Raw genomic sequence first — 126,844 nt, 5'->3', positions numbered from 1 at the left:
AGAAGAGAGAGACAAAGAGGAAGGAGAGGGGGAGGGGTGGAGAAGCAGATGGGTGCTTCTCCTGTGTGCCCTGGCCGGGAATCGAACCCGGGACTTCCACATGCCAGGCCGACATGGCTGTACCACTGAGCCAACCGGCCAGGGCCTCCTCTCTTCTTCTTATAAGGACATTGGTCATTGAATGTAGTGCTAACCCTAATCTAATGTGACCTCATCTCAATCCAGCATGACCTCATAGTAGGTTATTTAACTTAACTAATTACATCTACAAAGAACTTCCAAATAAGGTCAAATTCTGAGGTTCTGGGTGAACATGAATTTTTGGAGGACACTGTTTAACCCACTGCAATATCCTTTGCCCATTTTTTTTATTATTGGTTAATTTTAGAGAGACAAAGAGAAGAAGGGAGAAAGAAAGAAAAAGAGAGAGGGAAACATTTATTTGTTGTTCCACTTAGTTGTGCTTTCATTGGTTGCTTCCCAGATGTGGCCTGACAGGATCGAACCCTCACCTTGGAGATTTGGGATGAAGCTCTGATTGAGCTAACCGGCCAGGGCTGTGCCCATTTTTAAACTGGGTTGTCTTTTTACTAGTGAGGGTTTTTTTTGTTTGTTTTTTTTTTGTATTTTTCCGAAGCTGGAAACGGGGAGAGACAGTCAGACAGACTCCTGCATGCGCCCGACCGGGATCCACCCGGCACGCCCACCAGGGGCGAGGCTCTGCCCACCAGGGGGGATGCTCTGCCCCTCCGGGGCGTCGCTCTGTTGCGACCAGAGCCACTCTAGCGCCTGGGGCAGAGGCCAAGGAGCCATCCCCAGCGCCCGGGCCATCTTTGCTCCAATGGAGCCTCGCTGCGGGAGGGGAAGAGAGAGACAGAGAGGAAGGAGAGGGGGAGAGGTGGAGAAGCAGATGGGCGCTTCTCCTGTGTGCCCTGGCCGGAAATCGAACCCAGGACTTCTGCACGCCAGGCCGACGCTCTACCACTGAGCCAACCGGCCAGGGCCTAGTGAGAGTTTTTTAATGTTTATTTTACTGGTTTTAGAGAGAGAGGAAAGAGGAGAGCAACACAGGAACATCAATTTGTTCCTGGAGGTGCCCTGAACAGGGATCAAACTGGCAAGCTCAGTGCTTCAGGATGATGCTCTAACCAACTGAGCTATCCAGCCAGGGCTTTACTAGTGCGTTTTAAGAGTTTTTAATATTTGTACATTTTCAAACTTTATTACTACTGGCTGTAGTGTTTGTCAACTTTGCCCCTAAATGTTAAATGTGTGAGATTCATCTAGGTCAATATGTGTAACTCTAGCCTGACCTGTGGTGGCACAGCGAATAAAGCATCAACCTAGAATGCTGAGGTTGCCGGTTCAAATCCTGGGCTTGCCTGGTCAAGGCACAGATGAGAAGCAACTATAAATTAACGCTTCCCACACCTGCCCCACGTTCTCTCTCTCTAAAATAAATAAATAAATAAATAAAAATCAATAAACAAATCTTTAAATGTGTTAGTTTGGTTTTGTTGCTTCATGTTTCTCTTTCATTCTCCAGCCCAGTGCATCTGGCTTCCCCATTCATTACTCACTGAAACTGTTCTTATTGAGGTCTGACTCATGTTACCAAATCCAAGGGACGCTTACCTTACTGATCCTCTCTGCAGCATTTGCCATTCTGACCACTCTTACTTCTTCAACACTCACTGCTGCTTTCAGGAACTACTCTCTCAGGATTTCCCTTTGTCCTCCTTATGTTTCCCTTTCTGGTTTTCTCCCTCAGTTGGGCCCTTGCACGTGCCATTCCTTGGGTCTGTCCTAAGCCCTCTTCTCTTCCCTCTATGCACCTGGACTTAGATTTCATCCATATATTTTTGTTGGGGACCTATTGCTGCATCACAAATTATTCCAAATTTTGTGGCTTAAAACAATAACCATTTTTAAACTTCTCATGATCCTCCAGGTTGATGGGGGGCTCAGCTGAACAGTTCTGCTGTCTCACTGGGGGTGTCTCGTGTGGCTACAGTCAGAAGGTGACGAGCCGGGATGTCTAGGATGGCTGGCTCACTCTTCTAGAATCCTGTCAGGAAGAGCGGCAATACACGGCCAGCTGGATCTCTCTCTCTATGTCAAGGCTTCTTCCTCCAGGTGGTCTGTACAGAAGAGTAGCTGATTTCTCACATGGGAGCTTAGGGGTCCCAAAAGCATGAGAGTGGAAGCTGCCAGGTCTTCTCAAGGCTTATTTCTGGACCTGGGACAACATCACTTCTACTGCGTTTCCGGGAGTCACTGGCCAGCCCAGATTCAAGAATACTAGGAGTCCTGGGTCTTTGGAGGCTTGGTTTGGAGACTAGCTACCACAGAGTCCCAAGTTGCTAGGATTACTCTTCTAAGTCCCAGAGCTGAACATCCAGTGGCCTACTGCAGTGGTCCCCAACCCCTGGGCCGCGGACTGGTACTGGTCTGTGGGCCATTTGGTACCAGTCCGCAGAGAAAGAATAAATAACTTACATTATTTCTGTTTTATTTATATTTAAGTCTGAACAATGTTTTATTTTTTAAAAATGACCAGATTCCCTCTGTTACATCGTCTAAGACTCACTCTTGACGCTTGTCTCGGTCACGTGATACATTTATCTGTTCCACCTTAAAGGCCGTCCATGAAAATATTTTCTGACATTAAACCGGTCTGTGGCCTAAAAAAGGTTGGGGACCACTGGCCTACCGGACCTCTCTTCCCACCCTCTTTCACCAGGCTCCTCAGGCTCTTGCGCCTCCTCCTGAGACCATCTCTTCTTTCCTTTTTTTTTTTTTTTGAGAGAGAGCGAGCTTGACAGGCAGACAGACAGGAAGGGAGAGAGATGAGAAGCATCAACTGGTAGTTGTGGCACTTCAGTTGTTCATTGATTGCTTCTCATACGTGTCTGGAAGGGAGACTCCAGACAAGGCAGTGAACCCTTGCTCAAGCCAGCAACCTTGGGGTTCAAGCCAGTGACCCTGGGATCATCTTATGATCCCATGCTCAAGCCAGCAACTCCGCACTCAAGCTGGTAAGTCTGGCTCAAGCCGAATAAGCCTGTGCTCAAGTCAGTGACCTTGGGGTTCCAAACCTGGGACCTTGGTGTCCCACCACTGGTCAGGCTCTTCTCTTCCTTCTTGACTCTTTCAAGCTAAGTGTTGGCCTCAGCTGCAGAGAAAAGTTCAAGTCAGAAACTCAGGAATAATCTTTGGCTCTACCCTCTCTTACCAAGTGTGTTTGCAGTTCAGGTGTATTCCATTTAGTCTGGTTTTCTGTGTTTTTTTTTAAGGTGAAAGGAGGGGAGACAGTGATGCAGACTCCTGCATGTGCTCCAACAGGGATTTACCCGGCAAACTCATCTGGGACCAATGCTCCAGTGCCGAGCTATTTTTAGCACCGAGGCCAATGAGCTCCAACCCAGCTATCTTCAGCGCCTGAGGCCGTGCTTGAACTAATCAAGCCATTGGCTGTAGAAGCGGAAGAGAGAGAGAAGGTGGAGAGGGAGGAGGGAAGAAGCAGATGGTCACTTCTCCTGTGTGCCCTGACTGGAAATTGAACTCAGGATGTCCATATGACAGGCCAACACTCTAGCCACTGAGCCAACAGCCAGGACCTTCATTTAGTCTTATATCCACTTTGCAGATGAGGAGCCTGAGTCTGGTAGAAGTTGAATAACCTGTTCAAAGTTTCACCCCATTCAGTAGTGGGGGGGACTAAGACTTGAGGCCTTGGGCTCTGCAGATAGGCAGCCCTGCCTCCAAAACCTTTGTATTTAGCCAGTGGCCAGCTGCCACAGTGCAGCCCACCATCGTTTCTCACTTAGATGTCCACAGCAGTCTCCCAACTGAGGTTCCCTGCTTCCAACCTAGCCCCATGTAATTTATCCTCCACACTTCAGTCAGAAGGATCTTTCTAGAAGGCAAAGTGGGTTATGCACTAGTCAGCTTAAATCTTTTAATAGTTTTCCTCTCACCCTCAAGATAAAATTAAAAATTTTACAGTAGATGAATGAAGTCCTTTGTAAATTGACTCCTATTAGACAATGTAGCATGAAGTGGGGTTTCTCCCTGAGGGCATCTTGGAAATTTGTAGAGATCTTTCGTTCATCACAATGATGAGGATGTGTTACAGGCATCTGGTGCGCAGAGGTCAGGAATGCTAGAGTACTCCAACATGAGGAATGGATCTGCTAAGAATTATCCTGGGTTCCACATGCTTTTCAATGACTTACTGGATATTACATGTGAAAAAAAGCCTATTTATTATCACCTGAACCTAGACTCTATCTCCATTAACTTTCCATCCAAGGGAGGAGGGAACTGGGTTAATTTTGGTTCACCCTCCCCATAAGAATGTAGTCCTTTGGGTCCCATCTTTTTATTTTTTTCTTTGAGTGGGGTGAGGGGGAAAATAGTCCCTTACTACCACAAAGTATGCTTCAGTGTTCCACTCACCTCTGTGGGTGTCCCCTGCCTTTACTTCCTTTGTTTTGTCCTGAAAAGTCTTTATTTTGTATCAAAGCATTTAATTATTATTTTTTTAACAGAGACAGAGAGTCAGAGAGAGGGACAGACCGGCAGGAACGGAGAGAGATGAGAAGCATCAATTCTTCGTTGTGGCTCCTTTAGTTGTTCATTGACTATTTTCTCATATATGCCTTGACCAAGGGGCTACAGCAGAGTAAGTGACCTCTTGCTCAAGTCAGTGACCTTGGGCTCAAGCCAGTGACCTTGGGCTTCAAGCTAGTGAGTGATCTTTGGACTCAAGCCAGCGAAAATGGGGTCATGTCTGTGATTTCACGCTCAAGCCAGTTACCCGCACTAAAGCTGGTGAGCCCTCCCTCAAGCTGAATGAGTCCATACTCAAGCCAGCTACCTTGTGGTTTTAAATCTCGGTCCTCCATGTCCCAGTCCGACGCTCTATCCACTGTGTCACGTCACCACCTGGTCAGGCCAAAGCATTTAAGATTTAAAAAATATCTTATTAGCCTTGGCCAATTGGCACAGTGGTAGAGCATTGACCTAGTGTGTGGATGTTCCAAGTTTGATTCCTAGTCAGGGTACACAGAGAAGTGCTCATCTGCTTCCCTACCCTCTGCCTCTCACTTCTCTCTCTCTCATCCCCTCCCACAGCCATGGCTCAATTGGAGTGAGTTGGCCTAGGGCGCTGAGGATGGCTCCCTGGCTTTTGCCTCAGGTGCTAAGAAGAGCTCGGTTGCTGAGTAATGCCCCAGATGGGCAGAGCATCACCCCCTAGTGGGCTTACCGCATGGATCCCAGTAGGGGTACATGTGGCAGCCCGTCTGCCTTCCCTCCTATCAAGAAGGAAAAAAATAAAAAGAAATATCTTTTTTTTTTTTTTTTTTTTTACAGGGACAGAGAGAGAATCAGAGAGAGGGATAGACAAGGACAGACAGGAACTGAGAGAGATGAGAAGCATCAATCATCAGTTTTTTGTTGCGAGACCTTAGTTGTTCATTGATTGCTTTCTCATATGTGCTTGACCATGGGCCTTTAGCAGACCAAGTAACCCCTTGCTCGAGCCAGCGACCTTGGGTCCAAGCTGGTGAGCTTTTGCTCAAACCAGATGAGCCTGAGCTCAAGCTGGCGACCTTGGGGTCTCGAACTTGGGTCCTCTGCATCCCAGTCTGCACTCTATCCACTGCACCACCGCCTGGTCAGGCAAAATAATATCTCATCCAGGATCTTTAGTGGTTTTTAGGGAGAAAGTTTCCACGGTACTTAGCCTGGCATATTATTAGGAAATGAAAGTACAAATATGAAATGTTTTTGCATATAGTCAATATGATCTGTCTTTTCTGGGAATATAAGTATTGTATTGTTTTGTGTTGTTCAGAACTTTAACAGGAGTTATCCACCATTTTGGAAAATCATATCACAAGTAACAATGCTGCCCAATAAACCACCATTAAGTCATTCTACACTTGTTCCTGTCACGTTTCTAGTGATAATAGGCATGAGTGCACTCAGCTGACTCCTTTGCTACATATCTTCTGGCATAGTGGTGACAGAGCACTTATATATTGACATACCTTCCTTTAATTCATCTTCTTTACAGTCAAGGCATTATATTGATTTGTTTTTTGAAGTCAGATGGGTTATATTAACTGTCAATTTCACTTTAGGAGAGTAAAGTTGAGTTACAATATAGTCATTTTAATAAAGGGACATCTGGTCTGGTAGGGTGCAGGGTCATTTCGTACGCACAGATTTTGGATACAGTTCTGCTACTTGTAAGTATGTGATTTTCAGGCAAGATTTTTAAAATTGCTGTGTCTCCGTTTCTTCATCTGTAAAATGGGAATAATTATACCTCCTTCAGAAAGTTATTGTGAGGATTAACTGAGTATGACATGTGAAGTTATGACAGTGCCTAGCACATAGTAAGTGCCAACAAATGTCAGGTGCTATGATTACTTCTTCGACCTAATTTCTTGCCTCTCCCATAGTTCTAGCTCTAAACACATCAAAATGCTTTAAGAGTATGCCATGATTCTTGTTTTGCATACACTCTCCCTCTGCCTTGAAATGCTTTCCCTGCCCTCTGCCCGGCCAATGTCTACTTACCCATCAGTCCTCACTTAGAAGTTACTTTCTTTTTTTTTTTTTCGGTATTTTTCTGAAGCTGGAAACGGGGAGAGACAGCCAGACAGACTCCCGCATGCGCCTGACCGGGATCCACCCGGCACACCCACCAGGGGCGATGCTCTGCCCACCAGGGGGCGATGCTCTGCCCCTCCGGGGCGTCGCTCTGCCGCGACCAGAGCCACTCTAGCACCTGGGGCAGAGGCCAAGGAGCCATCCCTAGCGCCTGGGCCATCTTTGCTCCAATGGAGCCTTGGATGCGGGAGGGGAAGAGAGAGACAGAGAGGAAGGAGGGGGGGGGGTGTGGAGAAGCAAATGGGCGCTTCTCCTATGTGCCCTGGCCGGGAATCGAACCCGGGTCCCCCGCACGCCAGGCCGACGCTCTACCACTGAGCCAACCGGCCAGGGCCAGTAGTTACTTTCTTTATGAAGCCCATGCTGATCTCCCTAAGTCTAGGTGAAATGTCCCTATACCTGACCCCAGTGGTTGCCATTATCATAAAATACTAAAGAGAATGGGGCCTTACACTAGCTGTGGTGGGCAGGAAAGTCCCTTTGAAGAGGGGGCAGTTGAGATAAGGCCTAAAAAATGAGGAAGAGGTAGAGTAAAGTCAATATAAAGGCTTTGAGGGACCATTTGGTGTGTTGCTGCAATGGGAAGCAGTTCTGCTGTGTACAGTGAGTGAGGATAGGACAGAATAAAAATGAGGCTGAAGAGCTGGGAGTTTAGACCCACCATCTCCTGGCGCAATCACCCTGCTTTCAGGCATGTAAGGCTACATACCTGAAAATCTTGACCTTTGCACCCTCTGATCCCTATGTCTGGAATGTGTTCCTTGCCTTCTGTGATTAATAATACAATTCTACTCATCCTTCAAAGCTGAATTTACAACTGTTTATGAAACCTTCTTCCATTCTTCAGCAGGAATTAATCACTCCCTTGCCTGATGTCCCAGAGCCCATATGTCCCCATAACACTAATCACATGCTGAGTTGTTTCTCAGCTAGCTGTTTACATGCCAATCTGCCCATCACACAGTGAATTCCCTGAGGGCAGAGGCTCTGTTTTAGTCACCTCTGCGGCCATCTCCTGGGGCCTGGCCCAGTGCCTGGCCCACAGAAGGTGCTCAATGAATGCTGTGACATTTACAGACTAGTGGGTGGTGCTCAGCACTACTTATGGCAGAACAGGAGGAAAACAAAAATAATAATAATTTCCAGCTTATCACATGTTCTCCCATTCATTACCTTATTTGAGCCTTTGAAACAGTCAAGACAGGCACTATTAGTTCCATTTTAAAGCTAGGGAAGCTGAGGCCCAAGGGCACACAGGTAAGAAAGTAGTGGGAACTAAGTCCCAATCCTGTCCCCTTACTCTGGATTCAGTGGAAAAAATAAAAAAAGGATGATGGAAGGGCACTTTGAAGATATAAGGCAGTGGTCCCCAAACCCCAAACCCGTACCGGTCCGTGGGCCATTTGGTACCGGTCCATAGAGAAAGAATAAATAACTTATATTATTTCCGTTTTATTTATATTTAAGTCTGAATGATGTTTTATTTTTAAAAAATGACCAGAGGCCCTGGCCGGTTGGCTCAGCGGTAGAGCGTCGGCCTGGCGTGCGGGGGACCCGGGTTCGATTCCCAGCCAGGGCACATAGGAGAAGCGCCCATTTGCTTCTCCACCCCCCCCTCCTCTCTGTCTCTCTCTTCCCCTCCCGCAGCCAAGGCTCCATTGGAGCAAAGATGGCCCGGGTGCTGGGGATGGCTCCTTGGCCTCTGCCCCAGGCGCTAGAGTGGCTCTGGTCGAGGCAGAGCGACGCCCCAGAGGGGCAGAGTATCGCCCCCTGGTGGGCAGAGCATCGCCCCTGGTGGGCCTGCCGGGTGGATCCCCGTGGGGCGCATGCGAAAGTCTGTCTTTCCCCGTTTCCAGCTTCAGAAAAATGCAAAAAAAAAAAAAAGACCAGATTCCCTCTGTTACATCCGTCTAAGACTCACTCTTGACGCTTGTCTTGTAAGTTCGACAATTATATTTAAAAATACCAGTTTTTACGCTGGTCGCATAATTTTATTTTGTGTATTTATTCGTCCTACCCTTAAGGCTGGTCCATGAAAATATTTTCTGACATTAAACCGGTCCGTGGCCCAAAAAAGGTTGGGGGCCACTGATATAAGGCAATGAGCGTGGCTGCAATAGAAAGTTACTTTTGTGGGTGGACTAGGGAGGGATCCTGTCAGCTGGGATGGAGTCAGCAGCCCCATTGGGGAGGGCACAGGATTCCTTTCCCTGTCCCAAGTAGCTGGAACAGACTGCAGCACCATCCTCCAGCCCTGGAAGCTGGGGAACCTCCCATCCTGGAAAAAGGAGCCAGGCCATGGGGCATAGTTCAGTTGGCTTGAGCAACCGTGGCATAGACTGGATACCATCCTGGTCAAGACACACACAAGAATCAACCAATGAATGCAGAAATAACAAATAGATGTTTCTCTCTCTCTCTTCCTTCCTCTCTTTTAAAATCAATCAATAATAATAAAAATAAAAAAAAAGAAGAGATGGGTGTTGGGTTCCGGTGGCTAAGATGACACTAATCACGACTTGTTGGGGAGAGCGCCTTTCAGTTGCTATGACAACCAAAGCTTGCAAGGTTGACTGAGGCGGGGGCTTTCTTAATTAGAAATTAGGGAAGCACATTTGTATGTAGCGTGTGTGTGACTGCGTACGCGCGTAGTGGAATAAAGACGAAAATGAGGTATATTCAAGACCCTGCTTAGCTCACCGATTATCCACCTCGGCAACATTTGAATCATCTGCACAGTGTTAAAAGGCTCGATGCCTATACCGTCCCCCAGACCAATTAATCGATCTCTGGGAGTGCAACTTGGGCATCAACACTTATTTAAGTGTTCCCAGGTGATTACAATCGAAACCCAAGTTCCAAACCTTGCTCTAAGTTAGTAGGTGAAATTCTTGCGACCTTCCCAAGATGGTGATTACCGGAGGCTTCCGCTTTCACAGGCGCCGGCAGGAGGCGGGCTTTTCAGAAGCGCATGCGTGTAGCGTCTCTTCGCTCCCGGCACCCTGCTCTTTTCCCCCCCGCCTCCATTTTGTTCGCGGACGCTGGGGACAGTGGGAGCAGATCCATTTCCGGGTTGGCAAAAGGGGCGGCGGTGGAGAGAAAGGGAGCCTGCCGGGCGGGGGTCGAGCAGGACCGGAGGAAGCCGAAGTGGAGGTGGTGGAGGATTTGCTCCCGGAGCCGCTGTGGCCAGGTCGGAAAGAGGCCGGGGAGCCCGGGTCTGTCTCTGAGAAGACCTGCGGACCTGAGTGGGAGGGAGAGCCGAGGGAGGGGAATTGGGGAGGGGCTTCAGGAGAGAGGGGCTTTGAAGGAGGGGCCAGAAGGAGAACGGGTCCTGGGGGCGGGGCCTGAGGGGAGGGAGTACTGGGCTGGGTCCCAAGAACCCGGAGGAGAGGGGGCGTGAGGGGGAGTGGTCGGGCTTTGGTGTGGGGAGAGTGCTATGAGAATAGGGAGAAAGGTTATTAAGAGGCAGGAAATAAGGGATCCTGAGGGTTGGGTAAGGTGAGTAAGACGGTAACTTAGGGTGAAGAAGGAGGTAACCGTGCGCAAAAACGGATATGGGGAGGGAGGACCTGTTGGGAACAGGTAATTAACAGGATGCTCCAGGTGAGGAGGCCAGTGGGACATTTGGGGGATTGAGTTAAGTAAAAACCAATGGTTGAAAAAAAAAACAAAAAACCAATGGTTGAGAGGTTGACTCACTAGAGAGAATCTTGAGAGCGTTTATTAGGAATCACAACTGGGTAAAGGTTGGATTGAGAAATGCTGGGATGCACATGGGCACGACTTAGAGTTGAGGGTTCAGCTTAAAGTGGTGTGAAGTGAGGGAAGGTAGAGATCTTAACGTGTTGAACGTGGGCAGTGTGTGTTGTTGAGTAGTTACTGATCAGGAAGGAAAGTTCTTTTTTCTTTTTGTGACAGAGAGGGACAGATAGGGACAGACAGGAAGGGAGAGAGATGAGAAGCATCAATTCTTCGTTGCAGCACAGGAAGGAAAATTCTTAAAAGATAACACTGGAGTGACAAACTGGAAGAACTGGGTGTGTACTGGAATTTGTAATTTTAAAGGGATTGGAATAATCTGTTCCTGCTTTGGGGTCCCCCAAAATTCATCTCCTTTTTCATGATGTATTTTTGCATTACAGTTTCTCTTAATGACTTACTGAAGGTTTTTAGTGACTTTTTTTCTCCATGGTCTGCTGGTTCAGGTTGTTCAGCAAAAGAACCTCAGGAGATAAGGACTGTTTTAGCCTACCTATGGATTTACTAAGTAACACTGAGACAAATTGTTTTAAACCGTCTCATTTTTTTTTCCCTTTGAGATATGGGTTTGGTCCCTCACCTGTAAAAGATTGTTAACCAAATGGGATCTTTAAAGCAGTTGTAAAGAAGTGAACTCTGAAAATAAGGTGGAAATATTGGAAGACATGTTTCTAAATTTCTTCCTCTCAGCCTTGTTGCATTTCTGTGCAAGGAAAGAGTTGGAGATTTGATACATGTTCATTTTTTAAACTTATCTCAACCTCAACTTTTAGTAGCCAAAAATTTCATATTATTGTGTACATTGTATTGGCTGCCTTCAAGATATAGGAAGTTAGAGTTGTTGAATGAGTTCTGTTAATGGAGAATATGAGAGAATGCAGTCTAGCCATCAGAATATTAAAGTATATTTTTTCATTTTTTAATTACTCTTGAAATTGACTTTTCTCATGATCTCTTTGAAAATTCAATGAAGTGCAGTATTTTAGACAGTAGAGCCTTTTGCTTTCTTTGGTCCAGTCACTTTGGCCCTGTTTCCAGGGCTCACATAGGCAATTTTAACTTTATTGTTAATGCTTTGAAGTCTTGACTGTTTTAGCTTTTCCTTTGAGCATAATACCCTAAATACTTTGCCCATAGGTGAACTGGTTTAGCTTAGAAGTGTTCCTGAAAGTCTTAGCATTTCTGAAGTCTGACGTGGGTTTGCTTAAGAGGGGGCAGTTTCTAATTCTACCTCACACTTGGTATCAGAGTAGTGTTTACCTTAGTTGGTACTGATAAGTTATGTGATGTCAGCACAAAGGTGAAATGCTGGGGAAGAGGGAAGGTGTTGAGACCAATGTGTTCTCAGGTTTACTTTTAAGAACGGAAGAGGCCCTGGCTGGTTGGCTCAGTGGTAGAGCGTTGGCCTGGCTTTTAGGAGTCCTGGGTTCGATTCCCGGCCAGGGCACACAGGAGGGGCACCCATCTGCTTCTCCACCGCTCCCCCTCTCCTTCCTCTCTGTCTCTCTCTTCCCCTCCCACAGCCAAGGCTCCATTGGAGCAAAGTTGGCCCAGGCGCTGAGGATGGCTCTATGGTCTCTGCCTCAGGCACTAGAATGGCTCTGGTTGCAACAGAGTGATGCCCCAGTTGGGCAGAGCATCGCCCCCTGGTGGGCGTGCCAGGTAGATCCCGGTCGGGTGCATGCGGGTGTCTGTCTGACTGCCTCCCCGTTTCCAACTTCAGAAAAACAAAACAAAACAAAAAAAAGAAGGGAAGAGAGGAATCTGGTTCCTACTGAAGAGAAAATTGTTATGTGTTCTTTTTTTTTACAGAGACAGAGTCAGAGAGAGGGATAGATAGGGACAGACAGAGAGATGAGAAGCCTCAATCATCAGTTTTTCGTTGCGACACCTTAATTGTCCATTGATTGCTTTCTCATATGTGCCTTGACTGTGGGCCTTCAGCAGACTGAGTAACCCCTTGCTCGAGCCAGCGACCTTGGGTCCAAGCTGGTGAGCTTTGCTCAAACCAGATGAGCCTGCACTCAAGCTGGTGACCTCGGGGTCTCGAACCTGGGTTCTCCGCATCCCAGTCCAACGCTCTATCCACTGTGGCACCACCTGGTCAGGTGTTAGATGGTCTTTCTTGATTTTTTTTGGCTCTTTGATTGGGAGAGCAACCAGTGGACTTGAGTCTGTTTTCCTATTGCTCTTGAAATAATTCTGAAAATCAAACCTCAGAAAAGCTGCAGGCTAACTTGGGAGTAAAAACATGCTTAATATTTTGCTGTCATTTCAACCTGCAATGTGTCCTTTTGGTTCGTTTATAAGAAGGTTTTGAAATAAGTTGTGGGGACTCAGAGCTTTGGGAAGGTTTTTGATATAGCTACTTGTGTAACATAACGATTTTCCATTTTTTCCTATGCTGTTATGTTTTTCCATTGCTCTGCTTCAGCCAGTCCTGAGTGGAAATGGCAAATTACATATTTTTTTCCTCCTTTTTAGTCTCTGGTGGGCATCTTGTCTGTGTCACAGTTTGATACCCCCTAATTGAAAGGACTCTTGACTGCTTCGGATGGGGTGAGTGACCGTGGCTGAGCTGTGTTTTCTGGGCCAGAGAATGGGCTCTGTCAAAGCAAAGAATAGTTGGAGAAACACAAACTGGGACCTTGAAGCTATGACTAACATTTTGGCAACATGTTTCCCTTTGCCAAATAACTTCTTTTCTTCTTGAGTGTGATTGTTGATCTCCTTCTCAAAGTAGGCTCTTGTTGCTACTGTTCTTCACACAACTCCGAGCAGGAGTTGGCAGGGTTCCTGTTGACTGTCTCTTGAGGGATATGCCCCGGATTAGAGTAGATGGGGTGTTCCATGTCCAAATGAGGTTCATTGGCAGGTTCTGAGGGCTGCTCTGCAAGGAAATAGAGGCAGTGCTCTTCACTGAACGTTTTTGTATCCCTTTATGTTCTTTTTTTCTAAATTCAAATCTGTTTCTTATTCATCTGGTGATTAAATGCAGAATCACTGCCTTTGTCTAGCTTCGAATGTCCAGGGCCATTGAGGAAGAGAGAGAGAGAGAGAGAGAGATTTCCGACTTTTTTCTTCTCTGTTTTACTCTCACTCTCAAGCCTTTGAGCTTGGGGAGCCACAGGCTAAACTCACAGGCACAGCTTGGTATCTTATAGAAGGGTATTTAAAATGCTCCATGAACTTCATGGAGAAAAACAATGTTAGTAGGGGAAAATGGTGATATGTTTGCTAATGCCTGTGTCAGTCTTAGATTTTGGCTTTAACCTGTGGAAAAAGCCTGTGGAGGCAAATAAGTTATCAACTAGGGGTGCCGGGAATTGGCTTCTAACTTGCCACTTAGGCTTGGCAATTACAACAGTTTAGAATGGCTGTACTAAATACTTTGTTCTATTTAGTAAATGCCCCTTTCAGTATGTTCTACTTAGTAAATACCCTTTTGTTTTTCAGGGCATAATTAGTTGAAGATAACAATGTCTCCAATAGGTCTTGGATGGATTATGAAGATCATTTCTTGCACTATATGACAGTGGTTTTTGTGACATTAGAAACCCCAAGACACTCTCCCTGGTTGCCCTGGATTGAGCTTTCTCCTGCCATCATTAGTCCAGCGTATTCTGTTCTGATATACAGGTTTGGGAAACTTAACAGGTTCAAATCCAAAGGTCTTAACCCTGGTCCCAAGGTTTTAACTCTGAGTTGTATTTAAATAAATCTCAGATCTTTCTCTTTTTTTAATTTTTATTCAGGAAGAGGAGGGGATGCAGAGACAGACTCACGCATGTGCCCTGACTGGGATCCACCCGGCAATCTCACTAGAGGGTGATGCTCTGCCCATCTAGGGCATTGCTTCATTGCTCAGCAACCGAGCTCTTCTTAGCGTCTGAGGTGGAGGTGGTGGAGTCATCCTCAGTTCCCTGGGCTGACTCACTCCAATTGAGCCATGGCTGCAGGAGGGAGGGAGGGAGAGAGGGAGAGAGAGAGAAAGAGAGAGAGAGAGAGAGAGAGAGAGAGAGAGAAAGAAGCGGGGTGGGGTGGGGTGGGGGGGTGGAGAAGCAGATGGGCACTTCTCCTGTGTGCCCTGACCAAGAATCGAACCTGGGATATCCACAGGCCGGGCCTACGCTCTGCCACTTAGCCAGCGGCCAGGGCCTGATCCTGAAGAGTATCTGGAAGTTTGGTAAATCTGTACTTTAAGGAGTGTATGTAGCTTTCCTCCTCATTCTTGTATTTTCAAAATTTCATTTTCTTAAACTATTTGGATGCAAATTAAGCTCCATTTAGATTTTGAGACTCTTCAGTGAAGATAATTTATTTTTAGTTAGTGTTTATGATATTTCTTCAGTATAAACTCATCAACCTTTTTTCTGTGCTTATAGAAACGCTGAATCCAATACCCCTCCCCCATTTTCCCCCCAGTAGTCTCTTTTTTTTTTTTTAACAATTCACTTCTTTTTTATTTATTTATTTATTTTATTCATTTTTTAGAGAGGAGAGGGAGAGACAGAGAGAGAGAGAGAGAGAGAGGAGAGACAGAGAGAGAGAAGGGGAGGAGGAGCTGGAAGCATCAACTCCTATATGTGCCTTGACCAGGCAAGCCCAGGGTTTTGAACCGGCGACCTCAGCATTTCCAGGTCGATGCTTTATCCACTGCGCCACCACAGGTCAGGCCCAGTAGTCTCTTCTGACTGTGAAAACATTCTGCACATATCCAGATTGGGACATTTGGTTGCAAAAAAATGGACTTTTCTTCTAAAGTGATGTAATCTAGCGTGAGACAAGCTGTCTGAGATTTGTGGATAAGTTTTCCTTCTTTTCACTTCTGCCCTCTCAGTGCTAGTAGGTAGGATGTTTATCAGCAAAGATCCAGGTATGAAATATTTAAACTCTTTCCATCACTGTCTTAGAAATAAGAACAACTATCTTTACCAAATTTTACTTTTTAAATAGACAGTACATTAACATGTTTCAAAATTCAAAAGATAAAAAAGGGTTTACCATGAATACTCTACCTTCTAACCTTTGTCTACTGTCTACTCATAATCCAGGTCATCTTCCCAGGGGCAACTAATATTACCAGTTTCTTAAGATCCTTTCCAGAGATACCATGTACATATAAAGCAAATTTGTATATTTCCTGCTTTAAAAAAAATGTAGCACATTACTAATAAGTTCTACATTTTTTTTAACTTATTTTGGCAATCATTCCATATAAGCAATAGAGATTTGGCACTGGCCCTATACTGGTAGACATTTTAAATGTTTTCAGTCTTTTGCTATTACAAACTATGCTCATATTCATATATAAAATATATATGAATAATCATATATATTTGATCCTTTGCATGTGTGATTGTATCTGTAGGGTAAATTACAGGGGTAGGCAAAAGTAGGTTTATAAATGTCCATATGGAAAATAATACACTAATTAATAAATAATAATACAAGAATAAACTGTGTTTTGTGTACTCACAACTATAAAGCTGATTTTTTTAGGGGGACCCTATTGATTATCTATTTGACAAGAGTTTTTGAGCTCCTGCTGTGTGCCAAGCACTGTGCTGGAGATATACAGTGTGTCCATAAAGTCATGGTGCACTTTTGACCGGTCACAGGAAAGCAACAAAAGACGATAGAAATGTGAAATCTGCACCAAATAAAAGGAAAACTCTCCCAGTTTCGTAGCTATTCAGTGTAGTTCGATGTGGGCTCACGGACAGATTTTTTAGGGCTCCTTAGGTAGCTATCCCGTATAGCCTCTACAGACTCGTCACTGACTGATGGCCTACCAGAACGGGGTTTCTCCACCAAACTGCCGGTTTCCTTCAACTGCTTATCCCACCAAGTAATGTTATTCCTATGTGTTCTCCACCAAACTGCCGGTTTCCTTCAACTGCTTATCCCACCAAGTAATGTTATTCCTATGTGGTGGTGCTTCGTTATAAACACGCCGATATTCATGTTGCACTTTGGTCACGGATGTGAATTTAGCGAGCCACAGAACACACTGAACTTTCCTCTGTACCGTCCACATCTCGACTGGCATGGCTGTGGGCTGCTGCGCTGTATACACGGTGTTACGTCGTCATCTACGCATGCGCACATGCTGCCATATCATCCTACAGAAACTGGGAGGATTTTCCTTTTATTTGGTGCAGATTTCACATTTCTGTCATCTTTTGTTGCTTTCCTCTGACCGGTCAAAAATGTACCATGACTTGACGGGCACACTGTAGTAGTGAACAAAACTGACTCAGTTCCTGCACTCAGCAGGTATAGTCTAGTGGAGAAGATCCATTAAACAAATAATTACTTTAGAACTATAAATGCTATGGAGACAGCTAATTAGAAGCCTAATCCAGGTTGATTGGGAAGGAGGGCAGTCAGGGAAGGTCAGCGAGAAATTGACTTCTCTCAGTTTTTATTGATTTTAGCAAGAGGAGGAGATTAGAGACAGGAACATGGAGCCGTTCCTGTATGTCCCCTGAGCTGAGATTGAACTGGCAACCTCTGCACTTCGAGACATGCTCTAAGCAACCGAGCTATCTGGCCAGGGCAAGAGAGGAATTGACTTTTTTTTTTAATTCAGTGGGAGGAGGGGAGGCAGAGACAGATTCCCGCATGCGCCCTGTCTGGGATCCACTCGGCAAGCCCACTTGGGGGTGATGCTCTGCCCATCTGGGGCATTACTCCATTGCTCAGCAACCAAGCTCTTCTTTTTTTTTTTTAAAGACTTTTTTTTTTTTACAGAGACAGAGAGTCAGAGAGAAGGATAGATAGAGACAGACAGGAACGGAGAGAGATGAGAAGCATCAATCAGCAGTTATTCGTTTTGACACCTTAGTTGTTTATTGATTGCTTTCTCATATGTGCCTTGACCGCGGGCCTTCAGCAGACGGAGTAACCCCTTGCTTGAGCCAGCGACTTTGGGTCCAAGCTGGTGAGCTTTTTTTTTTTTTTTTGCTCAAGCCAGATGAGCGCGCGCTCAAGCTGGTGACCTCGGGGTCTCAAACCTGGGCCTTCATCCCAGTCCGATGCTGTATCCACTGTGCCACCGCCTGGTCATGCAACCAAGCTCTTAGGCCTGAGGTGGAGGCCATGAAACCATCCTCAGCACTCAGGGCCAACTCACTCCAATCGAGCCATGGCTGCAGGAAGGGGGGATAGGGGGAGAAAGAGAGGAAAGGGAGAGGAGAAGCAGGTGGTCGCTTCTTCTGTGTGCCCTGGCCGGGAATTGAACCCAGGACATCCACACATCAGGCCGATGCTCTGCCACTGAGCCAACCGGCCAGGGTGACAGGAATTGACTTCTAAGGCTGAACTCTAAAGGATGAAGGGAGGACAAAAGACTGTTCTAGGTAGAGGACACGGCATACATGAAGGTCCTGAGGATATAAAGAACATGGCTATTTTGAAGAATTGAAGGCCGTACCAGTGTGTCTGGAGCTTTGGGAGTGAAAAGCAAAGAGACAGGAGGCAAGGCTTCAGATAGTGTGATCTCTGCAAAAATGAATAAATAGCACAGAGACTGTTGAGCTCCACCTTTATAGTAGAGATTGTTTTCTGTCAGTTCTTTCCATAGATATTAATTTATTGGTGTTAATGCTAAAACAATCAATGTCATAAAGAAATCTGATGCTTATACAGTGGAACATGTTTTCTATGTGAATTTCCCTGGATAAAGCCTATTTTAGTCTTGATTTCTTTTAGTGTTTTTTTTTTTTTTAATCTTATTCATTTTAGAGAGAGAGGAGAGAGAGAGAGAAGGGGAAGGAGCAGGAAGCATCAACTCCCATATGTGCCTTGACCAGGCAAGCCCAGGGTTTCGAACTGACGACTTTAGCGTTCCAGGTAGAGACTTTATCCGCTGTGCCACCACAGGTCAGGCCTAGTCTTGATTTATTTTAATTCCTGTAAATTAAACTTGTGGGATGGATGTCTTAAAATTTTAGCATCTTAGAAATTGGTATAGAGATTAGTGATTATTCGGGAGCAATTCTTAGATTATAGGGATGATGGAGTGTAAGTTTGCCAGATCTGCTACTTAGAAAACAGAAAACCTATTTACTTTTAGGGAATATCGACTATTTTTTGTAAGCCTATGGAACTAGAGAGAGAGCACAGATGTTCTTACTATGAACTGGTGAATATAACATTCTGTCATTCCCTTCATCTAGGCCATGTGTCTTAACATGATACATGACTCTTGTTGGACATACAAATGAATCCGTAGCCCAAGGGCCATTATCAAAAAGCATGAAAGCATTTTGATCTGCAGGTATATTGACTTTTGTTCAGAAATCACAGCACTCGTCCTCAAAGCCCAGGTGGGCCTGTTTGATTTAGTACCTTTCTTATGTGATTGGATCAGCTTGCCCTATTTTCATAACTTAAAGTAGACCCGTGGTTTAGCTGCCTGTCACTAGTGATCAAGGAATGAAAATGTGCAAGTTTTTCTAGCCGTTCAGTAGGAACATCTGTGTAGCTGATGGCTTACGGGTATTAGAGTGGGAAGGAAGAGACTCCTTGACAGTGAAAGTCACAGCTTTGTTATTAGATTATCTGTGGTGAGTTGGGACTTAATATATTATCTTTGAAATGAAGCCTGACACTTCTGTCCAAGCGAAGTCTGTCTGGATCAACATTTCATGGAGCATCTGTTTAAGTTTTCTGTCAGGCTTTTCATACTGGAGACTGTCATCACTGGATTTTCTTTACTTCTGACTTTTCCACTTGGGGTGTGCTAATGAAGGGAGGTGTATGGGAGTTTAGGGCTAGTAATAAGACACATGGCGAGCCTAGAGTGAGGAGAGTCATTTTTTTGTCATCAATGACTAAGTTTCAGCTGACCTTGTAGTCACCTTCTTAATCTAATTAATAGTTTCTTAGAACTTCTAATGGTGTTTTGTTAACAGATGCTGTCTTTTTGTTTCAGTTAGTGCATTGAATTGAAAACAAGTCCTAAAAAGGGTCTAAGATAACTCGTTTTAAGATTTATACTTCTAGGTTTGTGCTTACCTTTACAATTACTTTTTTTTTTTAAGCAAGAGAGAGACAGGAAGGGAGAGAAATGAGAAGTATCAACTTGTAGTTGCAGCACTTTATTTTTTTTGTGTGGCAGAGACGGAGAGAGAGAGGGGCAGATAGGGACAGACAGGAAGGGAGAGAGATGAGAAACATCAATTCTTCGTTGCAGATCCTTAGTTGTTCATTGACTGCTTTCTCATATGTGCCTTGACCAGGGGCTACAGCAGACCGAGTGATCCCTTGCTTGAGCCAGCAACCAGATGACCCTGCACTCAAGCTGGCAATCTCGGGGTCTTGAACCTGGGTCCTCCGCATCCCAGTCCGACGCTCTATCCACTGTGCCACCGCATGGTCAGGCTACAGCACTTTATTTTGTGACAGAGAGGGACAGATAGGGACAGACTGAGAGGAAGGGAGAGAGATGAGAAGCATTAGTTCTTTGTTGCAGCACCTAGTTGTTCATGACTGCTTTCTAATATGTGCCTTGACCCAGAAGGCAGAGCTGTAGCAGAGCGAGTGGCCCCTTGCTCAAGCCAGCAACCTTGGGCTTCAAGCCAGAGACCTTGGGGTCATATCTGTGATCCACACTCAAGCCAGTGACCCCACACTCAAGCTGGTGAGCCCGTGTTCAAGCTAGCAACCTCGGGGTTTCGAACCTGGGTCCTCCGTGTTCAGTCCAACGCTCTATTCACTGCTCCACTGCCTGGTTAGGTTTAGTTATTCATTGACTGTGAATTTGTGCCTTGAGGAGGGGGTGCTTAAGCCGAGCCAGTGACCCTTTGCTCAAGCCAGCGACTTTGGGGCTCAAGCCAGTGACTATGGGGTTGTGTCTATGGTCCCAGGCTCAAGCTGGCAACCCCATGTTCAAGCCATTGACCTCTGGGTTTCAAATCTGGGTCTACAGCATCCCAGGTGGGTGCTCTATCCACTGTGCTGCTGTCTGGTTAGGCTGGTTGTGATTTCTCATAGTGATCTGGATTCCTCACGTGTTTTAACTGTGGTAAGCTCTGGGTGGTGAGCATGTTTGGTTACACCCAGGCGGTGGCAGAGAGATTCAGGTCACATTAGGCAGCCTGCTTCCATTAGCATGGAATTCAAGACAGGTTTTAGAATCAAGCATAATAGGCTTTTAATTATTTGGGGTTTTTTTTTTGGGGGGGGGTGAGGGATGTGATTTTTTACTGTCCTTAACTATATTGGTAACATATCCAGTATTGTTTAACCTTATTTTTAAACATTTGGTCAGTCTGAAGCTTGGTTTTTCTTAATACAGTGTTAGAATTTTTGGGGTTTTAGATTAAATTTATATATATATATTTTAATTTTTTAATTTTTTTCCCCTTCAGTGAGAAGCGAGAACACAGAAAGACAGACTCCCACATGCACCCCAACCAGGATTCACTCAGCAACCTCCATCTGGGGCCATGCTCACAACCAAGCAATTTTTAGTGCCTGAGGTGGAGGCTCCATGGAGCCATCCTCAATGCTGGTGCCTATGCGCTGGAACCAGTTTAGCTATAGCTGTGGGAGGGGATGAGAGAGAGAGAGAGAGAGAGAGAGAGAGAGAGGAGGGGGAGGGGTGGAGAAGCAGATAGTCACTTCTCCTGTGTGCCCTGACTGGGAATCAAACCCGGGACATCCACATGACAGGCTGATGCTCTACTACTGAGCCAACTGGCCAGGGCCTCTTCCTCTTTTATATTATATTTTTAACTTCTAGTATCCTTTCTTTGATTTTTAGGAGCTATTTTTATTCTCAGAATTTTATATAAAAATATTTTTGCACGTTGTCAGGAATTGTGGTTTGTTTACTTTGATTTCCTATCAGAGGTTTTCTTGAAATGTCTGATAATTCTTGGCCATCTGTCCATTTTTAAGAATGAGGCACTAATGAGCTCTGAATGTAGAGCCCTGGCTCATCAAGTGGTGGGCACAATTCCAGGGTGAATTGGTAGCTGGTCAGTTTCCTCAGCGAGGACCCTGCAGTCTTGCCTAGAGAGTATAAGCCCAGCAGCAGGTGTTTTTTGAGCCAAATTGGAGGAGATGGAGAAAGGAGAGTAGAAGGTAGACTTTTACTTGATCCCCCTGTTTTCAGCTGCCCTTAGCTGTTACTGGTTCCTTGGTTCAGAAGCCCGCTGATTCTTTTTTTTTTTTTTAAAGATTTTATTTATTTATTTTAGAGAGGGAGAGAAAAAGAGAGAAGGGGGGTGGAGCAGGAAGTATCAACTCCTATATGTGCCTTGACCAGGCAAGCCCAGGGTTTTGAATTGGTGACCTCAGCCACCACATCGACATTTTATCCACTGTGCCACCACAGGCCAGGCCCAGAGGTCCCCTGAGTCAGCTTCTCCAGTCTTCTACAGTCTTGAGGCAGTGTATATGAGGAAGGGGAGGGGGAATGGAGGAATCTATTTCTTATACCAGTTCTCAACCAATTCTCAAGTTTTAGCCCCATCTAGTCTCCTTTATCCAAAGGTACTAGGTGCCTCCAATTTCTGAGCCTTTTCTGAGCTTTTTGTGGTAGGAATCTGCTTCTTTCTACTGTAAGAAGTTATTTATCACTAGTGCATCTGCATTCCAAGATTTTGTTGGCATCTCTTCTTTCTGCTTTTGTCTCCTTTCCTATTTTCTTTCTTTCTTTCTTTTTAAGTTTATATGTTTTTAAGAAAAAGATCCCTGCCCTGCCTGGATAGCTCAGTTGGTTAAAGCATTGTCCTGAAACGCCAAGGTTGGTTCAATCCCCAGTCAGGGCACATACAGGAGCGGATCGATGTTCCTGTCTCTCCTTCTCTCCCTCCCTTTCCTCTCTTGCTAAAATCAATCAATCAGTAAAAAATAAAATAAAAAGCTCCCTTTGTGTAATTTTAATGGTGCTTTTGATTAAATGCATTAAGCGTATTCATGTTTAACCAACATACTCAGCAGGTTTTTCTTACTGGTATCTGTTCAGCTAGTGTCTGTGTAGCTGATTACTAATATTCCTTCTTTAGTGTTTTCCAGACTTCCCTAACACCAAGAATTGTTGAATATACATACTCCCTGGTCTCTCTTTTGGAAAATTTATGATTTTAGAAGGTCAAAGATTAAGGCCCAGGAATCTCTCTCTCTCTTTTAAAGATTTTATAGAGAGGGTTGAGAGAGAGAAAGGCGGGGAGTGGGGGAGAACCAGACCATCTATCTGTAGTAGCTGCTCCTCGTATGTGCCTTAATCCGGCAAGCCTGGGCTTTTGAACTGTCAGACTCAGCATTCCAGGTCGACACTTTATCCACTGTGCCACCACAGGTCAGGGTTTTTGTTTTTTATTTTTTTTTAAACAAATGCCCTAAAATGTGTCTTGTCTTTAGGCAAGCTTGGAAACTGTGTTAGAAGGGTCTTCTAATAAACCACTTATTGCTATCTTAAATCTCCAAGGCCTAACTCAGGGGTCCCCAAACTTTTTACACAGGGGGCCAGTTCACTGTCCCTCAGACCGTTGGAGGGCCGAACTATAAAAACAACAACTATGAACAAATCCCTATGCACACTGCACATATCTTATTTTAAAGTAAAAAAACAAAACGGGAACAAATACAATATTTAAAATAAAGAACAAGTAAATTTAAATCAACAAACTGACCAGTATTTCAATGGGAACTATGCTCCTCTCACTGACCACCAATGAAAGAGGTGCCTCTTCTGGAAGTGCGGTGGGGGCCGGATAAATGGCCTCAGGGGGCCGCATGTGGCCTGCGGGCCGTAGTTTGGGGACCCCTGGCATAACTCCTTAGGCTATCCCTAATTTTGCTTTTTGAAAATTTTTTTATTTTTTAAAAATTTATTCATTTTTAGAGAAGAGAGAGAGGGGAGGGAGAGGAGTGGGAAGCATCAACTTGAAATAGTTGTTTCTCATGTGAGCTTTGACCAGGCAAGCCCAGGGTTTTGAACCAGGAACCTCAGTGTTCCAGGTTGACGCTCCATCCACTGTGCCACTACACACTACAGGTCAGGTTAATTTTTGCTTTTTTATTCAGACTGTGTTTTAGTCTGTCTAGCTTTGGTCTGGATTTCTAAATTAAAATATGTGTTCTTCATCTGATTAATTCTTCTCTTGTGAAATGCTGACTGATGGTAATAACTTGACTCCATTTTTAAGCCAACATTTCTAAGCCCACTGGTTCCTGGGATGTGTGGGTGGGGAGGAAATACTAATTATGAACATTGAGTTACATTCTGCATCATTCTACTGTCCAAATTCAGGAATCTTTTTTTTTTTTTTTTTTTTTAGTAAAATGGAAAATTAACTCAGTCTTTGAGAACAGATGTACTAATGATCTTCCCTGGATGTGTATGCAGCATCATTTTTGGAGATGTTAAAGCACTATGATTTGAATTTTGTTTTAACTTTGACAGTATAAAAGGGCATATTCTCTTCTTTTGTATATTTATAGATCCCTAGGTCTAAAAGGAAAAATGGCTGTATCTTTTCTTGCCAGTCTGTAAAATATCTAGAATTGAGATGTTCTCAGCTGCTGTGACTTGCTTGGAGGTCAGGAGCTAAATAGTACATATCTTTACTCACTCGTTCTCAGTTCTTGGAAGTCTTGTGCCTGTTATTAGCTACTTACTATTAACAGTTGATTGTTTCCTGCACACATTCCTCCACCTTCCCAATACTTGAATGCGTTCAGGATAACAGGATTTTCTCTTTGCTTTGGAGTGTGGTTGAGGCTGGGGACGTTTGGTGAGGTCATTCCATGTTAATCTGTTTAGGCTGTTTTTCATACATTTAATTTACAGCTGCTCTTACATTAGTTATCTTTTTATAAAGCCGTTCGTTGCAGCTGTGGTTATTTAATTGAATACAAGAGTAGACCTTGCATTGATTTGCCATCATGTTAGATGGGAGCACTTGCCCTGTATCTGAGAAGAACCCCTGCGGCACTTGAGATTTGCCACATCAAGTAGTATGTGAGCAAGTGGACTCCTGAGTTTGTGTTTTTAGGGCTTTTAAAAAATAATATGAGACAATAGGAAAGAGTCATTATGGGGAAAAGCTGTATTATTGGGATGTATACTTATGTTTTATTAGAGAAATTGTATTTGAAAGGATTTTATTATGTAGTTATATATTTTTCTTCTGCCTCCTTCCTTTTCTCTTCCAGGATTATGTGCTGCTTATAACTGTGAAAAATCATTGATCTAAAGAATAAAACATCCAGCCTGATCAGGCGGTGGTGCAATGGATAGGGCATCAGCCTGGGACACAGAGGACCCAGGTTCGAAACCCCAAGGTTGCCAGCTTGAGTGCGGGCTCATACGGCTTAAGCACAGGGTCACTGGCTTGAGTGTGGAATCATATAGCACAAAGGTTGCTGGCTTGGGCAAGGGGTCACTGGCTCTGCTGGAGCCCCCCAGTCAAGACACATATGAGAAAGCAATCAATGAACAACTAAGCTGCCACAACAAATAATTGATGCTGCTCATCTCTCTCCCTTCTTGTTTTTCTGTCTCTATCTGTCCCTCTCTCTCTCTCTGTCTCAGGGCTAAACATCCAGGTTTAGCCCTGACCAGTTAGTTTAGTCGGTTAGAGCATCACCTCGAAATACCAAGGTTGTGGGTTTGATCCCCAGTCAGGGCACCTATAGGAAGCGACTGGTGAACGCACAACTAAGTGGAACAACAAGTGAATGCTCCTCTCCCCCACCCTCTCCCTTCCTCTCTCTGTCTCTAAAATCAAGTAAAAAAAAAAAGAATAATACATCCAGGTTTAGTTGTAGAAGTCTTAGGACTTTCAGTTTAAACATTAAATGGGTATGTGTTATTATTTGTTGGCTCAGTCAGATTTGCTGCAGAATTGAATTGCCAATAATTAAAACATGCCTGCAGTTGGAAGAATGATTTTTTTCCCTTCGTGGAGTAACCTTGGAATTTTAATTAATTCTATCATGATCGAAGTCTGTTTCACCAGAGGTTTGACTGAATTGAATTTCAAGGGGAGGAAGCACCATGTCCATTGAGAGAAGAGTGTTGTGTATTATTCAAAACCGTACAAAGCCTTTGAGGGTGGTAAACTTTGTATTATGTGAAAGTTATTCTAGTCTGTTTCCTTCTATTTTTTTTATTAAAAAAAATTTTTTTTTTTTTACAGGGACAGAGAGAGAGTCAGATAGAGGGATAGATATAGACAGACAGACAGGAACGGAGAGAGATGAGAAGCATCAATCATCAGTTTTTCATTGCAACATCGTAGTTGTTCACTGATTGCTTTCTTATATGTGCCTTGACCGCAGCCTTCAGCAGACTGAGTAACCCCCTGCTCGAGCCAGTGACCTTGGGTTCATGCTAGTGAGCTTTTTGCTCAAGCCAGATGAGCCCGCGCTCAAGCTGGCAACCCTGGGGTCTCGAACCTGGGTCCTTCTGTGTCCCAGTCAGACGCTCTATCCACTGCGCCACCGCCTGGTCAGGCTGTTTCCTTCTATTTTAAACCAAAAATGCTTTAGCGGAGACCCTCTGTTGTATTCTGCCGTAGAACACATGAAGGTGTTCATAATTCTGTGTTGACATCAATTCCCATGTAATTGTAGGAACCTGTTGGGCTTCTCCTGTTTGTTAGTCTTCTGGTGTGGTTAGTCTAATACTCTTAGGTACCTTCCGGCCCTTCTCTCATGTTGGGTTCTTTTTTTGTTTGTTTTAAGCGAGAGGAGGAGAGATAGACTCCCACATGTGCCCTGACTGGGATCTACACAGGCACCGCCGTCTTGGGTTTTTGCTCGAGTACCAAGCTATTTTTAGCACCTTGGGGTGATGTGCTCAAACTGACCAAGCTGTCCTCCGCTCCTAGAGCCATGCTTGAACCAATTGAGCCACTGGCTGTGAGAGGGGGAGAGAGAGAAGGGAGAGAAGGAGGGGAAGAGAAGACAATGGTCGCTTTTTTTTTTTTTTTTAATTTTTTTTTTACTTTATTTATTCATTTTTAGAGAGGAGAGAGAGACAGAGAGAGAGAAGGGGGGAGGAGCTGGAAGCATCAACTCCCATATGTGCCTTGACCAGGCAAGCCCAGGGTTTTGAACTGGCGACCTCAGCATTTCCAGGTCGACGCTTTATCCACTGTGCCACCACAGGTCAGGCAAAGAGCAATATTGGGGGTTTTTTTTGTTTGTTTGTTTGTTGTTGTTTTTTTTAATTCATTTTAGAGAGGAGAGGGAGAGACAGAGAGGGAGGGAGGGAGAGAGAGAGAGAGAGAGAGAGAGGAGAGACAGAGAGAGAGAAGGGAGGGAGGAGCTGGAAACATCATATGTGCCTTGACCAGGCAAGCCCAGGGTTTCGAACCGGCGACCTCAGCATTTCCAGGTCGACGCTTTATCCACTGCGCCACCACAGGTCAGGCAATGGTCGCTTTTCATGTGTGCTCTGACCAGGGATCAAATTCAGGATGTCTATATTCTGGACCAGCGCTCTATCCACTGAGCCTGACAGCCAGGGCCCCATGTTGGAGTTCTTTGACTTTGGAGCTAGAGGCCATTACGCCACTGTGGTAATGAGCTCCTATGTCCCCATGCTGTACCGCTTTTCAGAAGCAAAGTTGAAGGGCAGGTGGACAGGGAGGCAGATTACCATCAGGTGACTTGTAACCTTGGAAAGCTTCCAGTTAGTACATAGGTCCCTAGCTGTGCTTGAGCCAAGAGATCAAGTGCAATCTGGGATTACTGAAATAACTGATAGAATTTGTGGTTTCCTTTAGGTGGGAAGCTGTTGGTTCATTTAGACTTTGGTAGTATAGGCATATTAAGTGGAGGATACTACTTTTGCATTTGGAGGATGACCTGTAAGGCCCAAGATTTCATCTGCAACTCTTCTCACTCTATTACAGCTACCCAAGTTTTCTTACTAGTTCTATAACTTTTTCTGGTTGAAAACCACTGCTGTAACACATCAAGCTCGTTTTTATCGTGGTGGTTTTTCGCTCGCTGCTTGTTCCTTCTTTTTGAAATGCTCTTCTCCCAAAGGGTGATAGGGCTTGCTTGCTCTGCTCGTGGAGACACGTTCGTTGAGTCAGCCCCTCATCCTTGGCCTCTCTCTCCCTGTGGTCCTATCTGAAAGAGCACTTAATCCTGTCCCTCCCTCCCTCCCTTAATGATTCTCTGTTTTGTTTTTATTTTTTATTTATTTTTATTTATTTTTATTTTTTGTATTTTTCTGAAGCTGGAAACGGGGAGAGACAGTCAGACAGACTCCTGCATGCGGCCGACCGGGATCCACCCGGCACGCCCACCAGGGGCGACGCTCTGCCCACCAGGGGGCGATGCTCTGCCCCTCCGGTGCGTCGCTCTGCCGCGACCAGAGCCACTCTAGCGCCTGGGGCAGAGGCCAAGGAGCCATCCCCAGCGCCCGGGCCATCTTTGCTCCAATGGAGCCTTGGCTGCAGGAGGGGAAGAGAGAGACAGAGAGGAAGGAGGGGGTGGTGGAGAAGCAAATGGGCGCTTCTCCTATGTGCCCTGGCCGGGAATCGAACCCGGGTCCCCCGCACACCAGGCCGACGCTCTACCGCTGAGCCAACCGGCCAGGGCTGTTTTTATTTTTTATCAGTAACTGAGATACTGAGATTATTTGTTTCTTCTTTCTCTCATCCACTAGAATGTATGCCCAAGATTGTAGAAACCTGTCTTGTTCAGCTTCTAGAACAGGATTTATTAAACTCAGCATTTTGGACATTTGAGATAGGATAATTCGTTGTTTTGGGTATGCTCTCCTATGTGTTGGAAAATGTTTAGCCAGGTCCTTGTTTTTTGTTTTTTTTTTACAGAGACAGAGAGTCAGAGAGAGGGATAGATAGGGACAGACAGATAGGAACGGAGAGAGATGAGAAGCATCAGTCAATTTTTTTTCAGTTATAGTTAACATGTAATATCAACTGCTCACAAAAATTAGGGGATATTTTATCACTTCATATTCATTTTGAAATATCCCCTAATTTTTGTGAGCAGTATATATTTTTTTAATTTTTAAATTTTATTTAGAAAATTAACTTGAACAGGGTGACATTGATCAGTCAGAGTACATAGATTTCAGGTGAACATTTCTATAGCATTTGAACTGTTCATTATGTTGTATACCCATCACCCAAAGTCAAATCGTTTTCTGTCACTTTTATTTGTCCCTCTTTACACCCTTTTCCCCACCCTCTCCCCCTCCCCATTCCCCCTTGTCTGCTTCCTCCCTCATGTTCCCTTCCCCCTAGTAACCACTTCACTTTTATCTGTGTCCATGAGTCTGTTTTATATCCCAGCGATGTGTGAAATAATACAGTTCTTAGCTTTTTCTGATTTACTTATTTCACTCAGTATAATGTTCTCAAGGTCCATGACATGCAATATAATATTAGTTTTAGGAGTACAACATTGTGATTGGACATTTATATACCTTACAGAGTGATCACCCTGATAAGTCTAGTTCCCATCTGGCATTAGTTCATTCATTTATTTACTAATTATTTTTTAAAGATAGATGATATTATTAAATAACAATCACTAACTTTTTTTTAAAAGATTTTATTTATTGATTTTAGAGAGGGGAGAGAGAGAAAGAGAGAGGAGCAAGAAGCATCAATTTGTTACTTGTCATATGTGCCTTGACTGGGCAAGCCTGGGGTTTTGAACTGGGAACCTCAGCGTTCTTGGTCAATGCTTCATCCACTGAGCCACAAACTGTGGTTTTTTATTTATTTATTATTGTGGTAGAGACAGAGAGAGTCAGAGAGGGACAGATAGGGACAGACAAGACAGGAAGGGAGAGAGATGAAAAACATCAATTCTTTGTTGCAGTTCCTTAGTTGTCTATTGATTGATTTCTCATATGTGCCTTGATGGGGGGGTGGCTTCAGCACACCGAGTGACCCCTTGCCCGAGCCAGCGACCTTGGACTCAAGCTGGTGAGCTTTGCTCAAACCCAGTGAGCCCACGCTCAAGCTGGTGACCTCGGGGTCTCGAATCCCGGTCCTACGCATCCCAGTCCGACACTCTATCCACTGCGCCACCGCCTGGTCAGGCAGAATTGAACCTACTTTAAAAAGCCATCTTTAACTGTGTAATACATTAGTGGTCTTTCACAGGGGTGACTTTAGAAAAAGACTTGCCTTGCCTAATAAGTGCTGCTCATTGTTAGGCATAAGGTTGTCCTTTAGGTCACTTATTACTTTGTAGCGTGTTCATTGGATGCCCTCCCCGTGGATTCTGGAAGAATTATGGATTTGTCTGAATCTCTTTTCCCGATCATTCTAGGAGACCATTTCAACTGTGGCAATGCCAAAGGTAGAACTGGAAACTCAGAAAAGTCAGGAACTGAGGTGACTTGAATTAGTTAAAAATGTTTTTTTTAAATAGACTATTGTTTTTCCTATTGTTTCTTGCTAGGTTTTAAAAAGAATGCTGTGGGGGCTTTGAAGTAGACTGGTTTTAGAGAATTGAAATAGAAAAATGGTTTTATTTCCTCTCCATATTTCATTTTTCTAAATTTATTGCATTTTATACTCATTTACAGTAGTATACAACCTTTTATTTTTAAGATTGCTTTAGTGTCTAGTCTTGATTTAAAAAATGTACTGTATTTATTTTAGAGCGAGAGGAAGGGGAGAGGGAGAGAGAGACAGGAACATTGATCTGGTCTTGTATGTGCCATGACCAGGGATCGAACCGGTATCCACTGCACCACCACAGGCCAGACCATTTTCCTTTTTCCTTTCCTTTTCTTTCCTTCTTCTCTTCTTTCATTCATTCATTCATTCATTATTTTTTTCTTCTTTCCCAAGTGAGAGGAGGGGAGATAGACAGATTCCTGCGTGCACCCCAACCAGGATCCACCAGGGAGCCCCACCTGGGGCCAGTGCTCTGCCCATCTGCATCTATGCTCTCAACCAAGCTATTTTTAGCACCTGAGGCAGAGGCTCCAAGGAGCCATCCTCAGTGCCTGGGGTCTATTTGCTGGAACCAATCTAGCCATGGCTGCAGGAGGGGAAGAGAGAGAGAGAAGTAGGAGGAGGAGGGTGGAGAAGCAGATGGTCGCTTCTCCTGTGTGCCCTGACCGGGAATCAAACCTGGGACATCCACATGGTAGGCCAACACTCTACCACGAACCAACTGGCCTGGGCTTATTACTTTTACTTTGAATTTGTGTCTTACTCCCCTTCCCCCTCCCCATGATAGATGTTCTGCTTATGAGGATTTATTATTCTGATGAATTATGCTTTTTCTATTCTCTGATTTTTTAAAAATTGAATTTATTGGGATGACATTGGTTCACAAGACCATACAGGTTTCAAGTGCACAACTCAACAAACCACCATCTGCCCGCTGTGTGGTGTGTCCTCGTCTCTAGCAATGTTTTTGTCCCCATTTTCCTCATCTCTGCCCACATCTACCTAGCCTCCACCACTCTTACCCCACCCCCTTTCCTCTGACCATCACCACACTGTTGACTGTCAGTTTGTTTATATATATATATGTTTTTTGGTTAATTCCTTCACCTTTTTTCATCCAGCCCCCTCCTTCCCTCACCTCTGTTTTCTGATCAAGTTTTAAAGCCTCGTGTGTTCAATCCCTGGCAAAAAAGACTGGATGGACTTAGCTCTGAAAGCAGTGCTGGGAAGGTATTTTCCTTGGAGGGGAGGCAGCTGCTCGGTTCTTGAAGTAAGTTCTGACACTATCCCCCACAGGAACCACCTAGCCTGAGTGTTCTGTGGGAGGAGCAGAAAGCCCTGTTGGCCAGCCAGCCTGTAGTGGCATTGCACTGGGAGGAGTTGGGATTTTGAAGACCTTCACAGTCATAATTCTGATCAAATTTTACTCGCCAATAAAGGTTCTTGGTTTTCTAGAACCTTTGAAATATTTGCCTTTTCCTTTCGTCATTCTCAAGGCATTGAGAGAAGCATTTAAGTGGTTATTCCTTTAATCACAAGAAGATTTTGATCAACCCTGTGAAGATGTCAGAATGAAACCTCCCCAGTGGATTGCCATGCTGGTTGGATCTTTCAGGCTTGGCTTGGTACACATACATGGTCACCCATCTGTGCTAGGGGCTACCTGTGAATTTTCCTATGTCCCAGTTTTGTTAATTACCCTGCTTGGGAACAGTTGTTCTGTGGATTAGTTGATGAAGTTGATTATCCTACCTTGAACCTTTCTTGTATTCTGTAAGTTGTAATCCCCAGTGGTTATATTATTTTGGCTTTGATTTTTGTGGGGGTCAAGAAGTGGGATTTCCTTGGGACAGCTTTTTGGGGGTAGTCATTGTTCTGAAATTTTTTTTTAAATTTAGTGAGAGGAAGGGAGGCAGAGATAGTCTCCTGCATGCACCCCAGCCAGTATCCACCTGGCAAGCCAGCAGGGGGCAATGCTCTGCCCATCTGGGGCCTTTGCTCTGTTGCTCCAACCGAGCTTTTCTTAGCACCTGAGGCGGAGGCCATGGAGCCATCCTCAGTGCCTGGGGCCAACTCTCTCCATTTGAGCCATGGCTGCAGGAGGGGTAGAGAGACAGAGAGGAAGGAGAGGGGGAGGGGTGGAGAAGCAGAAGGGGCGCTTTTCCTGTGTGCCCTGACTGGGAATTGAACCTGGAACTTCCACACATCAGGCCAATGCTCTGTCACTGAGCCAACCGGCCAAGGTGCTGAATTTTGGTTTTATCTTTGCTTCCTACTTTAATATCTTAGGGTAAGACAGTTCACTGGGTTTAGTCTCAATTGCTAAATGAGGATCACTTACTGTAGTAGAAGGATAACTGTATAGGTTTTTGTAACCTGATACATAGATTCTCACATGGTATTTATGCTCTGATCAGATTCCAGTGATGTGACTCTTTGAGGTGCCCATAATCTATGGTCCATGAGTCACATATGACCTATAGTCCACTTTTTGTATGCCTTCTGAACTAAGAATTTTACATTTTTTAAATGTTGTAGAAATCAAGAGAATGAGAAGACAGGTCACAGACTGAGAGAAAATATTTGCAAAATATACATCTGATAAAGAACTGTTACCCAAAATATACAGAGAACTCTTAAAACTCAAAAATAAGAAAACAAACAGCCTGATTAAAAACTGGGCAAAAGACCTGAACAGACACCTTACCAAATAAGATATACCAATGGCAAGTAAGCATATGAAAAGATGTTCAACTTAATATGTCATTAGGGAATTACAAATTAAAACAATGAGACACCACTACATTCCTGTTAAAAGGGCCAAAATCTAAAACACTGACAACACCAAATACTGAAGGAATGTGGAGCAGCAGGACTGCAGAATGGTATAGCCACTTTGGAAGACAGTTTGTCAGCTTGTTACCGTGTAATCCAGCAGTCAGTCACACTCCTTGGTATTTGCTCAAATGAGCTGAAAACTTATGTCCACGTGAAATCCTGCACAAGGATATTTATAGCAGCTTTATTCATAATGGCTAAAATTGGAAGCAACCAAAGATGTCCTTCAGTAGATGAATAGACAAACTGTGGTATGTCCAGACAGTGCAATGTTATTCAGCACATAAAAGAAATCAGCTATCAAGCCATGTAAATACGTGGAAGAAACTTAAATGCATATTACTAAGTGAAGGAAGCCAATCTGAAAAGACTGCCTATTATCCCAACTATATGACATATTGGAAAAGGCAAATCTGTGGAGAGAATAAAAAGATCAGTGTTTGTTAGGGGTTGAGAGGTAGGAGGAATGAACAGACAGCACAAATTATATTTAAGTCGGTGAAACTATTCTGTATGACACTGCAGTGGTGGGTAGTTGTCATTACACATTTGTCCAAATCCACAGTGTACGACAACCGTAATGTACACTGAACCCTAATGTAACTAGGTACTTTGGGTGATTATGTGAGGTGTTCGTGTAAATGCCATTGTAACACATGTACTACTGCAGAGTGTATGGGGGAGGCTGTGTATGTGTGGGTGGGGCACAGGTATATGAGTGCTGTCTGTACTTCCTGTTCAGTTTTGCTCTGAACCTAAAAAAAATAAAGTTTATTAATTTCAAAACGTCAAAACAAAAAGAATAATGCAACAGAGACTATATGTGGCCTGCAAAGCCTAAAATACTTATTATCTGGCCTTTTGTAGAAAAAATTTCCCAAGCCCTGGTCCATATCACAGTGGAACTAGGAAGTGAGGTGCTTAGTTTCTCTGGTGTCATGCCCAGTCCCCTAGTTTTTCTGGTATTTAGTGTCTTTAATGGCAAAGTTCTCAGGAATTTCTGTTTCATTTGCAGGTATATGAGTGACTTAAAGCTGCGAATTAAAACGGAGAGAGAGCAGTGCCAACTGCAAGCTGGGCAAGGATGCCAATTCCTCCTCCCCCTCCACCCCCGCCTGGCCCCCCTCCACCTCCCACTTTTAATCAGGTAGGTGATCCTTCCGCTCGGCTGTCTCAAAACCTTGATGGCTACCTAAGGCTTCCTGGTGTAAGATTCACGGTACTCAAAGACTTTCGGTGCAGGCAGATGGAGAATAAACAGATCAAGTCTGCCCTTAACTAGTTCTGATTTCTGGGAGGGCCTCTTAGGACCATAATGGCTTCCTGTTTTTTTGTTCTGGTTCAGTCTACAAGATTTGGACAGGTGGCATCAGAGTAGAAACTAGTGTTTCCCCTAAAACTGTTTTTTTCTCTATAAAGGCCAGTGCATCATTTCTCTGGCATCTTTGAGAAACAGGATGGCAATTTCTGGTGGTGGTTTCTTGCTACTGTTTCATCTCCTCTTCTCCAAACCAGTTCATTTTAAAACCAAGTCCATCAAGCCATCAAGAAAGAGGATTTTATGGAGTGTATTAGTGGGAAGACTTAAAGGTTTGATAATGGAATTTTAAAAACCAGTGTGGCTTCTGAACCGAGGGGGCAGTCACTTTTGCTGTATCTGGATGGCGTCACACATCACACCGGAAAGGAGCAACCTGGTGCTTCATCTCATTTTTGTAAAATTTAGAAGCAAAGTAAGTTTAGAGAATGAAATCCTAGAGATGCATGTGTATGCGTGTGTGAATTAGGTGTTTAACAGATGAGAAATTGTGCAATAAAGAGGAAAAATGACTTACCTGGCTTCTGGACTAGGACTAGAGTTTAGGTCTGCCAACTTGTTTTTTCCTATAACTTCTTGTTTTCAGACATTTTGTTTGAGGATATGTATGAACTCCCATTTTGGATGAAAATTTTAATTGATTTTAGAGAGAGAAGAGAGAGAGAGAGAGAGAAAGGCGGGGTTGGGGGGAGCAGGAAGCATCAATTCGTTGCTGCTTCTCATATGTGCTTTGACTGGTCAAGCCCAGGGTTTCAAACCAGTGACCTCAGCATTCCAGGTAGACGCTGTATCCACTGCGCCATCACAGGTCAGGCTGGATGAAATTTAATGTGGAAGCCCAGTAAGTAAAGATAAAATCAGAGCTGCTCTGGTTGTAGTGGGATTCAAGGACCCAAAGTATATCCTTGGGTCTCTGTGACCTCTTGGATTACTGCTCTGCAGCATGCTATTTTAGTCATTCACTCAGTAGCCTTTTGTTGGGGGCTTACTTACTATGTACTTGGCTAGGCATACAATTTAGAAAACCCAGACAATTTTTTTCTGTACTTCCATATTGCTTGACTCTTTTCCAATAAGAATTTATATATATATAATTAAAGAGAGGGAGAATATGCAGATGATCAAAAAGAATCAAATAAAAATCATCTGTAATGTCATCACCCGGAAATGTGATAGTTTCTGCCTTCAAGGTCTCCCAGCATAATGGGCGGGACTGACATGTTAACAGGCAAATTCCGTGCTAGGCACAGATAAATGGGGCCACCTAGTGGTGGGAAGGAGAGGAGGCAGAGGAGCTTCTGGGGAGAAGTGATATTTGAGCTGAGTCTTCAAGGATAAGTAGGATTTAGCCAGAAAGAGAAGAGGGAGGGAGGACACCTGAAGCCGACGAAGCAGAATGTGGAAGGGTGCAGATTTGTGGGAGAGCACAGAGGTTTAGATTATTGCTTGAGAAAGGTATGGTGGGAGGTGAAGCTGGAGGGTTAGGGTTTGGACTTTTCTCCTGGTAATGATGGGGAGATGTGGAAGTCTTTTCAGGAAGGGAGTAACCTGATTGGGTTTGTATTAGAAAAAGCACTCTTCATAGTATGGACAGTGGGCTGGGAGTAGAGAATGGGGACAAGGCGGTCAAGACTGGAGACAGAAGCCTATTGCAATCAAAAATTGAGGGCCTGGACTAAAGCAATAAGGATGGAGAGTGGAGATGAGAGACACTTAGTAAAATCTTAAGAAGTCTGATGAGTGAGTTGGAAGAGTGAGGAAGAGGAAGGAGATTTGAATGACTCTGGTTTGGGGGATTGACAACGCCGGTGCACCCGGGTATTCCTGAGTGCAGAATGATGGGGCTATTTGTGGAGGAGGATATAAGCTCAATTTTGATGAGTTTAGTACTTTTTTAATAATATTTTTCTCTTTACAAAAGTAATATGTTCAAGAAATGTATGAACTGGGATAAGCAGAAAGGAACAATTACCTATAATCCAACCATTCATAAGTTTTGTATATATTCTTTCTCTCCCTTCCTCCTTTTATATCTTTTTACTTATTTATTTATTTATGTTTTAAAAGTATATTTGTTTAAAAATTTTTTAAATTGACTTTAGAGAGAGGAAGAGAGAGAGAGAGAGAGAAGCATTTATTTGTTGTCCATTCAGTTGTGCTTTCATTGCTTGCTTCCCCTATGTGCCCTGACTGGGCCGGAACCTGCAACCTTGGCTCATCGGGATGATGCTCTACCCAACTCAGCTGTCAGTCAGGGCTCTCTTTCTACTTTTTAAAAAAATTTATTTAGAAAATTAAATTTAATGGGGTGACATTGATCAGTAAGAGCACATAGGCTTCAGGTAAACATTTCTGTAGCATTTGAACTGTTGATTATGTTGTGTGCCCATCACCCAAAGTCAGATCATCTTCCATCACCATATATTTGTCTCTTTTGACGCCCCCACTTCTGCTTCCTATTTTTTTTAAGAGAGGTTGTGCACTTGGCGGTATGAACACACAATGCAGTATATAGATGTGTATTACAGAACTATACATCTGAAACCTATATATTTTTATTAACCTATGTCACCGCAATAAATACAATAAAAAAAATTTTTATGTAAAAATTTTAAAAAGGTTGTACTTTATATATGTACTGATTTCTAATCTGCTTTTTTAAATACTTCGTGACTGGCTTTTCATGTCACTAAATGGTTTCTGGTACTATTAAAATTTTCTTTTACCGTACTAAAAGTGTGGAAAAATTAGAGAATACCAGTAAACATAGAAAATGTTAAAGTATCTATAATTAACTTGTGTTAACATTTTGTGTATTTTCTATATTTATTGTAGGAATACTAGAAAATACAGATAAATATTACCAGAAGTTAACTTTTGCTAGTATCAGTGTGAATCTTTCCAGAACTTTGCTATGTGTACATTTTTCTTCCAAATGTAATGTAGCTACTGTTTATTTAGCTTTTATTATACACCAGGCACTGTACTAAGCTCTTGAAAAGTACTATTTAATTCTCAAAACTGCCCTATGAGATAGGTTCTATTTTTATTCCTATAGAAGAGAAAACTGGAATCATGCTATATATATTGTTTTATCATTTGTTTTACTTGATTCTGGCAAACATTTACTGCCATGAAAAGATATTTACCTATACTTTTTTTTTCTTTCTTTCTTTTATAGAGACAGAGAGAGAGTCAGAGAGAGGGATAGACAGGGACAGACAGACAGGAACGGAGAGATGAGAAGCATCAATCATTAGTTTTTCGTTGCACATTGCAACACCTTAGTTGTTCATTGATTGCTTTCTCATATGTGCCTTGACCGCGGGCCCTCAGCAGACCAAGTATCCCCTTGCTCGAGCCAGCGACCTTGGGCTCAAGCTGGTGAGCTTTTGCTCAAACCAGATGAGCTAGCGCTCAAGCTGGCGACCTCGGGGTCTTGAACCTGGGTCTTCCACATCCCAGTTCGAAGCTTTACCCATTGCACCACCGCCTGGTCAGACATTTACCTATACTTCTTTAAGAGATTAACTGACATCCCATTGATGATTATCATTGTTGTTTTTGGTCAAACTTCCAGATTATTTTCAGTTTTATGCTATTACAAGCGTGTTTTTTTTTTGTTGTTGTTATATTATTAACATCTTTGTGCACTATTCAGTTATTTTGTTTTTAATTTTTATTTATTTATTTATTTATTTTTACCAAGAGAGATAAAGAACAGAGAGAGAAACAGAGAGGGACAGATAGGGACAGACAGGCAGGAAGGGAGAGAGATGAAAAGCATCAGTTCTTCGTTGTGGCACCTTAGTGTTCATTGATTGCTTTCTCATATGTGCCTTGACTGGGGGTGCTCCAGCAGAGCGAATGACTCCTTGCTCAAGCCAGTGACCTTGGGCTTCAAGCCAGCGATCCCGTGCTCAAGCTGGCACCTAAGGGCTTCAAACCTGGGTCCTCTGCGTCCCAGTCCAATGCTCTATCCACTGCGCCACCACCTGGTCAGGCTCAATTATTTTCTTAAAGTAATACCTAGAAGAATTCTTGAGTTAGATAGACTTTTATTTTTTTATTATTAGTATTTTTTTTTGTATTTTTCTGAAGCTAGAAACGGGGAGAGACAGTCAGACAGACTCCCGCATGCGCCCGACTGGGATCCACCCGGCATGCCCACCAGGGGGCGACGCTCTGCCCACCAGGGGCGATGTTTTGCTGTGCGACCAGAGCCACTCTAGCACCTGGGGCAGAGGCCAAGGAGCCATCCCCAGCGCCCGGGCCATCTTTGCTCCAATGGAGCCTCGCTGCGGGAGGGAAAGAGAGAGACAGAGAGGAAGGAGAGGGGGAGGGGTGGAGAAGCAGATGGGTGCCTCTCCTGTGTGCCCTGGCCGGGAATCGAACCCGGGACTCCTGCACGCCAGGCCAATGCTCTACCACTGAGCCAACCGGCCAGGGCCTTAGATAGACTTTTAAAAGGTTTCCAACACATTAATCACTTTTTAGAAAGAGCATACCAATTTATCCAACTACAGGTGGTACAAAAGAGTACCAGTTTCCCTGAATCCTTACGACCACCATAGGGTGGTTATTTATTCTACACATTTTTAAACATCTGCAGTGTGCCAAGCATGGTACATCATTGCTCACTGTGGTCTCTGCCTTCACAAAGCTAGTAGTCTCTTTAGTTATAATTTTAACCTTTATCCATATTGTAAGTAAATAATGATACTGTGTTTCACCCTGCATTTTTTTTTATTGGACTTGCTTTTTTTCATATCTACTAGCTCTTTGATTACTTTTACATAATGTTGTTCATATTCTTTGCTTATTATCTTGTTGATTTCTAAGTCATCTTTATATGTTAATGCTCTACAGATTTAGGACACTACCTTTGTGTCTGTCATATGTTACATTTGTCACAGATGATTTTTCATTCCAGTATATCATATACTTATTTGCTTATATTTCTAATAAATAATTTATACTAAGGAAATCTGTTGGTCTTATTCTATATTTTAGTTGTCATGCTTGGAATTTCTTTTCTTTAGCTATTTTTTTTCTTTTTTTCTTACTTTTTTTTTATTTTTTATTTTTTTTCATTTTTCCGAAGCTGGAAATGGGGAGGCAGTCAGACAGACTCCCGCATGCGCCCGACCAGGATCCACCCGGCATGCCCACCAGGGGGCGATGCTTTGCCCCTCTGGGGCGTCGCTCTGTTGCGTCCAGAGCCATTCTAGCGCCTGAAGCAGAGGCCACAGAGCCATCCCCAGCACCCGGGCCATCTTTGCTCCAATGGAGCCTCGCTGCGGGAGGGGAAGAGAGAGACAGAGAAGAAGGAGAGGGGGAGGGGTGGAGAAGCAAATGGGCGCCTCTCCTGTGTGCCCTGGCCGGGAATCGAACCTGGGACCTCTGCACGCCAGGCCGACGATCTACCACTGAGCCAACCGGCCAGGGCTTACTTTTTTTTTTAGAGAGAGGGATAGATAGGGACAGACAGACAGACAGGAATGGAGAGAGATGAGGAGCATCGATCATCACCTTTTCGTTGAGACACCTTCATTGTTCATTGATTGCTTTCTCATATGTGCCTTGACCGTGGGGCTATAGAAGACCCAGTAACCCCTTGCTTGAGCCAGCGACCTTGGGTTCAAGCTGGTGAGCTTTGCTCAAACTAGATGAGCCTGCACTCAAGCTGGTAACCTCAGGGTCTCGAACCTGGGTCCTCCACATCCCAGTCGACGCTCTATCCACTGCGCTACCGCCTGGTCAGGCCTTAGCTATTTTTTCATATAGTACTTATGTAGTTTTATTTTCTTACACTAACTCAGCTAGAATGTATTTGAGAGAATGTATTTGAGAGTAAGCTATGGAGTAGGTATTTAACTTTATTTCCTTTTCCCAAAAATTACCAGTTGTTTTAAGATTTAATAATCTGTCCTTTCTAATGATACACACTTAATATTTCTTATATAGACCTGGGCCTGCTTATGGACTTTCTGTTTTGTTCCATTTATTTAGCTGTCTGTCCCTGTGCTCCTGTTGTAATTAGTTATAGAACTATTTCAAGATTTAAATGAAATAATGAAAGTAACCTGCTAAGCACAATGCCTGAGGCATAGCAGGCGCTGAATAGATGCTTGCCTTGACGATGATACATCGAAAGCATCTAACACACAGCCTAGTGTGTAGGTGCTCAGTAAGTATTAGTGGAGGCCTCCTATCAGAAGCATCTGAACAGCAAGGAGACCTTTACCCTTCTCAGAAGGCACAGCAGGAGGAAAAGGACTGCAAAGAATGGTAATACACATTACATTTCTGTGCTGTGTGGCATATATATCTGATTAGGTTAGGCAGGCATCTCATGGAACCCAGTTTGGCTTAAGGCATTGATCCTGAACTTGTGATGAAGGGGACTATATAGGGTGAACTTACATATCCCTCTTACTCTAGGCAAACACAGAGCAGCCCAAGCTGAGTAGAGATGAGCAGCGGGGTCGAGGCGCCCTCTTACAGGACATCTGCAAAGGGGCCAAGTTGAAGAAGGTGACCAACATTAATGATCGGAGTGCTCCCATCCTCGAGAGTGAGTCTAAGCTTCATTTCCTAGTGAACTACCAGGATCCTAGTCTGGTCTGTCATTTATTATTATTTTTTAGAGAGAGAGACAGACAGACAAGACTGGAAGGGAGAGAGATGAGAAGCATCAACTTGTTGTGTTGCTTTAGTTGTTCATTGATTGCTTCTCATATGTACCTTGACTGGGGTGGCTCAAGCTGAGCCAGTGACCTTAGGCTCAAGCCAGTGACTTTGGGCTTCAAGCCAGCGATCTTTGGGCTCAAGCCAGTGACCTTGGGATCATGTGAATGATCCCAGGCTCAAGCCGATGACCTTGGGGTTTTGAACCTGGGACCTCAGCATCCCAGGTTGATGGTTCTATTCATTATACCACTTCTGGTCAGGTTGGGCTGTCATTTTTATTGTTGAATCTTGAATGGCAGAGTTCTGTCCTGAGATGCTTTCCCCATCTGCTCATTTGAATACTGTAGAAGCTTCTTTTGGGCCTCTGGGCAGCATTCTCAGGGCTAAGGCTCCATCTCGGACTGTCACTGGTGCTAGTCAGGCTCCTTAGGGCACATCGTTGGCTGTTCTCTGAGGATACTGCCACCTCTAGCTGAAACCAGCGATGATTTCATAATTGCTACAAGTGTCCATCCTGAGGACAGGCCTCTGGAGGGTTTGTTCCCACCTGCATCCCTGAGCCATGAGCCCCTTGCCCTCCCAGCCTATGACAGCAGAGCCCTGAGGACACTGTTGAATGTGTCTTTATCCTCATTTCCTTCCTTCCGGCCCAAGTAAGGGAAGGTTGGCTCCTGTTTCTTTTATCACAGTGAAGGGTTGCATCCTTACCTGAGACTGTGAGGCAGGGATGCTGGGCTTTTCTTTTTTGCTTTGTTTGCAAATTAAAACCCAAATGGAGGAGGAGTTTCTCCTCAGGATTTACTTGGTCAACAGCTGGGAGCATTTGAACTGAAAGGCCTACTGGTGTGCTTTCCAGAGCCCAAAGGAAGCAGCGGTTACAGCGGCTCCAGCGCAGGTGCCCTGCAGCCCAGGGGTGGGCTCTTCCAAGGAGGAGTGCCCAAGCTCCGACCTGTGGGAGGCTCAGGTATCTAACTACTTTCTTAGAATATTTTCCAAGTGCATTAATTTCTGACTGATCCCAGGTGGCCCAGCTGGGGTTGCAGAGTGTGGTAGAGGTGGAGGAAGGAGTGGGAGCAGGGGTGGAGTTACAGAGTAGAATAAAGCAGAGCCATTAAATAAAAATGTATTCAACTTACATCAGCAGTATTTGTTAATGGGCCGTGAGCCAGAGTACAACTGAGTCCTATACAAACCCTTTCCCTGCTGCTGTGCGGGGACGTGAGGCTGGGTGAATCAGAGCTACTGACCATCATACCTCGAGCTCTGTTGACCCAATGCTGCCTGGTCTGTTTGTAGAGAACCTAGCTGGTAAGCCAGCCCTGCAAGTCCCCAGTTCTCGAGCTGCTGCCCCAAGGCCTCCAGTGTCTACAGCCAGCGGGCGCCCTCAAGATGACACAGACAGCAGCCGAGCCTCACTCCCGGAGCTGCCACGGATGCAGAGACCTTCATTACCGGACCTCTCCCGGCCTCATGCCACCAGCAGCACGGGCATGAAGCACAGCTCCTCCGCCCCCCCGCCACCACCACCGGGCCGGCGTGCCAATGCACCCCCGACGCCTCTGCCTATGCACAGCAGCAAAGCCCCAGCCTACAACAGAGAGAAACCCTTGCCACCCACGCCTGGACAGAGGCTTCACCCTGGTCGGGAGGGACCTCCTGCTCCACCCCCTGTCAAACCACCTCCTTCCCCTGTGACTATAAGAACGGGACCAAGTGGCCAGTCTCTGGCTCCTCCTCCTCCGCCTTACCGCCAGCCTCCAGGGGTCCCCAATGGACCTTCCAGTCCCACTAATGAGTCAGCCCCTGAGCTGCCACAGAGACACAATTCTTTGCATAGGAAGACGCCAGGGCCTGTCAGAGGCCTAGCACCACCTCCACCCCCTTCAGCCTCCCCTTCTTTACAGAGTAATAGGCCGCCTCCCCCAGCCCGAGACCCTCCCAGCCGGGGAGCAGGTAAGTGCCTGCAAGCACCTGTTTTCCTTCTCTTGCTGAGAATAGAGCTTCTCTGCTCTTTTCTCCAAAGCTCTCCTTTAGTGATTGAAGATAAGAGTTCACTTACTCATTCAACAGGTTTATTGAATGCCATTTGATGTTGCAGCCTCTTGTTAGGGAAACGGCAAATATAGAAAATATAAGAAATTCCTGTTCTCATATATGGTCAAGCAAATAAGTTAGTAAAGAAACAAAAGAAGTATATATGTAATTGCATGGTATGTAGATGCTTTAGAGAAATAACAAAGCAGAGAAGAGAGATAGGATGTATTTGGATGGGGGGTGGGTAGATCAGGGACAATTTGACATAAACCTCAGGCAGCAAGGGAATAAGCTAAGCAGGCTTTGAGAACAGCAAATGCAAAGGCCCTGAGGCGGGACTAAATGAGTGAGGGGAAGAGTGGCAGAACATGGGGGTCAGAAAGCTCGGTTTCCACGGGAGACTTTGTACAGACTTTGGGTTTTACTTTGTCTGAGATTGGAAGCCACTGGAGGGGTTGGAACAGTGAAGTAGCATTGACTTACTACCTTTTAAAAAGGTCACCAGCTCCTGTGTTGAGAACGGACTGCAGGAGGACAAAGGTGGCAGAAGGAGACCCTTTTGAGGCTGTTATAAAAAACCAGGCTGATGGGAAGGACCCAGCAAGTTTGGGGGAAGATAGGTATTCGGTTTTGGACAATTCAGACTTGAGATGCCTGTTAGACTTTCAAGAGACAATAATTAATTGGTGATTGGCTATCAAACTCTGAAGTTCAGGGGATAGCTCTGGGCTAGAGAGAGAAATTTGAATGATATTGAAAGCCACATGCTGGGTGCAGTCATTGAAGGAAAAAGTATAGAGAAGAGGTCTAAGGCCTGGGCCCTCCTACGTTAGAGGTCAGAGAGGTGAAGAATACCAAGCAGAGGAGGCTGAGAAAGAGCCTCTAGTGAGGAAGGAAGGAGGACAACGAAGACAGTGATGGGGACTCTCCAACACTGAGTGAGCCAAAGTCCCTGCGGCTAAGAAGGCCCCAAACAGTTGTCAGTGGCTCCCTGTGCTTTTTTTTTTTTTTTTTTTACAGAGACAGAGAGTCAGAGAGGGATAGATAGGGTCAGACAGACAGGAACGGAGAGAGATGAGAAGCATCAATCATCAGTTTTTAGTTGCGACACCTTAGTTGTTCATTGATTGCTTTTGACCGTGGGCCTTCAGCAGACCAAGTAACTCCTTGCTCAAGCCAGCGACCTTGGGTCCAAGCTGGTGAGCTTTGCTCAAACCAGATGAGCCCACGCTCAAGCTGGCGACTTCGGGGTCTCGAACCTTGGTCCTCGGCATCCCAGTCCGACGCTCTATCCACTGCGCCACCGCCTGGTCAGGCTCCCTATGCTGTTTTGTAAAAGGAATATGCAGTCTCATCTATCTCTTCTAGTGATGTGTTCAGTGTTACAGCTGGGTCAGTTAAGTTGAAGCCTGAGAATGACATTTGTTTCAGCCACATGGGAGTTATTTGGGGGGACCCTGAACAACGTGGGACCTTTTTGGGTATTAGTGGAGTGGTGGAGGGAAGGTGGAAGAAAAAGTCTACCTGGGATGGGTTCACAGATGCAGGAGTAGGAGAGGAATTGGAGAGAACAATATAGGACTTCCTTAAGGAGTTTTCTGTGCAGATGAATGAAATGGTTGTAGGAGGAGGCTGTGGGATTGGGGATTAGGTTGTTCTTGTTTATTTCTTGCAAGATGGGAGATATTTCAGAATCTGTTTGAGTACTGATGGAATGGTCTAGTAGAGAGGGTAGGGAGGAAGCTTGCATAATGTCCTTGAGGAGGCAAGAAGGAATGGAATCCACAGGTATGGGGTTGGCCTTAGATAAGAACACAGATAGTTCGTGGCCCTGGCCGTTTTGCTCAATGGTGGTGTGTTGACCTGGCATGTAGAAGTCCCGAGTTCCATCAAGGTCAGGGCACACAGGAGAAATGACCATCTGTTTCTTTTCCCCTCCCCTCCCCTCCCTTTCCTTTCCTTTCCTTCTTTTCCCCTCCCCTCTCCTTGCCTCCCTTTTCCTTCCCTTCCTTTCCTCCCCCTCTTCTCCCTTCCCCTCTTCTCCCCTCTCCCTCCCTTCCCTTCTCCTCCCCTTCCCTCTTTCCCCTTCCCTCCCTTTCCCTCCCTTTCCCTCCCTTTCCCTCCCCTTCCCTCCCCTTCCCTCCCTTTCCCTCCCTTTCCCTCCCCTTCCCTCCCCATCCCTCCCCTTCTCTCCCTTTTCCTCCCCTTCCCTCCCTTTCCCTCCCTTTCCCTCCCTTTCCCTCCTTTTCCCTCCCTTTCCCTCCCCATCCCTCCCTTTCCCTCCCCTTCCCTCCCTTTCCCTCCCTTTCCCTCTTTTCCCCTCCCATATTCTCCCCCCTTCTCTTCCCCTCCCCCTTCCCCCCCTCTCTTTCCTTTCCCTCCTGCAGCCTGTGAATGAGGAGAGGGAATGAAAGGGATATTTGAGGAGAGAGAGAAAAGGGCATTAAATGGTCATCTGGGAGCATGGGAGAGAGAAGGGAATAGGGAAGGGTGCTTGGGATTACCAGGAACATGGAAGGCCCACTAAGACTGGGGGTCATCCATTAGAGTGAGGTTAATCAGCTCAGTGTGTGTGGAGCTGTGCGTTCACAGGTACTGAGTCAGAACAGAGTTGTATATGAGGTTAGCATTTTTTAGGCACATGTGAGTGAGTGAGGCACAGGAGTTAAGGGTGTGTGAGGGAGTGATTGTAACCGTGGGCCATGGCTCTAAGTTGGGTAAAGGGGATTGAAGAACCCTAGAAGAGGTAGGTGAGGTTGTGTATTCTTGTTACAAAACAGCACGAGGGAACGTAGAGTGAGGGAGACCACAGCAGCTGTCTGGGGCCTTCTTAGACCCAGATATTTTGACTCCCACATCCTGTTATATCACTGGACTTTGAACCACATCTTCCACAAATGACTTTTTAGTTTTTATTTTAAATGTCCCTGCAGGTATAGATCATTGATTAAGAAGTTATGTCATCCAGCCCTGGCTGGGTGGCTAAGTGGATGGAGCATCGTCCTAGCACCCTGAGTTGATGCTTTTCTCCCTCCCTCTCTCTCCCCTTCCCTCCTTCTCCCTCCATTTCCTCTCTCTCTCCTCCCTCCCTCCCTCCCTCCCTCCCTCCCTCCCTCCCTCCCTCCCTCCCTCCCTCCCTCCCTCCCTCCCTCCCTTCCTTCCTTCCTTCCTTCCTTCCTTCCTTCCTTCCTTCCTTCCTTCCTTCCCAACCATCGTCTCTCTTTCTCTTTCTCTGAAATCAATGGAAAAATTAAAAAGAAAAGAAGTTATGTCATTAACAAGAATGACTTAAAAGCCCACTGACCTGTGCTGATGCTGGTTAGGTGTGCGGATATTTGTACTCTGGGAGCTGGCAGTCCAAAGTATAAGGTTATCATACAGTAACGTTGTGCTTTCCTGACCCCAGATATTCCTCGCCTTACCCATAAAAATAGAGTCCTAGGGGGGCCTTTGATTGTACAAAGTTTAGGTTAAAAAAATTTTAATTTTTAAGATTTTTAGTTGTTTTTCAAGAGGAAGGGCAGGGGAGAGAGAAACATCGATTTGTTGTCCCACTTATTTATGCAGTTATTAGTTGATTCTTTTATGTGCCCTGACTGGATATTGAACCTACGACCTTGGTGCATTGGGATGACGCTCTAACCAACTGAGCTACTGGACATGGGCTAAAAAAGTTTTTTTCACTTAGGAATTTTTTTAAAAGACCCTTTATCTGAGCAGAGTTCATATCTTTCTAAGCCCATCCAGAAATAGAAATGGAGAAAAATATAATATCTGTGGATTGAACTGAGTAGTTGTAAATGTCTGCAGACTTCTTGCTTTCCACTTCTCAGTTTTTTCTTTGTGGTTTCTTTATGCGACATGATCAGTGGTGGTGTTCTATCTGTTAACCGTTAACCTTCACCAGCTCACAAGCCACAGCCCGCTTCCCATGGCAGTAACCAGAGCAGCAGGTCTTAAGACTGACACACTAAAATTGAGATTTTTTTTTTGGTATTTTTTCAAAGTGAGAAGCGTAGAAGGCAGACAGACTCCCGCATGTACCCTACCTGATCCCCCGGCATGCCCACCAGGGGGCAATCCTCGGCCCATCTGGGGTGTTGCTGTGCAACTATGGGAGCCATTCTAGCACCTGAGGTGGAGGCCATGGAGCCATCCTCAGCACCTGGGCCAACTTTGCTCCAATGGAGTCTTGGCTACGGGAGAGAAAGAGAGAGACAGAGAGGGAGGAGGGGAGAAGGGTAGAGAAGCAGATGGGCGCTTCTCCTGTGTGCCCTGACCGGGAATTGAACCTGGGACTTCCACACGCTGGGTTGATGCTCTACTGCTGAGCCAAGCGGCTAGGGCCTGAGATATTTTAGTCAGAGATCTTTTGAGTATTGAGTCTGTCTGTTGTGTGACATTGGACAGATCACTCTTCCTTATCTGTTAAATGGTGTTCACAGTACTTTCAGAGGTGTTATAAATAGTTACGTATGAAATACTTTATGAACAGTAGTATGCTGATGAACGTTAGAGGTTTTAAGCAAATGACTTCCAGGTAGTTCATGGACTTACCTCTATTATTAATTTATATTATGACAATATTAGATGACAATGTATTTTTGTTTCTATATGAATTATTTACATTTGAAGGAGTACAGAGTAGTTTCCCTTCCTGGGATGCTCAGGGACCAAAAAAGATTCACATTATTGGTCCATAGAGTTTGTGTTCTGAATTTTTTCCTTTGCAGAGCAAAACACTGTTTTTAAGGGATTTCTTTTTCTTTTTAAAGGAGTTGATCCCATTGTGCTTTCCTCAAAATTGGGTTTATCTTGAATTACAAAAGGCCATCTTCCACCTCAAACTTTCTCTTTTATAAACTACTTGTTTCTAGGCCCTGGCCGGTTGGCTCAGTGGGTAAAGCGTCGGCCTGGTGTGCAAGGAGTCCCGGGTTCGATTACTGGCCAGGGCACACAGGAGAAGCGCCCATCTGCTTCTCCACCTCTCCCCCTCTCCTTCCTGTCTGTCTCTCTCTTCCCCTCCCGCAGCGAGGCTCCATTGGAGCAAAGATGGCCCGGGCGCTGGGGATGGCTCCTTGGCCTCTGCCCCAGGCGCTAGAGTGGCTCTGGTCGCTACAGAGGGATGTCCTGGAGGGGCAGAGCATCGCCCCCTGGTGGGCAGAGCATCGCCCCCTGGTGGGCGTGCCGGGTGGATCCCGGTCGGGCGCATGCGGGAGTCTGTCTGGCTGTCTCTCCCCGTTTCAAGCTTCGGAAAAATACAAAAAAAAACAAAAACAAAAAACTACTTGTTTCTTAGGGTCCTTGGCTTCCAGCTCTGTCATTTCAAAAAGTCTTAAAAATTGGATGTGACCAAGAGCTCAGAAACTTATTGGCGTTGGCAGAACCTGGTTGGGATGACTGTCCCCGAGGGGGGGCTGAAGGGAGCCACGTGGGTTGCTCTCGGTCCTGCTCTGTTCTGCCAGCCCGGGGTGGCTCTAATCACTGCTCTCTGCTCAGTGTCTAGCTGCTGTCCTTTCGACCCTCGCTCATTTTCTACCTTACTTTCCCTGGTCCAGCCCTAGGAGTAGATAAAAATTCTCAGGGCCTTGAGAAATCTGGGTTTTAGGGAAGTATTTTGAGGATGACCTGAAAGAGCTTCAGTTTGGGCAGATTCAGAATGAAAACAAGAAATACATAAAATATTTGCAGTAGTTGTGAAAAGAAGGGTGGGGGTAGTGAGAAGAGCAGACATGTGCTGGGTCAATTAGATCTTGACCTTAGACAAATAATCTGTGTCCCAGTTTCCTTGTTTGTGAAATGGGAATGACACCATGTACTTTGCAGGAGTGGCTGCAGGAGTTCTTAAAAGATTTAATGGATATAATGCACCCAGACAGTGCCTGGGACATACTGGATCCAAATAAATAGTAGCTGTTACTGTTAATGCAAAGCATGGAAGTAATGTAACTTCAGACACATTAGGACCTATTTCAGTGGTGTTGCCATTTCTTCAAACATGCTTTTGTTGTTATTTTATACTTAGTGGCAAAGTTTTGTCCTTTAAGGATGAATTTGAGTTTTGAAAATGGTCAAAAAGCAGAGTCAGATGTAGGTATGAATCGTTTTGTCACTGTTGGTGCAACCTCAGAAATGAGATGTGACCATCATATACTAATATTTATGTATCTGTCTGATAAAGTGGTTTTGGAGGTAATTCCGATAGAGGTGTTCCAACCTCTTTTGGGCAATGAGACTATTGTTGGAGATATGTGACTTACACGGATGTACCTACTATACATATTTTTAAAATCATTCAGTTTAGTCTGTACTACTAAGTGCTAGAATAAGTGACATAACCTGTAGATGCTTTGGGAGACCACAGAAGGGGCGATGGGAATAGAGTGGATTGCTTTAGGAAAGCCTTGAGAAGATAGAACTCAGTTTTAACCTGAAAGGATAGAAGGATTTGGTAGTAAGGGAGGAGGGATAGCATTTCTGAGTATTGTCAGGGAGTACAAGAGCAAAGTATACGTACTTTGGTTTATTCGGCAAAGGTTGACTGAGTACCTACCGTGTGCTGTACATTTGGCTGAGCTTGGGAAATTAGATGAATGGACACTCTGACTTTAAGTAATATGCAGTATATTGGGAAGGAGGCACACCTGATGAATAATCAATACAATGCGGTAGTGTGGTAGAGAGATACAGAGGCGACAGTGGGAGTACAGATGACAGCGGGGTAGCTGACAGCCTAGGAATCCAGAAAGGAGGAGAAGGAGAGCAGGCGGACTGGCGTGGTGGCTACAGTGTTAAGAAAGAAGGATAATTTTGAGAAACCCCGTTGGGATGGAATCTTAAGAATTTGAAACTTTATGAAATAGGGAATGCAAAATCCTTGAAAAAGTTTGAGCAAGTTATTTTGGGGAGACTGGTGAGTTGGTGGTGTGTAGAATGGTTTGGCAAGAGACTAGAAGCAAGAAGAACATTTGAGAGGCTTTCTGCAGTAGAAGAAGCTAAATATGAGAAAGTCCGGAATTAGAATTGTGGAGGAAGGCATGGAAAAGCAGGGGGAAAATCATCAAGAAGAGGTAGAGTTCTTGACTGACTTGTGGGAAATGGAGAGGGTTACACATTTATTCTGAACTTTGGCATCCAGAAGAAGGGTGGTGCTGTTAAAGAAACAGGGGTGTTAAAGAGGAGGGTGAATATGGTGCTTAACATGGTGCTCAGAGGCTCACAGAACTTCTACAGCCAAACCTAACTGCTTTAAATTTTAATTGCAGCTCCTCCACCCCCACCACCCATGATCCGAAATGGTGCCAGGGACGGTGCCAGGGATGCGCCTCCTCCCCCTCCACCATACCGACATGGGTCAGAACCTCTGAGCCGAGGAAAGCCCCCACCTCCACCCTCAAGGACGCCAGCTGGGCCACCACCTCCCCCTCCACCACCTTTGAGGAATGGCCACAGAGATTCTATTACCACTGTCCGATCCTTCTTGGGTGAGTAGCTAGCTGTTTTTGTCTCACAGTTCCTGTGGTGACTTAATTCCAGTGGCCATTGTACAGTGGGAACGGTCACTTGACATCCATTGTTCACAGCAGTTTCTCCCCTGACTTGACCTTTGACTTCCAGGCCCTATCCATTGACACCCCTTTCCTTATGCAGATTTCAGGCATGGCTGCTTTGGGATAGACTGAAGTCCAGTCGGCAGTGTCAGGCTCACTTGAAAGCCCTTCTCTTGCTCCCCAAGGATTGTTATCTGTGTGGTCACCTTTTAAAACAGAGACGGTTATCCTTTTCAGGATTATTCAGACAGAAAATACCTATTTTCGTAGGAAGGAGAGCTCCTTTCTGGCCCTTTAAAAACAAAACAAACTTTCTTTCCAACTTGAGCCCAGCATGAATGGCTCCCGTAAAGAAGGGTGGCAAGAAGTAAAAGGGCCATTCTGCCATCAGTGAGGTAGTGAGCAGAGACTACACCCTCAGCAGTCATTCATTCACAAGCACATCCATACAGTGGGTTTCAAGAAGCATGCCTCTTGGGCACTTAGAGAGATCCAGAAATTTGCCATGAAGGAGATGGGGACTCCGGATGGACGCATGGACACTGGGCTTAAAGGAGCTGAGTCAAAGGAATAAGGAATGTCCCGTAATGAGAATGAAGATTCACCAAACAAGCTCTATATGTTACCGACATACCTGTCACCACTTTTAAAAAATTTACAAACAATTAATGTGGATCAGAACTAACTACTGATTGTTGAATAAAGTTATAAAACTGCCACACTCACAGACAACACACTGTATATACATTTATCTAGTAATCTAAACAGCAACTAGCTGGGTCACTTTAAGGAAGTCTCTTCAATTTTCTGAGCCTCACTTCCCTTATCTGGGAAATAGGAGGTTGACTAGATTAGGAGTGTGCCAGATTAACTTTAATTTGTATAAGGTTATCAATGAATCTTAGACCCCACCTAAGAATTTATTTTTTTTTACAACAAAAGTTTATTTAGAAAGTCGCAGAGATATAAAAGGTTAGCCAGGCCTGACTGGTGGTGGCGCAGTGGATAGAGTGCCTCGACCTAGAATGCCGAGGACCCAGCGACCCTGAGGTCGCTGGCTTGAGTGGACACAGCCTTATCCGGCTTGAGCACAGGCTCAGCAGCTTGAGTGTGGGATTATCAATATGATCCTGTGGTTGCTGGCTTGAGCGCAAGGTCTCCGGCTTGAGCAAGGGGTCACTGGCTCGGCTTGAGGCCCCCTCCGTGTCCCCCATCACGGCACATATGAGAAGCAATCAGTGAACAACTAAAGTGAAGCAACTATGAGTTGATGCTTCTCATCTCTCTCTTCCTGTCTATCTCTTTCTCTCTCTCTCTCTCTAAAAAAAAAGGAAAAAAAAAAGTGAGCCAGCTGGGCTGCCTGGGCTCAGAAACAAGTTACACGGGCAAAAGAAGGGCCCTTGGAACTTAGGAAAAATAAAGGTGGGGAGAACACGCCTGGGGGAGAGGTGGGGAAGCACTGGCATGCTCCAGGGAGAGGAGGGGTGTGCCCTCTGCTAACTCGTCTGGTCTGGGAGGGAGGCCCCAGCAAAGGTTATCCAGGTATCATAGACCCTCTGCTGAGGACTCCTGGAAAGATCTGCATCCCTTTCGGACCTAACACTCGGGATTCACTGATGGTCGGCTCTTCTCTGTCCTTGTTCTAGTGTGTTCTGATTAAGTGGACCAGGGTTTTTGCTTTGAAGCTAAGTCCTCTGGAATGTCATCAAGTCACACCCATAGAATATTTGAGCCTTCTTGTAGAGGGGCCATGAGATGGCTCTCCCAACTGTGTCTCAGCGCTGAATGCGGGTAACCTGGGCCAAAAGGAATTATCTGGTCAGGCCTCTCACTAGTTGGTGATAAATATTCCCATTTTAGGTTATTTTCCATCAGTTTGTGGATTCAGTTCAGTTAGTTTCCCATGGTGATAGTCTCTAAGATGACTGGGTGAAAAAACTATATTTTTTCTCTTCCTGTGCAGACAGCTGTGTTCCTTTCCTGTTACATGCCTGATTTTTGGTGGAAGTGTTTGAAAAAACAGTTCAAAGATGATTTTTTTTTTTTTGTATTTTTCCGAAGTTAAAAGTGGAGAGGTAGTCAAGACAGACTCCGGCATGCGCCCTCACCGGGATCCACCCGGCAAACCCACCAGGGGGGCGATGCTCTGCCCATCTAGGGCGTTGCTCTGTTGCAACCAGAGCCATTCTAGTGCCTGAGGCAGAGGCCATAGAGCCATCCTCAGCGCCCGGGCCAACTTTGCTCCAGTGGGGCCTTGGCTGCGGGAGGGGAAGAGAGAGACAGAGAGGAATGAGAGGGGGAAGAGTGGAGAAGCATATGGGTGCTTCTCCTGTGTGCCCTGGCCGGGAATCAAACCCGGGACTTCCACACACTGGGCTGATGTTCTACTGCTGAGCCAATTGGCCAGGGCTAAATTTCTTAATGTAGAGAGCCTCGAGCACATCGCTGTAGAGTGATGCTGTGGTCCTCAGGAACCTTGTAGGGGCAAGGCAGGCCCTCACGTACATCAGGATGATGGAGATTAGTGAGGGAAGGGTCAGAAGTGTACAGAGGTGTGTGGGAACACGAGGATGGGTTGCAAGGGTGATGTGAATTAATATTCTGTTCCTTTCATAGATGATTTTGAGTCAAAGTATTCTTTCCATCCAGTAGAAGACTTCCCTGCTCCAGAAGAATATAAACACTTCCAGAGAGTATATCCTAGCAAAACAAACCGAGGTGAGAGAAGTCATGAAAGTTTTTCCATAATTGCATAGAAGGAATCGGTGTGCTTTTCTTAGGTTAAAATTTGCTTTTTCTCATCTGCATTTTCTTTATAAAACAAAAAACAAAAAAGGTAGTCCCCAAATGTCAAAGATTAGCTTAAAGAGCGTTTCTCTCATTTTAGGAAGGTTTGGTTATTAGGGGTTTGATGGGTGACCTTGTGCATGTGGTGTTGATTGTTATTTTTTTCAGCTGCCCGTGGAGCCCCGCCTCTGCCACCCATTCTCAGGTGAAGCCGGGCCTGGTCCTGCTCCTCAGGAAAAGGATGGACCCTCTCTCCTTCTCAGACGGCCACTCCCGTTCCCCTGAAACCTGCATGAGAGCTCCTAACGTGTTTCTCCAGTGCAGCCACCTCTAGGCTCCCAGCGTCCTCCCGGCTCACCTCCATCTATGCATCTCATCTCTGGACTGGTGATTGGACTCTTCCTGTTGACGAGGGTCTCAAACCCTGCACTGTCCCTCCTCTAGCAGACCTTGCTAGCCAGATGAGGAAAGGCTTCCGTGTCGCCTGCTTTCCTCTTGGGGAAAGGTGCCTTGTTGTGATGAATTAACTCATTGTTGGGGCAGGGTGGAGAATGGTACTCCTACCTCCTCCTACCCACTTGGGGGTAAGCTTGGCGAGTGTACGTCATCATTTAGGAGGCTGGCGTGGCCAGGCCTGGGGAGGGCGTTTTTAGAGAAACAGGAGAGGAGTTTGCAGAGAAGTGATCTGTTTTAAAGGTCAAGTTTGGAGAAGGGAAGGGAATGGGTCTGTTTTATTTTTAGGGGTATTTTGGTTTTGCTCTTACATCACCCCATATCCTCACTCCAGGGATGAGTTGGATATAAACACTAAATACTAATCAGTTACACTAAATATCTAATAAAAAGAGAGGGTGTAATAAACTGGGGAGCCTTTTAGTGCTAGTCAGTTCCTCTGTGCACAGGGACCAGGAGCCATCGAGTCCTCGGGGACTCCCCGCCCCACTTCCTCGGGGTGCTGAGGCTCAGGGACGTTTTTCCTCCCCTCACCACCCAGGCCCTCAAGAGAAAGTCACTTCTGTTCATTCCGGATTCACAACCCCCGACACTTCCAGTGAGAGAGGAAGATAGGGCTGTGGTCTTGTTTTTACCTCGCCCTTGAGTCCACCTCAGTCTTGTCTGGCCCTCCGGGTCCTGTCCAGAAACCTCGGCCCCTGGGGGTACTCCACGGTGACAGAGGAGGGGAGGGTGCAGCTCTTCGTAGAGCTCATAGCTCATAGGCTCTTCGTAGTCTTTTCTCCACCACCCTTGCCTTTCCAGGACTGCAGGGGTTAACAGCTGAGTAGAGAAGGGTGAGGCAGCTGGTGGGTGCAGTCACAGATTCCTCTGTGCCAAGAAGCACAAAGCTTTGGTGAGGTGTGTCTCGGCCCGGTTGATCTTTGGCAGCCAGTGGTATGCTGTTTCCTCGTCCAGGTCCTAGTTAGAGAACACAGAGAAAATGGAGGTTCCCAATCTAGGTAGGAGCCGAGCCTGGATGATAGGCCAGGGACTTCCCCCTGTCTGACTGTGAAGAGGGCTCCTGGGCTCCACACACAGGTGTTTGGTTTGCTACAGCTCTTGCCAAGGGCAGAGGCTGCCCAAAGCTTGGAGGGAGAACAGGGAGGCCAAGGCAGTTCCTCAAAGTGGTTGTGGTCAGTCAGTTAAAATACTTCACCGGATACATCACAGGTTTGAACTACCTTTGGGACCTTTCCAGTTTGTTAGATCACAGACTAAAAGATCTGCGCACGATGTGCTGGTGAAACCCAGGTCTTCCCAATGCTAGAGGAGAGAGGGCTCACTTAGTTTACTTGTGTGGGGTTTGCTACCCTCTGTCATCCCCTGGACCACATTGTCCCTTGGGACAAACAGTGATTAGGTCTGTCACCAAGCTTTTGCTAATCATTATAATTCTCACATTCACATCTCTTACTAGTTATCTCCCAGCAATACTCTGGCATCCTGAAGTGCAGGGAGCTAAGAGGGGGCGCTCGTGGAGGGAGCCGCGAGAGGACAGGGGTGCTGCAGCAGAGTTCCGGGGCAGATGCTGACCGCGTACTGAACTTGGACTGTGAAGCCTTCCCATTTATTTTTAAAATGGGAGTTGATGCCTTTTGTACAATGTTATCAAAGTGTATTTTTTCCCCTTTCTGCAAACGTAGAGCATCAAAATAAGTATCACCAGTAAAAGCCAAGCCCCAGCTTTTCACTGGGGTTGATCTCTTGCTCCCCTGTGACCTGCTGCCCCTCGTGTTCCCCAGCATTTGGACTGTGTCACATGAGTATTGATGTGTTTTCATTTTCTTGGCCTCATGAAAAAGGCCTGGGCCTAGATCTAGTCAGATGCATTTTCTTCAGTGCATGGCAGTGACACAGTACTTATTTAAATGTTTTGCCTTATACATTATTTGGTCCTTCTGTTTATAACATTTACTATCATGTGTATTTACTATTGAAGAATGGGAGTGTGATCCTCATAGTTATTGATCTATTTTGTATGTTGTAAAAAGCTTGTAATATAGATTTAAGGTGGGCTGCAAGAGCACTAAAACTTCTCACCTTTTAAACCGCTCCTTTTATCTGCTTATGGGAGTGTCATCTCTTCAGTGGAAGATTGGGTGGTCTCATGTTGAGGCTGTTGCCCAGTCCCATTAACCCCCTTATCCCCTCCCAGAAGGAGGAGACATTGCCCAGCTAAGCATCAGGAAGCTGCATTAAAAGCCCTTGTATGGGTTTGGTTTTATGATGTTTTTCTCTAGTGGGGAAAACTTAATACAGTAGTTGTTTCTTACCGCCCGTTCTGGGAAGCAGGGCAGTGGCCTCCAGACTTTTAAATGAGCTAGATGCCCCTCTTCCCCCTCTTCTCTGGTCACCAAACCTGGATCAGAGTTCTTTGATATTCCAGGTGTGGTTTTCTCTATTGTGGGGATTTCCTCCAGCAACAGAACACCCATGTCCACAGGGAGAGCGTCCAGGGCTACCCCACCCAGTGGGTGTGAAGCTGCTGTCTCCAGAAGTTCATCCCAGTCCTCCCAGCTGGCAAAGGCAGGGAGATGGGCCACTGGCCATTGCACTGGGGGCACCCCCTCAGCCCATGGCTTCCCAGCTTGAATCCCAGATTTACCTCCAGGGAGAGGTGAGAAAAAATTGTAAATAGACTTGCTACAGAGCAACTCAGGTTGGGGTGTGTTTTAATTCTCCTGATCACTTGAAATAATCTGTAGTCTGAGTGCTTATGGGAGTGGGGGGAAGTGTGACTCCAGGGTCTTCTGTGAAGCTCTGGGGGTGGAGTATAGGGCGTGGGAGGCCCTTCAATGGCACCACACTGAGCTGCCTGTCCTTCTGGAAACCCAACCTACAATCAGCTGCAATCAGATTCTTCCCATTCCAGTCGTAGTTTCTTTCCCTGTTAAATATCAGTCCCTGGCTATGTAGTCAGGGTTGCTTTCTGTAAGCCACTCTAACTTAGGGAATAGAAGGTATTACAAATCTGCCTTCAGGACGCATCAGAATGAAACAAAACTACAAGCACCTTTAAAACATATTTAAAATAAAAAAAAGGATAACTTTAATCGAAGGAAGGGTTTGGTTCCATTCAACTCCACGTTCATTGTGCCTTTACTTGTGTTAGAGTTCTGTGCTTTCTCTCTCCCTCTTTGAAGCAATTAAAATCTTCCTTGATAACCACTGTTTCCTTCTTTCTACTCTTGCTTCTGACATCTTAGTGGGTTCCCTAATTGTCTTACATCTCATTCCACTGATGGCAGAGGGGCCAAGCCTACTTTTATCATGTCTTCATTTCCAAGACGACCAGCACGGAAGTCAGAGTCAACACTGAATAAAAGACTAGAATGACGTGTGAAGAGTGTGAATGTGTATGTGTGTGTCCATCTTTGTCTGCATGTGGATCAGTTTCTTTTAAAAAAATAATTTATTGTATGATTTATTTTGGAGTTATATTCTGATTACAGTGTTCCCTCTCCCAATTAGCATTGATTTTTCCCCCAACCCCCTCTAAAATGTATAATCTGGTCTCAGGTTGGATTCTTTGGTACATTTGCTTCCTCTGGATGCCATGCAGTTTAATTAAACCTTGCTTAAAAACAGAAACAGAAAACTGGAAACTGTGTCCTCTTGTCTGGAATATGGCCTCAGTGGTGGTGTAGAGAGGGGAGAAAATCTGTTGTCGTACATTCCAGGGGGTGTGGAGATTTGACTCCAGGCCCTCCGAGGGAATAGACACACTGGTGGGTGGAAGCATTGGCAGCTTTATAAGGGTTTTCTCTCCTCCCTTCACGCGGTATTTTGAAAATCACACTTCTAGGTAGCCGCGCGGACTGGGTGATTCTGATAGAGTTGGCCTTTGTTTATACTTGCCACCTAACTCCCCTTTGCTTATGATTTCAGGAAACCCAGGACACCTGGCCTTGCGTCCTTTCCTTATATCCCTTGGTTCTCTCTGCCTCGTTGCTGTGTTGCACGGCAGGGTCTCACTCTGAGGCATGGCTGATGAAAAGGTGGGGGCAGAGCATGCAAACTGTGTGTGTGTTTTTATGAGTGTTGGCGATTTTTCTTCACTGCTTTTTAAGTTGAATTCTTAGCTGGCTTTCGTGAACTTTGACAGGTGTTAAAAACTAAACCAGGTGTTCTCTGCTTACTATGGTCAGCTGACATAATCACCACTAAGACTTCAGGAGATTAATTTGCACTTTCATCGCTAGCAAAGATCTTGATACTGTTTCCATGCTGTTTCATAATGGATGTGTGTATGAATCACTCACATAATTTGGATACCAAAACCTTGAGTGTGAGGGGGGAGGGGGAAAAGGTCTCCTTCATTTCATCCATACTTGCCAAATTGGCCCAGTTCCTGACTATCTGATCATCATTGTTATTAATATGATTAATAAACTACCTATTTATTGACTTAATTGTTCCTCCTGTGACTTCAGTAGCCCACAAATGGTGCTTGCCTAAATGACCCTCAACTTCCTAATGCTACAAGAAAGCTTAAGCTTTATCCATTCTGTTGGGATGGTAGTTGTGTGTGTGTGTGTACTTGCACAAATGGATGCCGGACAGGTTGGTCCAGTGTGACTTGGTTCCTTCCCCCATGATACTGTGTATGAATTAGCAGTTGATAAGGACAGTAGTTTGCCTGCTCTAATTGCTGAAACACCCTGCTCACTGTGAATGTGCCTCCTAAGTATCTCTTGGCTCAACTCGGCCACAAACTGTGCAACTCACTACAAAGAAAGCTACCTGTCTCTGACTTCCTAGTACTCTTCAGAGGTAAGAGAACTAAAATGTCAACCTCCCAACCACTCCAGAGGATAACTATGGGGGAAAATGCTTCACCTCTACCATCACTAAAGCCCAGTCTGGATCGTTTTTACACATAATTGAATTGATTCTCCACTTCTGTGTTTAGGTGTGTCAGATTTAAAGGATTATATGGTATCTGTCCACAAAATGTGTTCATGAAAAAGGTGGATATGCATTTGGCAGGAATGGCCTTTCCATTCAGCAAGCATTTATTGCATGGTTTCCTCTGTGCCAGGCATCTACAATAAGAAGATGAATATGATATTGTCTTTGCCTCCAAGGGGCTCAGAGCCTAGAACGGGACTTCGGGACAGCTACCGGGAAAACCTATGCAGGGTATTAAAAGGCTTTATACAGTAGTAATTAGCCAGGGAAGGAGGATGTTGAGCAGTATTCTAGACAGAAGAAATAGGACAGAGACAGAAGCAAGCAACAGTCTGGTGGTATGTGTATCATATCACTGGAGTATCGGAAAGGGAAAGCTTCAAGTAGGTAGCCTTTTAGGGACCTTTCAGTCCTGCCTCCACAGTGGTCATTCACTCTTGGAGCTTTTTTGGGGCCAGTGCTGATTTCCTGGTGAGTGTTTTCATGGGCTTCGATATGCACATTAAGTACTCATAACTTCCTTTGCTCCCTCTCTCCCACTGGAACTGAGTGAGGTTGTTTGCCACCATCCCTTAAGGCTGGCTGCGCACATTTACCATTTCGGGTTACTAAGGACAATTTTTAGGTGCCTAAATTATAAAAAATATTTACCGTAAAGGTTGTTTCCAAGGTTCTACTGCCCTATTTTTTTTTTAAGATTTTTATTTATTATAGAGAGGAGAGATAGAGAGAGAAAGAGAGAGAGAGAAGGGGGGGAGGAGTAGGAAGCATCAACTCCCATATGTGCCTTGACCAGATAAGCCCAGGGTTTTGAACCGGCAACCTCAGCGTTTCCAGGTTGACGCTCTATCCACTGCGCCATCACAGGTCAGGCCTCTACTGCCCTATTAAGAGACCAAAAATACCATCAGGTCAAGAAGCCTCCATTCTAGGATAATTTTTTTTTTTTTCTGAACCTAGAAATGGGGAGAGACAGTCAGACAGACTCCCGCATGCGCCCGACCAGGATCCATCCGGCACGCCCACCAGGGGGCGATGCTCTGCCCCTCCGGGGCGCCCCGTCGCTCTGCGGAGACCAGAGCCACTCTAGTGCCTGGGGCAGAGGCCAAGGAGCCATCCCCAGTGCCTGGGCCATCTTTGCTCCAATGGAGCCTGGGCTGCGGGAGGGGAAGAGAGAGACAGAGAGGAAGGAGAGGGGGAGGGTTGGAGAAGCAGATGGGCGCCTCTCCTGTGTGCCCTGGCCGGGAATCGAACCCGAGACCTCCGCATGCCAGGCGGACGCTCTACCACTAAGCCAACCGGCCAGGGCCTGGATAACATTAATACTTTTTATATTCATGGCTGCCTAGTCTCTTCACTCATATCTTTTTTTCTTTTTAATTTTTCTATTTCCCTGACCAGATAGCTCAGTTGGTAGAGCATCATCCCAAAGCACAAAGGTTGCTGGTTTAATACCCTGTGAGAACAGATTGTTTCTTTTTTTTTTTTTTCTTTTCATTTTTCCGAAGCTGGAAACGGGGAGGCAGTCAGACAGACTCCCACATGCGCCCGACTGGGATCCACCCGGCATGCCCACCAGGGGGCGATGTTCTGCCCCTCTGGGGCGTCGCTCTGTTGCATCCAGAGCCATTCTAGCGCCTGAGGCAGAGGTCACAGAGCCATCCCCAGCACCTGGGCCATCTTTGCTCCAATAGAGCCTCGGCTGCGGGAGGGGAAGAGAGAGACAGAGAGGAAGGAGAGTGGGAGGGGTGGAGAAGCAGATGGGCGCTTCTCCTGTGTGCCCTGGCCGGGAATCAAACCCAGGACTCCTGCACGCCAGGCCGACGCTCTACCTCTGAGCCAACCGGCCAGGGCCCAGATTGTTTCTTTCTCTCTCCATTCTTTTATTGCTAAAATCAAATAAAAATTAAAAAAAAAATTTCTCCCCATTGATTTGAGAGGAAGGGAGAGAGGCATCAACTCATTTTCCACTTGTGCACTCATTACAGTAGTTGCTTTTCCTATGTGCCCTGACCAGGGATTGAACCCCCGACTTCAGTGCACTGGGAAGTACGCTATCCATTGAGCAGCCTGGCCAGGGCCAACTCACTTTTGAGCTCCTAAAGCTTTCCCAAAATGTGCTCCTTCACCATCTCTTCCTATTTAGAAGGCTATTTTAGAACCCACATCTAGACAGCCCCATGTTTAAGTGGTCAAGAGTTTGATCTCCTGTCAGACTTCCTGAGTTCAAGTTCCAGCTCTCCCACTTACTATTTGTATGTATGACCTTGGGAAAATTTACTGAACCCCTTCTATTTCCATTTCCTCATTTGTAAAATGGAAATAATGCCAGCTTCATGGGGGTGCTTGTGAGAGTAATAAGGTGATATCGGTAACATGCTTGAGCCCCGTCCCTGACATACACTTAAGCACTCTATATTGGTTTTTATCTCCTATATGAATTAACTGCAATTACTTGATTGTAATATTGTTTTCCTGTTTCTCAGCTTTATTGCTCTATTTTATTTGATATTGAGGGATGAAAGATAAATCCTGTACTATCACCTAGAATTGGGTTTTGGCCTTTAATGGAAGCAGAGGCTTAGCTAGGTTATTAGCTTTGAAGTTGGCCTGTAAATTACTGCCCTCATTTATATTTTTTCATTAAAAGCTCAGCTTGCCTCTTCTATAGCAGTCTTCTCTGGCCCGGAAACCCTAGTGTTTGGCCATTAAAAAAAGATTTTAAAATTAAGGGATTATAATTCTGTCCATTCCCCACAAAGTGTTGATTGATGGGATTAATGATAAGAAAGTACACAGAAGATCATATTCTTTCTTTCAACAAAATAAAAGCAAAGGCCTGGCTTTCTCACCTTTGAAACACAAATCGGGGATATGTAATGAGGTATAGTGTATTTCTTTAATACATGTGTAGAACTTGACCAAAAAAGCACTGGTTTGAGTGTCAGGAAATCTGGGTCCTAAGCCCTGCAGCAAGATGCTGTGACCTCTACTTAACCCTCAGTACATTTGCTTTGTGCCTTATAGGGTTGAGCGTTAGAGAGATAAGTAAAGTGCCTAGCATCATACCTAGTACCCAGAACCGCTCCCCAAATAGTGGGCATTATATAGTAGCTTTCTAAAAATGTATCCTGTTAGGATAAATGCAGCAGTGAGAAAAGCAACCACATCTTTACACTTTCCCATCGAGAGAAAAGCGTAGAAATAGAGTCGCGTAAGGCCAAGACTACATCTCCCGCCGGGCTTTGCGGCCAGTGCAGTTCGCCTTACCCAGAGTCGCTCCCTACGCTACACGCTACCGCACATCTTTCCGAGGAGGTCCCGGATGTAGATGGGCTCTCTGCGCTCAATGGGCGTGGCTTCATGGGAGCGCTGAGGCATGGGGTCCTCTTATTGGTTGTAGATTGAAAGTGAAGGGGTGGTGGGCGTTGGCCAAGACGAGCGGCGCTCAGGCGACAGCCAATCAGAAACCTGGTCGGGCTTTGGCGGGAGTCCTCAAAGCTACGACTGAGCAGATTTGGCGCGATCGCTTTTGGCCTTTGCTGCTGCTGGTTTGCTCAGGAGCTTGTGAACAATCCCTGAAACCTTGTGTGAGAAAGGTGAGAAGAATCCGACATTGAGGTGACGCAGCCCTGTGGGGTGGAGAGGAGAGGATTGCTCCGAGAGGCCTGGGGTCAGGGAAGTAGCAGAGTTGGGTGACAAGGCCCGCGAGTTTCGATAATCCCCGAGGTGAAGTGAGGGGAGGAGAGCTCGGATCGCGGGAGGTCAGGTCGGGTAAGGAAAGGGAGATGTGCGCCCTCGGAATAGTCTGGCACTTGTGCGAAAGGTAAAGGAGCTGAATGTAGCAGGAGGGAGTTGTTCCGGGGTGGGGTTGAGTGGTGTGTGGAGTGGGGACAGTACAGAGTGAGGCCGGGGTGGCGGGACGACTGTAAGTGTGGAAAGTTACTGGGCGAAGCTGGTGATCAAGACCCACGCCGAACTTGGAGTGAGGGAGTTAGAAGTGAAGTCAACCAAGGTAAACCCCTCATTGCGTCGCTCAAGTGGCTAAGAACTTGGAGCCGGAGTGCCTGTTTTGCTGTGACTTTGGGCCGCTGTGCGCCTCTCAGTTTTCTCATCTTCAAGATCATTTTAATAAGAGTACTTACCTCTAAGGTAGTGGTAAAACTTAGATGAGGCAGCACCTAAAATGTTTGTAACAGCTGGTAGGCAGGTTTTCGCTGTTATTGCATAGATGTGAATGGGGAGCAGAACTGACTGCTAAAATATTGTTATAACTTATGAAATAAGTGTGGATCATCGGTATAAATTCCGTGTTACTTATTTTCCCTTCAGTTTTGCATGTTGACTGGCTGTCCTGTTCTCTCTTTTGTGCCCAGCTGTGTTGCCATCATGCCTCAAACCCGATCCCAGTCACAGGCTCCAATCAGTTTTCCAAAAAAGAAGCCATCTCGGACATTGGACAAAGCTAAAAACTCCAGTGACACCAAGCTAGAGCTGACGAATGCCGAGGCCCTACCCCGTTCTCCTTGTGTAAAAAGTCTGCCTCTCAGCCCCAGAAAACGGCTGGGTAAGCTATCCCTTATTTAAGTAGTTTTTGACTGGTAGCTCTTGACCTTTCTTTATTCAACGATAAGTTGCCTATTCCTTTGAAGCACCTAAGTTCTGGTAAGATCGCTCTGTTCATTTTGGTTATTTTCAGGATGGTGGCTAAGTTATCAATGAACTTCAGAGTTAAGATCACTTTCTGAAGTATTCAATAGGTCTGATCTTCAATTCCTTAAACAAACTTAGTTCTGTTAGTATTTTAAATGACCCTGCAGTTAGCTGTACTGTGTAGTATATATTTTGAAACGTGCCTTGATAGTGATGAAATTAAGAGACACCGGTGACATTCTTGCATTAGCACAGTAGTTGGTAATTATTTCTTGTTTTAGATAAATTTTTTTTTTTTGTATTTTTCTGAAGCTGGAAACGGGGAGGCAGACAGACTCCCGCATGCGCCCGACCGGGATCCACCTGGCACGCCCACCAGGGGGCGATGCTCTGCCCATCTGGGGCGTCACTCTGTCGTGACCAGAGCCACTCTAGCGCCTGAGGCAGAGGCCAAGGAGCCATCTCCAGCGCCCGGGCCATCTTTTGCTCCAATGGAGCCTCGGCTGCGGGAGGGGAAGAGAGAGACAGAGAGGAAGGAGAGGGGGAGGGGTGGAGAAGCAGATGGGCGTCTGTCCTGTGTGCCCTGGCCGGGAATCGAACCCGGGACTTCCGCACGCCAGGCCGACGCTCTACCACTGAGCCAACCGGCCATATTTGTTTTTAATGAGGGGTGATTGGACAGAATCTAGAGACATTTTTGGTTGTTAACACTGATGAGGTGTTACTGTCATAGTGGATAAAGGACCAGGGGTATTGCTAAATATTCTACAGTGAACAAGGGGACCCACACACACCCCAAAGTGAAGAATTATTTTGTCCAAGATATCAATGATGCCAAGGTTGAGAAACCCCGTTTTTAGAACCCACTTAGAATTTTATCCCACTAAAACCCATTTGGTTTCTACCGAACAGTAGTAAGATTCAGTGCTGCCATCTGGTGGCCAGTGTTTGCTACTAAAATGAGAGGCATTTTATTTTGGTGGCGCTGACAGCGGCCACCTTTCTGAGGAAGGCAGAGATCTTTGCCAAAGCCTTTTACTAAAGACTGCTGTGAATGACCATGTTTTGATTTTTATATGTTTCAGGTGATGACAACCAATGCAACACTCCCCATTTACCACGCTGTTCGCCACCAAAGCTGGGCAAGAAAGAGAACGGCCCCCCTCGCTCACGTCGTGCACAGAAGGGACGCAGATTAGTATTTGACAATCAGTTGACAATTAAATCTCCTAGCAAAAAAGAAAAAGCCAGAGTTCACCAAAACAAAATACATTCTTCAGTTCGAAAAAGTCAAGAGACCACAACAAATTCTGAGCAGAAATGTCCGCCAGAGAAAGAATCTGCAAGTGTGAGACTGTTCAAGCAGGAAGGTTTGTCCTCACACAGCAGCTGTTAGTGCAGCCTTGTAAACAAGGGCAATGTTTCCAAGTGAAACCCATTGGGTCTTCTCAGTCACCTCTGTGGTATCTAATCGTCCTTTCATGTCTGGCACAGGCACTTGCTACCAGCAAGCAAAGCTGGTCCTGAACACAGCTGTCCCAGATCGGCTCCCTGCCAGGGAAAAGGAGATGGATGTCATCAGGAATTTCCTGAGGGAGCACATCTGTGGGAAAAAAGCTGGAAGCCTTTATCTTTCTGGTGCTCCTGGAACTGGAAAAACTGCCTGCTTAAGCCGAATTCTGCAAGACCTCAAGGTACTTGGAGAGTCTGCATTATGATGCTTTTGCTAAAATGACACTTAGTTATTAAGGGTTAAGAAAAAGTAGAAGAGCCCTGGCTGGTTGGCTCAGTGGTAGAGTGTCGGCTGGCGTGTGGAAGTCCCAGGTTTGATTCCCTGTCAGGACACACAGGAGAAGTGACCATCTGTTTCTCCACCCTACCCCCTTCTCTCTCTTTCTCCCGCTCTCTCTCTTCCCCTCCTGCAACCATGGCTCGAAAGGTTCTAGCAAGTTGGCCCCGGGGCACTGAGGATGGCTCCACGACCCTGCCTCAGGCGCTAAAATAGCTTGGTTGCCAAGCAATGGAGCAGTGGCCCCAGATGGGCAGAACATTGCCCTGTTGGGGGCTTGTCATGTGGATCCCAGTTGGGGTGCATGTGGGAGTCTGTCTATCTGCATCAATGCCTCTCACTTAATAATTTAAAAAGAAAAAAAGAAAGAAAAAATATAAGTTTTAGGTGAAGTCCCTCCCCCAAAAGATGTTTTTAGTTTCACTGTCTAAATCTTTCCAAATGAAACTAAAGCTTATTCTCTTGTATACTATTATCTCCTCAAAGACATTTCAGGTTTCATCAAATCCTTATCTGAGGCCAAAATAACTCCCATGTTTGCATTTTTCTAGAAAGAACTGAAAGGTTTTAAAACTATCATGCTGAATTGCATGTCCTTGAGGAGTGCCCAGGCTGTATTCCCAGCTATTGCTCAGGAGGTTTGTCAGGAAGGAGTGTCCCGGCCAGCTGGGAAGGACATGATGAGGAAACTGGAAAACCATCTGACTGCAGAGAAGGGCCCCATGATGTAAGTATTGCTCTGCCACATGTTGCTCTGTGAAAATCTGCATTGTTACCCACAAGCTCACATTCTAGTCTCTTTAATTTATCCGTTTGCTCATAGAAGGACATTTCCCTATATTTGCTCTATGAGAGGTAGTTGCATAAGCTGAAAAGGAAAGAAGAAAGGAAAATTGCACCTTCTAATTTTAAATTGGAAAAATGGTTTTAAACTAAGTGCTTGAAAAACCTAAATGTTACTTTTGTATGATGGTGGAGGGGGATCATTTGTGACAGTGACTGGAGATAAAACAAACTATGACCTTCAGCCTGACCTGTAGTGGCACAGTGGTTAAAATGTCCACCTGGAGTGCTGAGGTCGCTGGTTCAAAACTCCAGGCTTGCCCGGTCAAGGCACATATAAGAAGCAGCTCCTGCGAGTTGATGCTTCCCTCTCCTCTCTTTGTTCTCTCTCTCTAAAATCAATAAATAAAATCGTTTTTAAAAAGGAAAAAAAAAAAAGATCTTCAAACTGGTCCCAGCTGTAGGATGTGACCTAGAGTCAGCCCAGATCAAACAGCTTGGAGAGTTAAGGAGGTGACCGTGGATACTAATTGTTTCTCTTTCCATGCAGTGTGTTGGTGTTGGACGAGATGGATCAGCTGGACAGCAAAGGGCAGGATGTGTTGTACACGCTGTTTGAATGGCCATGGCTAAGCAATTCTCGACTGGTGCTGATTGGTTAGTGCTCAGTTGTTACTGTTACATGGTGATTCTAAGGATCTCTTTGGCTTATTTATCACCTGCTATTTTCTATTAAACCAACTTTCTGCTTTTTTATCAAAATAAGAAAATTACCATAAAACAATAGTAATTTTAATCTAAGAAAAATCAGTTTTGTTAAATCTGAATAGAAACAATACTGCATTTCAGAGACAATTGATTTTTGGAGCATCTGATTCTGCTTATCAGTGAACAGTTTAACTTGAAAAGAGCGTTCTGTGATGACTAGATACATCTTCCCTAATGAGTATGGGTTGGGGGTGGTGGGGTGGCAGTGGGAAGCAACACTTGGATTGCTGGATTAGAACTGGAAATGTAATTCAGCTTTCAGATGGTTTATTTTTCCTTTTATGATGACTTGACCAGTGATGGTTAGTGTCCCTTATCTTCCTCAGGTGTTGCTAATACCTTGGATCTCACAGACAGAATTCTGCCAAGGCTTCAAGCTAGAGAAAAATATAAGCCACGGCTGTTGAACTTCCCACCTTATACCAAAAATCAGATCGCCACTATCTTACAGGATCGACTTAGTCAGGTGAGTGGCAACTATTAAACCAAATTGTGTGTTCCATATAGTGCCTGTGTTGGGGAAACCAAACGATGGCTCTAAAATATTTATTGATTGATTTTAGTGAGAGAAGAAGGGGGAGAGAGAGGAACATCGATCTGTTCCTGCATGTACCTTGACCAGGGATTGAACCGGCAACTTCGGTGCTGGTGCTTCAGGACGGTGTTATTATACCCTACCAAGCTATCAGGCCAGGGCTAGATATTTTGTTTTGATGGTATTACTAAGCATGGAGTGCCTATGGGCCCTTGTGAGAACATTTTTATAAGAATTTTCTGGCTCTGGCCAGTTGGCAGAATGGATAGAGCGTTGGCCCGGTGTGCTGACGTCCCGGGTTCGATCCCCTGTCAGGCACACATGAGAAGCAACCATCTGCTTCTCTTCCCCTCCCTCTCTCTCTCTCTTCCCCTCCTGCAGCCAGTGGATCAGTTGATTCAAGTGTCAGCCTCAGGCACCAAGGATAGCTCAGTTGATTCGAGCATTGGTCCCAGACGAGGGGTGCTGGGGACATGCAAGAGTCTGTCTGTTGAAAAAAAAAGAATTTCCACCCACAGCTCCATTTATTGGGTGCCTCGGTATTGACATAAAAATAAAAGGGGACCTGGACCAGTAGCTGAGTTGGTTAGAGCATCGTCCTGATACGCCAGGGTTGCAGGTTTGATCCCTGGTCAGGGCACATAAAAGAATCAACCCATGAATGCATAAATAAGTGGAACAACAAGTTGATATTCTCTTTCTTTCTTTCTCTCTCTCTTTTTCTTAAATCAATAAATAAAAAATTTAAAAACAGAATTAGAAAACACAAAAGAGAATGAAGGACAAAAATAAGGAATTACTCAAATGCTTCTTTTTTTTTTTACAGAGACAGAGTGAGTCAGAGAGAGGGATAGACAGGGACAGAGAGAGATGAGAAGCATCAATCATTAGTTTTTCATTGTGCGTTGCAACACCGTAGTTGTTCATTGATTGCTTTCTCATATGTGCCTTGACCACGGGCCTTCAGCAGACCGAGTAGCTCCTTGCTGGCTTTTTTCCTCAAACCAGATGAGCCCGCACTCAAGCTGGCGACTTCGGGGTCTCGAACCCCGGTCCTCTGCATCCCAGTCTGACGCTCTATCCACTGTGCCACCGCCTGGTCAGGCAAATGCTTCTTAAATAAAGGCTTTCAAATAGGGTCTGAAAAAACTTTCTCTTTTGAAAATGACCAAATAGGTTTTTTTTTAGTTTAGTTTTACTAATTTAAGTTCTGATTGCCTTTTTTTCCCATTTATGAATCTCAACCACATTCCTACAGACTGCTGAAATGTGTAAATTTACTTATGAGCAGAAAAGGCATCCCTTAGGCCCTACATCAGGGGTCTCAAACTCAACTCAGCATGTGGGCTGCAGAGCAAGATCACAGCCGTTCGGCAGGCCGCACTAGGTCTACAAAAGGCAACTGTTACGCAACACTTTTCTCACTGCAGTTGAAAACAAAAAAAAATCAGTACAACAAGCACAATCGTACATGCAGTTTACTCAGTGTCACAAAACGACCAGAAACTGTAGTTCGCATCACAACTGCTGTTAACTAAGCTAATATCTAGCTAGGATGCTAGAGAAATGAAAAATACAAGTAGGCCCCTAGGCTTACTTAATTTTATCCAAAATATTTTGAACTTCGTGGATTAGTCTGCGGGCTGCACAAAATTGTTCGGCGGGCCGCATGCGGCCCGCAGGCCGCGAGTTTGAGACCCCTGCCCTACATGGTGGCCATCAAGTTTAGACTTAAGTGTGATCATATTTATGTCTGGGATCTCAATCACAGGGATGGGGACTCTTATAGTTCAAACTGTCACCTTCTGTGTCTTGTGCAAAGGTCTCCAGAGATCAGATTCTGGACAATGCTGCAATTCAGTTCTGTGCCCGAAAAGTCTCTGCTGTGTCTGGAGACGTTCGCAAAGCACTAGATGTTTGCAGGTGAGTTATGGCACTGTTGGCTGCTTTTATTAAAAAAAGAAATGCTGTTTAATTGTCTCATGTAACTCAACTGAATGTGGCTTAAGAGGCTCCGTTCTGCCACTTTTTATGCTCAGAAAGGAGGACTTGTTTCTCAGTGGGGAGTTCTGCATCTCCACCCTGTTAATGTCTGAAACATTATCAGTCCATTACCTATAGCGGGGAGGAACAAATGAGATGTTGCTGGCACTCCCTGTGGTGATTATAGATTGGTTAATTACATTTGTATTAAAAAAGACTCCAGTTTACTTTTCCATTAGCTGGTCTCAAGCAGGTTTATTTATGGACCTGAACCATCTTTGCCTTTAGACATTTTTTTCCTTTCTCTGCTTTTCGTGAGCACCCCTTCCTTCAGTTGGTGGTCCCCAGAGTTGTACTCCAGACCTCTCTCCCTTCCCATCCCCCTGTCCCTCCTGCTGGGGAAATCTCTGTGCTGACTGATGAAATTTCCTCCTTCCCAGTAGGGACACTGGGTCCATTAAAATGATACTTGCTGTGCTGGCCCGCTGGTCCTACCTCCCCCTGTTGACACACAGAAGATCCAGGTCTGGCTTATGGCTTCCTGTGGGCAAAGTAGTTTGGAGAGAGCAGTGGGAGAGTAAGCTCTTCATACTGCTAGATAGCATGAGCCTGGATCTGAAAGTTTCCCCTAGTCAGCAAACTACTTGGGTAGAGACTGCAGCTACGAGCGAAAGTAATGTAGGCTGGTGTGGCTTAGCCTACACATATACACATGAGGATCCGCCTTTAGAAGTCTGGTGTGGATGTGTAGTACTGGCCGTCTGGAGTCAGGTGCCCACCCCACGTATTCCCTCTCCTATCTGTGACGTTTCCTCCTCATCCAAAATGTTATTGGTTCGATGTATGATGACCTACTTGGCACCTATAAGAGGAAATCACGTAGTGTTGAAGTTCTCCAATTCCCTGGTCTGTGAATTATTTCAAGGCAAGTAAGTCTTCTTTAGCGGAGACATAGCCTAGTTTTCTTTGGGGGCTTTAAAATGATAGAACATGTTGTTTTTTGTTATTGTGTCTGTTTTCGAGCTTGGTGGTTTTGGTGTAGTGTTTGGTTTGGCTCGGCCTAAATTAATTTTAGAAATATTTTTTACAGGAGAGCTATTGAAATTGTAGAGTCAGATGTCAAAAGCCAGACTATCCTCAAACCACTGTCTGAATGTAAGTAGTTTATCTCCTTCCCATCTTAGTTTGTAATGGAAGCTTGACTTTCCTGAGGAAAGAGCTAGAACGATGTAATGACCATAGTTAAATCCACACTCGCCCATGTGTGTGTGTGTGTGTGTGTGTGTGTGTGTGTGTGTGTGTGTGTGTGTCTGTGTTTTTGGTGCATTTCATCAGCTTTATTTCCATCTTGCCTGCCAGTTCTATAGTCCATGCATGACTGAAAATGAGTTCCCCAGGGTGTTACATAAATGGCGGGGACAGAGTAAGTTTTCCTTCCAAGCTCTAGGAAGGAAAACTGTGGACAATAAGGTTGGCTCAGCTTCTCCTGGGCGCTTAGGTTGTGTGCAGTTTAGTTCTCAGTGTAGGTGAGAGCAAAGCCTGGTAAATAAGAGTCAGACGGCGAAAGAATTGAATTGAACTTGGGCTCTCTCAAGCCTTTAAGCAAGTCTGGGAGGGTGGAGGTACAAAGCTGAGATTGCTATAGGAAACAGCAAGCTATAGCAAACATGGGGAAATTCATTCTCCTGTCCCTCAGCCTGTTCTCTTAGCTGTGGCAGCTATAAAATGACCGTGAGCTACATGTCCCGTTGGTGTTTAACATCCAGCGTTCATCTTTAGAAACAGGACAGTCTGATTTGACTTGTTTCTTCCTTCACTCCTGTGCTGGTTGAAAATTATTAAAATTGTGTCTAGCACTGTAGTTCCACAGAGAAAACTTTCTAGTTTTCATCACCTTGTTGAAAGAAAATTGATAAAAATACTTCAGAAGTAGCTACACTTGGTGCATAGAGTGTTGGTAGGTAATATGTGGCCAATGCATGGACTAGAGACTGGTTTCTATTCAGCTGTCAGAGCATTCCCTTTTCTCCCCTCTAACAAATAATATAAGGTCTACCGGAAAGCTCTGTCCATTTTTGGAATAAAACAAAATACAAATTTTTCTTACCATCAGTAAACTTTATTAAATAATATAATTGCCATTATTATTAATGATTTCTTGCCAGAGTGAGGGCAATTTGTATATCCCATTTTTGAAAAATGTTTTATCTTTTGATGTGAAAAATTGAACCAGTGCTTGTTTGACATCTTCTTCATTTTTGATTTTTTTTTTTGTATTTTTCTGAAGCTGGAAACGGGGAGAGACAGTCAGACAGACTCCCGCATGCGCCCGACCGGGATCCACCTGGCACGCCCACCAGGGGTGAAGCTCTGCCCACCAGGGGGTGATGCTCTGCCCCTCCGGGGCGTCGCTCTGTTGTGACCAGAGCCACTCTAGTGCCTGGGGCAGAGGCCAAGGAGCCATCCCCAGCGCCCGGGCCATCTTTGCTCCAGTGGAGCCTCGCTGCGGGAGGGGAAGAGAGAGACAGAGAGGAAGGAGAGGGGAAGGGGTGGAGAAGCAGATGGGTGCCTCTCCTGTGTGCCCTGGCTGGGAATCGAACCCAGGACTTCTGCACGCCAGGCCGACGCTCTACCACTGAGCCAACCGGCCAGGGCCTCATTTTTGAATTTTTTGCCCTTCAAAAAATTTTGTAAGGACAAAAACAAGTGATAGTCGGAGGGTGCTTAGTCCGGGGAATATGGTGGATGCGACAGACATGCTTCTGTAGCATTTCTTCCTTGTTGAAATTCGTAAAAATTACAGTGGCGTCAATGAACTTTATCAGTAGCCATGGGTACGCTATGGCTTCACACATAAGACTAACGTGAATCAACTTTGTTTTAGTTAATTTGCTACGTCAGTATGTATACATTAAGTGATAAAAATAGAGAGGCACACATGTGCCAAATAAATATGTGCTTATGTGTCGAAACTTGTTGTGATAGAAATGGACAGAACTTTCCGGTAGACCTTATATTTAAGTGTGTCCGTGATCCCTGACACACACATAGCTAAGAGATTATAAATTCTTGGTTTAAATTATTAGAGTAATCTAATTCCTGTCTTTTGACCTCTGGTATATATAATTAGTTGTTTGTTTGTTTTTCCAGAGTCAGAGAGAGGTATAGACAGGGACAGACAGACAGGAACAGAGAGATGAGAAGCATCAATCATCAGTTTTTTGTTGCGACACCTTAGTTGTTCGTTGATTGCTTTCTCATATGTGCCTTGACCGCAGGCCTTCAGCAGACTGAGTAACCCCTTGCTCGAGCCAGCGACCTTGGGTCCAAGCTGATGAGCTTTTGCTCAACCAGCCAGCTGGCGACCTTGGGATCTCGAACCTGGGTCCTCGGCATCCCAGTTCGACTCTCTGTCCACTGCGCCACCGCCTGGTCAGGCTGTAATTAGCTTTTAATGGCTGTAGAAAGCTATAGAGAGACTGACTTTGATGATATACAACGTAGGGCAAAAGTAGGTTTATAGCTGTTTGTATGGAAAATAGTATAATAATTAGTAAATGATAATACAAGAGTAAACTCCCTTTCATGTACTCACCACAGTCAAGCTACTTCTGCCCCAGCCTGTATAAGAAGACACTTTCTAATACATGGCACTTCTTGGACACGTAGTGGGTTCGCCAGCATTGAAGATATTCAGACAAAAACTGGATAGATGGTCACTTGTTGGGATTGTTGTAGAGGGGACTCAGCCATGGGGCGGGAGCAAGACTAGGCTTCTAAATTCCTTTCAGCCTTAAGATTCTGCTCCTTGATCAGTGGTCTCCACTTTCTCCACTACTGTTAGTCCTCCGCGGTGTCCTATTCGTAGTAACAAAATAGAAGCAAATGTTTGTGGGCAACTGCACATGACCTCAGGAAGTACTTTAGGCAAAGGTTGTTACAGAGCAAATCCCTCCTGTCTTGCAGTTCATGCATCTCCAAACAATGAGACCATAGTCCATGCAGCTTGTTGGCTGTTTCCCAACCTCCGGCCTCTGAGAGCTGTTATCTGCTACGATATCCAATGACATTTTCTCAAGTGTTGCTCTGCTGTAGATCAGCTTGGGCAAGTGAACCAGACCTCAAAGGGCATTTACGGAGGCTGTCTCGAGGCTGTCTTGAGGACTACGTAGGATTAACCTTACTGTCCACTTAATAATTTTTCCAGCTTTCTTACCAGACACGGCCCTCTTTGTTTCAAGGTTCTGTTCTTCTTTACCATTGAGATATTAGGAAGTTCCAAGGCAGGATATTCCACGTAGTACTTCTCTGTCTGGTCCTTATTCTTTCGTACAAGGTAGAGTTTTATCTCTGAGATTTAATTGTGTTCTGCAGGGAATAATAGCTCACCATTCTGCCCAGAAAAAGGAGAACCCTGCTCTCCAAGTCATCCCACAATATTTTGGCCTCTTTTTGAGGATAGTATTGTCTCTCATTGTTCCGTTTCTAGTTACAGAATTGGAACCTCTGCTTGGCCACTCTGTGACTGCACTTGAATTTCCTTCAGCTGAAACTTAGTATCCTCTGTCTCAATACACACAGTTTAAAAAATCTAATAAGCTCAAAAAAAAAAAAAAGTCTAATAAGCTTGATTTATTTACTTTCTAGGTAAATCATCCTCTGAGTCACTGGTTCCAAAGCAGGTTGGTCTTAGTCACATATCCCAAGTCATTTCAGAAGTTGATGGAAACAGAATGGCTTCTGTCCAGGAAGGAGAACAAGATTCTTTCCCGCTTCAGCAGAAGATCTTGGTCTGCTCCTTGCTGCTCCTGACCAGGCAGTTGAAAACCAAAGAAGTCACTCTGGGGAAGGTCAGTTGGGAACGGCAGCAGATGGAGCTGGGGTAGAGATGAGAGTCTGCTCTACAGAGCAGAGACTTTCCAAAAGGCCTCTCATACTCCGGCTGATAGGAATTAAACAGTGGATTTTAACCATTAAGAATAATTACTGGGCCCCTGGCCGGTTGGCTCAGTGGTAGAGCGTCGGCCTGGTGTGTAGAAGTTCCGGGTTCGATTCCCGGCCAGGGCACACAGGAGAGGCGCCCGTCTGCTTCTCCACCTCTCCCCCTCTCCTTCCTCTCTGTCTCTCTTCCCCTCCCACAGCGAGGCTCCATTGGAGCAAAGATGGCCCGGGTGCTGGGGATGGCTCCTTGGCCTCTGCCCCAGGCACTAGAGTGGCTCTGGTCACAACAGAGCGACTCCCCGGAGGGGCAGAGCATCGCCCCCTGGTGGGCAGAGCTTCACCCCTGGTGGGCGTGCCGGGTGGATCCCGGTCGGGCGCATGCGGGAGTCTGTCTGACTGTCTCTCCCCGTTTCCAGCTTCAGAAAAATACAAAAAATAAAAAATAAAATAAAATAAAAAGAATAATTACTGGTACCTGACTTTATTTCTCTTGGGTTGTAGTTGAGCATTGACCATTAATCTTCTCCCCTTCCGTGTCTGCATCAATGAGATACGGAAGCCCCTTTCCTGCTTTACAGTGTTGGTCTCTGGCACTGTATACAGAATGCCTGTTCAAGGATTTTATTGAAAAGAGAGAGAATTAGGGTATTGAGATAACTTCTTTGGCAAACCCAGACTCACATTTCTGAAAAGATTATAAAGTTATAAAAGATGACTTATGAGCAACATTTGTTCTTCGTTTCCTCCCAGTTATATGAAGGCTACAGTAACGTCTGTCGCAAACAGCAGGTGGCGGCTGTGGAACAGTCAGAGTGTTTGTCCCTTTCGGAGCTTTTGGAGGCCAGGGGCATTTTAGAATTAAAGAAGAACAAGGAAACCCGCTTCACAAAGGTACAACCAACTGCTTCTTTGTGGCATTGCTTTTAATTGTCCTGTTTTGGAGAACTTATTTTTGCCAAAGTAAAGAATTTAAAATGACCACAATTAGATAAACAATTTGCTTTTTATTAGGTAGATTTTAAGATCTGTGAGGGTGGGACTGTGGCAAGAATGAGATTCTTTTTGTCGGCCATTGAAAACGCGGTTTCCTTGCTTGCCTCTTGTGAGAAAAGTTGAACGAGGTTTGTCAGTTCTCCACTGTGAAAAGCTTTTCTTCTCTTCTTTCCAGGTGTCTTTGAAGATTGAAGAGAAAGAAATAGAGCATGCTCTGAGAGACAAGACTTTAATTGGAAATATCTTAGCTACTGGATTGCCCTAAATTCCTTTATTTTATACTAATACCCCACCTGAAAGTATCCAGCTGGTATTTAGAGAGCTGTAGCATTCAGTCTGGTGCTTTATATATTCAGGTCTGATAACAGATATGAATATTTTTACTTAAAAGTGATCAGTGTTAATTTATACATTCAAGAATATTTACAGAGAATTCTTCTTATCATTTTTATGCATTAAAAATTACTAAGTAGACCCTTTTAAGTTATATTTACTACCTTCATATGTTTGCAAGGATACAGATTTCTATCGTGAGTGGAATGCGCATCTGTTTGCCTCTTTGTTTCATCAAACGTTGGTGTGTTTGAAAGAACTTTGGGACTAGAATCAGAAGAATGAAAAAGGGTGATCCAGGAAATAAGCCAATCTGCCTGGAGCTTTGGAGGACACTTTGTGACCAAAGGATTGCTTTCTTTTTGGAGTATCCTGTGTCCATGTTGCAGACACTTCCACATTGTGACATTTTAAAGACTCATTGAGTTTCTTAGGCACTCCCCAGGGTGTGGGGGTAGTAGGGAGAATGTAACTCTATGGATTGTGAATATATTTATTTTCAAGTTGTGCTCTGTCTTTTTTAAGTAATCACATTTCCAGAGAGCTCAGACCTCCAGAAGGCACTGTGAAAATTCCTTCCTAAACTCTCTCAGTCTTGTTGTCCTCAGATGAAGCCACTTGTCTCAAGCAAGATACATTCGTTTTGGGTTGGATTTTTATCTAAATCTCATCTATTTCTAGTTCAGTAAAATAATTCATATGGTCACTCAAGTCTCCCCTTTTCTGGGTTTGGTTTCAAGTGGCATAAAATGGCAGTTGGTGGTGGGGACACCAGAGGGCACCAGTACAACACTGACTGCCTTCCAAACGCAGGCGTGGGGCTGGGGTAGTTTCGAAGGAAGTTTGATTCATTTGGGAGATGGCTGTACTTTTATATAACTCAAGCAAATTCTTAGAATGCAAACCATATGTGATATGAACGGTCTGAGAACCAGTGACTAAGACTGTCCCCTGAGCTCTTCTGCCTCCTCCTACCTTTGTGACATGGACTTGACTTTGGGAACTTGATATGTGTACAAACGATCTGTCGGCCACTGTTTCATTCATGCTGCCCACTGTATCCTTGCAATGTGATCTGGGCTACAGCAGGTGGTATGGGATGGAAGAAGGACACTCGGTGAGAGCCTTCTGAAATGAACACTACCCACAGGTGTGTAGCAGAGCATCCTATAGACAGGACTCAGAATGTTCTCACACTTGTCAGAGAAGTCATCTCTCAGGGTAATTTGCGGGTGGAGGACACGGTTCTATACCTAGAAGCTTGGAAAGTGTCCGGGGCTCTAAGGGTTAACAGGCATAATTGCAAAGATTGTCCGAAGGCTGATGGAAAGCAGAGACTGAATGGGATTGAGAACAGATGCGAGGCTTGATTTAAATTACATTTTATTGGATGCTGCAGCCTTAAGAGACGTGACTGCTTTACAGTTTGTTTCCACACTGTGGGCAGCTGCTGTCTGTTCTGTGTCCACAGTAGGATCCTGCCCAAAAAGGAGTGGCCTCCCCACCTCGTTGTATTTGAGGCTTGGCGCCTTCCTCTTAACTGTGGGGCTTGAGTCAGGGACATGGCTTGACTCGCAGTGGGACTGCTATGTATCCTCCGTGGCTCTGAGCCAAGATTGCATTTGCAGATTCAAAGGGGCCAAATTTCTTTCCCCTCTACCTCCTTTTTCTCCCTTTCCCCTGGTATTTGGAAATAGGGTTTTCTGTGTACTGGTTTGTTAGTCTCTTTTCCTTCAGTACTTCCCCCACTGTCAATTTCTAGGTCATCGCTGCTCTTAAAACTTTAGCAATTGGGACAGGGTTGGTTCTGTCAATGATGCGTGAAGCAGACTTCGAGTCCCCGCTTGGCTTCCGCTGCCCTTGTGGGAGCAAGAGCTGATGTATGTTTGTCAGTGAAGTCTTGAGTGTAATTCAGACAGCCAGGGGGGGAGCAGATTGAAGGGGGGAAGACAGTCCTTGCTGGCTTTTCTCACTGAGCCTGAGAGCCATGGGAAGGAGTGGGGTTTGTAGCGGGTTGGGATGGGCTTGTGGTTACTAGTTTCTGCCAGGATCATAGATTTTCACATGGAGTAGTGGCAAAGATGCTGACCTACATTCTTCTTCTCGAAGGTGGTGGGGTGTGTGTCTGTATCCTGGTTTACTTATTTATTTTTCTTCAGAGAAGCAGATCAAGCTTCCATTATAGTGTTGCTGGGGATTGCCATGGAAAACAGACACAATAAAATTGGTGTGAGTTTCAACTCCAGAGCTGCCACTGATATTTCTGGCTCAGTGAAGACTTGCCTGTGGCTGGATAACTGGCAAGAATGTGTGAGGTCCATGCTACCCAGGGATCAAACAAGTTGGCAGACTTCTCTCCCCCACCGCCCACTGGGGCTCCCTGCCTTTATTAAGTGCCCCTTTAAGATACACCAATAAGCCTGACCAGTGGGTGGCACAGTGGGACACCCAGGTTCAAAACCCTAAGGTCACTGGCTTGAGCATGGGCTCATCTGGTTTGAGCAAAGCTCACCAGATTGAGCCTAAGGTCACTGGCTTGAGCAAGGGGTCACTCGGTCTGCTGTAGCCCCCTGGTCAAGGCACATATGAGAAATCAATCAATGAACTAAGGAGCTTCAATGAAGAATTGATGCTTATCTCTCTCCCTGTTTGTCCCTCTCTCTGCCTCTCTGTCTCTGTCACATACATACACACACACACACACACACAAGATGTACCAATAGAAACTGGGGAGTAGGAATGAGATAGACTTAGAGATTTTAAAAAAATATAAAGAGGGCCTGACCTGTGGTGGCGCAGTGGATAAAGCATCAACCTGGAAACGCTGAGGTTGCTGGTTCAAAACCCTGGCTTCCCGGGTCAAGGCACATATGGGAGTTGATGCTTCCTGCTCCTCCCCTTCTCTCTCTCTCTCTCTCTCTCTCTCTCTGTCTTCTCTCTCTATAATAAATAAATAAAATCTTAAAATATATATATATATATATATATATATAAAGAGGCCTTGGCCAGATGGCGCAGTAGGTTGGAGCATTTGTCCTGAAGTGTAAGGGTTGCTGGTTCGATCCCTGGTCGGGGCACATGCAGGAGTGGATTCATATTCCTGTCTTCCTCGCTCTCTAAAATCAATTAAAACTATTTTTTAAAAGTGTAAATCTATAGAGAGGTGTCACCTTGACTACTGGGGGATACCAAAAGAGCCAGCCTTGAGATTTTATTTACATTTGTATGTCCCCAGCACTTAGTGCGGGGTACCTGGTAGGTATTCCAAAGACAGTTTTTGAATGGACAGATAAGTAAGACACTGCCTTTCCCTCCATCTTGACAGTTCTAATCTGGAGGTAAACATGGCTGGCATTTTTGCACGGAGGTGGAGCGGGCCCCCCGTAAAAGAAGTGTGCTTCATCAAACCACGTCTTGGCACAGTTGTGAAGGTTTATTGGCCTCCCAGATGCGTTCCAATCACTCCCTCTGATGTAGTGGTATTTTGCTTGAGGCAGCTTCCATGTCGCTCCCAGGAAGCCTGTGCTATGGAAAGAGTCCTCCCTACAGGCTGGGAAGAGGGGTACCTGTGTGGTTGTTACCTAGTGTCCCTAGAGACTGGCCACAGCTGTGCCTCCAGCTGGCAAGGGATTAAGGAAGAACCCACCTTTGATGTCCCACTTTTTAACTGTTGGGAAAAGTTGTAACCTCGGGTTCTTCCTGAAAAGGTGTCTTCTAAGATAATTCTTTTTTAAGTTTCACATAGTGGCAGGTCTCCCTGTCCTCAATAAAGGTGCTATCTGTTGGGGGAGAAGGCGTGCCCTCTGGCCTCCCCTTGATTTTCAACCCCAGCCCCAAGGCACTGGCAGTAGAAGCTAATTGGGTGCAAGAGGCCCGAGTAAAGGCTGTCTGAAGACCTGCGAAAGGAGAGACCGAGCTCCTTCTTTAAGAAGCTCTAATTGAGTTCTGAATCAGCCTCGCTCCCTTTGATCCCACCTCTTTTTCCCACACTGCCTGAAAGCGCTGGATCAGCACTTTATAACAAGGGTGCGCCTGCTCCCCACACCCGCCCCCCTCTCCTGACGCTCTCTGCTGCCGCCATCCACTGCTTGTCTCCTTCAGTTAAGATAATGAAGATGCTGAGAGATAAAATGTGTATTTAATAAGGGTGGGGGTGGGGAGGCCGGGGCAGCCAGGGCCTTCCCTAGTTTGGGGCCTCTCCAAGACTCAAGCTGAAAGCAAAGCCTAGAGTAAGACTTGGCCCCAGGGTGTGGGGGTTTCTGGGCCTCAGTCCAGCTGACTTCACTGCCTGCAGTTTGCCCTAAATTCCCCCACCTCCACCCTCTCACCCCCACGCTCCTTTCCTCTCCTCTTGCTCCCAATGGGAAAAGGAAGTCTTGCTTCAACTTTATTTTCAGCTGGTAACTTGGCCTTTGGTGTAGTGTCCCCCCAGCCCAGAGTCAGCTGCAAGGTCGAGCTAGGGCAGCCCCCTCCAGCCTCAGCCTGCAGAAGCTGTGGGTTCACAGTGTGGAGTGAAAAAAGCTGGAGTTAATGAAGACCAGCTGCCAGTCTGGGTTTTGCCTACAGTTAGCTGGAGGCCAGCCTTTGGTGGTGGTTAGAGGTGCAGGGGTACATGACCTCCATCCCTGGGCACAAGGATATCCTGTGGCAGCTGAGCCTTGTGCTCGCTGAGCTTGGTTTTATCCTTAGTTTGTAAGAGAGTAGTCTGTTCACCTCTTCCCCTGCTCCTCCCCTCCCCAAATCACACTCAGCCCTTACTGAGCTTTGTAACTGTAGTGGTGGCCCAGCTGAGATCTGAGGATCTCCAAGCTCTTTTGTAAACACTCATTAACTCCCTGGGAAGAACCAAGAGCCCTGATTAACAGCTGGGAGAGAAGTGAGGCACATCAGGGTGAAAGGCTTGACCTGAGCTCACCCGATGGGCTCCACCACCCTGGGGCCCTCCGTTTTAACTCCTCTCCCCAGTTCTTCCTGCAAGACACAGAAAGAGGCAGAGGCAACGCTGCTGCCCTCTCCCCTTCTAGGAAGAGGCTATGCTTTTCCCCTTTCCTCATTTCTGTCTCTCACTTTCCCTGGCCCTTCACCCCATGACATTTCCCCAGCTCTGCTGCTGGTGTGTGCAACTGGCCTTGCAAAACGTTCTCAGTCCAGCCCTCTGAAGACTTTCCATCCACCTTCCCCTGGTCCACCTGGCCCACCAAACCTGAGTTCTCCCTTTTGAGCTACTGAGAAAGAAGATCAGCTATGCTAAGCTGGGTCTTTAACTTTGAAGTTGATGTAATTGTGTGAAGAGGCCCTTCTGTCCCCTATGTCTCAAGTGGTACCTGGGAAAACACTCTCTTTAACTTATTCATTCTGGAAAAGTTTCAGGATAATTTTTAAGGACTGAGGAGGAGCACTAGTTGACTGCTACTATCCACATCCTGTTCTTCCACTGACAGTTGCCACTCCTGGTCATGGATACAGCACAGGTCCTTCAGCTCTACCTGTATATGTATATCTGCACACTTCAACACGTACCCAGATACACCTCAGTCTAAGGATATAACTCTAACAGTTTTAACCCTGGCTGGTTAGCTCAGTTGGTTAGAACATGGACCAGATACACCAAGGTTTCAGGTGCTATCCCTGGTAGGGCACATACAGGAATCAACCAATGGCCTGACCAGGCGATGGCACAGTGGATAGAGCATCAGAGTGGAACGTGGAGGACCCAGGTTTGAAACCCCCGAGGTCGCCAGCTTGAGCGCGGGCTCATCTGGTTTGAGCAAGGCTCATCAGCTTGAGTCCAGGGTTGCTGGCTTGAGCAAGGGATCACTTGGTCTGCTGTAGCCCCCTATCCCCCTCAGTCAAGACACATATGAGAGAGCAATCAATAAGAAACTAAGGCGCCGCAACGAAGAACTAATGTTTCTCATCTCTCTCCATTCTGGTCTGTCTGTCCTTATCTGTCCATCTCTCTGTCTCTCTCTGTCTCTGTCACACACACACACACACACAGAAGAATCAGCCAATGAACACATAAGTAAGTGGAATAACAAACCTCCCGCTCTCTTTCTTCCTCTCTAAAAAAAACCTCTAGGCCCTGGCTGGGTGGCTTAGTGAATAGAGTGTCATCCTGGTGAGCAGAGGTCGAGGGTTCAATCCTCGGCCAGGGCAAATACAAGAAGCAACCAATAAGTGCACAACTAAGTGGGGCAATGAATTGAGTTAATGTTTCTCTCTCTCTCTCCTTCCTCCCCCTCAAATCAGTGGGGGAAAAAATCTACCAGTTTCCAACTATTATACCATCAAGTCACTCTGTGCTTTTTACTTGCTGGAAATCAGTTTCCCCTGGGGTGGCCTCTGAGGCATCTAGGAATAGCGGGAGGGATGGGGAGACGTCTGTACCCATGAGGGAGGGAGAGGATAAGGATAGATGTGAGGACCCATCCAGAATGAAGGTCCCCTTGGCCAAATTCTCAATAACTGAGCAGCTTAACAGGAGTGGTAAAGAACGCAATATTACCCCATCTTCAGCACCAAAGCCTAAATTCATTTTTCTCAGGGCAGGCAGGCAGAAATGTCTTATTTTCTCCTGTCTCATCCTCAGTTGAAGTCGTCCATGTCCTGTGTATTTGAGACGGGACTGTTTCTGTCCCCAGCCCATGACTCAGACTCCCCGTCTTTCTCCCAGGGAGCCCCCCTCCCCCCGCCCCCCGCACTCCGTCCTTAGCGCTGCACCCGTTGACCCAGTCAGGACTGGTGGAAGAGGGCGGGAGAGCCAATGGTTGCAGAGTGGCCTTTAGGACCCAACGGAAACCCGTGTCTCTTGCAGCAGTCTAACCCAGAAGCAGGGGGAATCCTGAATCGAGCTGAGAGGGCTTCCCCGGTTCTCCTGGGAACCCCATTGCCCCCCTGCCAGCATACACCTGAGCAGGTAGGACCCCACGCACCCCCCTTCCCTATTCCCCTTTGGTGGCCTTGCGCTGGGCCTCTTCTCTACTGGTCTGGCGGTTTCCCTCTCGCGGGTTCAGGCTTTCCCCATCCCGCCTCCCCCACTGCTCTCTGTAGTCCTGGGAGGTGGGAGCCTGGGAATAGCGGGGTGTCTGAATGCTCAGAGCCCCTGAACCCTCCAGCGCCCTTCCTACACTTCCCCTGAGGCAGTCGCGTTCTCTAGCTAAGAATGGAAAGTGGGGGGAAGGACTGCCCGGGCCCCACGCCCTTGCACCCTCCTTTGCAGTATTGCCTAACACCCCTTCCCCCACCTCACCTCGAACAGGAGAACTGGCGGTGCGGGGGTTATGGAAAGCGGAGGGAACGGGAGCCGGACGGGAGCCTCCCTGGGGGATTTCGGTCTTGCTTCCTCTCGGCCTCCCAGCCCCAAGCGCTCAGGACTTTGCCCCCCACTCCCTACTCACCTTGGAGGAGAAGTAATGTCCCCTTCCAGGCACATCTCACACTTGGGTGGTCAGAGGCTTTGCTGGAGGCTAGTGGAGCTTGTGTGGGGGTGCGGGTGGGGGGTGACCTTTCCTCTAGGGAAAGTTCTTTCAGCTTAGAGCCCCATCCCTGCCAACACCTATTGCAGATATCCCCCCAGCCGTGTGTGTGTGTGTGTGTGTGTGTGTGTGTGTGTGTGTGTGTGTGTCTAGACCATATGGTTTGGTTGTGAGATCTAGATAAGCTTTGGCTAGAGGTGGCTGAGTGCACTGAAGGGGAGAGATCCCAGAGTATGGCCAAGGCCAGAACAGGCTCAGCCCAGATGGCTGGGGAAGGGGGTGTGGACCAGATCAGGGAGGCGGCTCAGCTTTGCCAGCTCCAGGGCTCCTTGGCTTTCAGAGCCTTGGGCTCCTGGTGTTACCCCCAGCTTCTTCCCTCCAGCAGGCTGTCTGGGAGAGGGCTGCATGGCACCTACCAGTCATAGTGGCTTATTTTTCCCTCCAGTATGGGCTCAGCTCTCTAAAGATCTAGGGCATCTCATTCTGGTTTGGTGGGTTTGCGGGAGGGGTGTAGGACTTGTCTGAGTAACTGTGTGTGAGTATGTGCATTGCTTCTGGGCATAGTAGACTGGGGAGGGGAGTGACTGGTCACACTTTGGGGGAACCCCTCAGGGTGGTGGGTGCGTGGAATGCCCTCCAGGTGTCCCGGTGTGGGGGGGTGTTCTACATGGCTCTATAGCTCCCTGGATTCCCTAAGGGTTGGTTTTGGAGGAAAGGTTGGATGCAGACTTAGTTCTGCTCTTCAGTCAGAAAAAAACATAGAAATTCTGAGGGTGAGCCGTGAGCTGAGAATCAGAGCCTGAAGCTGAGATTCAGCCAGCTCACTGCACTGTGTGCATTTGTATAGTTTCTTCATTTGTAAAATTGGCTGTCAGTAACAAGCCCACTTCTCTGATAGTTCAGACCCCATAAGACAATTCACCATAAAGCTCAGCGCGCAAATGGTAGTTATGACTGGGGGAGGATTCTAGGATGGGATTCTCTTCCTAAATCTAGGTCAGTCTCCGCTTTCAGTGTCCTTCCCCATCCTAGCCTGTCTGGGGGATGGAAGGCCCAGGCAGGGCTGTTCCTCAGGGCCTGCCGAATCCCCCTAGTACAGGTGGCAGCAGTCACCAGACAGCCTGTGGTCAGAGATGACAGATTCTCCACCAGGGTTTTCTTCCTCCGGGCTCCACACCTCTTCCCCTGAGCCCGGTCTCCACTGTCCTTCTGCCATTCCTGCTCAGTGTCCTTGTCCCTGTCTCTCCCCTGCCCACTGGCCTCCTTGTCCGGCTCACTGGGCAGGAGACCTAATCGAATTCGACAGCTGAGATATGTGTGGTGGCTGAGAGCAGGCGGGAGGGAAGCCAGTGGGAGGGTGGTGTGAGGGCTGCCCCTGGTACTGCCCAGGCCTCCCAGGCACCGCCTTGTGCCTGCCCACTCCTGGCTGGGCTTGGCCATGGGGAAGGGGAGCCAGGGGAAGCTCAGGAACGAAGGGGCTGGGGGCTGGAGATTAGGGGAGGAGGAAAGACACCTCTTTGATATCTGGTGGCCTTAATGTCAGTCTCACTGACTCTGACCCGTGAGAGCCATGCTAGTCCCATCCCCTCCCTATCCCTGTGACCCCACTTTCTTCTCTCTTGTTCAGAAATGTGTTCACTTTCCCATCCAGCCCCTTTGGCCAGTTCCTCCTAATGGGCAACATCTGGGAGCTGCTGGGGGCACCATGTGTCTGCCTCACTCCGGGCTGCTTCCTGCTCTCCAAGGTATTTCTCTCACTCTCTGGGCTGGGCGCCAGGACTCCTGGGTTTCCCGCCCGCCTCATGGTGCAGGGCTACCCTGCAAGCCAGCAGAGAGTCGCCAAGCTGGTTTATTTCCTTGTGTATAGGGAAGGCCTTCTCTCGGGGCCGGGAGCTGTCAGGAGTCCCAGGTGGGAAAGGGGTGGGCGCACTGTCGTCCCTGGCCCCAAAGCAACCAGACTTCTCCCTCCTAGCCTCTGACTTAGCTTGGGGGCAGCTCTTGCCCAGCCTGTTTGGCATGGGCCTGGTCTGGCCTCCAGGCTTCCTTCTTGACGTGTGGCTAGCCAAGATATTCTGCTATCCTTTTCAGCTTTTTTCCCAGGGTATCTGGGGGTGGCTGTTGAAACCCCTATATCTGCACCCACTGTATTTTCGGGAGCAGGGGATTAACATAATTGAGGCTGGGTACTATTTTGTCTTCCTGCCAGCTGGGCCAGGATAAAGGAAATTGGTACAAACTTCCCCACACCAATTCCCTCTGCCCTCAAAAGACCAGTCAGTGGAGCCAGACCCTGCCCTCTTGGTGCCCACAATGTGGTTGGCACTGATTTGTCAGAAATTGGGAAGGTTTCCCTGTAGACCGCTTGCCTCCTCTCTTCCTCTCACAGGGTTGGGACAGCTCCGTGATTGTAGGCACTTATGGGCAGGCCTCCCCCTAGGGAAGGGGTGTGGGATGCCCCCGAGATGGCCAAGTTGGCACTAGTCCCAGGCTGGAGTGCTGGACATGGTTTTGGACTGGGAGTTTGTGGGGGAGAGCAAGACATGGGCCTCCCTGCCCCCCTCATTTCCTGCTCTTTGGGCAGCTGTGGGCAAGAAAGGCTGCGGGGACTATTTTTAGTTGGCCTGTCCCCTGGCAGGAGGGACGTGCAGAAAAGCACGGGGCAGGCAGAGGGGCTGGCCAAGGTGAGGGTAAGGAGGCAGGCTCAGCCTAAGGAAGGAACGGAGGGGCAGCAGATAGAGCAAGGACACAAGTTGGGTAGTGGTGGGACTTTGTGGAGAGGGTCCTGACCGAGGTCATTGGGCCGGGCCAGGCTGGCGAGAGGAATCTGGGGGATCCCGCTGGGCTGTCTCTGTCCAATAGAACTAGATTCAGAACTAGAAGGGGCTTTAGAGGCTCTCTAGACAATCTCACCCCTTAGAGGGGAAACTGACGCTTAGAGAGGGGACATGACATGCCCTGGGACACTCAACTAGTCCTCAACTACCCAGGCCCCTTGTACCATTTTTCTGTCGTCATGGTCCCTCCCCACACCTGTTTGTGCCTAATCTCTTACTGCAGCAAGGAGCACCCCAGGCCGGGTGCCCAGGCTCTCCCTCTGCGTGTTTGTGCAGGGTCTCTGGTAAACCCCAGCTTGGTTTGTTTATGTCTCCACCAAGTGGAGAGAGTCTGCATCCAGGTTGGAAGGAGGTCAGGGCTGGGGTTTGTTTAGGTGGCCTGTGGCCACTTGTGTGGATCGAGGTGCTGGGCAGTGTCCAGCAGGCTCACAGGCTGGTGAGCTGTGCGGCTGGAGACAATTTAGAGAAGGAGCATCCTGTCTAACTCCATTTTAGGCACCCAGAGAGGTCCAGGGATCTGCCACAGTGGTGGGATGGGCTGGGGACAGACCGAGGCAGAGGATCTCAGGTGTAGGTTTGCAGACTCTCCAGCCCCTGGAATGGCCCCTGTCCTGCCACAGCGGGATCATGGTGGTGGTTTGCCAGTCCCTCATCAAAGGGAGAGAGCCCGCTGAAGAGCAGGGAGATTATCACAGGCTTCGACTCCTCAGTCAGGAGCGAGTCCTCCTTGGAGGCCCCCAGCAGGGCAGCTGGTCAGGTGCTGGATGGAGAAAGTCCAGTGGAGAACTGTGGTCCCTCCGAATTCAGTCTCCTGCACCAGGAGCATTCCCAGGGTCGCCGTGTTGCACAGCTGCTGTGGGAGGTGCCATTCCATAGACTGTGATGTCAGTAGCGCCCCTTGGAGTTGTTTAGGGCCCTGCCCGTGTAGCCAAATGTGGTGCTTTATGGCCCCCCCCCCCCCCACCTTTCTTCAAATCAGCTTCAGCTCCAGCTGGAAGGAGGTGTTTCAGCGGAACTTAATCCAGCACAGCCACTCCCCCGCCCAGCCTCCTGCCACTCAATATCTCCCATTCCTCTGCAGCCCACCCCTGCCCCCCAAGACCATCTCAGTGGGCCACAAATTGTGGCGATGGAGCCCCTCCCCCCTCTCCACTCAGTTTCTGTCTCTGGGGGGCTGATTTATCATGCCCCCCATCAGGCCTGCTGCAGTGTGTGAGAAATCAATAGTGCAAATGGATTGAGGTTGTTCAGCCTGTCAACTCCCCTTGGGCCCCATCTACTCTCCTGGGACTTGGGGAGTTAGTTACTCCATCCCCTTTCGGCTCAACATACACAGAGACAGACACACTTCATGGTTGCAGACAGTGTTGAGCACAGGAATTGTTCTTTCTGTCCATCTCTGTCTCTGTCTCTCTCTCTCATATACTGGGCTGGTCTTAGCATGACAAATACTCTTGAACATTTCTAACTTGGGTGGACTGGGGGTGGAGGGGCTTAAAGGGCAGTAGGCTGCCAGCAGGGGTGGGAGGGAAGCAGGTGGGTGAGGGAGTCTGTGCCCAGGGAGGACTAGCTGGGGAAGGGATTGGGTGACAGCCCACCCCGTCAGCCTCTGGTAACTCAATCCCTGCACCCCACCCTCCCGATTCCCCCCCTGCTCAACAGCTTCAGCAGCTGCTGGCAGAAGCAGGGCTGGCAGAGGGTGTATGAGTGCATGTGTGAATGTGGGGGGTGGGGGGTTAGAGGGGTTGTGGGGGCAGGAGGTGCTGCCAGGACATGTTAAAGGAGACTCATAGCTGGGCACAACTTGGGTGGCAGGAGGCAGTAGGACTGGTGGGAAAGTGGGTGGTGAGTGATGGGCAGGGGGCAGGCTGTGGGTAGGGGGAGCAGGGCCACTCAGGGGTCTCACAAAACTTGTCTACACTGGAGCAGGGTCTGGCGTGGTGGAGGTGGGCATGGTGAGGGGGCTGGGACAGGTATCACCATGGCTCACCCCAGCATGCCTGTTCTTCACCAGGGGGCACATGTAACCATGAAGGACACAGCCTGTCTCTGTCCCCAATCCCCAGGCTGTGCCTGCTGGGCATCACAGTTTTGGTGACTAAGTCACTTCTGTCCTGGGGCTGGCAAGGTGCCAGTCTCAGCTCTTCTCGGTAGGTGAGTCACTGCCCTGGCATCTCCCCCGGATGCAGCTGAGTCACCCGGCTGTGCCTGCTGGGCAGGTGGGCACCATGCTTGGGGTGGGGCCGGGGGAATGGTGTACGTCGTAGTCCCAGGGTCTTCCCTGATTTCTTTCTGGCCTGTCCTGGCCCCACACATAGACCTCAGAGCCAGGCAGGAATGGTATTTCTCCCATGTGCTGTGCTGAGGCAGTAAAGGACCGGGTGGCGGGATACTGTCTGAAACTACGTTTGATTTGGAATAAAGGGGTGGCAAATTTATGAGGTGACGTGGGTTTGAATCTTAGCTCTGCCATTGACAGGCTGCATGACCTTAGGCAAGACAATTTCCTTTTTGAGCCCCAAGTTCCTCATCTGTGCAATGGAAACAGGAGTCCTGCCCCAGATTACCCTCCTGGAATGGGAGAACCAAATGGGGTGGAGTCATGAGAGTGCTTGTGGGAGGAGCTCCTTTGGGGATGAGCTGGAGGCTGGGGAGGGGAAGAGGAGTCAGCTGAAGCTGCTTCCAGTTCCAGCATACATCTCCCATCCCACCTGCATCCAGAGGGTCTTGGCCGGTAGTACTGCCCAGCCTCTGTTTAGATGATCAGTGATGTGATTCTCTAGGAGTTCCCCAGAGGCTATGAGGGGGGCCTTGTTTTGCTAGAGGTATTGGCCTTCCTGAGGTGTCTCAGAGCTATTTTGTATCTCCTTTGACCGCTGGGGGCCGTCACTGGGCTTGCACCTATTAGGGCTCTCGGTTTCCTCTAGTTTGGAGAAAGATCCCAAGCAGCCCAAGTTCCTCCCCCAGCCCTTCTGTGTGCTGGAGGGGGAGGGTAGGCCCCCACCAGGGTCTTTCCTAAAGAATGAGGAGCCCCTAGGCCTGTGGGTTTCCCCACTCTGCTGGTCTCCTGCTCTTCCTGCACTCTTCTCCTGTCCTGCATTAGAGTCTTTGGAGGATGGCAGTTAGGAGCCCTGTTGTGGCCCCAGCACAGCAGGAGTGCAGCTGCTGCTGCAGATTGGACTCCTGACCTCCCACCTGGGACCCCTGCTGTCTCCTGGAGTCCAGCCTGGAGAGGGTTAGATATGGGCTAGGCCTGGGCGCCTAGGCAGGGAGGAAGTGCACTGAAGGTGTGCAGGCTGTGCAGTCGTTCACACGGGTGCCCGTCTTATATGCATGTGTCTCCCACACCCTGTGGGGAGCAGGTTTGTGGATGCATGAATTTCTTCCCTGCCCGCACATGGGTCGACTGCTATATCTGTGCAGGAGCGTGCCCCACCCTCTGCTTCATGTCCTTGTGTGTGCACACATGCCTGTCTTGTAGGTGCTTGTTCTGTGTGCTCATGGATGTGCACACATGGGTGCCCTGGGTATGCACGAGGGGGTGAACACATGTGTGCTCCGAATGTGCACGTGGGTGTCCTGAGTTTGCATTTGCACACTTGACTCTCAGGTGCTGGCGGTGTATGTGAAGGGCACACTTGGTGGGAGGCGGTGTATCTTTGTTTATGCACACTTGCATTTTTGTGTTCATGATTCCTCCCTTCTGACCTCAGCTGGCAGACTGGTAGAATATAGGCCAGGGGGAGTCTGTGCCGGCTGGGGGTGGCTGACGTTGAGTCCCCTCCCAGGCTGGTCCCTCACCAGGGCGGCGCCCCCTGCTGCTGGCTGGGCTCAGGCTGAAGGCCTTTGGGGGAGTTGGGGGAGAAGGGGTTAAGCGTTGGCGTCCACATCTGGGAGCCATTGGCGCATTCCTGCCGGCTGAGCGCATGTTTGCGGATGGATCTGGACGGGACAGGGCGGGAGGAGCTGGGGGCGGTTCGCTCCAGCGGACGGCAGACTGAAATCCAGACGGGAGCGGGAGACAGCCGGCCCAGCGGGCGGGAAGGGGCCTGAGGAAGCGCTGCCAGGCGCTGTCGGGGTACCTTTCCCCTGTGCCGACTCAGGGCAGAGCATCCTACAGACCTGGCTTGTTTTACCTTACCACGGCTGGGGGCTAAAGCCGGAGAGAGACAATCAGAGACCTCAAGTCTAGACCTGGCTGTGCAACCAGTGGATAAACGTGTCCGCTCTGGCCTCCGGGTCTCTCGTCTATAAAGCAGGGGCAGTTGGACTGGTGGGTTTGGGAGGTCTGCCAGTCAGGTCAGGCCGCCTCCTCCCCGGGCTGGAAGCTTGAAAGTGGCACTTCCTCTTCCAGTGGGAAGTCCTGTAGGGGCACTGTGGCCACTTCTCTGACTGGGAACGGCTGTGTGTGTGTGTGTGTGTGTGTGTGTGTGTGTGGTCATCTCTACTGATTCCGCTTCTTCCACATACTCCCCTGCCCCACTGCTAGAACAGCAAGCTAGAGGGGGCATGTGGCTGTGTTGGGGATTGGGGTCCTGCAGATGGAGAGTGATTCAGATCCTGCCCTACTGGAACAAGAATGCGAGCTTCTTGAGCTCCTTCCTCCAGCCTGGGCCAGGAGAGAGAAGCTTGAGTCGGAGAGAGTTCTCTAGCATAGAGGGGTGGTCCTGAGCACCCCCTATATAGCTTTTGGAAGATCCAAGAGCTGCTGCCCTTTTGGAGTAAGGCTACTGGGGGCGGAGGACTGCTGAAGGGTTAGGGTGGGTCAGAGTTTTCAAACCTACGACCCACTCTAGCTGGAGAGGTTTTGGGGGGGAAGACTGAGAGAGTAGTGTACTTGAAGGAAGTCTACCTACTCTTGCAACTCCTTTTTTGCAGATGCGAACATTAATATTCAGAGAAAGGAAACGACTTGTTTAAGGTCACACATCTTTCAGCTGCAACTGTTCCCTGGAGGAGGATTATAATTATGGGAGTCAGGGGCTTGACAGCTAGGGACAGAGACACTGTATTTTTTTAATCTTATTTTTATTAATTTTAATGCAGTGACATTGATAAATCAGAGTACATATGTTCCAAGAACATCTCCAGATTATTTTGACATTTGATTATGCTGCATACCCCTCACCCAAAGTCAAATTGTCTTCCGTCACCTTCTATCTGAGACACTGTATTTACTTGCATATTATACTACATCTCTTCCCATGTGTAAGTGTGTGTGGTGTGTATGTGTGCGTGTGTTTTGGGGAAGGGAATGTGATATCACACACTACGGTCCTTTCTCCACCTAGTTCTTTTTCCATTCTTTCCGCAGAACTTCAGCTTCTCAGTCTGAAGCTCTCCTTTGGGGTAGAGGGAGGGATTCTCACAGATTCCCATGGTCCAGCCTTCAGCTAAGAGCGGCTCCTTTAAAACTCGCTCAGCTCCGGTTCTATTAAGAAGGGGGTGGGTGGGGCGTGATCCTGTGGGCCCACCTCTGGCTGGTGATTGGTCGGGGGCGGGCCTGAGAAAGAGGGCCTCCCCCAGCTCGGTACCCTCCGCCCCCTAACTCTGGGGCTCCGGGTAAAGTTTCAGCCTCCGCACGTGACTCGCCATGGCCGCTGTCTTTGGCCCGCGCCGCTGAGCCGCGGTTCCCCGGACGGCTCCTCTCCCGGGATCCCTCACCCCTGACGCCTAGTAATACCTAGGGACAGGGGCAGGGCAAACGCCGTGCCCGTGGGCTCCCGGACGGATTGCGTCCCTCCGCTGCGAGGTAACCTCTACCCCGGGGATCTTGGAGAGCCCCGGGCTCCCGCAGGCATCGGGGCCCTTTGCTCGGCTCCTGATCCGAGCTGCGGGTGGGGACCGGGTGCCAGGCCCGTTCCCACGGGAACCCGGGGTTTTCTAAGCTTCCCGTCCACCACCACCATGCCCAGGGCGGGGGAGCCCCGTCTGCATGTCTGTCCGTGCCGGTGTCTTCGCGCGCAGCGGTGAGACAACTGGTCAGCCGCGCTTGTACCCGGCGCCGGAGCTGTGGCAGAACTGCCGCTGGGAACTCCTCTCTCTCTGTTCTCTTCAGAAACAAGCAAGACAAAAAGACTTTCAAACCTGTTTGGGGAGAGATCGGATGCCCAACGGACTAGCCTCCTCCTTCTTTCCCTCCTGTTACCTGAGCCGCCCTGTGATTTGGGGAGAATCAGCCTGGGGGCCCACCCCCACCAGAGGCAGCGGGCTTGGGGGGCGGGGCCCACTCAGCTGGTGTCCCCCGTGGAGTAAGGGGAGCCTTCAGAATTGGGTGCAGAAACCAGGGCAGTCCTGGAGGGATGTCTCTGGGTCTGGTGCTACCATGGGCTTGTGGAAGCATTTTGAGTAAGAGGAGTGTGGAACAGACTGGTTGTCTTTGCTCTGCTGAGGGTGTCTGGGACCTGGTGCCACCCACGAGGCTGGGAAGCTGCTAGCCAGATGTGTATGTGGAAGGGGGCCACTGGAAAATCAGCTTGACTATGCCCCCTCTCCTCTCTGGGCACTGCCCTATTGTCAGGCTGTTCCGTGGGAAAGGGGACTGGCCGCCAGAGCACTAGGTTGCGGATGTGTACCAACTCATGGAAATCAGACCAACCCCCCACCCCAAGCCTTGGGAACTTGACCATCTACTTTATCATGGATAGGATGCCCACCTGGTGTGGGCTCCCTCTTCTGTAACTAAATTGCCTTCCACCTACGGGCTGTGTGCATATATGTGTGTATATATATATGTTCTCCAGGGGACTTGTGTTGGAGAGCCCGTCCCCACTCCTCCACCCTTGCTGCATACCCCCAACCCTCACCTCTACTGTTGACCGCCGTGCCCTACTCGTTTCCTGGTTAGAGATGTCTCTTGTCCCCTTTCCTGGCTGCAGTGTTCATAGGACAGGGTTGTTCTGAGGAAATGGTTCAGTAAGCACACCAGGTCTTACTAGGAAACTGGGGCCCAAGCCTTAAACTCCTCCAGGGCATTGCTTGATGGGGATGCTGGGCTGGGGAAGCCCCACATTGGAGTGGGGATGGCTTGGAGCCCTGGGGCTTCCCCTGTGGGGGGGGGGATGGAGATGAGTCTGGGGGAGGGAACAAGAGAAAGAGTTTTTGGAGCTGGAGGAAGAAGGCGGGGGTGGTTGTGGAGTCACGGAGTTTGTGGCTGTGAAAGATGTTGGTGTACTGGGAGGGGCTGGAACAGGAGTTCTGCCTGGGAATCTGGGCCATGTGGGTCCTGAGACAGAGTGGGCACTAAGGTCAGACTCGGTAGGCCCTTGGGAACTGAAGAGCTTGGATTTAGAGGGATTTGAGGGTGTGAATGAGTGTGCATGCAGTGGTCACTGCAGGAGTTTCCCCCGAGACTGAGGAGGGCAGTGCAGAGGTGTTAGCTGTTCTGCAGAGACCCTGAGCTTGGAATGGCTTAACCTTGGCCACCTCCTCCTTCAGGCCCTAAATCTCTGTCCTTCAGTTTTACTCTAAACATCTCTGCGACTACACTGGGTCACCTCTTTGGTCCCCCTCCTACTGCTAACCATGTGGCAGCCTGGCAGGAAGCTAGCTGTGGGCAGCGCCATCCTGATCACCCCCATGCATTCCCCGCTGGGCACAGTCACCCACATGTGCCATGACGTGGTTCCTGCCACCCTGTCTAGTGTGGGGGAAAGGACACTGTCTGAGTGGCCCTGTAGGTCTGTTTTGGGGGCATTGACCCCGCACTCCAGTTAATTAGTTTCTCTTCCCCTAAATCACAGCCCCACCCTCACCCCCGCCACCACCCCTTGCTCCTCATACTCTCAGGTCTTAGGCGGGATGCTCCTCAGAGCTGTTGACATTAGGGTGGAGCCTACCCCAAAACATAAACCTTGGTGCCCAGTTCCCTCCCTGTCCTCTGGGTGGCATGGGCAGGATAGGACCTAGGCTGGGCTGGAGGGGTGGGTATGTTTGGGGGTCTGTGGGGGTCTGTTCCTTGAGTACTGTCCAAAGTATGGGGTGAGGGGCATCTGAGGAAGGTAATCCTGTCCCTGTGATGAATAAATGGGGTTATCTCCACTTGCCCAGCACCCACATCTCTTTCTGGTGGTGGTGGTTTTGGGAGCTGGCAGGGCCCCTGACAAGATGACCAGGGTTGTCTTGACTTACTGGGTTTGGGAAAGGAGTGTGGCAGCGATTCCCCGGCTCCCTCCTGGGGCTTTGGCTGCACATCTTCCCTGCCGCCTGCTGTCTTTCCTCCCTCTTCCTCTCTCCAGCCTCTGGCTGCTGTCTGGAGCCAACACGGTTTGTGAGGGGATGCCGGGTGGGGGTGAGGGCCTGGATCTCCGTGTGTGTCCAGGGAGTGTTCTGGGGATTGGCAGGATTGGCTGAGGGTGTCTGGGTGTCCCTGCAGGGTGGGCGGTGTGCAGGGACCAGGCCCGGAGTGTGAGAATGTGTCAGGCTTGCTGTGTCTGTCCTCAGTCTGGCTCGGGTGTGGGTGTCTCCTTGTCTCCTGCTCCGTCTGGGTCTTGCCTCCCGCTCCGGTCCCCGCCCCCCCTTCCCCAGCTGGGACCGCCTGCTCTCTCTCTCCGCAACTGGAGCCTCCCTTGCTTGTTCCTGGAATTTGGAGAGGAGGAGGAGGAAGAGGCAGGCAGACAGACCTCCCACACTCTAGCCTGCCTGCCTGGCATCATGGGGAAATGAAATAGGCGCTGTGGAACTAAGGTTTCCTTGGCTTCCCCGGACCTTCCAACACGATCCACAGAGGGGGGGGAGGCAGGTCTTACAGAAGGGGCATGGCTTGCCCTCCACCCTCCTGGCAACTGATGCCTCTTTCTTCTACCCTGCATCCTACCCACCAGGGCCCCCGCTGGGACCTCCAGGCACCACTGTCAGCCTGGGAGGGTGGGTGGGGGGATTAGTCTGCTGCCAGCCTGGCCAGCACCTGTTGCCAACCCCCAGCCCTGTAACTGGAGCTGGCCTGGGAGGGGGCTGCAGATGACAGGTGGAATTTCTGCAACCAGGCACCCCCCCCACCCACTGGATATGCCTTTCCCTTTCTAGAACAAGGGAAGCTTGCCCCCTCCCAAGTGTCAGCCTGATCTCATGGATGATGCCCCTATCCTGTGGTGGGGGGGAAGGGCCTGGGAGGTGGGGAAGGCGCTGGGTTTATTGCTTTGCCCAGTGACCCCCCACTAGCTGCAGAGCTGGGCTGCCCTTATTCAGGTTTTCTGAGCTTTGCTGCTCTGGCAGGGCTGGGGGGGTGTGGGGGTGTGGAAGGGGGTGGTTCTCTGTTAATGTTTTAATTGCATAAAAACTGGGAGCTCAGCTCCAGGCCAGTGGGGAGTCTGGGTCTGGCTGGCCTCCCGGTTTGGGCTAAATATAGTCTGGGACATCTGCAGAGAAGAGGAGGGGGAAGAGGGAGGTTCCATTCCCCCTACCTCTGCCCAAGGTGCCCTCTCTGGGCGGGCACCTTGGAGCAGGGAGGGGGATTCCTCAGTACAAAAGGCAGGGAAGAGGGGGGTGGGGGCGGAGCACAGCTGAGACCTCACCGGCCTGGAGGCCAGCGGAAGCCTGGAATGAACCCGGAGTCTCAGGACAGCACAGGAGTGGGGCGCATGGGGCTGGATCCAATGGCTCTGCTCTCCTCCCCTCAGGGCTGCCTGAGGTCAGGCAGTCTCCTTGTGTCACTGCAGCCCGGCTGTGTGTCACCATGACCCACTTGCTATGTGCTGGTGTATACACACCTACCTTGGAGTGGCTCCCTCCTGGTTCCACCCCCAGAGCCTCTGTCCCCTGGGTCCTACTGCAGGTCCCCAGTCCTTCTTCCTTCTGTCCCTTGCCCCACAGTGAAACCTTCAGCCCAGGAATCGAGACTTGAGAAGGGGAAGCTGCGGTGGGGAGTTCTCTGATCTCCAGTCACGGCAGGAAGTGGAGAGGAGGGGGACCAATGGGGGGACCGTGAGTGGCAGGCATTGAGGGAGGGCCCGTCAGTCCTGCGACCAACCTGTACACTGTGGTGAGGGGTGCCCACCCTCTTCCCTCCAGCTCCAAGTGGGGGAAACTTAGGGGACAGCTGATTTCCCAGGGGCTGCTAACAATCAGCACCTTCCCCACACTGAAAAAAAAAGTCTTCCTGTCATGTGACTGTTACTTCCTGTCCCACTGTGGTTCCTGGGATGTTTGTTGTTGGTTGCCATGGAGATGGCCGCTGTAAGCATTACCCTGGTTCTTGTGGGGAGGAAGATGCTCCTCCCCCCAGACCCACAGTAGGGGGGAATATGGGGGGCCTGCCTAGGGGGCCGTTTCAGGCTGAGTGTGTGTGGTCTCTGATGCCCCAGATTTCCCAGGGCCCCCCAGACTTCTGTCTGTGGGAAGGAGTCACAGCAACCTACTCAGACAAGTGTTAGGGAGACCGTGACCACATCTGGCTGTGCTTGACTGTGGCCGACTCTGTGAGTCTGACTATGCAGACCCTGTCCCCTCCAGCCTGGGTTCCCCTGCCTTGTAAAGATGCCAGTTCATGTCTTCTTTTACGCTGGGAGCCTTCTCCTATCCTGTGTTCTCAGGGGAACTACCTTTCCCAGGGAGGCTCTGTGGCTTCTTGGGGTCTAGGCTGTAGTGAGGTGGGGTTCTGAGCACCATCCCTGGTTGAGTGTGATTTTGGGGGTGGGGAGGTGGTGTTCCCTACACGCAGCCTGCATCAGCTTCTCCCTGATCCCGAAGACCTTGGCCTTAAGGGCCAAGCCATAGGACTTTGTGACCCATCCTCCCTGTTTCCTCCCGGGCTTCTCTGTTCGCTGGGGATGGAGAGGGTAAGAGATTCCCCCAAGTTCTAGCCCTAGTTCAAACCGTAGGCAGGTTTGTAGTAGGAAGTTCCTAGGGGGTCGGAGGAAGGGGGGGGGGTTGTGGGGCGGGGCAGAGTCTGACTCAGGCCTGGTCTGGGGTCAGAGCCAAAAGGATATCCTGAGGCAGGAGGGGGGGCGTTCCCGGCTTCCCTGCAGCCTGGGTCCCCAGGGAGGGGTGCTGGCTGGGAGAGAGCTGGTAGCACTGAGTGCTGCTGACAGTCTGTCTGCCGCAGCATTCAGAATCTGGGCACTCCTGGTTGGGGCAGAGCTGAGGGTATGGGGGGATTGTTGTAGCCTTACATACTACACACACACACACACACACACACACACACACACACACACACACACACACACTGGGGCAGAGCTGAGGGTATGGGGGGATTGCTGTAGCCTTGCATACTACACAGACACACACACACACACACACACGCTTCCAACACCCCCATTGTGAGAAGGTTGTGCTTCCTACACTGTGGAGGTTGGGAGACAATGGTGAGGGGGCAGCTGCCAAGGTGAGGGTGGGGAAAGCCCCATGCCAGGATGGGTTTGAGGACGGTGGTTTCCAAGCTAGGGGGGTCCCCTTTTGTCTGTGCCCCTTTGGTCCCCCTACCCAGACAGAGCTGCCTTTGTTTGGTCCACACACTTCTGTGGTCTGGCTGTGGCCTGGGCTGGTTCCTCTCTTCCTCTTCCTGTTTCTTCCTTCCCCAGGGCTGCTCCCTCTTCTTGAGGCCTGGGCTGCCCCTTGCCCTTTCACCTACTCTCTGCTCTGAGAGAGGAGACTTCAGCTTGGGTTCTAGGGGGACTCTCAGTTACCCTGGGCTTTGGAGGTCCTGAGCCCAGCTCCCACAGGGCTCTTGATGTGGTCCCTGGGGGTGCGGGAGTTGGGGGCACTGCCCTGCCAGAGGCCCCTATTTTCTCTTCCCAAACTTGGCCTCTCCTAGGCTTCAGCTTGTCCAGTTGCCCTTTCTGCCTGTTATTCAGTCACTACTGAAGCCGTGGCATGTGGAGGTCAGGTGACCCTGGGTAGCTGGGGCAGAACCTTGGGCTGGGTGGGGCACAAACTGAGGAGACATCAGACCCACTCTTCTTGAACCAGGCACTGCGTCTTTAAGCAGTGGGACAGTGGCAACATCCAGAGGAAGACACTGGATTTGAACCCATCGTCAAGCTCCTCTGAGGATGTGCTCAGGGCCGGCACATGCTTGGGGCAGGTTTTCAAACAAGTCATAGCCTCAGCAAGACAGGCCGGGGGTTATGAGGAGCTGGTGGGGAAGAGGTGTCCTCCACCTGTCCCAGCCTAGCCCAGGGGTCCTCCTTACTACCTCCTGGGTGGTACCCTTCCTGCAGCCCAGACCTGGGGAACAGAAGGGGAACAGGACCAGAGTGACCAGGTTGTGGGCTTGCCGGGGAGGAGAGGGGTGAGCGACTTAGCCAGAGGTTGTGGCTGTGTGTGTGTGTGCGTGCATGCACGTATTTTCCTGGAAAGTTTATAAATACATAGATAAATAGTTCCAGCTCCCTGTTCTGGTTTGAAATCTGCACTGTCCCACCCTGCCCTGCTCCTGGCAGAGTAAGGGGTCTACAGGGGCCAGGTGTTTGTTTCTGCCAGCGCTAGAAACCCCACCCCTCACAAGCTGAGCTTGAGCTTTGGGTGTCATTTGCATATGATTCATTCACTGTCTAGAATTGTTAGGAAACCCCCTGACCCCCCTTCTTTTAAGCTCCCCAATCCTGGTTTCCTTCTCTCGGCCTCCGGGACTGCCCAGCTTCTCTTCACTGGGAGTCACTGTTTCAGGGGGTCCTGGGGGGCAGGGAGGAGAGTGAGTGATGGGGTAGGGTGGGGGGCCAGGTGGCTTTGGGGGCCCCTGGCTCCTCTCCCCTGACGGTAGAGGAGGAAATGGTCAATTGCTCTTCCCCTCCTCCCCTCCCAGATCCAGAGGTTTCCCTTTTTCGGTTTGTGAGATGAAAGAAGGGAAGGGAATTTGGGACAGGGTTGTGGTCAGCCCTCCACCCACATCCCTCTCCCCAGCCTGGGGAAGCAGACCCTGGGAAATGGGCAGTTCTCCTGCCAGGGCCTGTCAACAGATGCGACCCTGGTTGGGAAGGGAAGGGGAGAGCAGTCCCACTGCCCTGCCCGGGAGGCATGGTGGTGCTGAGAGGCGTGGGGAGGGCGGGGACCCGCTTGCCCCCAGCCTCCTGTGTGCCAGGCGATGTGCTAGGTGCTTTCCGGGACTTTTATCTCTCGAATCACACAACCAGTTGTCGAGGTAAGCAGTCCACAGGCAAGTAAACAGATGCTTAGAGAGGTTCAGGGACTTGCCTAAGGTCACCCAGAGTGGCAGAGCTGAGATTTGCCCCTTCAAATCTCTGGTTCTTTCTACCATCTTCAAGGCTCAGCCAGCTCCCGTCTTTTCCTCTCAGCCTGTGACTCTGGAGAACACAACGAATGGGTGCTGGGGGACTGCTGACCCTGGGAAGGGATCCTGGCAGCTCGCTGAGGGAGGCCCCAGGGGGCAGGCGTGTGGCTGGTGGCAGGCGCTCAGCCCCCAGCCCTTTCTGCTGTGCAGAGTCTAGGCTCAGGGGACCGGAGGTGGGGCCTGCGGTTTTCTCTCCCTCCAGGGAGGGTGCTGTGGGCTGTGGAGGTGGCAGGCCCAGGGTGGAGGTTGGATGTGGGTAGTTTGTTTTCCCTTTCTTTGGTGCTGGTTTCGGTTCTGTGATGGTGTCTTCTCCATTCCTGGGGATGGGAGGCCGGGGCCCAGCTCTCTCCTGAAGGGTCACGGCTCTGGAGGGACCTTCTGAGAGAGAACCTGTACTCTTTGGCTCTGCTCCAATTATCCATGCCCTGGCCCATCCCTGTTCCCTCACCAGCCTGGCCCTTGGCCCATTTCTGTGATCTTTACCCCCTCCTGCTGCTTAAGGCCCTCCCCAAGGGGCTGAGAAAATGCAGGCTTAGCAGGGGTAGGCAGAGTGAGGCTCAGGTGGGGCTGGGGAGGACTTCTAGCCTCTCCCCAGTGTGCGGAGTTTGGTCCAATTTCAAACTCTTCAGGGGCATTAAGGTGACTGTAGTTACCTCTCCTGTGGGGGCAGGGGTGGGCTCCAGAGGGTCCCGACTGGACTGACTGAATCTACCCTCCACCTCCCAAAGGCTGGGTCAGGATGTGCGGAGTAAATGGCGTTCTGGGCCCCAGCTCAGGGAGGCAGGCCCCAGTGTGGATGTGAACCCCCTAGAGTGTGTCTGAAGGGTGCACCTCTGTGTGATTCTGGACCCCGGTTAGGGGGATTGGACCCCAGGGAGGCAGGTTCAGAGGCCAGCCCGGCTGTGTGAGGGCCAGAGAAGAGACAGCTTGGGAAATGGGGGAGTTGGGGGGGCTGTCTCCTGGGGCTGGGCACGCACGCCCTGAACGTCTTCATTGTGTGGCGGAGTCCAGGTGCGGGGAGATGATATCTCCAGGTTCCCTCTTCTCCTGTGCGTGCCCACACATAGACAGGCTGGCTGGGTGTGCAAGCGTGCTCTTGCCCACCCGTACGCTTTCCGTATACCTGTGTGTATGAGTTTCTGCAAGTGTGTGTGTGTGTGTGTGTGTGTGTGTCTACAGTGCTCAACCAGCCCCTCCTTCCCTTGCTAGAGTTCCGTTGTGTGGGGCCCCACAGGAGTGTGGGGGGCCCAGGGTGGCAGCTGGCCCAATGGGTGGGGCCCCTGTTCCTCTGACGTCAGCCCTCTCTGCCTGGGAGGGATTCCACAGGGGCCTGGGAGGGGGGAAGAGGGCACTTCATTCAGGAGTAAGAACAGAGGTCTGATGGTCATCATAATTAGTAAGAGTAAAAATCATGGTCATTAACAAGGTCCAGATTTCACTCCCGGGAGAGCGGGCTCCCCCCTCCCTAGCAAGTACCTGTCCCCACTTCCCCTCTCCTCAGCCAGGCACAGGCTGGCTGCCTGGCCCAGCTGGGCCCAGAAGCCCTGGCCTCCTCCTCAGTGGCCTTGGCAGGAACTTCCCTGTCCCAGCCATGGTCCCCGGCCAAATGCTGGCCATGTGCTTGTCCGCTGGACTCCAGGTCTGAGCCTGGAGCTGGGAGCTTGAAGCTTGGGACCTGGTGTGGCCTGAGTTTAGGGGAATGGGTTGGAGAAGGAGGCAGTCCTTATTTTGGGTGTCTGTGGCCCTGTTTCTTTCCTTTTCCCTTCCTTCTCTTGTCTTTTTAACAGCTTTGAGATGTAATTAATATACCATACAATTCACCCATTAAAAGGTACAATTGAATGGTTTTAGTATATTTAGAGTTGTGCAACTACCACCACAAACAATTTTAGAAAATTTTCATTACTGCAAAAAGAGCCACCATACTCTCAGCAGTCACTTCCCATTTCCCTCGAACCCACACCCTAGCCCCTCGGTAACCACAATCTACTTTCTGTCTTATAGATTGCCTATTCTGGACATCTCATATAAGTGGAATCATATACTATGTGATCTTTAGAACTAATATAATGTTTTCAAGGTATATCCATATTATAGTGTATCAGTACTTTATTCCTTTTTTTTCAGTTTATTGATTTTAGAGAGAGAGGAAAGGAGAGAGAGACAAAGACAGAGGAAACATCGATTTGTTGTTCCACTTATTTATGCATTCATGGTTGATTCTTGTATGTGCCCTGACCGGGAATCAAACCCGCAACCTTGGTGTATGGGGACAATGCTCTCTAACCAACTGAGCTACCTGGCTAGTAGCTCAGCTGTGGGTTTTTTTTTTTATGAATGAATAATATTCAATTACATGCATATACAACATTTTATTTATTCATTCATCAGTTGATGGACATTTGGGTCCATTTTTTGGTTATGAATAATGCTGGTATGAACATCCATGTCCAGGTTTTTGTGTGGACTGATGTTTTCATCTCCCTTGGGTAGATACCTAGGTGAAATTGCTGGGTCATTATATGATAACTCCGTTTAACCTTTTGAGGAACTACCACACTGTTTTCCAAAGCAGCTGTTCTAGTTTACATTTTCACCAGCAATGTAGGAGGGTGCTAATTTTTCCATGTCCTCGCCAACACTTGTTATTATGTTTTTTTTTATTTTTTATTATAGCCATCTTAGTGGATTGAAGTGGTATCTCACCGTGGTTTTGATTGGCCATGTTTCCTTTTGTCTTTTCTTTTGTCTTTCACATATGTACTATATGTGTGTGTAGATATACATGTACTTATATGTATTTCTGTATGTATATTCTCCTGTGCAGCCCACGTGCATTTGACAGTGTCCTCTTGTGGACCTGCTTCTCTTTTTCTTCCCCTTTGCTGTCTGTCTTACTGTGTTATGGAGTCTCTGGGTTCATCTCCGTCTCTCTCTACCCCGTGGTGTTATCTGTGCGTGTCCTCTTGTCCCAGCTGTTCAAACAGGGTGTGGATCTGTGTACGCACCAGTGGGGGGCATCTGGCCTTGCATCTGCGGCCCACCTCTCCTTCCCTCCAGGGATATTGTTTCTGCAGACAGAGTGTGTGGGTGGGTGAACCTGAGATTAGTCTCCCTTGCCCTTCAGTGCTGTTCCTGCCCTCCTGCCGCACTACCCACCCTGACCCATCCTGCTGTTGAGCACGGGGGACGATCCCCAGGAGTCCTCAGTTCGCATTTCCCTATTTCCGTGTGTGTAAACAGGCCTCCTCCCCTAGTCTGTGGGACAAACCCATCTGGGGTGCTAGGGCTTGGATTTGGGGGGGAAGTGGTATACGAGGGGCCCCTGGCTTAGGAGTCATTTTTCTGAGAAGTGCCAGAGCTTTAGGGAAGCAGCTTGTCCTCCCCCACCCCACCCCCTCCAGCCCTCATTCTCTGCATCTTGACCTCAGGTAACCCACACGGGGGGAGGGAGCACAGCTGCCTGGCTGGGCTGCAGGGAACCTTTGGGGTGGCATTGGGGACCCTTTCCCCTCAGGACTGTGGGTGAGAGGCCCTCCAAGGCTCTGAGCTCTGTCCCGTCTCCCCAGCCTGGCTGTGCTGTCCTGCCACCCCCAGCAGTGTCTGGGCCCTGCTCCCAGGCGCTCTCTGCCAGCCAGGCAAGGTGCCAGCTGTCTGCTCAGCCGGGTGCCACGGGAAAATCTCCGGCCGCCCAGGTTGGGGAGCTCCACGGGGAATGCCCTTGTGCCCGCTCCTCAGTGCCCACTCACCTGTCTTTCCTCTTTCTGCAGCGTCACAGGACATGGCTCCCCCAGCCGCCTAGCCGGGGCCCATCGAAGAGAAGCATCCTTTTCCGCGTCTTGAAGGCTGGCTCTGGACCTTCCCAGGAAAGGGGCAGCTCACAGAACTGCTTGACCAAAGGACCGACTCTTGGGACGTTCCCAACTCTTGGCCCCCAGCTAGAGTGGGGGCTCCAGGAGGCTGAGATTGGCCGGCTAGCCTTGGACAGCGGCTCCAGGACAGAAGGGGGGGTGGGCCGACCACCCAAACCCCCTCTGGGCCCAGGCCCCATGCCCCGAGGAGGGGCGCCCTGAAGCCCGCCAGAGACTTCTGCCAGACTGCCTGCCTTCTGACTGTGGCTGCTTGGCATGGCCAGCAACAGCAGCTCCTGCCCAACACCTGGGGGAGGGCACCTCAATGGGTACCCGGTGCCCCCCTACGCCTTCTTCTTCCCCCCTATGCTGGGCGGACTCTCCCCGCCAGGCGCTCTGACCACCCTCCAGCACCAGCTTCCAGTTAGCGGTTACAGCACGCCCTCCCCAGCCAGTAAGTGGGGTGGTGGGAGGCTCGGTGGGGGAGTTCTGGGGGGGCGGAGCTCGGGGCTGGGCCTCTGGGCACATCTGTACTGCTGCAGTGGCAAGGTCTTCCGGGCGGTCGTTTGGGAGGCTCAAAGGTGAAAGGCTTGTAGGCTAATCACATGGTTGTGTTTGATGTTGGGGGCTGCAGAGGAAGAGATGAAACAATTCTGTTCCATGGTGCCCCTCGACCCCTCTCCTGGGTGTGCTATTGAGGGCCTTATAAATAGCTTCAAGGTCTGGACACAGGCTGGAGGCGGGTAAACAAACCTCTCGACATTTGGTGGAAATGGCAGCTCTACAGAGAGCAGCACCCACCTACGCCCCACCCCACCCGACGCAGTGTGTTTGAGGGAAGGGGCTCTGAGGGGTAGAGAAGGGCAGGCAGCAGGGACCCCTCCCACTGCCCGCTCCGCCCTGTGGGGAGGGGGAGAGGGAGGGTCCGGCTGATAGAGCAAGTGTCCCAGGAGGGGCACTGGGCCTGGACTCCGGCTGTGGACACATGCATGCTCTTGGCGGGCCTGTGTTTTCTCTCTGCCTCCTCCCTCTGCCACGGGGGTTGCCTGTTAGCTGGACGGGGGTCTCAGTACCCTTCCCTGGCTGGCCGAGCCAGGTAGTGGGAGGTGGCGGCGGCTATGGCCAGCTGGCAGAGGCCAGGCCTCAGGCCTGCCAGGCCGCTTACAGTAACTCTGGCCCCCAGGGCCTAGCTGGGCTCCAGGCCAGGGCTGGCGGGGAGGAGGGAGCCAGGGCCTGGCCTGGGGCTGGAGGGGGGCTGGAAGCAGCAGGATAGGCCAGGGACCAGCAGGCTGGCTGGTCAGCTGCTGACCTGAGAAACGTGTCCCACCTCTCCTGGCGGGCAGGGACTGAACACCCTGGGCTGGGCACCCACCACCCCTCCCACAGCCACTGGCAAGCTGCTTGGCACCACTGCCCTGTGCGCCCAGCTGGGCTGGTTCAGGGCCCCCTTGTCAGTGTGGGGGCAGCGCCCTCTCCCCAGAGCCGGGGAGTCTCTTTGTGCCTGGGGCAGGCCCTGGCTAGGCACCGCACTGCCCGCACTGGCTCAGCGCCCACCACCACCACTGCTTCCTGGATCGCCTCCCCTGGCTCCCACCATGGCCCCCTTCCTCCCGGGTCCCACCAGCTGCTAGGAGTGGGAGCTCTATGTCTCTGCTCCAGTAGGCCCCTCACTGTGAAGCCCAGGGGCAAGGGAGCAGTCAGATACTGCCTCAGTTTCCACCACCTCTTCTCACACGTCGGTTTCTCTTTCTTCCCTCTCTTGTGTCCTCCTCATGGGATGTGAGGCTGGTGGCATAGTGACCTGGGAGGCAGGAACCCGAGTCTGGCCGGGTCTTCCAGTCTGTGCCAGGTGATAGAGAAGCCAGTCTCTGGGTTCAGGGCTGCTGGATGGTGGGTGGGTGTGGCTGTGGGTCCTAGTATCTGTGTCGGGTATTTGCTGTGTCTACAGGGACGGGGGTTCATATTTCTAACTCGGGTAACTGGAGCGTCTGCTTCCTGCCAGGGTGGGATTTTTTTGGGGAGGAGGAGGTGGGGGGCTGTAATCTGGTGCCTGTGGACAACTTATTCTTCCCCAGGTGATGGGAACCCAGTCCCAGACATGCTCACCTGGGGCCTGGACTCACAGAGGGGGGGAGGGGGCCTGGCCCCAGTCCTTGTCCTGCCCTGTGTCAGAAGAGTGAATTTTTGGCCTCCTCTGAATGTTGCAAGGTTCTTCCTCTTTCTTAGAGGTGGGTGGGGAGGGCTTCCGGGTCCCCCACTTCCCACCCTGGTAACCTTTCTCCCCAGGGTGGGGTGCCCACATTTCAGGCAAGTAGAGGCTTCTCTGGTTTTCTCCACCCAGGTTAGGCAATGCCCCTTTCTGCCCCCTCCCTGTGTGGACCTGTGGGTTTCCCTGCTCCTCTCCCCTTCCGGGTAAACAACAGCTTCTCTTCCCACCCAGACACCCCCCCCCCCCGCCCCGGCTTCTGGGCTTCTCCCTAACCTACCCTGTTCGGGGACCAGGGGCATCTTCCTGCTTGTGAAGGGCAGGGGGGCCTGGCTCTCAGCTCTGGGTTTCAAAGCATGACATCAAAATTCACGTGCGTGGGAGATGGAGGCGGCCTCACCTTCCCCGTTCCGGCTGCTGGGGAATGGCGCTGGGCTCAGGCAGTTCCTAGGACAGGTGGATGTCTGTGCCCCCATTCTGCAGCGATGCTAGGTTCTGGTCCTCTGCCACTTTCTGTAGGAAACCTCGCTGATAAGGCTCTTTCCACATCCCTCTCCCTCCCTCCCATTCCTGTCCCTGAGCCAGAGGAGGCTGGACCTTGGGTGTCTTGGGTATACCCTTCAGAGACCCTGTGGCCTGTGGGATGGCATCCACATTCCCCAGGTCACTGTGGGGAGGGGTGGGTATTTGTCCTGCTGTAGTCTCGGGAAGCCAGAGTGGGAGGTCCCAGAGACGGTACAAGATCCTTCTCTCCAAACCAGCTGCTGGGGCTTGGTCTCCTCTGAGGACTGGAATGTACTGTGAAGGGCTGGATCTGTGTGCACTGTGAGGGTCAGGGTGGTGTGTGTCTTAGGGGAGGAGGTCAAGGTTGGGTTTGTGTTGGGAAGGGAGTTGATGGTTTGTGTGCATTGGGTGAGAAGGTCAGAGAGCCGAGTGTGTTTTGGGGGAGTCAAATCCAGAGGAGCTGGGGAAGGGGTACCCCTTTGCTTGTGTGCTGGCGGGGGCTGTGATTTAGGGTATAGAGTGTTGAAGAGGGAGTGGGCTGTGGATTATGTTGTGTGTTTGGGGAGGGCAAGGTTTGTAATGCCTACCCTAGACTGGAAGGGACACTAACCTGCCTTTTTTGTTGCTTACCCCAGGAATTCCGTGGGGCGGGGAGGCAGTGTAGTGTGAGTTATGGCTTTGTTGCTTACTACTCTGATAACCTCTCTGAGCATGTGTCCTCGTCTACAAAGCAGGGCTATTACCAGAACCTCCTTCAGAGGGCTGAGATTAGGCAAGATGGCCTGTGTCAGATCCACGGAAGGCCCTCAGCCGCATGCTGGGCTTGTGGCCCTTGCTGCCAGACTGCGCTGTGCCCAGGGCCTTCCAGGTGGGAGTTTGGGAGAACAAGTTGCTAACATCTGTGGACCACCTACTGTCTGTGGGACTTTATCTCTGTTTTACAAACCTTAATCCCTGCAATCCTGGGAGAAGGACATTATCTCCACTTACATGTGAGGAAACAGCTCTGATGGAGATTGTCACTGGGTTCATGACTGGGAAATCTGGGCTCTTTTCCACCGTCCAGATTGGCAACTGCCAGGGGGTATTCTGAGGGGCACTCCTGCGCGTGGGAAGCCCTGGGTGGGGGGCTGTGCCAGTGTTGAAACCCCCTCCCCCATGGCTGAAACCCTGCTTCTGCCTCAGGAGCTCCTGCTCCCCCAGCCTCACCCGCTCTTCTGTTTTGGATCCTGAAGGCTGGAGGAAAAGAGCGATAAGAGGCCTGGGCCAGATCTCCATCCTGTCCTGGAAGCAGCGGATACAATCTGTTCACACCCATCCCCACCCCCAAACCTGCCCTTTGCAGCCCACGGGAGTTCGCAGAGCTCAGCGGGCAACCTTCCCCGGTCTCCAGACAGACACTGTAGGAACAGAGTGTAAAAAGCCACAGTTCATATTCTTATTTTGTTTCAATTAGTGGCGTGGGGGCAGGGAAGTTGGAAGCAATCAGTAAAGGAGCCGGGAATGGGAGCCCCAAATGATTGGTTTAGACTTTTCCTTTCTGTCCACATATTCGCTGTGTGCCTAGAGACTGGGGAATGGCCCTAGGATCTGGAACCCTGGGGGACAGAGTAGGGGGTATGCCCTTTTCCTCTGCCACACCTTCCCCTTTGCAGTCTACGTCCTCCCTCTTTCCCTCCTTCCCTCCTTCCCCAGGGCAGAAGGAGGGACAGCCGTGGAAGGGGGTACTGCTAACAATGCCTTTCTTGGGGTCTATAATGTAGAGGCAGCCAAAAGACAGTTGGGTGGGGTTTTGAAGAAAACGGGGCCCCTCACCACTTATCTGGCAGCATTAATAATGCACAGGCCTCTTCTGGGCGGGACGACTGCATAGGTTGGGGTAAAGGACTCAGGGAAGAAAGCATGTCCTCCTCTTAGACTGGCCAAGACCTGAGACACGTCCACCCCATGCTAAGGGCTGTGCCAGTGCAGGCCCTGACTACCCTTCAGGGGTAGCCTCTGTGGAAAGAGGAAGAGTTTCCCTTCTTCAGATTACTTTGAGGCGGTGCCCACACTGCTGTCTTCCTCCGCCCCCACGGAGTGCGTGCACAGCGGAGCTGGGTCTCCCAGGGCGGACTGGAGGCCCTCAGCCCTGGCTACTGCAGAAGCAGAGGTCCCCCCCCCCCATTTTGACTGCTGGGTTGCCGGGAACCTCAACTAACCCACAAACCAAGGCCCCTGTGGGCAGCAGTCTTAAAGGACAGCTCTTCCTGTTTGGCCTTGGGCAGGTCACCCGACCTGAGTCTGTTTCCTCCCCTTTAAAGCAAGACTTCTAATCTGTCTCTGGCTGGCCAAGCTGCCATGAGGCCATGGTGACCTGCTTGCTGGTGACAGCCTGGGTAAGCTTCAAGTACCCTTGATGTGATGAGCAGTGATGAGGAGGCAGGCGGAGCCAGTAATTGTCTTGAGGGATGGCCACCCTGTACTGGGACCCACTGTCCATCTAGCTCAGAGAGCTTCATGATTTCCTGCTTATTATCCTCTCCAGATGGGGTTGAGGACAGGAAGGAGCCCTGCCTGGCACAAGTGGGGGGCGGTGAGTCAGTTGGGCCCACACCTGCTGAGGCCCTGCTAAGCACACAGCCCTAGAGGAACTGTGGGGGGTGCAGCAGTGGAGCAGCAGAAGAGGACCCACCCCAGGCCTGCAGGCGGCTGCCACGAGTCCCCCCAACCCAGCGGGCTGGCCTTTTACCCTTCTCCCACTGCCCTAGGATTCTGTGTTTGGCTCTGGGCTGTCCTATGACCTTGCTGTTGCCCAGAATAGGCATCTCACCCCTGATTTCTCCCCTTCGCCAGCTTCAGAAATCCTATCCATCCTTCAAGGAAATATCTTGAATCCAGTCTCTTCTCAGAAACCTTCAGATATTCCCCATAACTCGCTACACTCTCTCTCCCTCCTTTGAATGCCTGTGGGCCCTTACTTCTTTCTCTTACAACACTCACTCATCTCTACCACGAAGTGACTTCTCCTCTCCTAGTTCCTGCCATGAGCTGTAATCATTTGGGAGATGTTTTCCCTGTCCCCAGGTCTTTGCTGGCGGGGACAGTCTCACATCCCTTAGTACCTTGCATCTGGGAACACAGAGCCTAGTACATAACTGGTACCTAGGAGCTACATCATTTGGGAAGATACCAAGAGCTGTAGAAGGATCTGCCCTCTTCTCCAGCATCTCATTCACTGCCAAGGCTTGTATTTGTGCCCCACCCCCAGCATTCCACCTGCAGCCCTGACCTCACTTAGCTGAGACCTCACTTCGGAGCCCCACACCCACCTGTCCACCAGCCCAGTAGACTTCTTCACATTTTAGTCTCAAGAACTTTGCTGCGACAGAGGCCACACATGAGTCCTCTTTGCTGTCTCCTTTCTTACCTCCCCCCCTTGATTTCTATCCTCAGAAAGTTTCAAGAATCCACCTTCCTCTATCAACACTGCCAGTTTCCTACACTACACTACCATTGTATGTTGTCTGGATGACTGCAGTGGCTTCTGACTGGTCTCTTGCCCTTGTATATCCATTCTTCATACAGCTGCTAAAGTGACCTTTTAACACTGTAACTCAGATCTTGCCCCTCCTCTGCTTGGAATTTTCCTATGAGCTCTCCTTGCATTTAGGATAAAACTCAAAACAGTCTGAGGCCAACAAGTCTACCTGGTCTAGCCTCAGCCCACCTCTCCAGCCTGATCTTGTGTCCCTTTTCCTCTTGAATTTTATGCTGCATCTACCCTAGTCCTCTGTCACCCCCATTTTTTTGAGAGAGAGACAGACAGACAGGGACAGGCAGGAAGGGATAAAGATGAGAAGCATCAACTCATAGTTGTGGCACCTTAGTTGTTCATTGATTGCTTTCTCATACATGCCTTTACTGAGGGGCTCCAGCTGAGCCAGTGTCCATGGGGTCATGTCTGTGACCCTGCGCCTAAGCTGGTAACTTCAGCGTTTTGAACCTGGGTCCTCAGCATCCCAGACTGACGCTCTATCTACTGCGCCACCGCCTGGTTGGGCAACTCTGTTAGTTCCTTGAATGAACTCACCAACTTCTGTAACCCCAGGACCTTTGCACAGGCTCTTTCACTGGGATTGCACTCCTTCCTACTCATTGCCTGCCTAGGTCTCTTCTTTGAAGTCCTCCCTGACCCATCAATATCTACATTAATTTTCCTTCAGTGCATGCTGTAATGTACTGTAATTGTGTTGTAATAGCAATTTTTGTATATATATGTATATATACACACACACACATTGTACACACACATACATACACATATATGTATAATCACAAATATTTGCTTAATGGCTGTTGCTCCATAAGGTCTGCAAGGGCAGGCTCACCAGTGTATCCACAAAGGAGGTACTCCAAATATATTTTTTTCCCCTTGAATTAGCCTGACAGCCTAAATTTCAAGTACTCTCTCCTTTATTAGCAGTGTAATCTCGGTCAACCCACCTAGCCTTGTTGTAATATGGGAATAATGCCTGCTTTGCTCTTGGAATTGCTGTGAGGATTAAATGATAATATACATATATTAAGAACCTGGCTTCTAGAAGAATATCTTTGGGACACATATAAATTCCTATTCTTTTTTGGAGTAGGGAGCTCCGCCGCAGGGTTAGAGGGAGTCATGGGATACTCTCTCCTCCAGTAGCATCCCCTCCTTCACGGACCTACCCAACCTAGGCCTTTCTTTCAGTGAACGGGCATCCCGAGGGCTTGCGGGAGGAAGTGGTCAGCTGGGAGGTACCAGCCCGTCCTTTGATCTCTCCTGGGCTGGACTGTGCGGCGGGGGGCCGATCCCGGTTCCGAGGCTGGGAGACACCCTGGGCGGGGCTTTGCTCACCGGAAGCACGCAGAGCGCGGGAAGAAGAGCCCCGGCTGCACGCGTCTATACCGAAGCTCCCGTGTTGCTGCGTCGGGTTCCGGCGGGCGGGCAGGCGGCCAGTCACACATGATGTCACAGACAATGACACAAGCCGGTGTGTCTCAATCCGACACAGCGCCTGAGCTGCACAATGTCGCACCCGGGACACCCGGCACGCAGCGTCCGTGGCACAAACACTCGGCCACACGCACCCCGGCCCTTCGCCTCCCGCAGTCTCTCTCCACGCTTCCGGGCGAGCCGGCCCAGCCCGGCTGGGCAGGGGGCTGGCAGGCGAGCCCCACGGGCGGGCTGGCGAGCGAGTGATGTCACGGGCAGCGGTGGGTGGGTCACCCGGAGGTGAGGCGCCGCCAGGCGAGTTCAGCGAGAGTTCAGCCGCATTGCATTAGGCAAATGAGACCCGGGCTGGGTGGGGGTGTGTGCTAGGGGTGGACACCGGGACCACCCCCCTCCTCCCTGCACCAACACCTCCCCGCCGTGGCATCACCGGGTCGGGGACTGACCCAGCCACGGGGGAGGCTGGGAGCCGGAACTGGGCTGGGGGGGACAGCCGCCCCTCTTCCGTCCTCGCCTCGGTGCGCAGCCCCCTCCTCTCCCAGGACCCGGCCGCCGTCCGTCCTCGGCGTACTCCTCCTCCTGAGCCTTTTACCTTCCGTCTTCTCTTCTCTCCTCCCCCTTTCTAGGCTCCCCCTACTCGCCCATCTACATCCCGCCTCTCAGTCTTAGTCCCGCGCTTCTCCAGCTGCAGCCTGATCCGCCCGGAAAGGGTTAAGCCAAGGGGCGGTGCCGCGACGGGACGGGGCGGGGGAAGGGGTGGGGTCTCAGGGGAGGTGGGCTCGGCGGGGGGTGGGGGGCAGCGGCGCGCACCGGAGCCCCAGCCACGGGCCAGGCGGAGGCGGGGCCGCGCGGGGTCCCCACCCCCACCCGGTGTCCTCGCTCGGGAGAAGCCCCGGAGCCCCGGCGGGGAGGAGGAAGTGCTCGGGGAGCCCCCGCCTCCCGCGCTGAGCCCGCCCCCGCCCGGCGCACTTGGGGAGCCGCGGGACTCTGTCTCGGACACCATGAGACTCGAGACGCGAGCCCCCTCGAGGTGAAGCCGCGGAGTTCCCGGGCTGGGCCGGGCGTTCCCGGGGGTAGTCAAGGAGCACCCCCAGCACACACAACTTCCCGGCTCTTCCTGGGACTGGCGGAGCGGCGGGCCGACTCAGACGCAGGACTTCGGGCAGAGGCGGCCCCCCCGCTCGGGTCGCCAGTCGGGGCGGGGGGGACGTGCCCCACGCCCCCAGCTGCTCTCCTCCGATGGCGCCGTCGGCTGAGTGAGGGAGGCGTCGCTCAGGACTTCGCTGCTTGGACCTCTTGTCTTTGCAGAGATGTACGAGAGTGTGGAAGTGGGGGGGCTCACCCCCACCCCAAACCCTTTCCTGGTGGTGGATTTTTATAATCAGAACCGGGCCTGTTTGCTCCCGGAAAAGGGGCTCCCTGCCGGTCCTTACTCCACCCCGCTCCGGACTCCGCTTTGGAATGGCTCAAACCACTGTAGGTACCAGCCACCCCTCTCCTATTGTAGGGGTCGGGGTGGGCAATGGGGCTTCCGCGCCTATCCGAGGATGCGAACCTGGGGGCGTGGTGGGGTCTTGTCTCTACCCTTCATTCTCCCTTGTCTCTCTTGCTGACACCCAGGAGCCCTTGCTGGACAATTGCAATCCCGGAGTAACCCTAGGCTCTATTGCTGTTGTATTAGGACTGAGGAACTTCGGGGGTTCCTCTCTTCAGGAAACATTTGTTCATTTATCCTTCCACTTCTTGGAGGGGAGATGCAGCCCCTTTCCTCATTTCATATCTTCTTGCTTGGAATCCGGTAGCTTCACAGCAGAGTGGTTCTTTCTCCCACCCTGGAGGGTGGGGTGAAGGTCCTATTTGTGGGCTTGTCTTCCCTGAGGAGGAGGGGCCTCCTCCCCAGATCCCAGCCTTTTCCCTGTGTCCTTAGTGTGGGTGTCAGGGGAGCACTGAATGTCTTTGGTGTTGGCAGTGGGGTGTGGCAGGAAGGGGCAACTTCATCAAACACCCTTCTACCATCATAAGCGACCCTTCTATCTTGAGGAGGGGCACCTGTCTATCTGAGTGTAGTTTTGGCCCTGGACACTTGGCTGGCATCTTTAGTAGGTTTCTGCCCCAGGAATGGAGGGAGAGCCGCTCTAGAGGGAAGAATCCTCACCCTAATCCTAACCTCGTTCGTTTTCTGGGGGAGGGGCGTGTTTTTTGTGGGTCTGGGGCTACTCTGGAAATGAACACATCCCCTCCCAACCCAGCCGTGTCCTTTTGTTACCCTGTGTTCACTGGGGGGTAGGGGCAGGTACTGGACTGTCCCTTCCTAAGAGGGGTGCTGAGGAGAATTCTGGAGCCCTGGCGGCCTGCTCACCTCTCTTCAGTGCCCCTGTCTGGGTTCAGGCTCCTCTGGGAGGGAGGGGCTGTGTGCACTGGGGGAGCTGCAGCGCCTGGGGTGCACTTCTGGGCGTGTTCATACCCAGCTGTGTGGAGTAGTGTACCTGGGTGGGAGAGAGCTGGCACTCCTCTGGGGGGTTATTGTTACAGGGCTCGGGTTTCTTTCCTACTCCCCTCAGGGCCCAATTCTTCCCAGGAGCTTTCCCCACCCTCCTGAACCTGCTGTCTCCCTCCCGCCTGCAAGGGAGGAGGGGTGGGGTGGGTCTCTGGGGGCCTGGCAGATTGGGGAGGGTTGCAGGGCCACCTCAACCCCTTTGCTCTAGGAGGAAAGACTGAGAGACGCCCCACCTCTGCCCCTCCCAGAGCCACCTTAACCCCAGCCTTTGCTTTGTCCCGTCCCCTGACCTTTGCCTCCAGGGGCAGATCTGCTTGTAGACAGTGAGAGAGACAGAGGTGTGAGCATGGGTTGACTTTGGCAGAAACGGAGAGGTGAAAGGTATGACACCAGGACCCTTCTTCCCACCCTCCCCGAGCTGGAGGATGGTAGCCCCCTCCCAAGTGGATAATTCGGTCAGGGTTTCCAGGTCACCCCCTCCACCGCTTTGGCAGCCTTTTCCAAAGGACGGGCTGAAGCAGGTATGGAAGACCTTGGGCTCCAGCCCCATCTCTTCCTTTGCCCTTGGGGGCAGCTCAGCTCTTCTGGCCCCAACTGAAGGGGTTTGTTGAGGCAGGGCTTGGGGAAGTGGAGGTCTGTCCTCCACACCCTGTCTTGGGTGGCAATGAACTCCAGGCCTGGGCCCTAGTCTGTCCGTGTGTCTGTATATGTTGGTAGAGTGCCAGGGGGCTCTGCCCCCAAGGCTGTGAGATGGAGAGGGGTATTCTGAAGCACTGGAAAGACTTGGAGGCTGGCGGTGGCAACTAGACGTTGTCTAGAGTACATGAGGTCACTATCACTGCCTTGGTGTGTGTGGAGGTCCCCGGGTGACAGGACCCGGCCAGCCTCCTCACACTGGGTTCTTCTCTCCCTCCTGCTTCAATCAAAGGTGGGAAGAGACGGCAGGCCAGCTTTGAGAGAGCTTCTCGGTCCTGCAGGACCCTGGGGACGATGCCACCGTCCCCAGAGTTCCCGTTTGGGGGCACTAGAGGACAAGGGGTACACAGGATGTGGTTCCCCGTCTGTCCCCCACGAATCTCCGCTGCTCACGCCTCCGCCCGTTCCCAGACGTCCAAGAATGTGAAGCACGTGGCCCCCATACTAGGGGGAGGGGGATAGATGCTTATCGACGGCCGCTGGTCCAGGGGCCTTCTTCCGCTGCCGCCGCCGCGGAGCTGCACCCGAGCCACCCCACCCTCCCCCCGGGAGGAAGAAGGGCAGTACCGAGAGCCCTGCGCCCCCTTTCCATCCCTCCCCAGGGGCTGCAAGGGGAGCTGCAGAGGAGCGGGCGCCGGCTGGATTGGGAGGGGAGCCGCTGGACGGGGGCCCAGCTGATTTCCTGCCGATCTCCTCCAGGAAACCGGCCCCTTGTGCGAGCCTGCGAGCGGCTCTGGGGCGTGGGGAATCCGGAGCGCTCCGCGCCTCCTGCCCGCCTGGAGGGGAGCAGGGGGAGGGGCGCCCTGGCAGCGCGTTCGGAGGGGACCCAGGCTTCCTGGGCCGGTGCCAGCCCTGCTCTGGGCGCTGGAACTTTGAGCTGAGAAGGTGTGGTGCTTCTCCAGCCTAGTCTTTCTGCAGGAAGACGAGAGATTTGTTGGCTGGGGCCTCTGGGGAGGGAGGTGAGTGGGGCGGGGCAGGCCATAGCAGGCCTTCCCCCATGGGCTGTGTGGGCAGAGTGGAAGCCGTGTCCTTAACTGTTCCCGAGGCTGTGAGGGTCCCAAAGTGCCCTACGCCTTCCCAGGCTGCTGGCTGGAGGCCGCAGGAGGTGGCCGCTGCGGCCTGACTCTGGGTTCAAAGGGCATGCTGGGAAGCCTCAGCCTTGTCACCTGGATGACAGGATATTCTGGAGGTGGTGGTACAGGCCGTGTTATAGCCTCAAAGGCAGCGGTGGAAAGGAGGCTTCACCCAGCCAAACTGTAACCCCCACAGCGGGTCATATCCCCTATCCTACCAGAAAACAATTTTATTCTTATTACTTATTTACTTAATTTTAGACAGAGAAAAGGAGAAAGAGAAAGGCAGGGGAAGCATTCACTTGTTGTTGGGTTGTGAAAGCATTTATTTGTTGTTCCACTTAGTTGTGCATTCATTGGTTGCTTCTTGTATGTGCCCTGACTGGGGATTGAACCCCCAATCTTGGTGTCTCAAGACAGTGCTCTAACTGACTGAGGTAATCGGCCAGGGCCCCAAAAACAAATTTTAAAAAGCACATTCTTTCAGTTCCATAAACACCCTCCGGACTTTGCCTGAGCTCCAGATTTCTACAGGCCTTTGCCCTGCTCATTTGACTCTGACCTTAGAGCTGTCTATTCCTCATCCGGGTTTCCTGTCTGTCTCCCCGTGCCCCGCCTCCCTCCCACCCCACTCTGTACCCCCACACCCCCCTGTCCCTTCTCCCCCTCCAGTCCAGTCCATTTTAGAGGCGGGGCCTTGAGGAGGCCTGCCCAGGGCAAAGGGCTAATGGGGAGGGCATGCAGGTCAGCGCCTCCATCCGCTGCTTGTTGGAACACTGACTGGGATTCTGGGCTACAGTCGTCTGTTCCCTGCCCCCCCATGTCCTTGATACCCCCCCCCCCCCAGCAGTCTGGATTGTCTATTGTTACTCCTGTTACGTCTTGGAAAAAGTTAGCACAACAAAGGGCTCCTTTGTCGTTCACCCCTCTGCCTCCTGGCCTCACCCAGGCCCCCCAACCCTGCCCCCCCCAGCAGCTGTTCTCAGGCCTCTCCTGTCTGAGTTGCTTGTCTGGCCTCCGGGAGAGTGAAGTGGGGGAAAAGCAGGCCAGTTGGATGTTGGGGTGAGGAGCAGAGGGCTGGGAGGCGGGGTCCGTGACGAGTCTGTGGACTGGCTGGTGGCCGTGTGGCACCCAGTGCTCCTCTGCTGTGAGCTGGTGGTCCCTGGGGATGTGGGGCCACAGCGGTGCTGGTCAGCCAGGCTGACCGGAGAAGTGGTGCCCAAGCCCTACTAAGAGCCAGGAAAGCCCTGCCAAGGCAGTTGGCCTGGTCCCCTGTCATCAACCGCCTGGCAGGCAGTCCATGGTGTGTCTGCAGGTAAGGGGAGGGGAGCCTGCAGCCGACCCCCGGTGTGTGGCTCTTCTTTTCTCTGTGCCTGGACTTGGAGGCCATGTGGCTCATGGCTGTAGGGTGCTTAGGCCAGAAGCTCTGGGCCCTTTGAATACCAGAACGTTGTGTGCTCGAGTTTGGGATGGGACTAGGTAGGGTTCTGGGGTGTGGGAGGAGCTAGGGATCTACCTACTGGGGAGGCATCCTTGGTGCTCCTTGTCTTTGGACGGTGGACTTGGCGAGGGCCTCAGGAGGATGCGGGGCGGCCCTTTGGGAGTCTAGCGTTGCCTTGGTCACAGCTCCCCCTCCAGCAGTGTACCCCCAGCGCCCAGGTTTCAGGCACAGACAGCCCCTGCCCAGCCCAGCCCTGTTCTGCCTGCGGTGATGGGCATGGGGCCAGGCACTGCGAAGGGTTTGGCTAGTGAGGCTGCCCTGCTGGCTGGGTCAGCTCCTGGCTGCCCTCTTGGAGCTGAATAACGGGGGGGGGGGGGGCAGTAACCCGGACATAGTATTGAGTGAGGCCGGACAGACGGAGCATTGATGGGAACAGACAGACCCCCATTGTCATGCTGCTCCCCCCAGACTGGGCACCCAGAGCAAGGGGCTTCCGGGGCCCGTAGGGACTCCCCTCTGTCATTCTAGGGGGGTCCCCCTGCTTATCAGGGTGTCACCGCCTGCTTTGCCCCAACATTCGCAGCTTTTCTTTGCGCACCCTCCCTTGAGTCCTTGGCCAGGGGATTGTTTGGGTGGAGGAGGGGCTATGGCTGCTGTCAGAGAGGGGAGGGGGGAGCGGAAGCCGAGGGGGTGGGGGAGTGGCCGGCTTTGAATATCCTGTTGACCCCAGTTTCCTCTGCCCCCAGCTTGTGTCCTCTTCCCTCCCTCCTCACAGGCCTTAACTCCTTCCTAACTGGGGGAGATGGGTCCAGGCCGCCAAAGGGCCAGGGCTTAGAACCAGCCCCCCCCCCCCCATAGCCATGTCCACATAATAAGTCCATACACATCTGACGGCTTGTCACCTGATCTCTCTGGGTTTGCAGGTGGGGTCCTTCAAAGTAGATAGGAATGATGGGGTGCTGATGGCTATATTGGCAGCCTCTTTTCCCAAGTCTGGCTGGGGAGTCCCAGCTTTTCTGAAACTGTTCCTGTCCCCAAGTGTGAGTCCTGGCAGTGGTGGCGAGACTGGGAGGGGCTCTTGGGAGAGATCAGGAGGCAGGATGGGCACGGTGTTAAGGATGGCAACGTGGGTCTCTAACTGCCCCTCCTTCTTCTCTCTCTAGCCATCGAGACCCAGAGCAGCAGTTCCGAAGAGATAGTGCCCAGTCCTCCCTCCCCGCCTCCCCTCCCCCGCATCTACAAGCCCTGCTTTGTCTGCCAAGACAAATCCTCAGGCTACCACTATGGGGTCAGCGCCTGTGAGGGCTGCAAGGTGAGTGGAGTCCATTGGGAAAGACAGTCCTGATTAGATAAATGGAATGTCCCCATTGCTATGTCCTGGGAGGATGCTGTTGGGGGTGGGGGATGTCCCTGAAGCTGCTTCACTTGTTCCTATGTGGAAGGTGACAGCGGCCTTGGAGGAGGACAGGAAGCCTGCAATAGAACCCCCATAGATAAGCAGGGGTCCCCCAAACCAGAGAGGTCCCCCTCCTGTCTGAGCGCTGAGCCTCTTTCCCTGTCTGCGTCCTCCTGCTGGCAGGGCGTACTAGTACTGCTCTCTGCCACCGCTGCTCAGGTTGCCATGGTGAGCTGGCTGCCTAGTGGCTCTTGGCTGGGGCCCCAGGAGGCCTGCCCCCAGTGGCCCTGCCTGAACCTCGCCATGCGGCCTGGCAGGAGGCAGTTCGGAGCCGCCGCCTTGCCCTGGCCACTCCTTCAGGTGCTCAGGCTGTGGGCTCCCGGTGTCTGGATTTCCCTGGAATTCCCTGCGCCTGCATTAAGCTGCAGGATACAGATGTGGTTGCCACCTTCCCAGTGGCCGTGGGCGTGGCCTCCCCTCACCTCCCGGGGCCTGAGCCTCTGTACCTGTTTCTTCCCCAGAGGTGGGGGCTCAGAAGCTGTACAGTTTTGGGACTTGGGGCTCTAGACTGCCCCTCAGCCTGGCATAGCTGTCCCCAGGTGTGGTGCCAAGATCAAGGGCAAAGCAGAAGCCCTCAGAGTGTGTGTGTCTGCCTGTCCTGTCCGGTTGTTCCTGGTCTGTCCCTCACCTGTCAGTCTGTCTCTGGTTAGCCTGTGTGCGGAGCCCCTCACGAGCAGGGCCGTCTGTGCCCGTCTCCCTGTGTCTGGCTGCTTGCTCCTGAGAGTGTGTGTGTCTTCCTCCCTCCGGGCAGCCTATGTGAGCCTGCATGGCGTCTTCCTGCTTGCCTCCTCGTCCTGTGCTCTGAGTCCGGGCTGTGGGTTCCAGGGTTCTGCCTCTCTCCTGTCTAGCCCCGTCTCTCCCTTTTCCTGAGTCACCGGCAGCCCTGAGGTCCGTTTTCTAAGGAGAAAGGAAGCAGGGTCTACAGGTGCGGGTTGGGGGAGACCTCTGCCTACCCGCAGTGTGGAGGCAGGTGCTAGGGTTCTTTGGGTGTATCATTGTAGCTGGGCCATCCTCCCACCTTATCTGGACTGCTAGGCAGGTGATGGCCAAAGGTTTGGTGGCGGCAGCGGCCTGGCCTTCTGCGACCCTGCCTGAGACCAGAGGCTGGTGTGGCTCCCACTGTGGGTGCAGCTGATCTGACTCCCTCCCCTCCATACTCAGGGCTTCTTCCGCCGCAGCATCCAGAAGAACATGGTGTACACGTGTCACCGAGACAAGAACTGCATCATCAACAAGGTGACCCGCAACCGTTGCCAGTACTGCCGGCTGCAGAAGTGCTTCGAAGTGGGCATGTCCAAAGAGTGTGAGTGCCAGGGGCCAGGGGCCGGGCCACCCCTGGGCGGGGCCTGTGGTGCTCCTGAAGGCCAGGAGAGCAGGGGTGTGTGAACGTGTGTAGGGATGTGAACTTGCGTACCCGTGGTCTAACATGTGGGCTCGTGGTTAAGGAAGGTTTGTGTATAGTTCCAAGCACCTGTCTGGCTGGCTGTGCCTATGTCTAATTGGTTGTGTGTCCATATGCAGATAGCCGTTCCTGTTTCCATGTGGCTGGCTGTGTATTCTTGCACATGTGTACATATGTGTTGCTCCAGGCTAGCTGGCTTCAAGGCCTTCTTGGCTTTGAGGCAGGTTTCAGAGGCATCCCTGGGTCGCTTTGGATTATGCATCTTAGGGAAGGACGCACTCTGAGGGGTGCCAGTTGGTGTGTGTGTGTGTGTGTGTGTGTGTGTGTGTGTGTGTATTGGGGAGGGTGTGGCTGGCACAGGGTTCTAAGAGTCATTGTCCGGTGGTGGAGTCTGGACCCTGGAGTTGGAAGAGAGAACTGGGGTTTCTCAGATCCCAGAGGGATGGGAGTTTCCAGTTTGAGCTCAGCTGAGGCTGGATGGAGGGAGGAAGGAGGGCTGGACTGGGAGACCCTCTTGTGTTGAATCATGGGTGTTGCCATGGTGACCGGTGATTGATGATGTCAGAGATAAATGACGCTGACAGACGCCTCCTTGTCTGCGTGGCCGTTGCCATGGAGCCTGAGCCTTGGGGGATGGGGTGGGGGAGGGCGCTGTAGGACCCCCTAGCCCTCTGTGGGCTGGGCAGTGGAAGAAGAAAGTGGGGAGGGGACATGGGGGGGCCAAGGAGCCCCAGACGGCAGAGGAGGGGTCTTGCATCACCCTTCCACACCTGCCCCAGGAGGCAGGGACTGCCTTGTTGAACCCAGGAAGTGGCGGCTCTGTGCTGTGGTGATGACAACTTGGGACCTTCAGGGCCCAGCACTTCTTCCTCTCTGCTCTGCCACCTTCCACTCCCAGCGCCCCTCAAGCAGAAGGACCAGGGTGGGGACCCCGGCTCCCTCCCAGCGCCATCTCCCCCTTTCCCTCCCTCCCTTCTCTCGGCTGCTCTGTGCCCTGGAGCTGAGCAGCTGCCATTTCAATAGAATTAAAGCTTCCGAATGATAAACGTCTTGTCACAGCTGCAATTTTCTCTTCCCAAATTATCCCCCCACTCTCCCTCTCCCTCTCCCTTCTCTCCCTTGCACTTTATTGAATTTGCAGAATCGACATGAGTGATCTCCAAATTATGCCAGCTCCCCCCACCCCGATGCCCCCTCCTGGGGCCCCCACCCCACCCTCTCTTCCTCCAGCGTCAGCAGCCGCCACCACTGGCCCAGTGAGTGATTGTGTGTCTGGGATAATCGGCTGGTAACGACCCCATCGCTTCTTTAAAGCCGAGTGGTGTGTGCGGCTCAGCGCCCCTGCGATTTGTCAGCTCCCCAGCTAATGGGCCGAGAGATTCTCCTGGCCAGCCCCCCACTTCCAGGCTGGGGAGCCCTCCACCTCCCTGCTGGAGGAGAGGAGAGGAGAGGAGCTGCCTCCTCTAGCTGAGCGGGTCCCAGGGACCCCCAAGGAGACAGACTGTTGCCAGGAGGTCTGGGGCCAGTGAGGCTGCTTATTCTCCTGGAAGCAAGGGAGTGGGGGGCGGAGAGGCGGAGCATGGAGCAGGGATACTTTTTACACTTCCTGTCAGCCTGGGACCCCACGAACCCCAAGTGTGGGCTGGAGTAGGAGCGGGCGAGTATGGGACGGTGGGCTGGTGCTGTGTCCTGGGGCCCTAGGGCAGGACCTGGGGTGTGGGTTAGGTGGGCAGAGAGGGGTGGACCGTGACTTGACACCTTTTCTGCCAGTGCACTCGTATGTACGTGTGTTTGTGTCCCTGCACATTGTTGTGTACACTCCCACGCGTGCATGCTGTGTTTTTGTGTGTGTGCATATTGCTGTGTAGACTGTGTGTGCGCGTTGTACACACTCCTATGTGTGCACCCACCTGGTGATGACTTCACAGCCAGCAGCTCTGGTGGGAGGAGCTCAGGCTGGGATGGACGGGATGTGTGGGTGGACCGCTGTCTGCCCTGTCCTCTAACCAGTGGTCTCTGCCCCCCGCAGCGGTGAGGAACGACCGGAACAAGAAGAAGAAGGAGGCGCCCAAGCCCGAGTGCTCCGAGAGCTACACGCTGACGCCGGAGGTGGGGGAGCTCATCGAGAAGGTGCGCAAGGCGCACCAGGAGACCTTCCCTGCCCTCTGCCAGCTGGGCAAATACACTACGGTAGGTCCCCCTTCCCCTGGCTGGTGGGGCGGGGGTACGCAGCGCCACAGGCCCGGGATGGCCCCTCACGGGGTCCCCCTTCTCCTGCCAGGCTGGCTCCTCACCCCTGCCTGGGTCTGCACGTCCCCCCTTCCCCTCTTCTCTTCCTCCTGCTTTTCCACCTCTCAAGGAGCGCTCAAGGAGGGCAGGCCGGTTCAGGGCAGGCCTGCGGGGCTGGTGGAGCCCGGCCAGGCTGGGGTGCCCTGAGGAGAAGGCCCTCACTCTCCCTGTCCTCTCAGAACAACAGCTCAGAACAGCGTGTCTCTCTGGACATCGACCTCTGGGACAAGTTCAGTGAACTCTCCACCAAGTGCATCATTAAGACTGTGGAGTTCGCCAAGCAGCTGCCTGGCTTCACCACGCTCACCATCGCCGACCAGATCACCCTTCTCAAGGCTGCCTGCCTGGACATCCTGGTGAGGGCCTGCTCCCACCCCCTGCACACTGCCCCATGGCCTTGGAGCGTGTCCTGCCGCTCAAATAACCACCTTCCCAAACATCTGCCTGGAATGCACCTGTCCAGATGTCCCACCCACCCAAATATCTACCCTTCTTTTCTTCCATGTGTCCATCTGTCCGCGGGTCTACCTGTCTGTTGGCCGCTTAGCCCCTCAGCCCCTGGGTACAGTGGGTCGCCCACTTCCCTGCGCACACATCTGTCCTCCCTCTGCCGCTCTTTCTGTTGAGCCTTCTGTCCAACCACCCATCTTCCCATCTGTTCAGTCTGTAATAAAGATTCACCTAGGACCCTGTTGCGACCAGGGCTCGAGCTGGGTGGGTGTCAGGAACAGAGGTGAACCCAACTCTGTCTCCTGTCTTTAAATCTGGAGGCGACAGCTCTGATAAACAGATTGCAAACTGCGATAAGTACCGGCTGGAGATGGGGAAGGGCTGTCCTCCCTCCACGGAGAGAGAGAGCCACAACTTCGGGGCCTCAGGCAGAATGTCCAGAGGAGATGGCATCTAGGGACGCAGGAGGGACATGGGAGAGGGCATCCCTAACAGGACAGGATGTGGAAGGCCTACTGCTCTGGGCCCAGCTAGAGTCGGGACTGGTGGGGCCACAGGGCGGGCGGGGCTGGAGGCAAGATTGGGGGCGCTGGGAACTGCCAAAGCCTTTGTTGACAAGGACCCCACCCCCACCCCACGTCATCCTGACTAGCTCAGCCCTCTGGGGCCCCTGCAGGGTAGGGAACCCGGGTGTGACGTCCTGGTGGGAGCGGGCAGGTGCAGAGTGCCCTGTCTCCAGGTCGCCTCCTAGTCCCATGCCCTGAATGCAAGAGGCGGGATCAAGGCTTGACACAGGGGAAGGTGATGCGTTTATTGAGCTCCTGTTGTGTACTCCGTCATGGGAGCTGTAGACAAAAATTTGCTGTGATCCTTGCCTGGAAATTCCAGTTTCTACAGAATTTGAAATTCTCTGCATGGAGACAGAAGGCTGACCTTAAACAGGACCAGTGCAGAAGCTGCTGGCCGTGTGTGGCTATTTAAATTTAAATTAACAAGATTAAACTCAGTTCAGCTCCTCAGTTGCACTAGCATGGTTTAAGGGTCCAGTGGCCGCCCTGAGCTGGTGGCGACCGTGTTGGGTGGTGCAGACTTAGAATGTTTTTATTAGTGTCGAAGATTCTATCAGGCTGCACTCGTCTGGCCGCCTGCCAGGTGGTCCTGCAGGGATGAATGTTGGTGCTGGAGGTGCTGGAGGATGGGCCGAGGCACTAAACTCGTGCCTCCTCTGCACCCAGATCTTGCGGATCTGCACGAGGTACACGCCCGAGCAGGACACAATGACCTTCTCGGATGGGCTGACCCTGAACCGGACCCAGATGCACAACGCCGGCTTTGGCCCCCTCACAGACCTGGTCTTTGCCTTCGCCAACCAGCTGCTGCCCCTGGAGATGGATGATGCTGAGACTGGACTGCTCAGTGCCATCTGCCTCATCTGTGGAGGTGTGCAGGGGGCCCGGGGCCCGGGGCCAGCCCAGGGCAGTGGTGAAGCCCCTTGCGAGGATGTCCAGGGATCATCAGATCAGAAAGGACCTCAGCCCCTGTCAGGCCTTGGTCAGAGGAGAAACCGAGTCCCAGAGGGGCAGGGCTGCTGTGTGGCCTGATTTCTGGTTCCCCACCTGGTCACACCACACAGGCTCAAATCCTGGCCAGTTTTGACCTGGAGTTGGTTGCCAAACTTCTCTGAGCGCCCATTTCTGTAAAATGAGACAATAATGGTCACCACCTCATAAAGTTGATGGGCCAGTGAGGGTGGTCATTAATAATAGGGTGCAGTGTGCCCAGAGTCAGACTCAGTAACTGTTGGCTGCTGTTACTGTTTTACTGTTACGAGCCCGCAGTATTGTGCTGGTGTCCATAATGGGTGGGATGTGAGACCTGCCTGGGCATCTTCCCTGTGCTTGAGGTCGGTACTGCTTGTGTTTAGCGGTCCCATTTCTAGGAACGGGGCTGTCAGGGCCGGCTCTGGACAACCCACGTCTTCAGCTCCTCTGCTTACCTGTACAGCCTTTATCAAAGCTCACAGACCCTCCACTGTCCTGTGTGGCGAGGTCCCGGGAGCAGAGATGCCCAGCTTGTGGCCTGGGCAGGCGCGCCCCCTAGTGGCCAAGGCTGGGAGCACAAGGGTGTTCCTAGCTTGTCCAGGGCAGCTGCTCAGGGGGGCCCTCTGCTTCCCCAGACCGGCAGGACTTGGAACAACCAGACAGGGTGGACATGCTGCAGGAGCCACTGCTCGAGGCGCTGAAGGTCTATGTGCGGAAACGGAGGCCTAGCCGACCCCACATGTTCCCCAAGATGCTGATGAAGATCACAGACCTGCGAAGCATCAGTGCTAAGGGTGAGGTTCCCACAGTTGGGGGAGGCCCCATGTGCCTGCTGGGTGGGGCTGGGCTCCAACAGCTGGCCCAGGACCCGGGCCGGGCCCCCCACATCTGAGCCAGCACCCCATATTTTTGTGCCCACTCTTCAGGACCTAAGCTGTCCTTGTCTGTGTCTAGACCAAGGTCCCCCAAAGACTCCACCATGCCCAGGTGACCTCATGCCTGTGAGCTGTAAGCTGGCAGTGTCACCTGGGCGTGGTGGTTAGGCTCTGGAACCCGAGAGTATGGAGGTGTGTCTGAGCAGGTCCCTGGACATCTCTGAACTCCTCCGAGAAGTCAGGATCATGGTGGTGTTGGCGGAATCGTTTTGAGGTGTCTCAGGAAAAGCCATAGCACACAGCGCGTAGCAAGGGCCTCGTGTCAAACCAGGTGGCCTGACCCCAGAGCCCGAGTTCAGAACCACCTTCCCTGCTGCCCCTCGAACTTGAGGACTTAAGAGAGCTGCTTATGGCAGAGAGCCGAGCCCGAGCTCATTGTGTGGAGGCCGCTGACACTGGTGGTGTTGATCGCTGCCCCCGCTGCGCCGCCCTCCTGGACCCACGGTTGTTTGCAGGGCTGGAGGAGTTGGGTGTGTGCTGACCTCGTCCCCTCTTCTGCAGGGGCCGAGCGGGTGATCACGCTGAAGATGGAGATCCCGGGCTCCATGCCGCCTCTCATCCAGGAAATGCTGGAGAACTCAGAGGGCCTGGACACGCTGAGCGGACAGCCGGGGGGCGGGGGGCGGGATGGGGGTGGCCTGGCCGCCCCACCCCGCAGCTGCAGCCCCAGCCTCAGCCCCAGCTCCAACAGAAGCAGCCCGGCCACCCACTCCCCGTGACCGCCTGTGCCCCGTGGACACAGCCCTTGCCCCTCGCCCGGCTTTTCTCTGCCTTTCTACCAACCATGCGACCCCAGCCAGCCCTGCCCCCCGCCTGTCCTTCCTTCCGGAGACAGGAGGGAGGAGATGGCGACTCTGGACAGAGGCCCGGGAGCTGTGGACTGCCGCCTTGCAGCCTGGGGTGACATCAGGGGCAAGGTCACGAACTGCGTGAGGACCCCTGGTCCTGGGCCTCACCTGGGGGCCTTGTGTTCATCAAGACGCCCCCTCTGCCCACCTCGCCACATCTTCATCACCAGCAAATGCCAGGACCTGGCTCCCCCATCCTCAGAACTTGCAAGCCATTGCCCCCGGTTGGGGAACCCCCTTGCCTTGGTTGGTGACGGGGGGTGGGCCGGGGTGGGGGTTTCCCCTGTACAGACCCTGCCGTACCACCCCCCAGATATTCTCGCTGGTTTTGTTTTTATTTTAATTTTTTTGGTTTTGATTTTTTAATAAGAATTTTCATTTTAAGCACATTTATACTGAAGGAATCTGTGCGGTGTGTTGGGGGGCTGGGCCTAGCGCTGGACGGGGTGGGTCCCAGGGGCGGCAGAGGCTGGAGGGGCTCCCACTCTCCTCTCCCCGTGCCCCTGTGTCTCCCCGGTCCTCCTCCCCAGCCGTTTTCTCTTCAGTTTTCTCTTTAAAACTGTGAAGTACTAACTTTCTGAGGCCTGCCCTCCCCTCCTTCATGTGGGGGAAGCAGCCTGCGCCCCTTCTCCCTCTGCCTAACCACTGGGCGGGGACAGTTTGTGCCCCTAGAAGGAGGGCGCCCACCACCAGAGATGGGTCGGGGCCAAGCAAGGGGGGGCCCTCAGAACATACACGTGGGTGTCTCTCTGAGCTGCCCCCCGTCAGGGCCCACATGATCTAATAAGCCTTCCAGCCCCCACTGTGAAGGGGCTGGCCAAGGGGTCTGAGCTGTCCCTGCCCCCCCAGCCTCACAGCCACCAGCACCCCCACAGGCCCCCCCAGACACACACATACACAGACACGTGAAGACAAGCCAGTAGACATACTTGGCCTGACTTCTGCTAGTTCCCTAGCCTGCCCCCTCAGCCCCACCCTACACCCGTGTCCCCTTCTTGCCCCGCAGGACGGGCCTAAGGGGGTCCCCTCCCATCATCCCCTGCACCCCTGGGCTGGGGGAGCTGGCTCTGCCCTGCCCCCCCTTGCCCCAGGGTTGGGGTCTCATCCCCCAGAGCCCGCTGGTGCATCTGTTACTGTTGGACTTTCCACTGAGAAATACTGGATAAAGAATAAAGTTCTATTTATTCTACATGCCTTAGCCTTGCTGCCTCGCCATCTTCTCTGTGTCTGGGCACGGGCTGGAGCAGGGGTCAGGTGTAAGCACTGGGGGCCGGCCGCGTGAGACCCGCTGGCAGGAGACAGGCCTGCTTTTAGGAAGCCCTATGTCGGGGAGCCCCAGTCTGGAGGTGGGGAAAGGACATGGGGAGAAACTGCCCCCAAAGGAAGCTGGCATGCTGCCCCTGGGGAAGCTGGAGGTTGGATCTGGGCATCATTTAGTAGCAGAAGAGTTCTACTTTCAGAATGAATACAGACCTAACCTTCGTGGCAGAGTGGTAGTTGGCCTGGGGACCTGAATCGGGCTCACGGCAAATTTACAAGAACAAGGGATTGGGATAGCCTCCGACAGGGCTGTCCTGCCCTCCTCTTCCCACTAGGGGTCACTCCGGAGCAGGAAGCACAGGTTGCAGGAGAACCTGGATGCTCCTGGTTGACAGAATCGAGTGTGGCAGCCTTAAAGGGTCCTTAGAGACCAATTTTGCCCACCCCTCACACTACACATCAAAGCTCATAGAGGGCAGTGTCTTTTTTTTTAATTAAAAAAATTTTTTTTTTCATTTTAGTGAGGAGGGCGAGAGAAAGAAAGAGAGGCAGAGAAGGGGCAGGAAATATCAACTCCCATATGTGCCTTGACCAGGCAAGCCCAGGGTT

The 126,844-nt window shown here is 49.9% G+C and overlaps 3 protein-coding genes and 1 long non-coding RNA gene across 11 annotated transcripts; 3 read left to right on the top strand and 1 right to left on the bottom strand.

Annotated features, from left to right (window-relative positions):
* Positions 1–9,684: 9,684 nt before the first annotated feature.
* WIPF2 (WAS/WASL interacting protein family member 2) lies at positions 9,685–56,791 on the top strand. 3 transcript variants are annotated; one of them, XM_066364250.1, is made up of 8 exons: positions 9,685–9,877; positions 33,724–33,855; positions 40,471–40,603; positions 41,576–41,683; positions 42,016–42,672; positions 50,019–50,237; positions 52,920–53,021; positions 53,259–56,791. In XM_066364250.1, the coding sequence occupies exons 2-8, from the start codon at positions 33,793–33,795 to the stop codon at positions 53,297–53,299; spliced, it is 1,323 nt and encodes a 440-aa protein (XP_066220347.1). In that variant the 5' UTR covers positions 9,685–9,877; positions 33,724–33,792; the 3' UTR covers positions 53,300–56,791. The 3 variants fall into 3 exon arrangements, with proteins under 3 accessions (XP_066220347.1, XP_066220348.1, XP_066220349.1); XM_066364251.1 differs by lacking the exon at positions 9,685–9,877 and adding an exon at positions 26,753–26,839; XM_066364252.1 differs by lacking the exon at positions 9,685–9,877 and adding an exon at positions 29,751–29,801.
* A 5,191-nt stretch (positions 56,792–61,982) lies between these two features.
* CDC6 (cell division cycle 6) lies at positions 61,983–75,973 on the top strand. 3 transcript variants are annotated; one of them, XM_066366369.1, is made up of 12 exons: positions 61,983–62,095; positions 62,873–63,063; positions 64,235–64,519; positions 64,644–64,843; positions 65,490–65,665; positions 66,272–66,378; positions 66,816–66,955; positions 68,847–68,947; positions 70,098–70,162; positions 73,655–73,857; positions 74,699–74,839; positions 75,117–75,973. In XM_066366369.1, the coding sequence occupies exons 2-12, from the start codon at positions 62,886–62,888 to the stop codon at positions 75,204–75,206; spliced, it is 1,686 nt and encodes a 561-aa protein (XP_066222466.1). In that variant the 5' UTR covers positions 61,983–62,095; positions 62,873–62,885; the 3' UTR covers positions 75,207–75,973. The 3 variants fall into 3 exon arrangements, with proteins under 3 accessions (XP_066222466.1, XP_066222467.1, XP_066222465.1); XM_066366370.1 differs by having other exon boundaries at positions 62,003–62,117; XM_066366368.1 differs by lacking the exon at positions 61,983–62,095 and adding an exon at positions 62,241–62,322.
* Positions 75,974–78,261: 2,288 nt separating this feature from the next.
* LOC136392193 (uncharacterized) lies at positions 78,262–82,633 on the bottom strand. The gene is made up of 3 exons (XR_010748920.1): positions 82,527–82,633; positions 81,783–81,883; positions 78,262–78,390 (listed from the first exon to the last, which is right to left on the bottom strand). It is a non-coding gene; the product is annotated as an uncharacterized lncRNA (long non-coding RNA).
* Positions 82,078–126,173, top strand: RARA (retinoic acid receptor alpha). Of its 4 annotated transcripts, none has more exons than XM_066364244.1 (9): positions 82,078–82,193; positions 102,585–103,119; positions 117,218–117,366; positions 118,672–118,813; positions 120,942–121,102; positions 121,381–121,557; positions 122,887–123,091; positions 123,828–123,986; positions 124,629–126,173. In XM_066364244.1, the coding sequence occupies exons 2-9, from the start codon at positions 102,942–102,944 to the stop codon at positions 124,844–124,846; spliced, it is 1,389 nt and encodes a 462-aa protein (XP_066220341.1). In that variant the 5' UTR covers positions 82,078–82,193; positions 102,585–102,941; the 3' UTR covers positions 124,847–126,173. The 4 variants fall into 4 exon arrangements, with proteins under 4 accessions (XP_066220341.1, XP_066220340.1, XP_066220342.1 ...); XM_066364243.1 differs by lacking the exon at positions 82,078–82,193 and adding an exon at positions 91,160–91,338; XM_066364245.1 differs by lacking the exon at positions 82,078–82,193 and adding an exon at positions 102,322–102,339.
* The last annotated feature ends 671 nt before the right edge of the window (positions 126,174–126,844 follow it).

The sequence above is a fragment of the Saccopteryx leptura genome, chromosome 2 (assembly GCF_036850995.1).
Source record: "Saccopteryx leptura isolate mSacLep1 chromosome 2, mSacLep1_pri_phased_curated, whole genome shotgun sequence".
Classification (NCBI taxonomy): Eukaryota; Metazoa; Chordata; class Mammalia; order Chiroptera; family Emballonuridae; genus Saccopteryx; species Saccopteryx leptura.
The sequence above is the reverse complement of the archived record's forward strand: the minus strand, read 5'-3'. Positions and strand labels throughout refer to the sequence as shown.

Excerpts from the sequence above, each read along its gene's own strand:
- WIPF2 (XM_066364250.1), top strand. The coding sequence starts at position 33,793 with ATGCCAATTCCTCCTCCCCCTCCACCCCCGCCTGGCCCCCCTCCACCT. Across the intron at positions 41,684-42,015 it reads CCGACCTGTGGGAGGCTCAG|AGAACCTAGCTGGTAAGCCA; the intron begins GTATCTAACTAC and ends GTCTGTTTGTAG. Across the intron at positions 53,022-53,258 it reads TCCTAGCAAAACAAACCGAG|CTGCCCGTGGAGCCCCGCCT; the intron begins GTGAGAGAAGTC and ends TATTTTTTTCAG.
- RARA (XM_066364244.1), top strand. The coding sequence starts at position 102,942 with ATGGCCAGCAACAGCAGCTCCTGCCCAACACCTGGGGGAGGGCACCTC. Across the intron at positions 121,103-121,380 it reads AGCTGGGCAAATACACTACG|AACAACAGCTCAGAACAGCG; the intron begins GTAGGTCCCCCT and ends CTGTCCTCTCAG. Across the intron at positions 123,987-124,628 it reads GCGAAGCATCAGTGCTAAGG|GGGCCGAGCGGGTGATCACG; the intron begins GTGAGGTTCCCA and ends CCTCTTCTGCAG.
- CDC6 (XM_066366368.1), top strand. The coding sequence starts at position 62,285 with ATGTGCGCCCTCGGAATAGTCTGGCACTTGTGCGAAAG. Across the intron at positions 64,520-64,643 it reads GAGACTGTTCAAGCAGGAAG|GCACTTGCTACCAGCAAGCA; the intron begins GTTTGTCCTCAC and ends TGTCTGGCACAG. Across the intron at positions 66,956-68,846 it reads TACAGGATCGACTTAGTCAG|GTCTCCAGAGATCAGATTCT; the intron begins GTGAGTGGCAAC and ends TCTTGTGCAAAG.